The sequence below is a fragment of the Cavia porcellus genome, unplaced genomic scaffold (assembly GCF_034190915.1).
Source record: "Cavia porcellus strain 051 isolate PalLab524CR breed Dunkin Hartley unplaced genomic scaffold, mCavPor4.1 scaffold_23, whole genome shotgun sequence".
Classification (NCBI taxonomy): Eukaryota; Metazoa; Chordata; class Mammalia; order Rodentia; family Caviidae; genus Cavia; species Cavia porcellus.
The window spans coordinates 21,659,072-21,777,340 of NW_026947506.1; the positions used below are offsets into that span (position 1 = coordinate 21,659,072).

At 42.5% G+C, this 118,269-nt stretch overlaps 2 protein-coding genes and 1 long non-coding RNA gene across 17 annotated transcripts; 1 reads left to right on the forward strand and 2 right to left on the reverse strand.

Moving 5' to 3' along the window:
* The first annotated feature begins 967 nt into the window (after positions 1-967).
* LOC101788571 (cytochrome c oxidase assembly factor 1 homolog) lies at positions 968-90,410 on the forward strand. Of its 14 annotated transcripts, none has more exons than XM_063233909.1 (7): positions 968-1,098; positions 4,047-4,123; positions 71,077-71,127; positions 73,030-73,121; positions 76,790-76,938; positions 79,524-79,600; positions 80,457-80,687. In XM_063233909.1, exons 4-7 carry the CDS (start codon positions 73,037-73,039, stop codon positions 80,536-80,538), a joined length of 393 nt encoding a protein of 130 aa, XP_063089979.1. In that variant the 5' UTR covers positions 968-1,098; positions 4,047-4,123; positions 71,077-71,127; positions 73,030-73,036; the 3' UTR covers positions 80,539-80,687. The 14 variants fall into 14 exon arrangements, with proteins under 14 accessions (XP_063089979.1, XP_063089982.1, XP_063089977.1 ...); XM_063233912.1 differs by having other exon boundaries at positions 76,793-76,938; XM_063233905.1 differs by lacking the exons at positions 968-1,098; positions 4,047-4,123; positions 80,457-80,687 and adding exons at positions 25,212-25,419; positions 82,123-82,170; positions 84,005-90,410.
* LOC134472459 (uncharacterized) lies at positions 58,862-67,714 on the reverse strand. 2 transcript variants are annotated; one of them, XR_010042275.1, is made up of 2 exons: positions 67,186-67,714; positions 58,862-63,427 (listed from the first exon to the last, which is right to left on the reverse strand). It is a non-coding gene; the product is annotated as an uncharacterized LOC134472459 (long non-coding RNA). The 2 variants fall into 2 exon arrangements; XR_010042276.1 differs by having other exon boundaries at positions 65,381-67,714.
* Stk17a (serine/threonine kinase 17a) lies at positions 84,236-115,945 on the reverse strand. Its single transcript, XM_063233900.1, has 7 exons — positions 115,631-115,945; positions 107,081-107,293; positions 103,864-104,008; positions 91,522-91,648; positions 85,733-85,781; positions 85,467-85,646; positions 84,236-84,891 (listed from the first exon to the last, which is right to left on the reverse strand). The coding sequence occupies exons 1-7, from the start codon at positions 115,831-115,833 to the stop codon at positions 84,570-84,572; spliced, it is 1,239 nt and encodes a 412-aa protein (XP_063089970.1). The 5' UTR covers positions 115,834-115,945; the 3' UTR covers positions 84,236-84,569.
* Positions 115,946-118,269: the final 2,324 nt, after the last annotated feature.

Below are 118,269 nucleotides of genomic sequence, written 5' to 3' on the forward strand. Positions count from 1 at the left end.
CAAAAATCTTTACTGGTATTGAAAACTGGAAAAAAAAAAAACATTCACTGAGAATTCACATGTCTTGACAAGAACTATGGTCTGTTTTTAGATGTTGTGGAAAATGATTTTTGGCATTTTTGTTTGGCTTTATTTCTCTCCCCTTGCCTCCTTTCTAAAACAAACCACAGAACAAAAGTAATTTTGGCTAATAGAGAGGCTGAGGCAGGGGAATCCCTAGCTTGAAGGTCAGCCTGGACAACTTATAGCAAATGGCTCAAATTTAAAAAAATTAAAAAGCTTGAGTTCAGCACTCCTTTGGTTCCATCTCCAATTCCACAAAAACAGCAAAACAAACACAAGCCACCATCAAAATGAAACCAAGCCATTCTGAGGATTCAGAATTTTTTAATAGCAGGCCTCTTTGATAACGAATGTATATACGGCAACCTAATTGTGTCATGAAAAAGAACTTCTTTTCAACGTTTTACAGAATGTATAATGTACCGATACCAAGATAACAGAGATGTGTAATCGTTTTACTCTTGAGAAAGATGCATGGTCAAGAATTCCAAGTCCACTGCCTCGGACTCAGCTTGATTAGTCTTGGATTCATTGGAGGAAAGGTACTTGGATTTTAAGCCTGACCCTTAAATGTTAAGTAAGGAGGGGAACAGTGTTGATGAAGAAAGCGGTATGATCAAGATGAAAATAATAGTTAACATTCATTGAGCACTTACAAAGTGCCAGACACGACACTTACAAAGTAAATGATACAGAGGCAGCTGGACTAAAAGTGCGATGGTAGCGAAAGGGACCAGGAAAAACAAACGAACAAACACATCCAAAAAGGCCGGGACTGGAGGAGGCAAACCCTTCCCCCAGCGAGTTCTGAGAAGGCACAGCCACCGCGCCTGGGCAGCCTCAGTCCCACACCAGCCAGTGCGCCAGCCTGGCTGGCTTTGAGACCTGGAGGTCCGTCCCGTCCCGACAACCCTTTCGGGTGTCGACGCTCTAGCTCGGTGAGCAGAGGACCCGGAAGTCCGGAGTGTGCCGCGGACAGGTTACCCGACCCGAGTCCTCTTGCTGTCTGCGAGTTCGCCCACTCATCGCGCACAGGTTTGACTTTCCTGACAGCGGGACTTTTGGCCTCTGTCGCTGTTAGAAGCCTGGTTCCCGAAGTTCGGTGGCCGCGTTGCGAGGGGCTGCTGACCGGGGAGTGCTTCAGAGGCCGCATTCTGAGCGCGGGAATGAGGCTCAGGGACCCGCGGGAGTCCGCACCTTGCAGTGCCACGGCCTAGCGTTTGCAGGGAGGAAAGTTCAGGCTCAGTGCCTTAGTATTTGAGGAATGGGGCACCCAGCAGGAGCTGAATGCACAGGCGATTGGCATTGTGGGAAGCAGTGCATGTGTATATATATATATATATATATCAGCGTCTATTAGAGTGCTGTGTGTAATTCCAAGTTTTTTTATAGTGCTTTACCGACGTATTGGTCACATCTGCATAGGTTCATACATTTAGAAAGTACAGTAAGTTTTAGTGCATTCATAAACGACACATCATTAATAGACTATAGTCTGCTTCAGTTTTGTTGATTTTTCTATTGCAAGCATGCTCCAAGAAGTTCTTGTTTAGGTTTAACATACTGGATTAGATTTGTGAATGCCATGTTGGATAGTTGGTCACCAATTTTAAGCCCTTGTATTATGTCAGCTGCTATTTATTTGAAGGTTTAATGTGTGCACAGCTTGAATGTAATTATACTGTACTTTATTGTTCGGGATATGCTGGGGAAAGTAGTTTAATAATAAACTGTTAACTTTGTTTTAATGTTTGTTTTCCTCATTTCATTAGTTGAAGAGTGGTAATAGGAATTCTGAAAATTGAAAGAAAGCCATACACACACACACACACACACACACACAAACACACCAGAGCTCTCAAGGGAAATTGGTATAGTGTCCAGGATTTCATTTTCTTCTTATGATTTGGTTAAGACTCTGTTTCCACTTAAGTGTTTTTTTATTATTACCGTTTTTAATTGTGTTGAAATATACATAAGTTATCATTTTAACCTATTTTTAAGTGTGCAATTTGGTTGTGTTATGTATGTTCACATTGTTGTGGGACCATCACCACCATCCATCACCAGAATACTTCTAATTTTCTTAAAACTGGAACTCTGTTCTTCTCTTTTTCCAGCCCCTAGTAACTGCTGTTCTCTTTTCTGTCTATGAATTTGATTAATCTGGGTATCTCATATAAATGGAACCATAAAGTGTTTGTCCTTTTATATTTGGGCTATTTCATTTAACTTAGGACTTCAAAGTTCATTTATACTGTAGCATGTGTCAACATTCCTTCATTTTAAAGATTGACTGATATTCCATTGTAGTATATACTACATTTTGCTTGCCCTTTCACTAGTTGATAGACATTTGGATCATTGTCATCTTTTGGCTTTTGTGACCAGTGCTGCTATGAGCATTGGCATAAAATACCTGGTAATGTTTTTGCTTTCAGTTCTTTTAGCTATATATCTAGAAATAGAATTGCTGGATCACAGAGAACTCTTAATTTTGGGACTGCCCATATAGTTCAATAATTTTTGTAATTACATAAAATATATTTGAATGAGTTATATAAGCGTATATCATCATGTTTATTTTTCTAAATATATAAATTCAAAGAGCCATTTTCTAGTTGACAGTAGATCTTTGGCTCTTCAGATTATTAGAATTCAGACTAAAATATTTATCAGGATAGTTTCTCAAAACCTAAATGTCTTTATGATCCTGGTTCTCACTTTCTTTTCTGTTAATGCTTTCTGTGTTTTTGGTTCTTCTTTCTTTCGTAGTTACCACTTACCCATTAGACTCTAAAATGGAGGGAACTTTGCAAACTTGTGTATTTTGTTCTGTGTGTGAACAATTCAAAGGTCTGTGGATTGCTGTGGTATCATAGTGCTGCTCCAGTTGAAGTCTGTGGCAGTGCCCTGGTATGCCGAAACTGCTGTTCCATCTGACAGGCAGGTTTACCTTGCCCAGTGCAGGGGTAGTCATGTCATTAAACAACCAATCGAGAAATGATTATAATTAGATTTTATGACTGTCTCTTTCCCAACTGTTCTGTAGTTAGAACTGTTAAATTGTGGGTATTGGGTTCCCTTTCCATATATGTGGCCTTCCTGAGGTTAAAGAAAAATGTAGAGAAATGGAGACAATGTGGCTCAAGCAGAACTTAGAATACTAAGATCTTTTGTTGCCTGCCATAGACTGGGAGCAGACTGAACTCCACGGACGGACAAACAGGTTTGTTTTGGGGTCCATCCTCACTAATCCCCTCTCCCTTCAGTTGCCACATCTTTTAAAAGCTCCCTGTCACTGTTACAGGCTGTATAAATTATTATCAGTAGAGATGGGAGGAACAAGTGTGTTAATGACTTCCGCTCTCTGGGTCTGTTTCTCATCTGGACTCTCACTTGGTAATTTGTTTTCTTATGGGTTGGTACTCCTGACACCTTGTGGCATTTGTCCCTGACCAGTACACTGTCAAGGTCCCAAGATGGATCTGGATTCTTTGGATCTCTTGGAAGTCTGACATCACACAAATTCTTGTGAGACTTCCTCAACACCCAGCAAATACTAAGATTACAGAAAATGCTAAGAACCCAGCTTTGATGAATTATGCTCCAGTTTTATGAGGAGACACAATAGGGTACAAAAGACTTTTCATCAGATCTTCCTGTACTAGGAATAAAGGGATTGAATTTTGGTATACCTTGGGATCCTTTTGAAACCCTTTCATATGCATATCCAAAATTATAATAAGAGCTTTCTGATTTATTTGGACCTCAGACCTTTAAGTTTGCTTTTTTGGGGGATCAAACTCATGACCTTGTGCTTACCAGCAGGTGCTTATGCCACTGAGCTAAATCCCCAGCCCAGGTCTTGGAGTTTGAAGTTGCAAAACTGTTCAGTTTCTTTTTCCAGTACTGAGGAGTGAACCTGGGAGAGTCTAGCCAGCCTTGTTTATTAATTGATTGATTAATTGATTAATTGACAGGATCTTGAGAAGTTGCCCAGGTTGGCCTCAAAGTTTCAGACTTCCTGCCTCGGCCTCTCAGGTAACTGGGATTACAGGTATGTGCCACCATGCCCCTCACCCAAAATTTGAATTTTATATAAATACTGCACACAGTGACTTAAAAAAAATTCCTTTCTTTCTGTAAATATGTGGCATGAAGTATTTTTATTGTTTCAACTCTTTATTCCTAAATATTATCAAATAATTAAACTCTTTCCCTTTAAAGTACTATGGGTTGTAACTCTTGCCTGTTGTCGTATAATCTGCATTTAGTATACAGAAAGTTGCCCCTCTTCAAAAACTCCCTGGCACTTTCTCATGGTTATAGCTTTCCCTCATCCCATAACTTAAACCAAAAAGTAAATATGTTTTATGCTTTTTGTTTTGGAAAAAAGCAAAGTCTTTTATGGTTTTTTTAATTAAGGGGAAAAATTTAAAAAAATAGCAGGATATATTATAGTAACTTTTTTGATTTCCTATTAACTTGATTTGAAGTCCTGTAATACTCCCACTATCTTGTTTTGACTGATTAGACTCTGTTCCGTTCTGTATGATAGTATCAAGTTTGAGGGTATAGGCAACTACTTTGAAGGCAATAGATTCACTAAGATGCCCATTCTGGTTTGACTATTATTTCCTTTGGAAGTCCTGTAATGTTTACAATGTTTAAGTTTTATTGGTCTTGTTCTCTACTGTTTTGTTCAACTTGGTAATACGTAATGAGACAGACAACTCTTTTTAAGGATGCAAGAGGCATTATGGTAACCATTGTTGATAACCTTGTACTCTGTTCTTACATCATGTACTATGTCTATCCTTGGTTTTGACTGACAGCTTTGTTTTGCCATATTTGACTTTATTCTCTTCCAAAAAAAAAAAGTAGTAAGAACTAAGGAGTAATAAAACCCAAAATGTGTAAATTTTGTTGTAAAAAAGAGAGGGAAAAAAAGTGCTCTAAAGGATACACCTGCAAGTGTGTTTAGGGGTGTTAAATAGCTGACCATATTAATGTTTTTGGTTGGATCATTGAACACAACTGTTTGCAGTCTCCCTGTTTGAATGTCCACTTTGTATGCTTTGATACTGTGACTTGAGCAACTATCTCTAAGATGATAATGTTTAATCTATTAACTGCTGATTTCTTACTGTTTTTTTTTGTAGTTCTGTATTACTTGTACCCTTACACCGCTTTGCTTTGTTTTGTTTTTTTTCTTTTTCCTTTTAAATAAAATTAAAAAAAAAAGAAAATAGCAAAGTCGCATCCCCATCTTTCCTATTAACTAGGGTTTTATCTGAATGTGATGGTCTACGAAAGATAAAATCAACAGCATCTTCATTGTTTTTTCCTAGACACTCATATAAGTGATTAGGAATAAAAAACATTATGCTAGTGGTATCTTCCAGCAGAGGGCAGTGTTGTGCTGTCATAGGACAGTGAAAACTGCAGAAAAATGATTGCTGTTTTATGTCAGCAAAATAAGACAGTTAAATAGGAACTGACATTTAACTCTGGAATTCATTTCTTGGATCTATTCTAAAATATATTCAATACTTACAATGTTACTAGCAAAACATTATAACTAGAGAATACTCCTTTATGTATTTGTGGAGGAGGTAGTGGGTTTTGTTTTATTTTGTTTTTGTCTTTTTAAGACAGGCTCTATGTAGTTCAGGCTGACCTTGAACTCAGTTTGTAGCCCAGGCTGGCCTTGAACTTGCATCTATCCTCCTGCTTCACTCAGCCTCCCAAATGCATGTGCTTGTTTTTGAATGATTTTAAATACTTGCAGAGTTAGCTCTTTGTGTAGAGTTAACCATTGTGGTGAGACTAACTTGTGTTATGGATAAATGTGTGAGTCATAGAATCTGATCAGATGTTTGCTTCAGATGTGTATGTCAGTCTTTTTGATCACATCTTCTGTAGCATCTCTGGGAACTGGTAACATTAATCAGCAAATGGAACGCGTGTCCACTCAGCTGCCAGTGTCCTGAGTTAAAGCTTTAATGGGATTTTAGTAAGAAGTGATGAAGTGGAGCTTGTATGCATTCAAACGTAGATGACTTACAGGTTTCAAACCTGACCCATCCAGGAAAGAGAGTCCCTTTGCTTTACAGTGTAAGCCACCCAATGTCTTGCAACATATGCATCCTCAGGGACTAGGACTGTCATGTGTCTAAGTGTACTTGTGAGTTTTCTGGGGACATCTTTAAGACCTCTCAGCATTTTCCTGATCCTGTCCCCTAAATATTCTCAAGTGTGGTCCCTTCATTGCCATTTCTGTCATTAACTCCAAACTACCATTACTTTTCACTTGGATACTGCTTTCTTCTTAGTTGATATGCCAAGATGTATTATTTTTCACACAACAGTCTTCCAAAACATCACTTTCTTGCTTGAAATTCTTCTTTTGCTCACCATTATACTTAAAAAAAAAAAAAAACTCAAATATTTCATCTGACCCACAACATTCTTCCATCCCTGCCACCTCTTGGCCTCTGCTTACTATTACAACTTTCTGTTACAACTTATTAACACCTATTACAACTTATTATTACAACCACTTTCCCCTTTTTTTTAATTGTGTCGAGCCACTCTGGTATCTTCTTTGTCCCTTGTTTGGAGGGGATGAGGAGAATGAGAGACCTATCTGTAAGCCAATGTGCATTTCAAGTAATAAAAAATGTTTATTAGTATATTAAAATTTATGGTCCATAGAGACATTTTCATCACTATCTGAAACATATTATGTGGTCAGTTTCTAACTCCAGTTCAATCTATATCTGAGGGCAGATTCTGTGTGTGGGAAAAATTGGTTCTAAGAGCTCTGCTGACATCAAGCGACAGATGAACAGGGCACACTGACACTGGAGTGTACATGTCTGGGCACTGAGGCAGGAGCACTTAGGAGATAAGCATCGGGATCTAATCAGTCACTTGTTACTGTTGGCATCTTACAAATATGTTCCCATGTACTACCTACTGGTAATAGTGCGTTATTCTGACAACTAATATAAATATTAAGAAGTTTGTATGTATCGTATACCTCATATATATCCTGTTTTGGTATTTCAAGGTAATCAGTTTCCTAAAATTGGTATTACAGCATCCTATTCTGTATAGCATTGTAACTCTTTCTCTGAGATCCAAATGTAATACATGTAAATATTGCCCAATAATGTTTTTGCTAATATTGTTGAGTTTCAAATATTTTCTGTAGGTGGTAGTCTTTCCAAATACCTTAACAGAGAAATTACAGGAGAAAAAGATGATAGTATTTTTGTGGAATGTACCAATATGAAATGAGAACTTGATCTAAAATTTGAATTAAAAAAATAAAAAATAAAATTTGAATTAGTAAAACCAATATTTATTTTAAAGGTAAACTAAAATCAGAGTAAGCAAACAAAATAATTTGTTAAGAAGTTAAAAAAAAAAAGCTTACAGGAAACAACAAATAGTCTTATCACTGAGGCAGTTTTTATTTGATCAATATCAACAAAATGAATGGTATTTTTTTCTGCATCTCTGGAACATTTTGTTCTGAAACAAAGATCAAATCTATTGGAAAAAACAAGTAATACATGTTATGTGTTAAAATTTTATTTTGAGAATAATAGTTTCTAGCTAGGTGCCATAGTATAGGCTTGTAATCCCATTTACCTAAGAGACTGAGGCAAGAGGATGGCAAGTTTGAGATCAACCTGCGCAACTTAGTGAAACTCTGTTTTAAAATGAAATATAAAAATATCTGGGAATGTATTTCAGTGGTCAAATACCCTGTTGGTTTGATTCCCAGGTACTGGGGACAAAAAAATGACATCTTCTAAATGTTATTATTTTTCAATTTCAATGATTTTTAATTTGGCATTTATTTTGTATTAATGTGTTTCTTTTTAATGTCTTCTAGTAGTCAACAACCATGTCAGAAATAGTTTTTCTTGTTTTCTTAGTATATAAACTTCTGAGGATATATTGGCTTTAATAATAATAAGCCATGGAGTTATTGTTACATCTTAATTTTTTAGCATGAAACTTTTTTTTTTTTTTTTGGCTTTTTCCTTTTTACCGGTACCAGGGATCGAACTCACAACTGCCTGCTTGCAAGGCAGGCGCTTATGCCGCTGAGCTAAATCCCCAGCCCCTTAGCACGAAACTTTTAGTATAATTGTATCACAGAAAAATGATTTACTATTTATTGTTTTTTTCACTAATCATTATTTTAAAACACCTAAGTGAATTCTTAGGAAAAGTGTAGAATAATGTGTGATTTTTTTTAATCTATATTTTCTTGTTTCCAAATTCCAAATATTAGTATCAGTTCAGTATATGGAAAGAAATACAGTTGCCGTCAAACTGAAAAAAGAAGGGGGAGTGAGCCTGAGAACAGTGGCCCTTGTGGCACTCCCACTCTCAAATTTCCATAGCCCACAGAATGCGGGTAGATTGTCATATTTTGGTGGGGTTTCTGGGTAGCCCTAGACAAAAGACTTTTAAGCTCCTAATCATCCACTTCAACCACAGGTTCTCTTGTAAGATCTTTTATAGTCTTCCAGTCTTCATCATTAAGGAAATGGCTGAGGATTACCAGTTGTATTTGAGGAATGTACCTTGGTAACATAACCTATGTTAGGCCCCTTCATTAGGAAATTTTAGGACACTGGGGCTGGTGAGGGGATGACAGAGAGGTGATTCTAATGTGGAAGAAAAAGTCACAAAGAATCCTGAATCAGAGTGCATTTGGATTTCTCTGCAGTAACCCGGAGAGAACACTATAGTCCAAAGCCTTTAAAATTCTGAAGGTAAATAATTTTAAATTTAGAATTATACTGAGTCCACCCAAATATATACATACACACTTAAGCAATTCATTGTACTAATAAATGTCTGGAAGCTAATGGACAACTCTGAGTGTCTCTTGTTAATTGTAGAATTCAAAGTAACTTGCATTAATCTGATGAGTTCTTGATAAATTTAGTAGCAAAATATTTATACACATTTTCCTTTTCCTGATGTATACATTCTTTTTTTTTTTTTTTTTTGGCAGACACTAGATCTGTAGCCAAATGATGGTCACTTAGAATTAAGTGTTTTCAGCAGGGTATAATCCCAGCACTCAGGAAGCTGGGGCAGGAGGATCATAATGCGTTTAAGGCCAGCTTATACTACATTGAAGATTGTATCTCAAAAAAAAAAAAAAAAAGAACAAAATCCCCAGAATTAAGTATTTTCAGACATGTAAAGCCTCAAGACATTTCCTTCTCTGTTTTCTTTGTTTGTTTGATTAACTGATTGATTGAGATGAGGTCTTGCTGTATAATTTAGTCTGGTCTTAAAATTACTATGTAGACCGGGCTGGCCTTGAACACACAGTGGTCCTTCTGCCTCTGTCTTCTAAGTGCTAGATTACAGGCATGTGCCACCATGGCTATGGCTGGCTTACTATCCTGTTTATTAAAAGCATTTGGAGGGTGAGAAACACCAAGTAGAAAGTAGACTAAAAAAGAAGAAGACATGACATGAGATACAGGAACAAGAGATCCAGCTCAGAAGGGAGATGAAGGGATCCCCAGAACCGTGCCAGACAGTTGCCAGGATGCCCGCTGCGTATCTGATGAAGACAGCAACTGCTCCAGGGGGTGAGTTAAGCAATTCATTAAGGGGGTGAGGGGCTGTGAGTTAAGACGCGGAAATGTGGACAGCAGTAAACCCTGAGCAGCTTCCTGCCATGTTTCTGTCTTTAACCAGAGTCAGATTTCCCTGGGGAGCTTGACCTTGCAAGTAGCCATGGTGGACTTAAAACCTGGGTTTCTAAGCCCAGATTCAGACTGAATCAGAAACTCTGTACATAACACTCTGGAATCCATATTTAAATTTTACACTTAGATAACTGTAGTCTAATTGATCATTCTCATTAAATGGGTTACCCAGTGTTCGTGACATGATCTAATGAGCATATAATTAAGTGGGAACATTTTGTCCCTACGTCTAGTTATCCTGCTCTCTATATGTGAGGCATTTGTTTTTTTTTCTGCTGAAGGTGTATCATAGTGATCCTTTTTGTCAATTTCAATGGCCTCATTTCAGTTGTTTTGGAAAAACCAAATTGCAGGATTTCTGCTATCACTGCCTTGAGGCTGTAAAACGTGTGGTGAGTACTGCAAGTTCTCTAATGTGTAATAAAGGTCTGCCATCCTTTCTACAAGTAATTTAGGAACAACAAATGTTTAGCTCAGTGGCATAAGTGCCTGCCTTGCAAGCTGGCAGTCGTGAGTTCGATCCCTGGTACCGATAAAAACGAAAAAGACAAAAAAAAAAAAAAAAATGGTGACTGTTCGGGCAGTAATGTCAAAAGGTGCTCACATGATTTAACTGCATGTAGTCACAGTGAGACCCTGGCAGCTGTGTGGCTATTGTTTTAGTATTACTTGTCAATTCTGTGGTGGAAATTTCAGTTTAATTGTCAAACAAATATGGATATTAGAAGTTTGCTGTTGTGGAAAGGATTAGCTCATGAGGTTCCAAGGGAAAGTCTTAAATCCAGTACTTTCTGACTTTTGGCAAGTTATTAAAATAAAAAGCAGAAATCCTACCCTAACTGCAGCCATTTTGTCCAGTACAGCTACAGCCATTTTGTTCTCTGCCACTGAACTTTGCTAAACTGCAGCGTTTGTTATCAAACTGAAATTTCTGTGAATGTTCTAAAAACAACTTTGCTGTGTGCCCCAGTGCTCGCCACAGGCTACCCAGTGTACCATGATCTTCAGTTATGCTTATCTTAGCTTCTGTAACTTCCTGCTTGCTGCCCTGTAAAAGAGACAGACATTTTGTAATCAGGGCCAGACTTTGAAGACTACTCTTGTGGGTCCATGGCAATAAATAAAATTTCCTTTTTTTCCTGAGCACCTGGCTGCTGAAGACTCAATTTTCTCGTAACAGTGTAACATTTTCCAATCTAACTTTCTTTTCATTTGTAATTTGGATGGGCAATAATACTTACTAAGTAGTGAGGATAAAGTTAGATAATTTATGTTACGTACTCCTCGCACTACCTGGTTCTTAATGAAATATAGTTCCTGCTTATGAGCATCCTTTGCGTAAGTCAGATGTCTGGGCACTAGCTGTGAAATTTTCTGTCATTTACCTGCCAAAGCTCTGTCAGTTTCTTCTCCTCAGAGCTCCGGAGTGGCAAGAGACAGGGTGCAGTTGTTCTCGTCACCAGGCAGTAACTAAATCAGTTCTCCTGTTCCTTTATTAATAGCAATTACCATTATTAGTTTCTAGAACTCTAAAAGGATGATAATAGTTTTCACTTTGTACTGCTGCTTAGTTCTGACCTCCTGACAAGTTGACCAACATCACTTAGTATTGTTTGACTCTGTCCTCCAGAGGGCATGTGTTGGAACCTTATCCCCTGTGCTTCAGTGTCGGGAGGTGGGACCTGTGGAATGGTGGCCCTCTTGCTTTCTTATTTATGCTTTCTTGCCCTTAATCTTTTGATTGTGAGATGACACAGCGTCTCATGATAGTTGTGGGCCCTTCAGTCTTCTACTTCCTAGCCTTCAGACTAAAAGAAATAAATCACTTTTCTTTACAAATTACCAGTCTCAGGTATTCTGGACTAAGACGATTGGCAGAGCTCATTATCTTTATATTACCTTAGAAAGGCAAATAGGCTGCGAGGTCGCCTAGCATGAGTGAGGCCTTAGGTTCCATCTCCAACACCATAAAAAGTCAAAACCAAAAAAGTCACTCCAGCCTCCCAAAGTTGAACATGCCTGGTGATTACCACATTTTTAAAGTACATGCATAACATTTAGTCACAGGGTTGTCAAATCATTATTAGAACGTATTAGAGTAATTCTTCATTGTTATTTTTACATTTGTGTATTTCTGTGTTTTGGCTTAGCACTTTTATATGTGTAAGGTTAAGCATGCAGGATAGTGCAGTAAAAAAAATACACTTTGCATAAAGAGACTCCTAGATTTCAGATGTAAGCCCTGTGTTCTTTTGTCCTTCTGTACATGATGTACTTTTTCTAGGCTTATCAGATTTTTTTTTTTTGAGACAAAGCCTCAGTGTGTAGTTCAGGCTGGCCTTGAACTCAGCAGTGATCCTCTTGCCTCAGCCTCCTAAGTGCTGGGATTACAAGTGTGCATCACCATGCCATTTTTAAAGTAAATGAGTAACATTTGGTCACAGGGATGTCAAATCATTATTAGATAAATTTATATAAAATTGTAAAAAGAAAAAAAAAAAAGCCCAGACAGTCTTCAGGGGCAAATGGAACACTTTATTTTATTAGACAGCAATAGTTTACAAACTAGATTAATAAAGCCAGTTTTGGTGCAAGGATATACTATACTACATTCTTAGTTCATTAAGTCAATAGAACAAGATAAAGAATGAGATATGTCTACATCTATACTGTATGATATTCCTCATCCAGAAAAATAAAAGATTTTGGATAATAGATATAATTTGTCCAATCTATATTTTTATTTTTGGTGGACCACCAGAAGAATACTGACTCAAATCCGGCAGCTGTTTGATTTCATGCCTTAAATTCTGCCTCTGGGCACCCCGACTAAATCAATATATATGTGGAGGTTGAAAGATCCTTGTAAGGAATTTTGAGTGAGTTCGAGAAGCTTTTGGCTTTGGGAGCTGATGGAATGCCAGGGTGAAGGGAATGGGCTGTGGGACTAAGAAACATGTCCTGGTCCAATTTGAAACTAATAAGCTGGCGAGGTTTCTTTGCCCAGAATGTTACCACGTATCAGCCCAGAGAATGGTAAGGGATGAGGAATTACGTGGGCTGCCCGTGACATTTCGGATGTGGGTGCAGGTAGTCAAGTCTCTAACAGTGATACACAGTTTGTGTTTGGATGTCCGCCCCCAGAACCTCATGTGGTGGTGGTGGGGATTTTCCGAGGCAGCTGAGTCTAAAGTTTGTAGAGGTTTTAGTCTATAATCGGCTGGGCACAAGGGCAGGATGGCATGACAAGGGGCAGCTGTTCATGATGGTGGAAGACAGCAAAAGCAACAAGAACAAAAAGGGTTAGCAAGCTTCCTTTCCTCCCTCACATTGCATGCAGGCTACAGGTAGTGTAGTGCTCCCTTCAGTAACCCCAGCAATAGACAGTGAACCAATCACAAACTCTGATGCCAAGGTCTGCTGTCAGCAAGCTGAAGGATCTGCACTAGAGCCAGGAAGTGATGCTCAAGGTAAGGGTCAGAGCTCCCCTAAAAACAACTGAAGCCCTCCTCACGACAGCAAGGTCCCAAGGTCCTCTGATAATGAGCTCATATCAGGAAAACCAGCCTGACAAGCTGCTCCAGGAGAATCAGCGCACACCCTCTTCTCTTCCGGTTCTCCCTTTTATGCTGTTGGCAACAATCCTCAGCTACACCCAGCACCATGCTGATTCAGTTCAGGTGACTGTTTTAAGTTGACCAATAGTTAATCCACCACAGGTGGTTCGGTAAATCATTCTCCTTAGATGGCGAGGCAAGAAGAGTAACACTCCCCCAGGAGAAGGCAGCCCTCCTTCAGGTCTATCTCCTGTGGCACAGAGAACAGCAGCCACAGACCCACAGGGCTCATTTTCCCAAGCTTCCTTGTCCTGATACAAGGTCATCATGTGATACATTTCATCATGATCCCAGAGTCCCATCCTAAAGGAAAAGGAACCATCTGTGCTTGTGGTCTTGCCATGGCACACATGTAGCAGTCACTTTCGTTGTGTAAGAGCTTGCACTGGGAACTTTGCCTATTCAACTCAGATGTCTCTCTTTTTATCCCATCTCAATCTCTGAAGTCTGTCTCAAGTCCTTCATTTTGACTATTTTTACCTTTTTAGGATGATTATTTTAGAAGTTAGGGAGTTGGCTGGCGTAGCCTTTGGTTGAGACAAGTTTGATTTAACCATAACCATGTTAGAGTATCTGATCTTGCAGCATTTAAAATTTTTTTTTTCATCTTTTTTTTTTTTTTTGGTACCAGAGATCGAACTCAAAACTGCGTGCCTGCGTGCATCAGAGTTTGTGATTGGTTCACTGTCTATTGCTGGGGTTACTGAAGTGAGCACTACACTACTTGTAGCCTGCATGCAATGTAAGGGCACTTATGCTGCTGAGCTAAATCCCCAGCCCTTTTTTCATCTTTTTGAGACAGGGTTTTGCTATTCAGTTCAGGCTGACCTTGAGCCCACTTTGTAGTCCAGGCTGGTTTCCAACTTGCAATGATCCTCCTGTCTCAGCCTCCTGAGTGCTGGGATTATAGACGAGCTCCAGGATACCCAGCTAACATTGTAATTTTTATAAAATAGTACTTGGCAGGCATCAAGTCTCAAAGTTAGAAAGACTGTGATTTTAGTTGTATTATCAGCTTAACGGTAGTCAAAAATCCCTTTTCAAGCTCCCGGTCTCACACCTCAACCTCTAGTTTCTGATACAGAAATCCATCCAAATTGGCTTTCAGAGGGGAGCGGTTCCTGATTTTCCTAGTGTCCGCTTTAACAGTTTGTTTTAGGTAATGTTGATACCTCCCAGGGTTCCCCTATGGGTTTCCTGACCTGCTACAGTAAGCCCACTCCTTTTTAGTAGTCTTCATGGTGTATTGGTACGAGAGCTGGGCAGAGGACTTCTCGGGTCAGCTGGATTTATCATCTTTTAAGTGTTTATCAGCACCAAGTCACCAGGTTGGAATGATGGATGATGAACTCCAATAGTCAGGTCTGGGCTAGGAAAGCGTAACCTTTTGGTTATATCCAATGTGAATATATTACAGTAGTATATTTACTACTGCTTATTTACGTAGTTATCAGCACTCTTTTAAAATGACTTATGAGAACCAAGCATAACCTTAATGTTTGGGGGTTATTAATGTGTCTGTGTGTGTGTATAGTAAATTATTGCATGAAGACTGGCATTGTATTTATAAAACCACTTTTGATATTGTTTTTGTTGGCTAACAACCTAAAAGGAAATACATCACTATTTCATCTAGGATCTTCCTTTGGGAACTTTCATTCTGCTGTGGCTGGCCCTGGTCTTGGAGGGTTGGCTGTCTCTCAGAGCAGCTAAGCTGCTCTGTTAATCATTTCTTCTTCCTCCCCGAGAATAAAATGTTTAGGATAGACATCAGTTCAACTCATGTGTATAGGTTGGGGCCCAGAAATTGGTCCAGTTGTTTCCCTAGCCCCATGGGAGCCTTTTAAATCTCCTTTTTAATATTCCTGATTTCAATGCTCATGAGGCCAACATTAACAAATCCAATTTGCCTTCCATTGGTATCTCACAAAGAGGGAATGTGTTAGAACTGGATTGTTTCTAAGGTTATAGGTAAGGTTTGGATATAAAGGGATTGTTGGTAGAGTACCCCTCCCCGGGCTTCTTGATTATATTTTTCCCTCCTTTGAGCTCCTGCCTCTTCATGGTCTTCCTCATGTGGCTGTGTGTAGGGTGGGGTCCCATGACTGAGTTTTCTCTTTATCCTTAAGAGGAGACACTGGTGTTGACGCTGGGAGCAGATGGCATGGTCTGCCTCCTCTTGCGAGGCTGAATTTTATTATTTACACAGAATACTAGTGCTTGACAGACCCAGTCCTGATCAGACCCAAACTCGGGCGAAACACAGCCCTTTGATTGGCTCCCCAGGCCAAATGAAGCAACAATATATAATCATCTTATTAAAAATTTTACCCTTGGTCCAAGAACTGTCTTCCAGTTCTCAAGCATTTTTCCAGTGGATTATTAGGGAGAATGTCCAGTGTTCCCTAGGCCTATGTTTGTTTCCCATTTTCAAGAGGTCCCTGTGCCTGAGTCTTCTCATGTACTCAACCACCCACACCAGGGCCCTCGTGGTCCCTTTTTTTGTCAAGGGTCTATCTTGCCCTATGGCAGGTGTCTACCTCTGGCAGTTGTTACAGAGAATAGAGGTTCCTTCTGTACCCTGGAGAATCACCTGTCTGGGACCCATCTCAGTCATACACTGCTCCAACCAACAAGGCAGGACTAGGCCCACTGTTTCTAACTTGGCCTGTGAATGAGATTACTTATTTGCCACAGTTTGTTTCTTTTCTCTTCTGTGTTGATTCTGCTGTCTTTGGAACATGCTCAGGTGTTCTGTGGCTTCCTTGAGGAGATGGCGTATCCAGGCAGAGCAGGCGACACAAAAATGGGGTGGGATATGCCTCCCCCTGTACAAGGACGACCTGGTTCATGCACACAAGTATCCCAGACGAGCCTCCAATTGTGAGAAATGATCTCACTTAGCCAGACCCCCCAGCCCCCAAAAGAAAAAGAAATTGGACTCAGGAACAGTGAAAATGAGGCTTTTAATCCAAATTCTTGCAAGAGTAAGTGTGTCTCCAGTGGAGAACCTGTGTGTTTCTATTCCTGACTCAGGAATCCCTCCCCCACATCTGTCCCAACAATCTGTTTTGTCCACATCCCTTGGTTCCCTTCCCACCCACCCTTTTCCCTTATCCCCTCCTCCATCTGCAGTTCTCTCTCTAGTTATTAGCTTATTGGCTTCCCAGGATTTGAGAAAGCTCATGTGTGCAGTGAGTCTTTGTGTATCATTCATGTCCTTGTCTACTAGCTGACCAAGCTAAGTCTAAGAAAAAGGGCTTATTAGAGCAGTTAATGAAATGTGGACCAATTAAAAATGTATTTACTGATACATTTCTTTGAGCATCCACACTCTGCTCTTGAGTGCACCCTGTAACTTCCTCTAATAAATCCTTCTTGTGCTTCTGATGGGTCCTGAAAATTCTTCTTCCATGACAGGAGTCAGCAAACCTGCATACCTAACTTAAAGAGACAGGTTAAGTTTCTTATTTCAACCTCAGGGACACTAAGACCTAGCCTGTGAAATCTTTCTTGGAGGGCTGGGGGTTTAGCTCAGCGGCATAAGCACCTGCCTTGCAAGCAGGCGGTCTTGAGTTCGATCCCCGGTACCGATAAAAATGAAAAAGACAAAACAAACAAAAAAATCCTAAAACTATAAATTGAGGTCTTTGCCCTGTGTATATGGGTCTCTCTATATTTTTGTAAGGTTGATCAGGGCTTTATCTGCCAAATCTATTACGATGTTACCAGAAATTATGTTTGAAACCTCAGGCCAAAATGAGTCAGGATGTGGGTCTAGATTTTTCCATAAGACAAAGCTATTTTCAAAGGCTTTTTTCCCCTTTTTCTTTTTCGGTTCTTTTGTTGTGAAGAACTTCATAGCATATAGTTCAAGAACAGAGGATATTGATTTTGGAACATTGTTAGTGATTTGAGGATTTTGCCTTACAGATTTTTTCCAGCATGCCACTAGATGGTGCTAAATATTTGGATGTTAATTTCAGTAAACTAGCAAAACTTTGGAGTGTGGGAGATTTGGTGGTATAATTAGCCTTCAAGTGTCCTTGGAATTTATGTCTTAATTTTGTAGTAGAGGACCTTAAAGAGCTGGAAATTTAAGTCTTTGCTTGTCTTTAAAGTATTTACAAAGTGACATTACAGGTAAAAATACTAGATAAAAAGTCCAAAGCACAAACTAACAAATAAGGCTCACTAGTCATGCCCATGTCCTGCCTAATTTTCAACATATTTCTCAAATGCTTCTAGTCAGAACTTCTAAGGTAGCTCTAATTCTGAAATGATAGTGTATGTGGTATGGTAGATGTTGGGTGTTAACGGCATTTTAAATGAACTGTGTAGCACACGTCCTCCAGCAGAATTCTTCAACATTAGCTTTATGTGCTGTGTGACTGGGGTGCTGGTTGTAGTGGAGACAGTCAAGTGGAAATGTCAGTAATCTTTCAAGACTGGAAACTTTATTAGGAGCAGTATAAAACACACCCATGCTAATGAATACAGAAAAATGTCTTTACAGAAACACGTAATTGGTTGGATCTGCAAATCCCACGGTTCAGGTTCACTGTAAGCAGATATAATTAACGCTGTAATTAATAAAGTGAATAAGAACTTCTAATTAAATCATAATAACTGCCTTGGTGGTAGCCAGGAAGACACATGAATTTCTGAAGTAGATATGAACTGTGCACTCTTGTTGCTGTGTTCTGTGAAATTCACAGTGAGCAGTGCATGTGACTTTTTCTGTTTTTGATCCTAGCATATCAGAGTGCAGTCTTAATGGTGGGTTCTTTGATAAGTGTCTCAATTAATGTCTTTACCTCCTACTCCTATAATTTGATGAAAGCAGGCAAGATATAATTGTAGCTTTCCTAACCTACCTTCTGTGGAGTTTTCCCAGGCTTCAGATGTAGCTGCACTGCTAAAATAAAGCCCTAGGGAATTTCAAACTTTTTGGTTAACAATTGCAAGAATGTTGATATGTAAAATGATGATGATGAGGGCTTTTACTTTCAAATATGTAGATGCTTTTCAGAATGGATAGGGCAATCCTTAGCAAATAGATCATTTGCATGATAGAAAAGCGTGTGTTTGGAGTGGATCCTTCAAGCAGTGTCTGATTGTGGAAATTATTTAATCAGTACTAACTGACAATGCTCCCACTTCCACTGAACCTAGGGCCTTTGTATTGAGCTACCTCTCCAGCCCTATTTATTTTTTAATCTGAGACAAAATTTCACAGAATTGCCTAGACTACACTTGAACTTGCAATTCTACTGCTTTAGCCTCCCAGAGTGTTGGGATTTAAAACACATATGAGCTTAGATCAGTGTTCTTGGAAACTGAGTGTCCATAACCCATATGCAGATATGGCAAGCTATTTATGATTTATGTCACATAGCCAGCAACACCGTTTATAACAGTGATGAGCTTACTACAGTTGTTGGAGCCAGGTAGCAGGCATCATTTTTGGCATATGGCGACGGAGGGCATCAACTCTAGCCTTTTCTATGGTTGTGTTTCACAGGCTTTGCATTGCCTGTTGACTTATGATTTTTAAAGGTACTATGAAAGAGAAAGAGGAAAGAAAACGTTAAAAAGAGACAGAGCTACTATATAAATGTTGGTGGGTGTAGGCATTCAGTGTCTACAGTATACTGCAACAAGGAAAGCGGCGTCACGAGCTTTGTCATATACCTGCGAGCTCAGCTAATGCCTCTCTAACTGTGAATTCTGTATTAGTCTTCACAGTTGAGATTGTAAGGACAATCTTGCCTATAAGGTTAAATTCACTTTATCACATTAAGGTCACTGACATTAATCCAAACTTTATTATTTATCTATTGGCTAAACATTTCTCTAATGGTTGCAAAGTTTTATTAAAGGTAGGAAAAGAAACGGGTTCTGTGGAACAAGTTTGGGCCAAGTAAAAGTCAGGAAAAAAGTACACTCTACAGTGTGAGGTTTGGCCACAATGCAAGAGAGAACACAGGGGTGTAAACATTTGTTTTTATATTGAATGTGCTCCATAACTTTTGTTTAGACATTGCAGTCAGTTTTCCAACAGATTACACTGTAATGTGATCCTGGATTTTCATTCCGTACTAATGTAATTAAGAAATAATCTTAGGAGTTTCTTACTGACTTGAACTTACATAAGCACTTTCTAGTTTTGATAAAGTGTGTTGAGGACACAGAGATATCCTTCTTAGGCGATTCAGAAACCCAGGTCTCTAAATGAAAGAGCAGCTGTCTGCTTTGACATTAGTCATCGGTACCAACTGGCGATTTTATAAGCTCACGTGAGCCAGGGTGCCTATTGCCGTGTCTGCTCTGAGTTGCATTTTTGTTTCATAGGCTTTGCCTCAGGCAGTGCATTTGTGTGGTAATGTTTACAGATGATTAGTGTCGAAATAGAAATGTGCCTCTTGAAGGCCTTTTTAAGGAAAGGAAGCTTGGTGAATAGTGAATGTGTAGGCAGAAGCTCATACTCTTCATGCAAGTTCAGAATTTTCAGAAAAGTCCACATGGCTTTACTGCTCATCATGATTAGAAGCAGCTGGCCCTTGTGGTTTATGTTTGGAAAATGTGAAAAAATAGGTTTTTTAAAATCAGATTTTATTGGTGCATTTTAGATGTACATAGTGATCACATTTATCATAAGCAATTTGTACCTGTACATGATATGATTTCTTTTTTTCCCCATTCCCCTACCTTCCCTTCAAGCCCTCCTCACCTCCAAATGTAGGAAAGGTTTGTTTCCATATGGGAAATGGGAAATTTTAATCTGGTAAATTTCTGTAGTATAATCAAGCTTTCATGCTTCATTAAAATTATGTGTATAGAATTTAGATAACAGCATAACAAACACCCATGTACCTATCATCTACTTCTGTTGAATCTTGATATTTGTCTTTATGTTCCAGGCTATCTCTTTTTTTCCCTAAAGATATAAAGCACAGTGGATACAATGGAAGCGCCCTTTGTAATCCTAATTCTTTTTGCCTCCTTAACTGCTCTGATGTAGCTGCTCTCCTGATACATACTCATTATACTTAGGTGTAGTGATACACAAGATAACTGTATTTTCCACTGCATATTTCAATAATATACATAATGTACAACATTATCCTGTATTAACAACTTGCTTTTTATCAGTTTAGTGCATTATCAGCTATTACTGTGACAAATACCTGAGATAAATCAACTTAAAGGAGGAAAATGTTGTTTTGGCTCATAGTTTTAGAAGTTTCAGAGCATGATCACTGGTTGCTTTTAGGCCTATGGTGAGACAGAACATCATGGTGGAAATTCAAGGGGCTGGGTCCTCATCTCATGGAGACCAGGAAGCAAGAGCAAGGGCCAGGACTCCAGGGTACCCTGAATGGCATCCTCCAATGACTCACTTCTTCCTACCTCTTGGAGTTTCCACCACCTCCCAACAGAGCCTTCACACAGGAACCTTTGCAGTGGGTATTTAAGATCAAAACCATAACACTTAGCCTTACAGTTTTGAATTATGGTCATTTAACTGTATTATAAATTAGTTATTCATTTTAGCTTTTCAAATATTATTCCCATATATATTCCTATTACATTTTATACATTTTCTGATGACAAAAACCTAGATTTCCAGTCAATTTGCTTTTATGAACAATATGGTAGTAAATATTCTTGCAGGGGCTCCTTCTGTACTTATGAGAAGGTTGCTATAGACCCTAGAATCTAGGATGTACATTTAGGAGTACATTTGCTAGGATGAAGTGTATGTGTGTCTTCAGCTTTACTAGCTAGGACCATATTATATTAAGTATTGTAAGTAAGTAAACTGTGGCAATTTACACTACCAGCAGTGTATATAAAGAACTCTGTTGCATATTATAATCACTGTTGGTTTTATAGAAGTTTTGTTTCCTGTACTGGGGATTGAACCCGGGACTTCACACTTATATATGCACCCCCTTGCTGCCTCAACCTTTTTTATTTTATTGTGAGACAGAGTCTTTCTAAGCACACAGAGTGGGTTTGAACTTGCAGTCCTCCTGTCTCAGTCTCACAGAAGTATAAGCAGGTGCCACCATGCTTGGCTCAAACTTAAACTGTTGGCCCATGGTCAGTATGCACTATAGTCCCCTTTATTTGTGGCCTCATATTGTGTGGTTTTACTTGTATTGTTTACCTGTGATATGAAAATAGTAAATGGAAAATTCTTGAAATACATCATTCGTAAGTTTTAAATAACTTTTTTTTCCTGGTAATTGTATTTTTTAGTTTTTGTTCACCTCTTATTGTGCCTGATGTGTAGCTTAAACTTTATCACAGATGTGTGCTCATGTGTGTAGTGAAAGACAAGATATAGAGGGTGTAACACGGTCTATGCTTCCCCGTGCCCACTATGGATTTTGGAGTGTGTTCCTGAACAGATAAGGGAGGGCTGCTGTGACGGGTATTCATATTACTGTTACTCATTTTTTAAATTATTAATGAGAGTATCATTCATTCATTCATTCATTCATTCATCAGGACTGCTGAGTGACAAGAAAAGTGCCATGTGTTTATGTTCTAGTGAAAGGACCTGAAAACAAACAGGAAAGAGAGATGTACTACATTTTACATGACATTAAGTGCTGTGGACAGAGAGATAAGAGGGCAAGTGCCCCATTGGTAACTGGAGGGAACACATTGAAAGCAGCAGGAATAACAAATGACAAGACCCTCATGTGCGGTATGTCAGAAACTGCCAGGAGTCCAGTGTGACCTAGAGTGCAGAGTCGGGTGAAAGGGGGAGGAGATGAGGTAATTAATAGGGAGCTTGTGAGCCACTGTAGAGAATTTTGTCTTTCAGCTCAAGTATTACAATCCTCTGAAATTTGACTGTTTTGAGCAGAAGTGTGACATCTTATTTAGGCTTTAAAAGGATCCCACTAGTTATTCATTGACAGAGTGTAAGGAGCTAATGGAGGAAGCTGGGATATAAACCAGGAAAAGGATGATGGGAATTTAGTCTAAGGTTATAGAAAATGAAGGTGGCAAGGAGCAGTCAGAACCATACACACATGCATGTATGTAGGTATACACTCCGTGTTTAACCACTGAGTTCCCTTCCTGAAACTTTCCTTGTTAAATGAATTGATTGATAAATGGGGGATTATAAATATGTACATCACCATATAGGGTGATTTAAAGCCATGAGATTGGATGAAGAAGTGAGGGTAGAGATAGAGGGTCTAGATGAACATTGGGCCATTTGAGGGGTTGAAGTCTGCCTACATCAGAGACTAAAAAAGATTTCTCAGTAAGCAGGCTAATGAGAGTATCATGTCTGGAAGACTAGTGTAGAAACAACGACTAGTTGGTTATGTCTAATGTTTGAATAGCTGCAGTAGATTGAGTACTGAGACTTGACCTTTCATTTTAATGAAATGAAGGTCATTAAAACCTTGCACAGGAAATGTTTTGGTAGAGAGAAGCTAAGGCTAGATAGGGTTACCCTGTAGAGGGTATGGGAAAATAGGAATTGGAAGGGACAGAAGTTAACATCACTTTTGAGGACTACTTTTCCAAAGTAACTGACAGTAGAAGAAAGGGATTGAGATTTAGAGTTTTGTTTTGTTTTTTATTTTTTTTACTTTTTTTTTTTTTGTATTTTTCTTTTTTTTTATCGGTACCGGGGATCGAACTCACGACTGCCTGCTTGCAAGGCAGGTGCTTATGCCGCTGAGCTAAATCCTCAGCCCCTGTTTTGTTTTTTAAATGGGAGCTATTATATGTGATACGAGTTATGTGTAGTGAGGAAGAAATAGATGATGCCCAAAAGGGGAGAATTTGGGGGAATGAGGCAGAACTGATTAAAGGAAGTGGGATCTGTGTACAAAGGAGAAAGGATAGATCATAGTAGGAGCCCAGGCTCCTCAGCCATACCAGCAGAGGGAAGAGTACTTTGGCACAGATGCAAGAAAATGATTGATTTTATCTTCTCAGTGAGTTAGAAGGCAGGATCATCTACTAAGCCTGAGGAATAGAGGGTTATGCGGGGTTCAGGGGAAAAGATCTGCCCTTATCTGCGGAGGACATACTCCACAATGCCTGGTGTATGTGGAAAAGCACAGACAGTGCTGAGCCCTATATTTCCTATTTCTTGACACACATCTGAGAATATACCTATGGTAATGTTCAGGCTACAAGATCCCATCTAGCAGGAGACTAGAGAGCTGGTGTATGTGCAGGCTTCCACTGAGAGCCTACCTGGATTCAGTGGTCATAAGTGTGCGGTGAGATCAGTCAGTACAGTTAATAGTTGTTTTTTAATTTTCCTGCCAAAGTCACCTGGGCAGATTAGACAGAGATTCATCTAGGACTGAGGTTTGCCTGGTGTTGAGAGGAGAGGAGGAGGCAACATAATGAGGGTATATATTCAAAGGAGGAGGCTTTTTAATGGTGAATTGTGGGCTCTAAGCTGAGTGAAACAATGAAAAGGTGGTGAGATTAACGGGTGGTAGGACTGGGGTTTAAAAATGTTGGAGTAGTCTTTGAGGAGAGTAGTTGAAAAGATGAGGGTTGCTGGAGAGTGGGATTGTAGAAAATGAGACCTTGGAGGGATCAGCTTATTGAGTGTAACTACAGGAATTGTTACATGTGTCAGCTGAGACCATTCCCATCAAGCACAACAGGAAATGTCGAAGAACAAAGACAAGACACCATATCCCAACTCCCTGGTTCCCAGATGAGTGATTACATCTGCACTGCCCATTCTGAGGAACATGACCACACTCACATCTGTGCTGCCCATTGGGAGAAGTATGATTCCCCCACCCACCCAATTCCACAAGACAGCCACTCCTCCCCACCCCCTTTAAGCCTTTGTTCTCCCCTTGTGGAGTGCTGACGCTTTTGAACTCACTCATTTACACCTGAGTAAACTAAACAGCCTCACTGCTCATGCAAAGCCTTCCCAAGTGAGCTTTTTGTTCCCTCTTTGCCCCTGATACATCTGGTGCCAAAACCTGGGACAGAGCACCCTCCCTGGAGGCTTTCAAGCCCTGTCCTGAGTGCTTTTCTAATGAGACCATGCCTGTGACATTGGCCCTCCAGACCACACCCCAAGCAGTCCCCGCTGGCCGCATCAGATCAGGTAAAGTTCTTCTTCTATCTGCTCATCAGCTGAGACAGAGGGAGGCTCATTCTGCTTTCCGTGTTCCTTAAATCTGACACCAATCACAGATATTCGCTGGGAAGAGTCTTCCCTTGGTGTCAGACCAACCATGATGATTATCTGGCTTGGTCATCCACCCACCTTGGGTTATGGCCCTGAGTTCCACCTGAAGACATCTACCATGGACTCTTGATGCCACCCTCGTTACCTCTCTTTCTGCTCTCCATGAGAAATCTCCCTCCCTCCATTCCCATCCACCCCCAGCCTGTCTTCCAAAAATCCTAAAGCCCCTCCACCTCTCCCCCAACCTGAAGCTCGAGTACCTGATTTGTTCCCCGCCCCCTTTTTTTTGGGGGGGGGAATACTGCAGGGCCAAAATACAAGCTCACCAATGCCTCTCCATTGCCATAAAATAGCACCTTTGACTTTCTATCTTGTGAGACTTAGAAAATTGTTTCCAAAAATTGAGGAAATGATCTAGAGTATCTAATCTTTCTACCCTGTGTTCCTCTTGTGACTCCTCTGAAATCCTTCACCCTTCCCTCCAATCTGACCCTCTTCTGCCCCTTCTGACACTGAGTCCTCCCTGACGACAGATCATGTCTGCTTCACTCTCCCCAGGCAGCACAGGATTCGTTCCAGGCCGTGTCCTTCCTGTGGGAGTCCCCATTGGAAGTCAGACTGCCCAGCACAAGCAGCCACCTCTGGGTTACAACTCCAGGGCCCCTTGAATGGCTCTTTCCCAGACCCTCTTGGCTTATCTACTGAAGACTAAAGCTGCCTGAAGGCCTCAGAGGACCCATGGTCCATCTCAGATGCCAAGCTTCAGGTAACTCTTATGGTAGTCTGTAAAATCCATCTTCTTTTTTGATTGATACGGGAGCCACCCATGCCACCTTGGCTTTCTTTCCAGGACCAGTCTTTCCAGCCCCAACTACTGTTGGAAAAGTCTCCAGAGCCCTAAAAACCCCTCTAATCTGATGCCAGTTAGCCCTGTGCTCTTTCTCTCATTTCTTCCTGGTCATTCTCACTTGTACCATTCTACTTCTTCGATAAGACATTCTAACCAAACTGCCACTCTGTTCCTGGCATACAGCCAGCCTTCATAATGGTTCTCACTTTTCCTTCCCTGTTCCCTCCTACCACTCCCATAGTTTCCCCCCACCTCAATCCCAGGGTATTCTTACCCTGTGCCTGGCCCTAGCCCAGTACCCACTTAGCATCCCACTTAAACCACCCCTCTCCCAGCCAGTGTCTGTATCCCATCCCTGACCCAGCTTTATAGGAACTAAAGTGTATCATTTCCCATCTGCTACAACATGGTCTTTTTGTTCCCATCAGTTCCTCTTATAGCACCCCAATTCTTCCCAAACAGAAAACTGACAGGACTTACAGGCTGGTGCAAGATCTCCACACTATCAACCAAATCATCCTTCCCATGTATCCTGTGGTGCCTGATCTCTGTACCCTTTTGTCTACTGTTCTTTTGTCCTCTACCCATTTCTGTGTCTTACACTTAAAAGATGCCTTTTTCAACATCCCCTCACACCCCTTTTCGTAGTCCCTCTTTCCTTACCTGACTGACTCCCATCAGTCCTAGCAGTTGACCTGGGCTGTCCTTCCACGAGACTTCAGAGATTGTCCCCACTGCTCAGACCCCGGACCATGATTTGCTCTCCTTTCATGCCTCTTCCTCTCACCTCTTACAGTATATCGATGACTTCCTCCTCTGCTGTCCCTCCTGTGAGTCGTATCATGAAGACACCTTATTATTACAACATCTGGAATCTAAGGGGTACCACGTATCTCAATCTAAGACCCAAGTCCTCTTCATTCACCCCCTATCTAGGCATCATTCTCTACAGACATGCCCAAGCTCTATCCCTGGACCTTGTCAAATTTGTCTCCCAGATCCCGACCCCTATCACCAAATGACAAGTCTTCTTTCTCAGTGTTGTGAGACATTTCTGCTTCTGGATACCCAGCTTTACCCTCTGTACCAGACCCCTTTACAAACTCACCAAGGGAGACCCAGATGAACCCATGGATCACAAAGTCTTCCTCTACTCATCTTTCTAGTCCCTAAAAGATTCTAAAGATAGCTCCTTTCCTGGTCCTTCTAGACCCTACCCAACCTTCCTTCATTCACACAATAGAGCGGAGGGGACGTGTGGCTGCAGTCCTAGCTTAGGGACCAAGCTCACATCTGGTCATGTTTTCGTCCCAGCAGCTTGATCCCACTGTCTTGGGTTGGCCATTATGCCTACAGGCAGCTGCTGCCATGACCCTGATGCTCATAGAAGACCTCAAGATCATCAGGCATGCCCTGCTCACCCGTGATTCTTTTCACAACCTCCAAGGCCTCATACTTGTGTCCCATCTCTTTTACTTCCTTTCGTCTCCCTATCTCCTCCAGCTCTGTGTCCTAAACCCCACAGTCATCCTTTCCTTAGCTCCAACTTCATCTCCATCTTCCACCTTGTGCCCACTTTACCCATTTGCCGAATCCCAGATTCGTGTGACTGTATGCCTTTAATTCACATGACAGCATCCCTTTTCCTTCACGTTTCAATCTCTCCCCTCTGCCCCCAATCACAGTTGGTTCTTTGATGGGAGCTCGTGTACATCAGCCTACACTTATATAACCCCTGCTGGAGGGCTATATGATCATGTCATGTGACTCCATCATAGAGACTGTAACTCTTCCCTGTTCACCATCAACTGGCTGAGCTGATTGCCCTAACCCAATGCTCAAGCTGGCTAAGGGCTTACAAGTTAACAAATACACCAGTTCCCAATATGCATTCCATATATTACATAACTGTGTTGCTATCTAGGCAGAGAGGGGTTTCTTCAATTCCCAAGAGTCCTCTAATCAATGCCCCTCTTTAGAGCCCTCATAAAGGCTGCCCTCTTGCTGGTCTGAGTGGTTATATTTTACTGCAGGGAGCACCAAAGATCTTGTGACCTCATAGCTGCCAGAAATGCCTTTGCAGACAAAATGACTAAAGAGGCAGCTGGTCTGCCCCTCTCTACTGCTGAGGGTCAATATTTCACCTATTCTAACATTATCCCAACCTGTACCCTCCCAAACAGCAACAGTATCAGGCCCTCCCTACCAAGAGTAGATGGTTTCTAAATCAAAGAAAATTCTTCCCTCCTGCTCCACAGGCATGCACCATCTTTTTCTCCTTTGATGATAATTTCCACTCAGGCTATCAGTCCCTAGTTTGATTGCTTAAGCCTCTCTCGCTCTTTTTTTTATCCTAGAAAAACTTAATTATCACCACCCAATACCCTAGCTGCCATGCATCTACCCTCAGGGTTTCCTTAGACCTCCTCCTTTTCCTACATACTGGCACAAGGCTTCGCTCCAACTCAGGACTGGCAAATTGATTTCATCTACATGCTGCCAGTGTAAAAGACAGGACCTCCTGGTCTGGGTCAGTACTTTTACTGGGTGAGTTGAAGCCTTTCTTCCAGCTCAGAAGAAGCCTCAGGAGTAGTTAATTCCTTTTTAGCTAATGTTCTCCCCTGACTTGGCCTTCCGCATCCATCCAATGAGACAGTGTTCCAGATGTCATTAGTCAAATCACCCAGCAGGTAGCCAAGTCTTTTGGTGTCTGATGGAACCTCCTCATCCCATTCCAGCCTCAGTCATCTGGAAAGGTAGAAGGAGCCAGTGGCCTCCTCAGCACGTACCTTACAAACCTATAGTTCAGTTCTTCCTGCTCCTCTGGGAGCCCACAGGTTATAGCCCCTTAGAATTTTTTATGGCTGCATCCTCCTGCTTGGGCCCAATATCAGCCCAGGGACCTGCTTTATTGAAGACTGTCTCCCAGTCCTTTAAGCCCAAACAGAAGTGACACGCCACTAACCTACTCTTTCCCCCTCCAGATGCCCAGCCTTTTTAAGACAAACTCATCGGCAAATACGTTTTAATTAAAGATTAAAACACTCGGTCCTTACAGTCCAAGTGGATAGAACCCTATTTCATCATCTACAGCACCCTGATGGCTGTCCATCTATGAGACCAGTCCTCTTCAGTGGGTACATCACTCCTGGGTAGAACTGTCCTGCTGACAACTCACCTGAACCTTCCTGGTGGAAATTGCAAGTAATATCTCCTACTTCCCTCAGACTGTCTTGAATTCCAGCAGGTACCTAGAAGCTCTGCCCCTGCTTATCCTACTCTGACTTCCCAAGCCCCTGTGTGCATTCAGTGGAATCTATCCTCTGGCACACTGCTAGGACATCTACTCCCCCAGCAGTGTAACTATACACTACTGCTGCTGGCCTCAACTGATCATGTCAACTACCGGCTCACTCAGGATGCTTTTTTCACTCAGCCTGTTCGTTTTTCTGGCCCTCCCAAGGTTACAATGACATCACTACTCAATAAACAGGGTTCTGTGAGGGCTGCCACTTGCCATGCATGACCATACATCCATGGACTCCTTGTCACCAACCTCCCACTCACTCAGTGCTTCCTTTTGCCCACCTTTAATCATTCCTCCGAGTGGCTTCTAATCAACATCCAGAGATTCTTCTTCTGCTGGGAAAATAGAACAATGGGTGCCAGTCACATCCCCCGTCAGGGGCCCTTCCGACCTCTGACAGGTGCCGCCCTGGCAGGTACACTGGGTGTCTGGGAAAAAGAAAATCAAAAACTCACACACCTCTTTAACATTCATAATCAATTTTGCTTACCTAGCCAAGGTGTTTTTTCCCTTTGTGGGACATCAGCCTACCTGTGTCTTCCTACCAACTGGACTGGCACCTGCACACTGGTATACCTTACCCCCAAAATAGATATTGCCCAAGGTAACCAGAGTCTGCCTGTCACCATCGAAGAGCAGATTCGATACCAGAGAGCCCTGAAATTAATACCCCTGCTTGTGGGTGTAGGTGTCACCACTGCCACAGGAACAGGGAGAGGAGACCTAGCTACCTCACTGTCCTACTATTGTTTGCTATCCCAAGATTTCTGTGACAGCCTCGAAGAAATAGCCAAATTCATCCTCTCCCTGCAGACCCAAATAGACTGCCTAGAGGCAGTGACCCTCCAAAATCGCAGGGAGTTAGATCTTCTCACAGCTGAGAAAGGTGGCTTATGCATTTTTCTCAGAGACAAATGTTGCTTTTATAGCAACCAGTCAGGCATAGTGCAAAGTGCAGCAAAAAAGCTAACTGAAAAGGATTCAGAAATTAGACACCACAATGGGCACAGTAGTGCACGCCTGTAATTCCATCATTTGGGAGGCTGAGGCAGGAAGATCACTGTGGGAGGCCAGCCTGGGCTATAGTGAGTTCAAGGCTGATCTGAACTGTATAGCAAGACCCTGTCTCAAAAAAACACAAAAGAAACTGCACAATAATTTATCTGATTTTTGAATGCTATTTGGGGCTGGGCCTCATGCCTCATTTTGTTAGTCGGCTCTCTTGCCTCTGGTCTCCCTCATTTCCTTTTTAAGCCATGCCTCTTTAGGTTGTTTTTATAATTCCTACAAAACCAAATAAAGGCTATCACCAGTGTGTGAGAGATACTAGTTCGGACCACCCCACATTGCCAATCTCTTCCCCCGAATTCTCTCCTGATTAAGTTGCTTGCGCAGCCCAAGTCTCCCTCATGAAGTCATGAAACACAATGCCCATCCCCTCAACCCCCGCATTTATAACAACAACAAAAATGATGCAAATGTCACGCCCAATGGGTGAGACCAATCCCCCGCCAGGCGCAACAGAAAACCCCAAAGAACAAAGACAACACCAGGTCCCAGCTTCCTGGTTCCAAGAAGAGTGATTACATCTGCGCTGCATGTTGTGAGAAACGCGATCACACTTAGATCTGCACCATCCGTTCAGGAAGCGTGATCATACTGTGTCTGCTGCCCCAGGTTTCACAAGACAAGATTCCTTCCCTCTAAAGGCTTTGTTCTCCCCTTGCTGATTGCTGACACTCTTTTTAGACTCAGCCCACTCTCACCCAAGTGAAATAAACAACCTGGTTGTTCACATGAAGCCTGCCTGGGTGGTATCTCTGCTCTCTTTCCACCTGTGATGCAAGAATGAGTAACTAAAGCCCAGCCAGTGTGGATTGTGGGAGGAGAGGCGGAGGTCATCAGGTGTTCTGCAGAGAGCAGTGCTGCAGAGTCATGACCAGGAGCTGAAATCCTAAGGGTCAAGGTTGAGGCTGTTGTGTTGGCTGCTGCAGCATGGGGGTTTAGGGATGGGGCAGTCTGAAAATGTGAGACTCAGAGCTGGAATCTTAGGGTGGCAGGTGAGACGCATTCCGTTTCCTGTTTCCAGGCCCTAAGATTCTGCCTCAGGCTGGGGCGAAGCTTGGGCAAGAGTGATTTCATTTAACCAAAGTACAGCCAGGGTTGTATTCTTGTTCTGCCTACCGGAAGGAGGTTGAATAATTTGAATTGATGAATGAGAATTTCATCAGGAAGTGGGAAAGAAGTTGGCGAGTTTGGGAGGAGTGGGGCATCTGTGGATTTCCCATACTGTGGGTTGCCTATTTAAAGCCATGATTCTTTTTTTCCTGTTGATAAATGTTGAATTTTGTTTTGGATTCAGAATTATAAAAAAGTATTATGGTATTATAGTACTCAAAAGTACATACTATACCCATCATGAAGTGCACATGGGCATCCAGCAGTTGGCGCTTGTACCTCTCTTTCACTGTCCGCACCGCCAAATGTGTATCATCTTTTACAAAGAACTGTATTCACCTTCCCTTGAACAACAGGTAGATCTCTTCATGTTAAAGTGCACTGACTATAAGTTATGTTGTCTTAGCTGTGATAGATTCTGTTTTTCTCTTAAGGTACACAGACGACTTAGAAGAGGGCTTATAAAATCAAAAGTAACTTTAAAAATTGGTCCTCAGGGAGATGCCTATGGTTGGGGACATAAGAGAGCCTGATCTTTTCTGCTGTACCTACATCAGATTTATGCCTTCATGACAGAAGATGAGCTGTTTTGGCAAGTGAGTATGTGCTCTAGATGACAGAGCTCCACCAGTTGGCCACAGGTAGTTAGGGTCCCCACTTGCTCGATGGGAACAAGACCATTTGAATCTCTTTTTCTTTTTCTTTTTTTCTTTCTTTCTTTCTTTCCCTGATATTGTGATATGTGGACTTTGGGTGATGCTGTTGTGTCTATGTGGGCTTAACAGTTTTAACAAATATTCCAGTCTGCTGTGGCTTTCATTGTGGGGCAGTCTGGGTGTATAGAGGAAGAGGTACGTGGAGACTCTGTATTTCATGCTCAGTTTCACTTTGAGCTTAAAACTGTTCAAAAAAAAATAGTTTATTAAAGGAATAGAAAAGTAATTGTGGGCTCTCTCAATGGTATGTTTCAGTATTTAAAAGTATTTTCTAAAATAAAGTTACCCCTTTTTGTTTTTCTTTGGGACAGTAATCCTTGTTTGCTGTCAGTGAAAAATCTGAAAATAACTCATCTTCTCAAATACTACCACTCTATAGAGATGACTTCAGAAGGAAGGAACACAGGTCTGTAGGAACACAGGTCTCCAAATTTTTAATTCATTGACACTTGAATTATAACTTTAGACTCTGTGGTCACTTTGTGAATGCTCTATCCCTAAATCTAGTGTGATATCCTTAAAATGTTGGCTCTGCAAAATTTTATTTTACATGTTCACTACTAGAGCAGAACACTGTAGCACTCTCTTATGATGTATATTGCCCAGATACACTTATTTCTGAATTCTTCAGGACAAACTTTACTAATTTTTATACAAGTATTGAGGCCAATTTTAATTGCTTTTTTAAAGACAGTTTCCCCTCACTTTTAGATAGACTGTTCTTTATACTTCTCAGTATTCCTTCAACACATATGTATAGGATCTTTTAAAATAAAATGTTTTTTGACTGTATATGCTGCCTGTTATGGTTTGTATTTGATGCCCACCCCCCAAGCTTCATACAGTCATGGACACCACTGAATCTAGTGTTTGTGATTGGTTGGTTGTCTAGCACTGGGCTTGATGGTATGAGTGCTGCACCCACTCGGAGGTGGAACCAAATATAATGTAAGGGCCGGAAGGAGGTGTGCTTTTCCCCTTTTGCTCTTGCCACTTGTGGCCGCCATGAAGGCTGCCCCTCAGCCGTGCCACCCTGCCTTGGATGGACTGAAATATCCCAAAAACCTTTAAGCTCAATAAACCTTTCCTTGCTTTACTTTGGGTATCAGGTATTTTGTCTTGACAAGGAGAGAAAAGTAACGAAAACACTGCCAAAGCAAGCACTGTACTTTATATGTTTAAAAATAGTATTCAAGGCTAGGCATGGTGGTAAATGCCTGTAGTCCCAGCATTGGGAGGCTGAGAAAGGGAGATCACTACAGGTTTGAGGCTCGGCTACAAAGTGAGTTCAAGGCTAGTCTGAACTAGCCTTGGCTGTCTCAAAAAGATAAGGCTGTCTCAAGATAAAAAGAGAAAAAAACAGTATTCCAAGATCATGTAGAATGGCTATTCATTTAATTTTTAATATATTATGAGATATTGATTAATCTGTTATTAGTTTCATAACTCATAAATATTCCTGAATAACATTCTCTGTTTCCTAGTCCTCAGCTTCTTCGTATCAGTCTTCTCCATCACCAAAGACTGAGTAACCTAAATTTTTCTGTTTTCCTCTAAAGGTATAATATATATTTTAATTGTTAGCATCATCAAAATGTGTCACCTTTTGACTGTTTTTACTTAAACAGATTAAGGTGAAAATTTAAATTTTTTTTTGGTACTGGGACTTGAACTCAGGACCTTGTGCTTGCCAGGCAGTTGCTGTGCTAACGAGCTATATTCCCATCCCAATTTAAATTTTGAAGATATTATGAAGAGTCAAATTTTTCCACATATTTAACAGTTTTTAGGATATCACTTATCTGGCTTCAAGATAGGAAAGTCTTCTACTCCTTTCCCATGAAATGCTAAGCCTCTCTAATTTAAGGAGAATAAACTTCTAGTCTTTCGTTTTTTTCCCTTTTGTCACATGACTTCATAGCATTTTCACTTGGAAGCGTCTTCAGAAGATACGTCATAATTGATCACCCTTTTCATTTTACAGGTGAAGACAGACATATAAGTGACTTGCCCAAGCTCTTACAGCAAGTATTCACCTGTAGACTTGTATCTAACCTGGGAAACATGTGGTTAATACATCTATTCACTTCTTTTAGCCTCTTTATACTTGGCACTAATGATGCCCAGCCAGTCTTTGAACCAGCCTGGTCTGTGTAACTGCTGATGAATCTGTGGCAACCTTGCTGATACCTCTTTAAGCATAGGATTGGAACCACAGTGGCAGTGTATTTCCCCTAGCTTATGATATTATTTTCCTTATTAGCACTGGTTTAATTTTTTTTTATACAGGATCTTATTATGTAGTTCAGACTGACGATCCTCTTACCTCACTCAGCCTCCCAAGTACTGGGATTACAGGTGTGAACCACCATGCCCAGCTACCAGCACTGCTATATCAATTAAATCCAGTGGAGAAATTCGTGTGGGCACCTGGTAGGAGCATTATGATACACAGAATAATAGACTCCTAAAGATGTTTGTGCCCCAATCCCTGTATCCTGTGAACATGTTAAATTACTTGCCAGAAGTGAATGGAGATTGCTAATTATCTGATTTTGGAGATTATCTGGGATTAAACTAGTGACCCCATTGTAGTCACAGGCTCCTAAAAGTGGAATAGGAAAAGAGAAAGAACCAGAGAGATAGCTTCAGGAGAAGGACTAGGTGGGCAGTTCCTAGCTTTGAAGCTGGAGGGAGAGGTTGTGAGCCCAAGAAACAGCTCCAGGGCTGGAAAAAATAAATATTTTCCCTTCCAACCTCAGAAAAGAATGTATACTGTGAACACTTTGATCTCTGTCTAGTAAGATCAGTGTTGGACTTGTGCTTAACAGAACTCTAAGATAATAAATTTAAGCCACTAAATTTGTGGGAATGTATTATGATACTTATAGAGAACTAATAACAAGTCTTTATATCACTCCTCAGAAAAAGATCCTGGCCTTAGTTCTCCACCTTCTGTTGTGTAGTTGTTTCATTGTCTACATTGATTTCCGTATTTATCCTCCATGTTCTAAGCTAGAACTTCAGATAAAAGAATCTACTGTGAAGCCATACACTCTCAGCTTTGTTCATCTTTATGATCCAGCTGCTTAGCATCTGCTCAATGAATTGACAAAATACAACCAGTGCCTAAAGTGGCTACATTAGACTTTGAAACAGTTTCTCTGTAGACTGGCATTTTCTAGGAATTCGGGGTCATATACTGACCTAGTGCTCCTAAGTGCCTTGCCCTCTTACCCATTAGAAATTATTTTGTCACCTCACAGTGTTTATCATAGAAACCACCTGTGTGATGACTGATGCATCAGTTTATGGCTTGGCTGTCTATGTTGTTTTTATGTATCAAGGGAACCAGATTCTGAGCTGCTTACCTATTTTATTGGGGTGACATGTTCAGCAGGCTAAAGTACACATTTAACAGCCCAGTTTACTATCATGTGATTCATACATCTATTAGCTCTACAAATGACATAATCATGACTTGATGAAGCACAAAGTTTTTTTCATTCCTCATGGGTATTTTAAAATTAATTGATGACTTCCAAGAAGATGGCAGGGTGGTGAACAGCTAAGAAACAACCTCTCTGAGATTTGCTGTTCACATACTAGAATATAGTGTCTCTTGAGGAAGAGAAATGGAGAACTGGTTCCCTGGGATCTTAAAAGGATCTGAAACAAGAATTGAAGCCCACAGGGCGAGAGAAGATACAGACCTCAGTGCAGAAGGAGGTGGCAATCAGCGTTTTCTCCTTGAGCCTTCCTTGAGTGACTCACTATTGTAGGAAGGGCAGCTCCAACATGCAGATATCTGGTGACCATTGGTAACCCCAGAGGTCTCCACGGAGAATTGTGCCAGTTGAACAGAGAAATGGGCACAGAGGACTATAGTGGCTGATGAGTCATTTGGGTTTGGATGCACCCTGGGGCATGGCATTTGTCCAGTAGCCATCTTGGAGAGGGTTCAACTGAACTAGAACTCAGAGCTGCTTCATGCTGGCTCCATCTGGCATCTCGTGGTGTCAAGGTGAGGTAGAACCGAGTTCACCTCAGCAGATGATCAAAAAGCTGAGTTCAAGCCACCAGGAGGTGCATGGAGTGTTGCAGAGTGAACAAATTGGGTTCTAGCCACACAACCAGAAATCAGCCTGAACTTCTGTGGAACTAAAGATGCAGAGTTACTGGGATTTTCCAGTACATTGCCATAAATCTATGGCAAGCATATTGGGATTATTCAACATGGATCTGGGCTCTGCCTGCCCACTCTGTCTACCAGTGACAGTTGAGACATGCCCTGAAGTGAACCATATTTTTTTCTTCTTTTTGTTTTTCTCTACTATATCATTGTACATGGAACAACTCAAGTAGAGAGAACAATGATACATGTATGTGTACTAAATTCCAGTGCACCCAACTATATAAAATAATTATTAGTGGACATGAAAAATCAAGCACTAATACAATTATAATGTTTGAGTTCAGTACCGTACTGTTGCAAATAGACAGATCAACTATACAAAAAAATCAACAAAGAAATATAAGTGAACCAAACTTTAGTACAAGTGGACTTAGTAGATGTCTACAGAGTGCCACGCCACAACATCGGAATATACATTTTCTTAAACTAAACATGGGATGTTCTCAAAAATAGGTCACAAAATAGCTCATAGAACATGTTTAAGTAAATGCAAAGGAATTAAAATTATCCTTACTTTTCTCATTGCTGGTACAAAATACCCACACTCAAAGTTAAAGGAGGAAAGGTTTATTCAGCTCACACTTTGTAGAGGTTTCAGTCCATGATCAGTTGGCTCCAAGGCTGAGTGGCACATGGCAGAGGAGCAACTGTTCATGGTACCATAAGACAACAAAAGCAACAAGCAAAAGAGGGAGGGAGAAATAGATCTTTCTGTCCCTTTCATCCAGACTGCTGGAATTAGGGCTCTGGAAATGCAATCAGCAGACAGATTCAGCAATCACCCACCCTTGACCCAGCATTGAACCATGAATTAATAACAAAGTAGACTGGAACTGCCTCCAGAAAAGCCCATCTAAAAGTGCATGGGACTTTTGGGGGACACCTAGATACAATAACATTCTTCCCCTGTTCCCCCAAAGGCTTATGTACATTTATTTATGCAAAAGGCATTGTTCCATCTCTAAGAGTTGCCAAAGTTTCAGCATTGCTGAAAAGTACAAGTCCCAGGTCTCCTGTGAGATTCAAGGCAAACTCTTAGCTGTGAGCATTTATACAAAAGAAAAGAGAGGTAAACATGTTTAATATTCAGTGGTACAATATAGACATGACAAACAGGAAGTTACAATGAAATGAGACCAAAGCAAGTCCAAAATCCAGCAGGGCAGATTTTAAGTTCTATAGTTCCAGGTATAGCATTCAAGGCAATCTGTAGCAAGATGTGGGCTCCAGAGCGTTTGGGTGGCTTTGCCCCTATGGCACTTCCAGTGGCCGTAGCTTCGATGGCTTCTCTCTTGCTCCTGCTCTGCTCCCTCCTGGCAGTTTTCCTCAGGATTTCCACTGTACCTTTAGTTCTACACTCATTAACTTCACATACTGCCCTCTCAAGGGCACGCTGCCTGGCCTCCCAGGCCTTCTGAAATGTAGTTGGAAGCCTTCCTGACCCCACAACTCTTACATTCTGCATGTACCTAAAACCAGCACCATGTGGATGATGCCAAGTAGCTCAGCAGTCAGGTTTCCCTGTCTTGACAGAAGGGATTAAGTACCTGGATGCTGAATACTCTGAATCTAATTCTGAGAGACAAATTTTCTATGCTGCCTTCATTCTGGAGCATGATGAGACCACTACCCTTCTGGAACATCCACTGGGAGTCTTCTCAAAGCAAAATCTTTCACTTTTGAAGGTGGGGTCCTGCTGCTTCTTCTGGTGCCATCAGGCCATCTATTCCCCTGTTCCTTCTCAGCAATCAAGATCTCCTGTGCTCTATCTTTGCAGTTCACAGATTTAGTGGATCTTCCTTATGGAAAAATTTACAATGTTTTAAATCACTCTGTTGGACTCTTTGCTCTTGATTCTCAACATAAACCTGGCTAAAAGCCCCACACAGTGGTCATGCCAACACCTCAACATTAGACTGCCTTTACATTTCTTCTGCCAGATTAATTAGCCCATTACTCTTAATCTCAGTCTCAGGTAGTCTCTAAACACATTCAAAATGCAGACAAACTGTATACCAAGACATCACACGCATCATCTGGAGTCTGATGCTCAGTCTGATGTTTCCCGTCAGAAACCCCACAAGCTTGGTTTTTACCAGCAGGATTTCTATCAGCCTTCTGAGTTGTGACCAGAATCTTTCATACAGAACTGCTGAAGTTGTTCCAGCTCTACTTTTTCAGCAGGTATTGCCAAACTTCCCCAAACTTCCCAAAGGTTTCTGAAACACATAGTCAGTTGTAGTCTCAGCAATGACCCCACTTCTCTGGTGCCAAATTCTTAGTTACTCTTTTTGTTGCTGAGACAAAAAACAAAACAAAACATAACACACAAAATTAATAAAGGTTTATCTCACAGTTTGTAAAGGTTTCAGTTCATAATTGGCTGTGTCCAAGGTGGGGTGGCACATGGCAGAGGGGCAACCATTCATGACAGTAGAAGTCAGCAAAACAACAAGACCAAAATAAGGAGACGTCCCTTTCTGCACCTTTTGGTCTTATCCCAACTGCTGGGATTAGGGACATGCAAATGCAATCAGTGGACTGACCCAGCAATCACCCACCCTTAATCCCAACACCCTCAATGCTAGCATTCAATCATGAGTTAACTGAAAACTAGATTCAGGTACCTCTGACAAAACCCTACCTAAAACACAAACCCCATCTAAACACAAAACCCTATCTAAACCACAAACCTCATCTAGACCCAAACCCTGTCTAGACACCAACCATTATGTATCCCATACATATTATCAGACCGTAGTGCAATGAAATTTGAAAGTCAGTAGCAAAAGGTATCATAAAAACTTCATAAACCAAGGATATTAAACAACATCCTTCTAAACCATGGATTTCATTTGGAATCAAAGAGGAAACTAGACAGTTTCTACAATTAAACAATAATGCTATTATAACATACCAGAACTCGTGGGAAGCAATGAAAGCAATCCTATTAGGGAAATTTATAGTGGTGAATACCCATATCAGAAAAGCAGAGCAAGCTCAAAAAAACCAAGCTAATTTTGAACCTCAAGCTTCAAGAAAAAGGAGCAAGTCAAGCCCAGAGCTTGTGCCAGAGAGGAAATTATAAAGAACAGAACAGAAATTAATGCAGTGGAGACTAAGAAAGTAATACAAAGAATCCATGAGTTGAAGAGTTGGTTCTTTGAAAGATTTAATAAAATTGACAGTTCTTTAGGCAATTTTATGAAAAAAGGAAAGGGCCCAAATCTATGTGATTAGGAATGAAAAGGGTGAAATCACAACAGATCCTGCAGAAATCAAAAAGAATTCATACCTGTTTTGAGAACCTGTATTCTGAAAAGATGCAAAACACAGATGAAATGGATAGGTTCTTAGATACAGATGAATTACTAAAGCTCAATCAAGAAGATATAAAAAATTCTAAATAAACCAACATGAGTCAATGAAATTGAAGATGTAAAAACCTACTAAGACAGAAAATCCCAGGCCATGACAGAGTCATTGTGGAATTCTACAAGAAATTTAGAGGCAACCTAATGTTACTACTTCTCAAACTCTCTAATGAAATTTAATGGGAAGCAATACTCCCAAGGTCATTCTTGGAAGCAAGCATTACCTGGATACCAAAACTAGAGAAGGATCCAACCAAAAAAGAGAATTATAAGCTAATCTCTCTAATGAACATAGATGCAAAAATCCTCCATAAGATACTAGCAAACAATTCAGCAAATCATCAAGAAGATTATACACCACAGCCAAGTAAGATTCATCTCAGGGATTCAGGGATGTTCAACATATGCAAATCAATAAATGTAATACACCATCTTAACAGAGCTGAGGACAAAAACCTTGTGATCATCTCAATAAATGCAGAATAAGTGTTTGAGCAAGTCCAATACCCAATAGTAATGAAAGTGTTACAGAAAATTGGAACAGTTCATCTTTATTTCAATCTGATAAAAGCCATGTATGACAAACCAACAGCCAGTGTCACGCTGAATGCTCTAAAATGAGGAATCAGGCAAGGATGCCCACAGTCATCACTCTTATTCATTACAGTTATGGAAAGATTAGAGCAATTAGGATAAAATGAAAGAAAGATGAGAAAGGAAGAAGTAAAATTATTATTTGCAGATGACAAACCCTACATAAGACCTCAAAAACCCAGCCAAAATATTTCTAGATATAATAACCAAATTCAGTAGTGTAGATGGATACAAAGTTAACACTTAAAAATCAATAGCATTTCTGTAGACAAATAAGAAACTCAGTGAGACAGAATTAGGGCAAAAGCCCCTTTCACAGTAGTATTCAAGAAAAAAATACTAGCAACCAATGTAATGAGGGAAGTAAAAGACTTTTATGTTAAAAAGTACAATACTATGAAAAAGGTTGAAGAGGATATCAGCAAATAGACAGATATCCCTATCCCTTGTTCTTGGGTAGGGAGAACCAATATAACTAGAATGGACATATTTCCAAAACTGTTACACAGATTTAATGCATCCCTGATCAAAATACCAATAGCATATTTCACAGAATTAGAGAAAAATATCCTAAAGTTCATTTGGAACCATAAGACACCTAGAATAATAAAAGCAATTCTGGGCAACAAAGGAAAGGCAGGGGAATCACAGTCTCAGTCTTCAAATTATACTACAGAGCTACTGTGATAAAAGATAGCATGGTTAGGCCAGGGATTTAGCTCAGTGGCATAAGCACCTGCCTCGCAAGTGTGAGGTCGTGAGTTCGAGCCCTGATACCAGGGGGAAATAAAAGAGATAGCATGGTTCAAATTGTAACAGAAGCAACTCCAAACGTACTCAGCCATCTAATATTTGACAAAGGAGCCAAACAGCTTCACTGGAAGAAAGATAGCCTCTTTAATAAATTGCGCTGGGAAAGCTGTCTTTCCATATGCTAAAGATTAAATCTAGACCCATGTCTTTCACTGTGCACTAAAATAAACTTGAAGTGGATCAATATCTAAAACAGAAACACTAAGTAGAACAGGTAGAATACTTTGCAACATTGGTGTTGGTAAAGGCTGTGAACAAGACCTCAGTTGCACAGGAAATATCAAGAGTTAATAGCTGGGATCACATCTTATTTAAAAGCTTTTGCACAGCAAAAGAAACCACCAAGTGTTAAGTTACAACCCACAGTGTGGGGAAAAATTTGCCAGCTGTTCCTCAGACAAAGGACTACTATTTAGAATATGTAAAGAACTAAAGAAACTCAGTCTCAGATTTAAAGACCCAATCCAGAAATGTGCATCTGAAATGAATTGACACTTCTCAGGTGAAGAGGTAGAAACATGTATACATGAAAAAATGTTGAAAATTATTTGTCGTTCGAGAGATACATATTAACACTGAGAATACATGCCTAAAAAGAATGAGAATTATCAAGAAATCAATCAACAGCAAATGTTGGTAGGACAGTGGGGAAAAAGGAGCCCTTCCTCAGTGTTGGTGGGAGTGTAGAGTGGTGCAACCACTGTGAAATCATTGTGAAGATTCCTCCAAAAACTAAAGGTTCCATTTGACCCAGCTCTTCTCTTTCTTGGTATCTTCCCCCAAAACTAAAAGCATCATACCACAGTGCTATATGCGCACTCATGTTTATAGTGGCTCAGTTTGTAATAGCTAGATTTTGGAAAATGCCCAAACACCCTTCAGCCACTGAATGGATAAGGGAGATTTTAAAAATACAGTGGAGTATTACTCTACCATAAAGAAGAGTAAGTTTGAGAGGTTTTTACCTAAATGGATGACCTTGTGACCATACTCTTAATCGAAGTACACTGCATACAAGTTTAAATACTGTATTGCTTCTTTGGTGTGAGAAACGGAAAGTGTAAGCAATCATCAAAATGTATAATATTGGGAAATGGGAAGAAAATGTTGAAATGAGAAGGAAATAAGGGAAGGGGAGAGCAGAGGGAAGGGACAGGAAAAAAGGAAAAAGATGGAAACAAAGCTTTCATAGATAAGGGGAGAGAGGTTGAAGAGGGGAGGGCAATGGAAAGAATTAAAATATATCGGGGCTGGGGATTTAGCTCAGCGGCATAAGCGCCTGCCTTGGAAGCAGGCAGTCGTGAGTTCAATCCCCGGTACTGATAAAAAGACAAAAAAAAGAATTAAAATATATCATGTATAGGTACAGATTCCCTGTGATAAATGTTAGCATTATATCTAAAACATATCAATAAAAACATGATGGCACAAAAGTTGACCTATATTGACTGTAGACCAAATCAAACCACTACCTGTTTATTGAAAATAAGGTTTTGTTGCGAACAAAAATTCTATTTAAAGGCTGCAATACCAGTCCCAACCAAGCACGGGGAAACCAGACAGAGACGTCAGATTAAAAAATAAAAGATTTTTTAAAAATTGATTGGTGTTTACTGATTTTGCAGAAGTGTCAGTGGATTGGTGTGATGTAAACTAACTAGGGGAGACTCTCCCAGTCTGTCTAAATGACAGTAAGTCCCTTAAGGACAAGTTTCCCTCCGGAAGAAAATTTGTCAGAGTTGATCCTAACTCGGGCAAAGTGAGTCTTAAAGACTTTTAACAAAAATGTACAACGTAAAGCATAGAAAAGCAGACAAATTAAAAAATGTAAGTCCTTGTGTTTCGGTACTTTACCCTATTGCACTGCAGGCGTGAGCACACAGCAGCACACCTGTGGCAGTGTCCAGGAGATGCATGACTTCCACGATTTGTTCACACCCACAACTATTTGTCCATTAATATCTATGAAAAGCTTGCAACTCAAATGTTCCTAAGTTGGGATCTTGCTGTAATATAATTCTTTATGTGACCTGATGGTTTGAATTCACCCACAGTTCTTGTTTTCATGGCGAGTTTTATGTTAGGCTTAGTAGTAAGGCAGAATCCAGGATTCTGACCTCATGCATTTGCTTTTACCCTACCAGGAAGTGTTTTTACTGTGAAAAATTTCTTGACTTACTGTGATGTGAACACTTTGTTGGGTCCTTCTTCCTGCTGGTCCACTAATTCCTCAGGTATAGGAAAGAGAATAGTGTGTATCTTTGTAGAACTGAGGGGCATTAATCTCATGGACTTACTCATCCTTACAGATAGTACATTATTGAGTCTTACCTTCTTTTGTCTTTTATCCATTATGACTTTCTCTGCCTTTTACTCATGGTGTTTAAACTGTTTATATTTAATTTGATTATCAATATAATTATAGTTAATTCTTATCATCTTGCTTTTTGTTTTCTGTGTCATACCTGTTTTCCTTTTTTGTGGTTTTTTTTTTTGCATTCTTTTGAGTAATAGAGCATTTATAGTGATTCTAGTTTATAACAGTTATTGGGTTATAAAACATACCTTTTGTTTTTAGCAGCTACTGTCAGGGGATATATCTCTTAAATTGTAATAGTCTACTTTTAAATAATATATCATTACTTGAAATAATATACCACTTCACATAAGGATTTTAAGCACAGTTTACTTCTATCCTAACCCCTCATCTCTTGTGCTATTTTTTGTCACATATTTTACCTTTAAATGTCATAAAAATCTATAATACATTATTGTCAAGATACTTTATTTTTAAAAAAATCAAAATAGGCAAAAGGTAGAAATTATAGAATTTCAAAAATTAAAATTAAGAGATATATTACATATTGTTATGTGAAAAGTAGTTGTTCAGGTTACAAAATCAAAGCATAAAAAATGAACAGACAAATGAACAGAATGATAGTATAAACTATTCTCTACTGTTGGTGGGAGTGTAGACTGGTGTTGCCACTGTGGAAATCAGTATGGAGATTCCTCAAAAAACTAGTATTGGAAGTTCCATTAATCCAGCTATTTAATCCAGCTATTCCCCTCCTGAATATTTTCCCAGGAAAGTTGAAAAGATCATGTCACAATGATATATATGCACCCATGTTTATAGCAGCATAATTTGTAATATCTAAATCTTAAAAACAACCAAAATGCCCATCAACTGCAGAACAGATGAAAAAGATGTGGTCTTTTTATACTATGGAATATTACTCAGTTATAAAAAAGGATGATCTTGAGGCTTTTATAGGTAAATGGAGGCAATTGAGACTATCCTCATAAGTGAAATAAATCAGACTTACATTTGTAAATATATTTCTATTTTAAAACAACTCATATATTAACATCTTTTGTCTTAAAAGAAAATCACCATAACCCATGTGCCATAGGTTCTCCACTACTGTTCTGGGCACGGTGATGATGGTGTATATTATAGTCATTTTGAATGAGACGGCTTAGCTAAGTAGCGATAAAGCTGAGAGGCAGTGAACAAAGGAGGAAGAGAGAAATAATAGAGACGCTTGGCTGTGCCAGGCCCAGCATCCGCTTTCCTCTGTTTTATGTAATAGAACCCTAACTTAGCTGACCACATTGTTTCTCAGTGGGAAAAAGGAAAAGATTGCATTTTCCATTTCTCTTTGTAGCGAGGTGTGGCTGTAATATTACATTGGGACTAGGAAAATGAAAATGAAAGCATTGCATGCAAATTCTAGAAAGTGTTATTAAAAGGATCGAGCCCTACTTCACTTTCTTACTGGCTATTTGGTGCATGTGACTTCCAGAGCTCGCACTGCCAATCTTAGGCCTTGAAGCCGAACACACACATTGAGGTCACTAACAGAAAGAACCCCGAGACTGCGAGCTGCTGTCAGCTGGGCTGACTTCAGCTGGGCTTCTCTTTTGTGAGAATATAATCGAGTTTTATTTTGTGTAGCCCTTTGGCTTTGTCTGTTTTCCACCTCTGGGTTTGTTTTATGAACAGTGAACCAAATTCTGACTAATGAAGGCAGCCTGACAGGAAGACTGAGGAAGTGGTGATACACTGGGAAAAGTTAAGGAGCACACAGAAGAAACCAACAGGTTAGGGACTTCCAGAGGTCCTCTAAAGGAATTCTATGCCAATGTGGCCCTTCAATTAAATAGTTTTAAATGATCACAGAAATAATAAAAGCTGTATTTGAATATTTTGTTTTCTTAGACATAAGAAGCACCGATCTCATCCAGTAATTTCTTTAGGAATTTGATGACTTAGTATTAGATCATAATGGAGGCCTGAAATATAAAGGCTCCCTTTGCCTCATTTCCCTGTTTGCTAATGGAGGTATAGGTGTGACTACATTCCTAAGTTATAAAGCAATTTTTAGGTTTGGAATCCTAAAGATAAAAAATAAAATATGCAGGTATGCATATTTATGAGGTGCTATTTTCTCCAGATTAGATCTTTAGCTTTAGTAACTAACTGCTAAGTAACTTTTATTATGTATCTTTGATATTATATGTCAAAATTATTATTGTACCTAAGAAAATTTAAGTGTACACTTTTGCTTTATTCATTATAAGATTTTCAAATGCCAGTAGTTTTGAAATACAGGTTTCACTATTTTTTTTTTTTTAACTTTTCAGGGTAGTCAAAGAATGTTTAGAATATATGCATACACATATACATCTGTCTTTGTTTCAAATTATTTTTTTTTACCTCTGATCTTTTTCTGGACAAATATGATGGATTTGTGGTGGGAGTTTTAAGCTTGAAGCCTTTCAGAAGCACTTTAAAATGTCTGAAGCAAACTTGTTTTCTCTCTCATCTTGTCTGATTCTGCTGAAATCCTCCTCCCTGAGTTGCCCTGTTACTGTCTCTCTCTCTGTCTCTCGTCCCCAGTGTGTCTCTTTTTGTGCTTTTAAGACACGTTTCCTCTGGATGCAGTACTGGCAAACATGTTGGAATCTGAGTGACCCATGTGGCCTTTCCCAGTGATGTCTGTGGGTGGGAAAGAAAATTGTAGGGCAGATTCCCAGCTTGAGCCATGTGATGCATCCTGGGAAGCTGTGGCTGGAACTCAGGTGGCTTTGAGGAGGGAGGTAAGTTAATAGCAGAGGATACTGCCAGAAATAAGCACATAAAAGAAGAAAAGAAATGGAAACAGTAAGACCATTGATAACAAAACAGGCGGGGAATAGAATTTGGGGCCTCGGTGGAAGTTCTGAGAGGCCAGCGGCTCTAAAAGCTGAGACTGCTCTGGTTTTCCTTTGATGTAACAGTCTTCAAACAATAGCAAGGCACAGGCGGTATCAGCGTAGAAACTCACCATATTATATCACATTTTAAAAAATACTTGTAGTGTAGGGCGTAAGTCTTTTCCTCCAAAACTGTGTGTCTCAGTGAAAACAAAGGCAAGCATACTTGAAACTGAATTGACAGCTTTGTAGCTGTACAGATAAATATAGCACTTTTCAGGTAGTTAATTCATGAATAACCAACGAACCAGCAAAGGACAAAAAGTGACATGTGGCAGCCCGGTGTAGATTAAGTGTGATTATCACGTTTCCCTCTCTACCCTTTCCTTTCTTTAATTTATGGAAAGAAACAAAGCTAAGCTCATGCAGTGATGACACAGTCACCTGGAAAATTTCACTTAGGCAGAGGGTTAGCAGCGTTTATTCATTGTCTGCTTTTTTAATAGTCTAGCCGAAGTTGTTGATGTTACTTAAAGTTTTACTCAGAATGAAAATTTGACTTGAATTCCTGAAATAAGCTGATAAAGCAATTTTTGCTTTATAAATTTAGTATTAAATCAGTATCCTTAAAATACTTAGACAGTAATTTTGTCAGAATGTCTGTTAATAAATCACAAACACATCATATTTGCCCTGAAGGAGAAAGATCAAATTTTATTATTTTTAACAAATAACTACCAGATTTAATGGAGATTTCCAGGTAATTTTGAGGTTTTTAGAACCGTGTACTAATGGGAAAGAGACACTGTGTGTCCACAACCCACGTGACAACTCTGCCATGTTACAAGTCATCCTCCTTTGGCAGCTGGTGAAGGCTGAAGTGTTTGATCCACTGAGAGACAGTCTGCAGCCTTGTGCTTCTCTGTCTTTACCTCGGGACTCTGACTCTGAGAGGTTTAACATTAAGCGGTTCTTCATAGCCTGATTTTTACCTCTCAGTACCACCATGGTCTTTCCAGGCCATTTGATGTTGGCAGCAGAATTAGCAGTCAGGTTTGAAAGTGTGCAAGACACAAAGAGTTAATATTTGATTTGAATGGCATGTCCAACATTTCTTCTCACTCCCACCCCATCTTCCTCCACCAAAAAAAAAGAAAAAACAGACTCTGTAAATTTGCTGGTGGAAGCGCAGCTTCCCCTCTGAATATGAAACTTGTGTGTTTATTGGTGAATCATGTGGTATATGTGTTTGGCATATTTTAATGAGGGTTCAGGAATCAAGGCCAGATTTGAGTTGGGTCTTAAGACTGGGCAGGAGAAAATGGTGCATTGTTTGAAAGTTAAGTCTGTGCATAGCACAAGTTTTGTCCTTTTCCAGGGAACATTCACAGTGATGTTTGTGATGAAATTTGCCACCAAGGCTAGGTATCAGTCATGACAAAGAAATTGTGAGAGAAACACATTTTATCTTTTTGCTGGGATAGAGAAATCTCTCACTGTGAGGAAGCCTGCTAGATTGCACAAGGAGATGGATGTGAAGGAAATATGGCCAAAATAAAAGTTTCATCAGAACTCAGTCTCCGTCCCTGTGGTCCCTTTGTCCATTCCAGATTCTGAATGGTATTGTAGGCTCTCTCACAGCTTTTAGAGCAGGTCAAGAACATAGTTAGCCAGGCATGGTGGTGCACGGCTGTAATCTCAGCACTTAGGAGGCTGAGGCAGGAGGATCTCTTGAGTTTGAGGCCTACCTAAGCTACACAATGAGTTCAAGGCCAGCCTAAACTGCATAGTGAAACTTTATCTCAAAAACAAACAAACAAACAAAGCATGGTTATTACACAGTTCAAAGAATGCTGAGTTTTGAATGAGCAGTCTAGTATGCTAGTCAAGAGCATGCACTGTGACTCTCTACTGTTAGATGATGACATTTTGTTTGCAAGAATAGCTCGCCCTCCCAACCACCTGCTTTTGTAGTCTGTGACCTTGACACCCCTCCATGGAGAGGATGAATTTCCATCCTGTCTTCTTGCGTCTGCCCAAGCTCATGACTCGTTTATGACCAATAGGATGTGGTGGAAGTGCGGGGATGACAAAAGCGAGGCCAGAAGAGGGGAGCCCCACCTTGTTTGCTGAGACACTTGCTTTCGGATCCCTGTGCTGCCATGTAAGGTGTCCTGTTCTGAAGCCACTGTGCTGTGAAGAAAGCCCAGGCCACCGAGAGGCCATGTGTAGGTGTCTGCGGTGACAGCTCCAGGGGCGATCCTGGAGAGAGTAGCAGTGTAGCATCAGGAGTCTCATCCTCAGGTGAAGATTGCCCAGGGTGGTCCCAGCCCGCCGTGGAATCACCCCTGGTTGTCAGGTCCCTCCGCTGTGGCCTCAGATGTTTCACATTGTCTTCTCTGTAACGTCCAGCCCATGGAGTCCATGCGTGGGATAAAACTGGATTTAGTCACTACATTTTGATTTAATTTGTTACGTGAGAATAGTAACTTGAGGGGAGGGGAGAAATGTATGTTTGAGTCCTTTCCCCATTTTTGACTTTGCCCATTTTGTTGAACTGTAGGAGTTCTTTATGGTCTGTATTAACGCAGTGTCAGAAATCTGTTTGAAAACGTCCCTCCCCCATCCTGTGTTGCTTTTTCACTGTGATAGTGTTCTTTCATGCACAGCTTTCTATTTTGATTTGGTATCATATGCAAGCAACTGCTGTCAAATCTAATTTGTGGAACGTTACCTCTGTTTGCTTCTAAGAGTTTTATATTTTTAGCTCTTATATTTCTGATGCATTTGATTTAATTTTATGTATGTTGTGAGGTAAGAGTCCATCTTTGTTCTTCTTTTTGTGGCTATTTTACCCTTCCCAGCGCAGTTTGTTGAAGTCCTCCTATATTTTTGAGTTGCTAATTCTTTATGATCATTTTTTAAAAAACACGTTTGAAGAGATGTTTTAAAATACTGTGTATAGCTTAATTATTCTCAGCAGGACAGTTGAGCTCTAAAACCTAGTTCACCTTTATCTGTAATAGGAAATTTCATTAATGTTTTAAATCCCTTAGATGAGAGCACAAGTTGTGTTCTAAATTGTCTAAAACATGTGTGGGGAAATAGCTTCTAGTCAGTATTCTTAGTTTTTCAATACAGTATGGCTACAGTTTTTGTGGGAATGAGGTACACGACTCATCAGCTCCTTTTTCTTTTTATGTGTGACCCAATTGGTAGTTAAATTTTGTGTTAGACTACAAACCTTATTAAGTGGTTAACTGGAAAACAAAAACACACTTTTCTGTGAAGACTGTGTACAAATTGTACAAGTGAGCCACTGATTCACATCCTGGTTTTGCCGGACTTCAGTTCAGGATTCTTTGGTGAGAATTTCCCTGTGAATCTGCTTGAACCATGTGTAGCACTTTTTCCTTTGAAGTGTGGTCTCTCTTTATGTGACAGACATTGTCCCCCTGCCATTCAGAGCAGTCGTGGTCCTAAAGTGTCTGGCTGGTAATGTTACATATGAAAGGGGAATTAAAGTTTGTAACTAATTTACATTTATCATTTACAACTACTCTTGTAATAGTTTTGTTGAACTGGGAAGAAAGTGATGGTATTAACAGGGAATGTATTGATCTACTCTATGGCCTGGCAAGTCTTTATGATCATAAATGTTTCTGTCCTGTGGATAGGGAAGGACAGTAAGACTGTGAAGGGCTGTACCTATGTATGCTGGGGATTCCCAAGAACACAAAATGTAGCATCTGTTGAAAACAAACTTGGATGATTGACCATTCATCTTTAAAATTACCCTCAAGCAGAAAAAATGGAAACAAAGCTTTTATAAATAAGGAGGAAAGAGGGGCTGAAAGGAGTGTAGGGGAACAGGAAAAAAGAAAGAATCAGTTATACCATGTACAGGTAAGTTCCCTATGATGAATGTGATCATTATGTATACCTAAAATGTACCTATATACTTAATAAAAAAAATTCAAAAAGAATAAAATTACCCTCAACCACGTAATTAATATCAATTTCATCAACTTTTTAAAGGCCCCAGTACCCGTGCCATGGCTCAGCTGTGGAGCTTACAGGCCTGGCTGGAGAGAGGTGGTCACAGGAAGTCATCCGTGGAGCTGCTGAGGATAAACTCTCACACAAGTCCTGCGTATTTACTCCCTCTGTGACTAACTCGGTGCAGCCTATTTTTGAAGGAAATCTTGACCTTGACTCAGGCCCATTTGTCACAGATCACACCCTCCAACTTGAGGATTACATCAGGCTGAAGTTATGCACAAAGCAAACTGCTGTGTTAATTCTTTTTATACATAAGGAGGGGTCATTACCACATTGCCCAGAGCAATATCACCAGCAGTTTTATACATCTGTGATGATTTCTCCAACTCTCCCTTAAAGATGTAGAGCTTTATAAAGTCCTTTTCACTTATGAAACAGGAAAGGAAGAATCTTTACTGCATACTAAGTGTGTTATATTGAACCCAAGATGAGTAACACAGTGTCTAGGCAAACAGAATCTTGCTAGGACCATATAACACATGAAAGAGAACAAAAGCTTTCTCAGAACTGAATTTTAAGAATAGATTTGATTTTTATGAAACACTATCCTTTTTTTTTTTTTTTTTGTCTATTTTGAGACAGGGTGTCGCACTATGCAGTTCAGGCTGGCCTTGAGCTCACTTTGTAGCCCAGGCTGGTCTCGAACTCGAAATGGTCCTCCCACCTCAGCCTTCCAAGTGCTGGGATTACAGGCATGAGCCACCATGCCTGGCTATGAAAGACTATCTTAGTTATTGAAGACTGAAAGATTTATACTGTCTTACACTGAAGTATTAGAACTTATTAGGTGGGAGACAAGGACATTTAAAATTTCTATTTAGGAAGCCATTGTTTTCTTAATTCCAAAGACCGATAGTCCTCCGGGTTACAAAGATCAATAAGATCTGGTTACCCCTAGCTGATATGTGAGGTGAAAGAGCATAAGAACCACTCACAGCTATCTTCCCTTTTACAAAATACACACTGCTTTTAAATCTTTATCTCCTTTATTTTTCAAAACAGTATCTTTGGGCTTCCCGGCTGGGTTAATGAAGGCCCAGAGAAACTCAATGAAGAATGGAATAGATTCTTAGCCTAATCCTTCTGCATTGTCTTTGTGAAATGCCGATTAATTGTGGAGGAATCAGATAATCTATGTAATAAGCTGTGTGTGGTAGCACAAGAGACTTTGTGTGGCCCTTTGAATGTATCTCATATTTGTCTTTGAGTCACTGTGCCTGGGCAAAACGACTAAGCAAGATCATTTAGTAGTTTGATGATACTGAAACAATTAGATTTTACATTTATTATTTGGATGTTCATTTGTTCAGTGCATACTATAGGTCAGACACTGTACTAACTGAAAGTTCTGTTTGGTTCTATTGTGATGCACTTAGTAATTTAATCATGCCTAATTAAAAACATTGGGGAGTACAGACAGGTATGAAGATCCAGAAGAACAAATGATACTGAGACACCACTTGTCGCCCCGTAGAGCACTGGTTGCAGACATATGGCACCCATGTTATTGTGTTTTTAAGATAAAAGATGTAGTGCATGAGTTGTTTTTTTCAAAACTAAAACTTTTGCATTCAGGTTTAATTGCAGCATTGGTACTGTTGACAAATAAGTGGGTTTTGGGTTACAGTTTGAAAAGTTGTTCTCTACAAGGTTTGTCATCACTGCATTGAGGTATAATTCCTTTCCTACACAGTAACAGTAGGATGTCAAGCAATATGTCTTGTGATCAAATGCAACATCAGATTTAGGCCGGGAGCTGAAATCTATTTGGGAAAAATACCTGTTTTTCTCCATTCATTTCCCATGGAAGCTGTGGTTCACAGTGGTAATGATGTTACTATAGTGAACAGAAGTGATTTATTCAGCTCATTAACATGTAACCATCTACTTCTGAGTGTGCAGGAGGTGTTCAATAAATTGACTTTTCTGTTTCTGGATAGTGGAGTAATTTTGTATCAGAATGGAGTAATTTTCACACTGACCTCTTGGAATCATACTCTGAAATAAGCTGTTCCATAATTGTCGACACAGATTTCTAACATGCTGCTATAAGGAAAACCCACATGAGAGTTTATGAACTTAGAAGTACTTGAAAGTAAAAGAAGCAGGTGTGATGGCAGCCAGTGATAGGATTACTCCTGTAACCCCAGCACTTGGGAGGCTGAGGCAGGAAGATCTTTATGAGTTTGAGGCCAGCCTGGGTTACATAACATTCAAGGCCAGTTTGGACTACATAGTAAGACCTTGTCTCAACAAACAAAATACAAAAAAAAGGGGGGGGGGATAAATGAAAAATAAAAGAACATAAGGGGCAGATGTGATGGTGCATGCCGATAGTCGCAGCATTCAAGAGGCTGAGTTAGGAGGATCATTTCAAGTTCAAAGCCAGCTTGAGCCACATAGTGAGCAAGGCCAACATGAACTACATAGTAGATGCTGTCTCAAACAGCACTGAGAGAGAGAACATAAGGAAGTGTTAATAGGATGATAAATGTTAGTTGGTTTACGCTGTTGGGAGCTCGGTTCTATTTAGATACATTATTCTAGGAAAGCTGATCTCAGCTGACAGCCAGCTCTGGGAACAGGCACGTTGAAGACATGCATAAATTTGGAACAGTGTTTAATCTCAGATCCGTGGTTTTATCAAGGGTAGAACACAGAGGAGGGGTTCATGCTGAGGCAGGAGGTTAGGGTGCGGCAAAGCCACTGGGAAGTGGGCATGACCTATTAATCACAGATCAGGACGCATGCTGAGCAGCTGCCAGGCCCTGCACCTGGTACCAATCAGCGAGGACTATCTTCAGTTCTTCTGGCACAAGATCAAGTAGATTCCTGATAGGACGGCCTAGATCTGACTTCTGCATGGGGGATACAAAAGACAGTTGCCATTAACCTCACAACCACTGCGTTCTTTCTCAATGGCCCAGTCTGCATTCTGCAGAGTTTACTTTTTTTTTTTTTTTTACCTTTAATAAAACCTTTAGTAGGGCTGGGGATTTAGCTCAGCAGCATAAGAACCTGCCTTGCAAGCAGGCGGTCGTGAGTTCGATCCCTGGTACCGATAAAAATGAAAAAGACAAAAAAACAAAACAAAACAAAACAAAAAAAACCTTTAGTAAATGTGAAACTTCACTATCTTTTGCATGTTTTCTTGCCTAATTCTTTGTTTAGAACAGGAGCCTGGAGAGACCCAGGCTCCAACAATGTTCTCTTAAGTCATTGACCCTTAAATCTAAGTCATTATGCATACATGCATACTTTTGCCTTAACAGTGAACCTGTTTTATCTTAAAACCTGATCATTTCCTGCGATAATACTTTTTTTTTTAAAGAAATAGAGTAATAGCACTGAAGAAGAAATTAACCATCTGTGTCTTTGTTTAAAGCCTGATGCTAGTCTTTTAATTATAATTAAGACCAAAAACATAAGCAGAAGGGCTTGTTCTCCTATTGTCATTGGAACATAAGCCTGTGTGTGAAGTAGCAGACTGATCCCACAGTGATGAAAACTCAGATGTGGTGATCCTTCATGAGGCTATATGGAGGAAAAAACGGACTTTTTCTTATAGTGTACACTTTAAGCACAATATAGTCAGTCATAATATCACACTGATCTGTTAAAATTTTTTGAGCCTCTACTAAAAACAAGCATTAATTAAAAATACTAATATTCTTTGGCTGTGAAATGTGTCATGCTTCAGATATTTACCCTTTTTTTTTTTTGGTACTAGGGATCGAACTCATGACCTCGCACTTGCCAGGCAGGTGCTTAAGCCGCTGAGCTAAATCCCCTGCTCCTTACCCATGTTTTTTGAAGAATACTTGCAGGGCCATGCACAAAAGATGCCTTATTGGGTGGTTAGCTATCTTTAACTCTCTTTTGAGGGCCTCACAACCGTTTTGTGTGTTGTATCAGTTCCCCATTACTTTGACATCTCGGGTTAGGTTTCAAATGGAAACACTGTCGTATGTGAGAAAGTGAGAGTATAACAGGAAAGTAGAAATACACCCTTGTTAGACATAAAACTGTGGCTCAGAACGCAGTGAGTTTGTGGATGAAAGACGTGCTCTCTTTACCTTTAGAACACTGTTTCCCACTCTCCTGTACCGGAGGTTGAAATCAGTGCCTCCCACATTGGGCCTCTAAGCTGCATCCCCAGCCCTGAACACTGGCTCTTGGACGTATCCGTGACACAGATGCAGAGGCAGGAATACAGGTGCCACCAAAGGCCTGCTTCATCTTATCACTTTTCCTCTCCTCTGGCTCTTGTAACGTCTTACCCTCACTGCGAGCTTGTCTCATCTAATTCTTGAATAAACTGCCTCACCCAGATGGACCTCCATATGGTGGTTAAGAGCTGGCCAGAAATACAGATGTGTCCTGGAGCATTTGCTAAACATTCACATTCCCGAGCATGCAGCTTTGTCTTCTAAATCTAGACTCCCTGGATTTAAATAGTGGGTAGCTGGTATTACCAGTTCCCAGGCCCTCCCCTTGAAGACACTCACAGTACCTGTGCGTACAGGAGACTCGGGAGGACTTTCCTCCTGCAGACTCCTCTGCTTTCCCTTCACACCTTCCTTTCATTGACTGAATTTCTTCCCTCTTTGAATTAGCAGACTTTCCTTGTAGACTTGATAACTCCCATGAATTGAATTCTTTAGCAGTAGCATTATTTTCATCTAGCCAACACCCTTTTTTGCTAGAATACTAAATAGAAGTCTTTTTTTCCCCCCCAGATGGGGTCTCACATCATATAATTCAGGCTGGCCTTGAACTCACTATGTAGCCCAGGCTGGCCTGGAACACACAGGAATTCTCCTGCCTCAGCCTCCTGAGTACTGGGTTTATAGGCCTGTGCCACCACACCTAGCTTAAAGAAAAATTTTGAATTTAGATTTAAAACCAAATTGGGGTTGGAGATATAGCTCAGTGTTAAGAGCAAATGCCTGAGTTCAGTTCCCACCAAACTTCCTCCCCACCAAAAAGACTAATTTAATCTTTAAAAAAGTTAATGGCAATAGTTTCATCTGAACTTCATGCTCTTTTGATAGATTTTGGATGCAACACCAAGTATAATGCTGCTTTACTCAGGTTCAAGATGCAAAGGTATTCTAGAGGGTGCGTGCATGGAGCAACCACTTAAAACCAGAAGTAAGACAGTCGGGGTTCATTGTGACTGCACACATTGCAAATATATGACCTGTCTTACCATTTTATTTTTATGTTATTTTATTTTAGTACCAGGAATCAAACTCATGACTTCGTACTTGCTGGGAAGGCACTGTACTGCTAAAATATATCCCTAGTCTACGATTTTTAAAACTGAACTATAGTAAAAAATACAAAAAACAATAATTTTACTGTTTGGTGAGTTACCACAAAGTGACATGCTTCTGTGATCACCACACAGAGCAAATGACACATGAACAATCCAGAAGCCCTTTTTCTTTGTGTCCAGGCACTATCTTTTCAGTAGTTACTCTGCAAAGGTTACTATCATTCTGATTTACAACGCCATAATCTTATTTGTTTAAATTTTGTTTTGATTTTCGGTGGCAGTGGTGTTGGGGATTGGACTCTCGGGGCTTCCCGCTGGGCTATACCTCCACTTCTTTCATTCTGAGATGGTCTTTTGCTAAGTCACCCAGGCTGGGCTCCAATTTGCAAGCTTCCTGTCTTCCCTTCTCAGAGGGCTGGGATGACAGGCGGGTACCACTGTACCTGGCTTTATTATTATTATTTTTAACAGATTATTGGGCCTTAAAAAGGAAGGAGATCTTTTCACATGCTACAGTGTGAATGAACCTTGAGTATACTATGTGAAGTGAAGTAAGTCATCAAAATGACAAATGCTGAATAATTCCGCTTTCTTGAAGTAGCTTTTAAAGAAGTCAGATTCATAGGAACAGAAAGCATTGTGAGTTAGAGGAAAGGGGAAGTGGCGAGTTGCTTAATGGTACAGAGCTTTAATTCTGTAAAGGTTCTGGAGGTCTGTTGCAAATCTGTACATGAATACATTACTAACAGAGTAGTTAGAACACTTAGAATAGTTAAGATGACAAATGTCATGTTAGCATGTTTTTGCCACAATAAAAAAAGAACTACAGAGAAGAAAGAACACTGATGTGCAGAGGACTGTCCAGTGTCCATGCAGTATCTGGCATCCAGTCTTCACTGGCCCATTACTGTGTTTTTAAGTTTTATCCTCCTGGTTTGTTTTCATTGCTGTGTTTTATTGTATAAATGTACAAAAGTTGTTTTCTGTTGTTGTTTTCTATTCCATTGTTGCTGGACATTTTGATTTGGGAACTATTTTAAATAACATGCTGTTAGCATTCATTTGTGAGCTCTACGACTGTGCCACAACCCCAGCCCTTTTTACTTGAGATAGTCTCACAAAATTGCCTGTGTTGCCCTGAACTTGTGATCTTCTTGCCTTGGCTTCTTGAGTAGGGGAATTACAGGCTGTACTGTGTCCAGCACGTGTATGCATTGTGGTGAATATTTGGAAAATGAGCAGTTCTCAGACTTTCTGTTCTCAGGGTGGGTCCCATTTTATTGCCTTTACAGTGGCTATGTTTCTTGATATTACTATATTAGAATTTAAAAAAATAATTTGTTAAAATTAATTCATGTAATATTGACACAAGTATTTTTATGAGAAATTTTAAGACTGAGTAGCATTACTTTATTGCAAAATTCTTTAACATCTGGCTTCAAAGAAGACAATAAGATACTCATACCTATTTCTGCATTCAGTCTGTTGCTGTATATTCTTTTGGGTGATTTATATGAAGAAAAGTCTTTCCTCAAATAGACATAAGGATAAAAAAGGGAGGAGTGTAATAACCCTTTTCAGATAATTCTGGGTTTTCTTCTTTGATACCACATTAAAGCCCAGTTGAGTAGTAATTTCCTAAAGCAGGTGTATCTAATCCACAGGCCCACGGGACAATGAAGACTGTGGATCGTAAACTTTAACAGTATGACCTCACACTTGCCAGGCAGTACTTATGCCACTGAGCTGAATCCCTGGCCCTTGTGATATGATTTTTAACTTGATTGCGTAGACTGTGTAGACGACAATAGAACTTCACATTGATGTGTTAGTTTCACAAAATAAGGTCAGATATTCTGCTAGCTTTGTGTTTACGTGGGCTTCTTTTTAAAAATGTAAAAACATTAAAAATAAAGGAAATTTTGTTACTTACATTACCTATATTATAGATTTTATATGTGGCCCATGACAAGTCCTCTTCACTGGCCCAAGCAAGCCACAGTTTTGCCAGGTGTCAAGAGGCAAACGGAGGGTGGCAGGTTTGGAGAGGCAGTCAGCCTAAGTAGTTTGTACCTTCCAGATTCCATTCCTAATCACTGATACCAATTTGTTTATTTTCCTAAAGACAGTACTTAATTTTTCTAAAACAGAAGCTTTTAATAGACTGAAGTTAATGTTTAGTGGGGTCTCATATTCTAAATGGTTATGGATCGGAGTCTATTATATGAGCTTTTTGATGTCCAGAAGCACTGAATAGCCTACTGCTGTGTCTTGAAAGCAACAAAATAATGGCCTTGACATGCACATTTTCAAACTACTAGAAGTCATGACCGATCAGATTTAGAAACTGTAGTTTCCACCAAGACCCTTGATCACTAAATTACAGCTGGCCTGGAGGGGTGCAGGTGGAGGAAGGAAGCCTATCCTCCCAGCTACTCCGGAGGCCGAGGCAGGAAAATTGCAAGTTGGAGGCCAGCCTTGGCAAGTTAGCAACACCCCATCTCAAAATAATTAAAAGGGCTGGGAATATAGCTCAGCGGTAGAGAGAAGGGGTTCACTCCCCTGTACCAATAAAGCAAAGCAAAGCAAAATAAACCCCAAAGCCAAACAACAAAATCAGTAACAAAGCAAATCCAACTGCATAGTGATAATTTTGAGTGCTGTTTCGCTGTTGCCATTTTGCAGTTCTAGAGATCAAACCCAGGGCCTTGCTGTGGTAGGCAAGAACTCTTCCACTGCACTTCACCCCAGCCTGAGGCCTCAAAAGTTTTTAAGGAGCTTTAAGGACATTTATGAACTCTGTGAAATTACTCTGCCTCGTGCTTTGTCCTTACCCTTCCTTCACTCTAAGTCATCAACAAGTCTTGGTAGTTCTGCTTCCCATCTCGAGTCTGTTTACTTCTTTGTGTCTCCATGGCTACCAGCAAGTCCAAGCCACCACTGAGTTCTGCCTCAGGGCACTGTGAGAACAGTTAGCTGAATGTGCTGCCTTTCTTCTTTTCTTTTCTAGAGAAATCTTTTTAGAAAATGGTAGGCTATGTCATTCCCTGAGTGAACCTGTGTTTAGTATCTTCTCATGACACTTGGAATAAAATCCAGGCTGCCCACTGCACCCTACAGAGACCTGCACCATGGGGACCCGCCCCTTGCCTGCTGGCATTTCCCCCCTTCCTCATGAGCCCGCTTCCTGCTCCCTGAAGTGTGGAGCCCGTGTTCTTGCCCAGGTTCCCCATGATTCTTTTAGTCTCAGCTCAGATTTCATTTTAGCAGAGAGGCTTTCTCCATATCACCTAAACTAAAATCACTTCTCTATTTCTATATTTTAGCATGTGATGTCACAGAATTTCTTTAGTTTCTGGAGAGTATTCACATTTATTACTTAACTATGTCAATGTGTTTTATAGTATTGGTGAGAAGTAAGTGTAGAATTAGACCTTAAAGGAATTAAAATTTGCATGTTATTTGATCCTAAGAAAAGGTAGTTTAGAAAAAAATCAAATTTCATGGGGGTTTAGCTCTGTGGCTTAAGTGTCTGCTTAGCAAATGTGAGGTCATGAGTTTGATCCCCATCACAAAAAAAAAATCAAATTTCATTTAGTATGTGGATTTAATAATTTACTATGGATACTAACACACTTTTACAGATGTTTAATTTTATTTTACATATTAACTTTGAGATTTGACATACTCAAATTACATTTTTATCACAATTAAAGGTAAAATAAAAACGAAGAAATAATCGTCAAATAAAGACTAATAAAAGAAAGTTTTCTGTTGCTTTGGGCGTGTGGCTCCTTTCCTCGGCCTAGAGTTAAGGAGCAGGGCTGAGGCCAGGTTGTGTCTTTGTTGTTCACACTGGCTAAGGTGACAGGCTGCCCCCAGGATGCCGCTGGGAGATCTGCTTCCTCCGGGAACAGGAGCCTCAGGGGGAACCTGGTCTCTGAGAGCAGGGGCCTTGCCTCTCTGCTGGACCCTCCCCAGGCTGCTCTCCTGCAGCCGCCAGCCTCCCAGGTCTGCCCTGCACGCATCCTTTCTGGGACCCTGCACAGTATGAAGCAATCACTGGGCTGCCGAGGCGGTTCCAACACTCAGCACTTTTGCATGGCGACACGCGGACTCTTGCTCTTGACTGTGGCTGTGGGCTGGAGGGCTGCTCTGGAAGCAGTGTCCCGCGTTTTCCTTGCAGTTCTCTGGTTCTCCATCGCAGGAATTGTGAGCTTCACTTTCCCTCGCAGCCCTCAGTGGCACTGCATGGTCTCTCCTGTGCGATCTGTTTCTTCTGTATCTCTTAACCCTGTTTTCTTCTCCTCGGCCAGTTCCCCATGGTTCCTGGGTAGCCTCCACTCCCTTCAGTGCCTCTTCCTAGGCACTTTGCCCTGGAGAAGCTTGAGCTGCCAACAACCCTCACCACCATGTTGGGACACTGTTTTTTCAGTTTTTGAGACAGAGTCTCTCTCTCTGGTTGAGGCTGACCTTGAAAAGTGTCTATCACTAACTAAAATGATTTTAATATTTATCTTGCACTATAGTGCAAACCTGAAAAGGACCTGTGTCTTTCATTCTCCACTGTATTTCCAGGGCCTAACGTGGCAGCTGGCATTTTGGATGCATTGGACAAATTTGTGTTGGTGGGTTACAACTGCTAAGATTTGTATTTTGCTGTACTATTATTGAATATGGTATTAAATTGATAGGATTTCTTACAACTTCTAATTTAAAATTTCTAATTTTCTGCTTTTATTTGAGACGGAGTCTTGCTGTATAATTAAGGCTAGTTTTAAACTCACTGTGTAGTCCAGGCTATCCTTAAACCCACAACAATCCTCCTGCCTCAGCCTCCTGAGTGCTGAGATTACAGGCATGCAGTCCCACATCTGCTTCCAAATTCTAATTCAAAAGCTTAATTTCTCTTCTTTTCTTTTCTTTCTTTCATCTTTGTGAGACAGTTTTGCAATGCAGTTCAGTTGGCCTTGAACTCATTCTGAACCCTGGACTTGAAGCAACACTTGCCTCGGCCTCCTGAGTGCTGGGATTACAGGTGTGTGCCACCATGCCTGGCTGCAGTTTCAGGTGGTTTTTATTTTTATTTTTTACCATATTATCAAAATTAAGGCAAATAGAAGGCTACTTGGAATAATATGAGAAGAATTTCCACAAGTTGCTGTGTACTTTACACTTGATCTGCCCTCTTAAGGAATGACCCAGAGTTATCTTATGGAAAGTATTCACAGGACTGGGCCATGGGAAAGGAGAAACTGTATGTCGGTCTCACACAGCTTTTGGGACGGATATGACCAGAGAGGCTCTGTTCTCATTGTTTTGTTGATGGGATTTGTTAACGATACAAAATGAGCCAGTCCCTTGTAACCCAGCTGCTCGGGAAGCTGATGCAGGAGGATCATGAGTTCAAGGCCAGCATCACCTCAGGAGAAAAAAAAGATAGGCGGTGACTTGTTGATATTCTTTTTTTTTTCAGACAGGGTCTTGCTATTTAAACTGCCCTTGAGCTCACTACGCAGCCCAGGCCGGCCTTGAACTTGCAGCGATCCTCCTCCTTCAGCCTCTGGAGTGCTGGGACTACAGGTGTTCAGGGCCATGCCGTGCCCAGCTGGTCTCCCTTTTATCCCCTTGTGGTCCCTCCTCACTGCTGTCCTTCCTTCCTTCCTTTTCCTGCTATTCTCTGAGTGCTGGGAGCTGAACCCAGGCCATTATGCATCCTAAGCATGTATTCTGCCAGCACACTGTACTCCAGGCCTGTTTTTCTTACATCTCTAGTATTGTTGGCTTTGTGTATATATTTTGAGATAATGCTGTTATTAATACTCCTAACTATCATATTTTTCTACCTTTGTCCCAATTCAGTGCTTTTGCCCTGAAGTCTCCACTTGAAATATTTCCACCTTGCTTTGTATTGACTATGACTTCTGTTTCTTAGTCTTTGCATCTTAATTGATTTATTAAATAGCAAGTATTTGAGAGGTCTTTTAATCATTTCAGCAATACTCTTGAAAGACTGTCTCTCTCTTTCTGTTGCTGCATACAAAGCTGGATTCATCTTGCTGTCCCATGGTTCTGTAGGTTACCTGGTGCAGGTGGATGGTCCTTTTTCCCTGTGGATATTCTGTGTCCTGCAGTCCTCTGGTGCCTCACTCACATGACCAGTGCATGGTAGGGCTCCCTGGACCCAGGAGGACTGTTAGAACACTGGGGTCTCTGTGGAGTTGCCTCACGCTCTTACACAGCCTCTTAAAAGTGTCTCTCCAGCCTCATTCAGTGGTGCATGCTTACAGTCTCAGGTACTCAAGAGACTGAGTCAGGAGGAGCACAAATCCAAGACCAGCCTGGCCACTCACACCAAAGAATGAAAAAAAGGACGGGATATAAGGTCATGGTGGTATGGCTCTAGTTTAAGATTCAATTCCCAGGACCACAAAAACAGAAAAGAACAAAAGGGGTCCCTTCAGCAGGGTAACCATACTTCTCATGTGGCAGCTTAGGGTTCTGCAGAAACTCCAGGCCTCCCTAAGGCTGAGGTGTGACATGGTCACAGTGTTACCCTGTCTCGTGCTCCTGGGGTGGAAGTGAGTCACCAGGCCAGCCCACATTCACGATGAGTGTGCAGGGTCAGGAAATGCGGCTCTTGCTTACCATCGCAGGGAGTGTAAAGCCTGTACGGTTATTGTTTCTGGCTGAGGGGAAATTGTTCTTTTGGCTTAGGTTGATTTGCTTGTATTTCATTTAAAGAGTTTGCGTCAAGTTTTTGATTTGATCACTTTCTCTGTCAGCATGAAGACCAGAAGTACCTTTATCTTAATCATCATAAAAGATGCCTTTGGCATGATTTTATTTCCTCTTTTACATTTTATATTTAAATATATTATTAATATTATAAATTTAAAAATGGTGTATCACTTTTTTAAAGAACTAGATATTTTCAGTCATTTTGTAAGCTGTAATTATTTAGTTCTAATTAAATTAGGTTGGCCTTTTACTTATTTATTTATTTTTAATTTTGGGGTATTTTGAGACAAGGTTTCATTACATAGTTCAGGCTGGCTTTGAACTCACTGTGTGCCCCACTCCTGACTGGAACTCTTAGCAATCCTCCTGCCTCAACCTCCTTAGTGCTGGAATTACAGGCATGCACAATCACACCTGGCAGTTTGACCTTAATGCATGCTGTAGTCTTAATATACCATTTTTTCAAGAAATTTGGGTTTATTTTTTGATAATATGCAGTATACCTGCAACTAGTATTTTGAAGACAGTAGTGTAGATTATGTAATATCTACACTATTTGTTCAAATTTATATCTTCCTCTTGTCTTCACAGCTGGGTATAGACTTTTCTTTGTTTCTTAGAATATTTAAAGGGGCTCAGTGGCATGGCACCTGCCTGGCAAGCACAAGGTCCCGAATTCAATTCCTGGTGTAGTTATTATTCCACGAGGGCAGGAATTTGTTGTTGCAGCAAAATCCAAGTCTCCTCTAATGTACAATTCTTTGCTGAGTCTCTGCCTTTTGAAGAACTGATGCTGTAAAATTTTTACCAGGGAGTGTCAGCGAATATCATTATCACTGTTGTGAAGAAATGACTTTTGTCGTTTTGTAACTGTCCAGTTTCATCTCTTGTTCCATTTGCTCTAGCTTCTTTAACAGCAGTCCCAAGGGTCTTGGTTAGACCCGCGGTCCGGATCTGTGTTTGCCATTTTCTCACACTGCACTTGTGGTTTTGTTAATTCTGCACCGTGGGAAACTTCTCCGTGCCACTTCCTCGCTGCAGTGGGCTCTTGCCCCGAGCTAGCTCTCTCTGCGTTAGTCTCCCTGAGGTCTCTCCTGCTCGGTGCACCCTTCCTTATTCCCCCTGCACCTGGCTGTTCCGTGGCCACCTTCTCCGGCCTGTTCCGTGGCCACCGTCTGATCCTCTCCGTGTTCCTCGGAGTGAGTCAGCATTGCGCCCCTGCCAGGCTTTCCTCTCTGCTCCCGCTGCTGCTGCCAACCCGTGACTCCCAGCAGCAGAGGGCGGGGAGGCCAAGCCGGGCTTTCTGCCCACACAGCTTCCTGGCACCTGTGCCGTCTCCTGTCCGAGGCCGGCTTCTGTGCTTCACTGACACTGTGAGTTGCGTTTAGACTTCTCACTGTGAGGAACTGGTGCATGTGCTCCATGGAGATCCTTTTATTCCCTTCCCTTGTTGTCTTGATCCTGTGTTAAATTGAATTCATGAAAGCATATCACTTAGTAGTAGCCTGGTGCCCTCTTAAAGTAGATGGCAATTTTTCCTTGTCTTATATTTTTTTAACTTTTAAACTGCCTCCCTGTTGGCACAGAGAACCTCTCTCAAGGTGTTACCTCTCTGTGGGTTCACTGTCAAGCACCCAGGGTGCCGATCAGCTTTCAGTGACCTTGGTGCTCTGGCTGCAGAGAGCTTGCCTCATGATTAACCTGAGCTGGGAATGAAAGGCGAGGGCTGACTGAAGATTTTCCTTTGGAATTTTTAGGAGAGCCATGCCTGCACCTTTTTTTTTTCTCTCTTTTCTTTCTTCTTTTTTTTTTTGGGTGGAGGAGAGGTGTGCAGGAGATTGAACCTAGGGCCATGCTAGACAAGCACTTTAGCACTGAGCTATATACGCAGGCCCCTACTTCCGTCTCCCTTTCTTTTTCTTCCTTTCATTCGTTCTTTTGTTCTTTCTTCCTTTCATGAAACTGGAGATTGAACCCAGGCCCTTTACTCAGCCACACACCCACCCCTTTTTGTTTTTTATTTTGGACAAGACCTTGCTAAATCACTAAATTGCCAGGCTGGGTTTGAACTTACATCTTTCTGCCTCAGACTGTCAGACAGCTGGGACTGCAGAAGTGTGCCACCATGCATCGCTACCAATCCCTTTTGAAAATTTTGAGACACATTGCAGCCTCCTCTTGAAATTTCAGATCCTCCTACTTCAGCCTCCCAAAGACCTGGGATTACAGGTGTGTGTCAGTTCCGTGCCCTACATGAACATTTTTATGCTTAATTTTTAAAATGTTTAATTTCTTATAAGTTTTCTTTTTGAGAGCAGGTTGGCTATGTAGTTCAGGCTGGCCTTGAGCTCACTTTGTAGCCCGGGCTGGTCTCTAACTCATAGTGATCCTGCTGCCTCAGCCTCCTGAGTGCTGGGATTATAGGCTTGTCCCATCATATCTGGCCCATTTAACAGCCAGATCTTAGTCATCATTTTTCTTTTTCTTTTCCTTATTTCCTTCAATGTTTACTTGCATGCTTTTATTTATTTATGTGAGATAGGTTCTTGCTTTGTAGTGCAGGCTGGTCTTGACCTCACTCTGTAGCCACGGCCGGCCACACCTCACAAAGATCCTCCTGCCTCAGCCTCTGGAGTGCTGAGATTATAGCCTCCTCTGGAGTGCTGGGATTACATCACACTTGGCAGGTTTAGTCTTTTGTGCTCCTTAAATTTGAGGCATCACATCCCTTTAAAAGATTTACTCATGTTTTATTTATTTTTGCCATTCATACCTTTTTCCCTCTTACATGCCAGGTTTTAAATCACTATTAAGGTTTTATTTGTTCCTTGTTACTCACCCATTTTCATGTTAGTTTCAGCTGCTATAAATGTCTTCAGCCCTATTTTCTTAAGCATAACCTCCATACCCCCATGGTTTGAATTTAAAGGCCAGGAGGATACAGACTCCTAAGGTACCAGCAGGCAGCGTTCGTGCAACTCATGGGGAAGGACCATCTCCTTTTCTTCCCAGTGGTTTCTAAATTGATTTTAACTCTTTCTCCAAAATTATAACTTCCAAATATTATAACTTCCAAAATTATAACTTCCTAATTAAAACTGTTTCCTGCCAGGTGTGGTGGCCCATGTGTGTAATCCCAGCACTCAGAAGGCTGAGGCAGGAAGAAAGCTGAGAGTTTGAGGCCAGCCTCGGCTACATAGTGGGTTTAACTCTAGCCTGAACTGCGTAGTGAGACCCTATATCAAAACAACAACAAAAACCATGGTGGGTGGGGCCTGTGATCCCAGCTACTCAGAAGACTTGAGACAGGATGATCACAAATTGAAGGCCGCCAACCTGGCAGTGTAGCAAGGCCTTGTCTCAGAATAAGAAATAAAAAGTGCTGAGAGTGTGGGTCAGTGGTGGGTCCCTTACCTGGCACGAGCCTACGTTCGGTTCTCAGTACAAAACAAAACAGCACAACAGACAGCTTCCCAGAGTAGCAGTGCTTTTCCTCCCACAGGTGGCAGTGGTTCTGGACGCTCAGGCTGCTGTACGAGACGGTTATTGTCCAAGAGTTCCCCGCCCTGTAACCTGGGTTTCCTGGTTCAGCAGGAAGAGTGTGGCCTCTGGAGTCAGACCAGTGCCTGTCGCAGCTCTGTCCTGGGGGTGCTTCTCGAGCCATGTTCAGTCAGACATTGGTAGCCGACTGCTTTGAAATGCATGGAATGGGTGCTCAGCCCATCCCGACATGAGCATTTTTGTCCTGGTTCTTGTCATTTGTTGGGTGCTCTGCCCGCAAGCTAGCACTTGTCACTGTCCATTGCCTCCCTCCTGCTCGCTACTTTTTGCAGCCAGAACAACCATTTGGTGCTTACTGTGCTCCTGGCCAATTAACGACGAGGACAGAGGTACCACTGGAGCTGTAGCTTGAAAAAGGTGACAGTGATATGACGCTGTCTTGGGTATCATGAGAAACGTGCATGTGAAGCATCCCGCGTGGGACCTGCCCTCAGCAGTCACTGGCTGTGGGCTGAGCCAGGCCTGTTCCTTGCTGTCCTGAGGAAGAGAGTTCAATGCGAAGGCTGTTTGTGGGGAGGTCTGCTCTGAGGGAGCCCAGCTCTGGGAAAGCCCAACCCTGTGTATGTGTGTGTGGGCCTGTTGAGGGAGGTCACCGGCCCATGTCCTGGCTGGCTTCAGGCCCGGCTTCTGCGGCACCTTCTGAGAATACAGCTTCTAGTGCACTGATAAGACAAACCTTGGTTTTAACAACCTGGGGCTGATGGGCTAGAGAAAGAGTCACCTTAGGAAACAGGCTCAGCTTGTAAGACAGAGTGTACTTTCAGAAATAGTACAGCGTAAGAAATAGACCTCTTTTTTTTTGTTCTTTTGAGACGGGTCTCACTACGTAGCCCAGACTGGCCTTAAATTTGGAGTGATACTCCTGCCTCAGCCTCCTGAGTACTGGGACATATAGCTGGGTACCACCCAGTGAAAATTGCCTCTTAAAAATTAAGTATTGTTGGGGAAGGGAGGATGAGGAGATGTCTGTTATAGTTTACAAAGTTTCAGTTTCATTACACAGGAAGAATGAGATCTATGGCTCAATGTGTTGATTGTAGTTAGTAATAATGTCTACTTCAAAATTGATGAATGAATTTCAAGTGTTTCTACCACAAAAAAATAAGTACATGAAGCAATGGATATGTCAGTCAGCTTGAGCTATTCATTCCTCAATGCCTACATATATTAAAACATTACATTGTCCCTCATAAATATACTTAGTTTTTATCAGTTAACGTCTTCCTTTAAATCAAGGCTTTTACATTTTTGTGTGCGAACCCAGGTCCTGTGCATGCTGGGGAAGCGCTCTACCGCTGACTGCATCCCAGTTCAGGGGACTCAGGGGTTCTCAGCCGTGGCGCGGCCCGTCTTCCTTCTCAGATGGGCTTGGGAAGGCTGATGGCTGCCGTCTCGGGAGGATCTCCTGCTCTTCCGCAAGGGTTTCACCTGGGAGGTTGGCAGATCTTCCCTTGATGCTTCCATGGCAGATGTCGTCCCCGAGAGTGGCTGGCTTCTCTGGCCTCTCATCCAGTGCTAGCACCCCAGAGAAGTGGGGTCTGCTCACAAGCCCTAAATGGCCCAGCTGTGATGGACTCAGGTAGTTTGTGTAGCAAGGGTGGAGGCCGAGGCTCTGTTCTCTAGTCAGAGGATCCCAGGCCCCGTGTCCCTTTACTTACCTTGTTCCCGATACCCTGGTCCCAGGCTTAGCTGCAGGTCAGGAACCTTGAAGGACATTCATAAAATATCAGTGCTTGAGCTTCACCCATACAGACTCTGTTAGTGTGGATATACCCTGGACGTCTATTCATTCTCTCTGTCTCTGTCTGTCTGTCTGTCTGTCTCTTATCCCTCCAGCTATTCAGTGCACATCCGGGTTGAAGCTGCACCTTCTCCTCTTCCCTCCCACTGCTTCCTGTGGGCTTCCTCCATCCTCCAGGCTCAAGGGAGGCCAGCTGGAGAGCCTCCCGGCCTGTGCCCACTTGAGCTGGCATCTGTTTCACATCCTGTCCTCTAGCTTCAGAAAGGCCTTCGGTGTCTTGAAAGTGGCTTCTAACCACTATCTCTGGAGGCTGAGGCAACCCTTTTGCATATCAGAGCGCAGCTGGGACTGCTTTTTTGGGGAGACCTTGGCCTGTACTTTGTTTCACCCTCCGGTGATTAGCAAGTTCCTTGGATTTTGCAGGGGGACGTAACCAGCCAGGCACATGGCCGAGGCCTATTATTCCAGCCGTCTGGAGGTTGAGACAAGTTTGAGCCTTGCCTGGGCAATTATGACTTAGGCTCTGTCTCAAAATAAAAAACCAAAGGTCTGGGGGATGTACCTCAGCTTAACAGCTGGGGTTCAATCCTAGTACTGCAAACAAAACAAAACTAAAGCCTCTCTTCTTGGTTAATCATAAATCAAAATCTGCCCTCACTTTGCAGCCCAGTAGACTAAATGAACTGAGTTTATTAAAGAAAATATAACATCAGATTATTAAATTTTCAATTGTTAGCAGAAATTTAATTACTGGAGATAACTTAAAAATCTGTTTCTACAGTGCATTAATTTTTATGCATGTGAGTAGGAGGGTCCTTTCTGACAGACAGCAAATGGGGCGGGTACTCTGAAGCTGGTTCAAATGGAGCCAGGCCAGGCCAGGTGGCACATGCCTGTAATCCTAGTGTTTGGGAGGCTGAGGCAGGAGGACAGCTGCAAGTTCCTTAGCTACATAGTAAGGCCAGCCTACGCTAAACAGTAAATGCAGGGTCAGTCTGCTCTACATACAGAGGAAGAACCCGTCTCAAACAAAACAAAACAAAACAAAACAAAACAAAACAAAACAAAACAAAGCCAAGCCAAGCCAAGCCCACCACCCGAGCAAGGGCTGGACCTCCCTGCCTGGTCGCCCATCTGAGCTGGGATACTTGGACTCTTGTACACCAGGCGGTCAGCATTGCTGGCTCTGCACTAAAAGTTCATACTGGGGCCCTCAGACCAAGTCCTCACCCTTTTAGTCATTTGTAAAACTTAGGGGAATTTTTTGGTTTTCTTTCCTGCTGGCGCTATTACCATGGCCTTCCTTACTGACTGTTCTAAAACATAGTCCTTTGAAAGTCCTTTTTGTATTTTGCTTTTAGTTCTCAGGATGCTGTTTGCAATACCAGCCACTGCAGAGAATCCCCTCTGAGCATCTGAGCATCTGAGGAAGAGGTCTTTCAGAGGCCTCAGGGTTTACCCCAAACAGCGATGGCCCCTGGCACTACCTGGCCCCCAGCAGGGGCTGCTCAGGTCCCCCTTGCTGCTGTGAGTGCTTGGTGTCAGGTGTGCCTTCAGGAAATGCCTGTGAATGACAGTACGGACCTTTGTGCACTAACCTTAACTGACTAGCTTTTCTTAAGTTATGTTCCATTTCTCTTTATCCCCTCATGAATTTCCTTCCTCCCTTCCTCCCTTCTCTTTTTCTCCCTGTCTCCCTCCCTCCTTTGCTTCCTCCTTCCCTTTCTCATCTTCCTTCCTATACTGGAGATTAAACCCACAGTCTTCCCCAGCCCTTTTGCTTTCTTAATTTTGCACTAGGGTCTTATTAAATTGCCTAGGCTGGTTCAGACTTGGAACCCTCCTGCCTCAGCCTCTCAGTGTAGGGATTATAGGCATGTACCCCCACACCTGGCTGTTTTCTTCTTTTCTGAAGGATGTATCTTTGTCAGCCCCATAGTCGTTTTGGGAATGAACTACTGTACAAATTTGTAAATGAGACCTGTGCTAATTGTTCTAAGAACCATCGTTTCCATCCTAGGTGTTGCCACCCTAGAGTTAGCCATTGCCTTGCTTTGTGTCATGGAGGCCTCTGCATTGGTCCTGCAACAGGTTGGTCCTGCCTCTTCCCTAGTTGTCTGTGGCCCTCCCTGTCCCGTGAGTCAGTGCAGCAGCTCTGGGGACAGGCTGTTTCTCAGCAGTAACACCCCGCCCCCACCACTTCCGGGCCCATTTCCTGTCTCCCTTCCTGCCCCTCACTCTCCTGCTCTGCCTCTGTGTTCTGCTGTTTGTGCACCCTCTGCGGGCTACTTCCGGGTTGCACTTCCTCTCTTGGTGCTCCCATATGTTCCCGGGAACCCGGTGCTGTGGCCCCCGGCATCTCAGTGTGAACTAAAGGCAGCTCACACCTTCCAGGTAGCGCACAGAGCTCCGGCTGCCCGCGCTGCTCTGGCGGCAGCGTCATGACAACATCTGCCCTGGTCCAGCACCCCGCCAGGGTCTGCAGCACGAGGGCTGTTGTTGATGGCCCTGACGCTGTGGCAGCTATTTAATTGCCTGTGTTACACTCGGGAGCGAGGGGTGGTTGTCTCTTGATATTTTCATATTCTCACCTCTGACCAGACGGGGCCCTCGTGACCATTTCATAAACCAGAGGGAACAAAGCGACAAGTGCCACGCACGCACAGCCGTGGGGAGGGACAGCAGGCTGGCTGTCGGGCTTCCTCCCTGAGCACGAGGAAGGTACTGTGAGGGGTCGCGGGGCACGCAGTGGCTGAGCGCTTGCCTTGCGCGCATGCGGCCCTGGTTGGCTCTAGCACTACCCGAAAATTAGTGAAAAACAGCATATTATTTTGAGTTGCGATACTACCCCTCTCTACATTATTCTATAGCAGACTTCTTAAATTTTAATGCACCTTGGTGGTTGAAACAGACCTTGGAGCCAGAGTGAGTCTGAATCCCAGTTCTGCCATTTATACAGATTCGTGTGAGTTTGAGCTTGTAACAGCTTCTCTGTGCCTCAGTTTACTCGTGTAAAAATGGAGTGATGATGGTTCATACTTCATGGGGTTGTGCAGATGAATTATTTTATGTAAAGTGCTGAGAACAGCACCAGGCACGCAACAGTGAAAGGCGGAAGTGTGCGCTCAAACTACTGGTATTATTCACGTCCACCAGTAGTTTCGCTGCGCTGCGCCATTGTTTCTTCATAAACCTGAAAAGCTGGTTTTTTGGTTGCGAGTGTGTGTGCGTGTGCGTGTGCGTGTGTGTGTGTTGCTGGACATAGAACACAGCGCCTCACAACTGCTAGGCGTACCCCACCCCTCTGAGCTACACCCCAGCCCTGAGAAGCTGGCTCTCATCTGTGGCCGCAGCTGACGCCCACCCCATCCGCTGCTGCGGTCACAGCACCTGCCGCCTGCTGCCCCTCCACCGCCCTTGGCGACGCTCAGAGGTGCATACTACACAAACAGGAAACCAGCAGGCCTTGTTTCTTCTTCTTAGTTTGGCAGGAGAGAAAGGGGAAAACCAGGGCCCTTAACGAAGTTTGTCTTAAGAGTTTAAATGTAACTTCTTTTTCAGGTTCTACGGCTTGGACTAGTAATAAACCTCTCTAGAACCCAAGAGAGCTGTGTTTAAAACCACTGTTTTACTGTGTTGGAGGGAGGTGTTGTTGAGACAAGGTCTTGCTCAGGCTGGCACTGAAGTCACTGCCTCGAACTTGCAGTGATGCTCCTGTCTCAGCTTCCCAAGTGCCAGCACTCTCCATGTGTGCCAGCATGCCTGGTTTAAAGCGATAGTTTTAATGTAAAATCTTTTCTGATTGCAGGACAACTGTCCTTAGAGGATGTTCAGGACAGTTCTGCTACAAAGTGGCAAGGTAATGGGGTGCTCTGCTACCCAGCTCCCCACTGGAGCCTGCAGTTGTCAGACACTGTGGGCACTGTGGGTGTCTGCTGCTCCTTAGCATTTGCTGCAGCCAGACCTGCACAGGGGGTACGGGTGGATTTTTCTGCCTTGTTTCCGATGCCCTTTTTTCTGCCGTCTAAGCTGGCTTTAGAAGCCATAGCAGCTACTATGGGAGGCTCTGCTACCTCACCCCGGCCGCCCCGCCCCGCCTGCTGAGCTCCCTTCAGATGAAGCCATCTGACTCACGCATTCTTTGGGAGATGCTCTGACGTTTCTTTCTGAGGACTACTGGCCTTTCCCAGACCGCACTGCTGTGACAGTCTAGCATATTCCCCTCGGGCTAAGCAGCAGTGCCTGCCCAGGCTCCCTAGTTTCCATAGCCTTTCAATAGCTGAACAAGACAGTGTAGAAGTATCTATTACAAAGATGCCCTGCAACTTGTTTAATTAATATTTCTGTACAGAACTGGTCAAGGGTCGCCCCTCCATGAATGTACTTAACTACAAGGAACTTGGTCCAGCGGGACTTCCCTGGGCTCACCCACCTTCCTGGTTGCAGGAGGGGGGCGCAAGTGCCCATCACTGTGCTCGGTGCTCTGCATTGAGCCGTACTGAGGCTGTGCTCCCCCTGCCTGGTGGACCCGACCAAGAAGGAACTCATGCCAGGCCCCGCTCTGTGCGCAGGGCCTCTAACTGTGGAGGGCACCTCCATGGCTTTGTCTTTTAAAGCCTTATCAGTTCTAAGGTTCAGTCTTAAAAGGTGGACACGCGTCTTTGTGGGGCCTTCTCCTTTCTCTAAAGCTGCAGTGCCCACCTCCAGCCAAAACCTCACTTATTTTTGGAGCAATGTCACGCAGAGACAGACAGTCATTTGCCTAGGTCTCACCTAGGGTAAGGGTGCTCTGAGGGAAAGGATTCCACCCACAACTGTGTTTTGTTAGGTCTTTGATGGTCGTGCCACTGGCGGTTGTAACATTTAGACTTCAGGCAGTTTCACCTAAAAGATCTGATTCCTGTACCTCTCCAGAAGTGGCCACTGTCATCCCAGTTGGCTGGCGACGGCCCCTTGGCCTGCCTGTGTGGGCCACACTGCATCGCAGTAGCTGCTCTCATTAATGTGACCTGTCTGGTTTTGTGGGGTTTGAATTGTGGCTTCCACCTGTCTTGTGCCACTGTTGCCATGGTCTATCTCTGTTTTCTGGCCATGCCCCTTCCAGCCCTGCAGAGTCCCAAGATGGGATGAGCAGGGTGAAAGGGCTGTGGGAAGAGAATCTGCCGTGCCGGCCCCACCTGGCCTTCGGGAAGTGGGTCATGGCCAGGGCGGAGGGGTTTGCTGGCACCACTCCATCTGTTCGCTCAGCCTGAAAGTTACAAGGAAGGTTTCCTTGCCCAGGGGGAGGGGCCTTTTTATAAAATATGGAAGAAAGAAGCCAGTGACAGCCCCAGCCCATTGCAGACTTCCAAGACAGGCTCTTGCCCCAGAAGACTAGGCTTCCTGTTTACCAGCAGGCCAGAGACAAAGTGGCTATGCTTCCTGGCCGTGCCGGGTCTGGCACACAGGCCACATTCTGTCTGTCAAGACGGTGGGCTGAATGTTCCCTCTGTGCTTGGCCAGTGGGCTGGCAGGGCCCCTGCGGCCTGGTCCTGGACACAAGCCACCCTCGGAAGGGCACCTGCTGGAGGGCACTGCTTTGGTTGCAGAATTCGCCATGGCACTGGGGAAGGAAGCAGGCGAGGGAGGGCGGTCTCTGCCGCCTCGCTGGTCATCTCCTCAGCTCTGCTTTCCCTGCGCAACCTGATCCAAGCAAAGGCCCTTGGCCCAAAACTGAATCTCTCAGTAATAAATCTGTATCTTTTGTTTTTAAATCTCCCAGAAGCAGCATGCAAGATCCTTCAAGAAGAGTGCTTCTTTACACCAGTGTGCTGTGTGCAGGAACCGGGCCCCTGGTGTATTACCTCATACAGAGTAAGTGTCCCCCAGCTGCCGGAGGCCTTCTTCCAGCTCCCGGGCTCTAGCAGAGGAAATACTTGAGATGCTTTCAGCACATCAGACAAAGGAGGAGAGGACAATCTTAGAAGCCAGCCTGCCATTCCATTGCTGGAAGTTTCCTCCTTAGCCTATAATCACAGTTTCTCCGAGAGCCACGAGTACAATTCAAGGACCAGGGCTCATTTGCATAAGACGCCTTGCAAAGCAAGATTGGGTTTTAGGCCTGCACACACAGGGTTTCTGTCAAGATTTCTGTGATTCTAGCCCTCAGGCCTGTAATCTGAGCACTCTGAGGCTGAGGCAGGAGAATTGCAAGTTTGAGCCCAGCCAGGGGCACACCCTGCCTCAAAATAAAAAGTAAGAAGGACTGGGAATTTAGTTCACTGTGAGGGCTCCTGGTTCAGTCCCCCAGAGGGTGGGAGTGGGGAATCCAAGATTTTACAAAGAGAAGGAAGTGGAGAGTACCAGATGGTCACAAATGGGGAAAACAGTGGCCCTTTCTCAGGTGTCATTAGTCTGCTTGCCCTGCCATTCTCCACTGTGGCCTTAGTGGAAGAGGATTCCACTAAGCCTTGAGCAATGGACTCTGACAAGAGCACAAAATAAAAGCAAAATCCACGCAAACATGGCTGCTAGCCACGCTGCACCCAAATTTGAATCTACCAAGGCAGGGCACCAGCAGCTAGGACACTGAAGGTTATTTCAATGCCACTAGTGACAAAGCAGCCTTAGCTTTTTTCTACACTGTTTTTTGAGGCTCCTTTGTTCCACGCAGCTCGGCTGCTCGCCCTGGGGCAGCAGCATTATCCTTCCCTCCAGTTACTAGCAGGCGGCACTGTGTGCCCCCCATGCATCCCAGTGTGGACTATGAAATGAGTGTGCCCAGCGCTGAGTCAGAGGGCAGCACAGCTCAGCCCCGTGAAGGGAGGACAGCACAGGGACAGTGCCCTTTCGGGTTGCACTCAGCCTTCTGGCCTAACAGCCACTTCCCCTTTGCAGGGTGGCGGCCACAGCAGCCCTGCTGGTGGTGAGATCCAGGCTCTTGCAGCCGCCTACCCTGCTTGAGCCCCAGATCTAACTCTTGTCTCAGGGTGTTGCCTCGCAGGGAGCCCCGTCCTCCTTTCTAGGCCTTACTTACCTTCCTTGTGTGACAAGAGCTAATATCAGTGTGAAACATTACTGAGAGAATTAATTGAATCGCACACATACATGGTATCAGAATGTAGGGTATTTAAATTTAAAAATTATTACAGTAAAAGGCACATCACCATTAGTCCCTCTCAGAATCCTCCCCCTTGCTTCTGACACACTTGTGCATCTTGCCATTTTTTTTTGGTTTTGGTTTTTGAGACAGGGTCTCACGTGTAGCCCAGGTGGCCTTGAGCTCTCAGCGGTGCCCCTGCTCAGTCTCCCAAGTTCTGGGCTGCAGGCAGCCTGCTGGACATCTTCTTTTGCTGGTGTCTTTACTGGGCATGATGAAAACTGTGAGGAGTGCCACTGCCCAGTGCCTCCCAATGGAGAGGCAGGCTTGTGACACGTGATGGCGTGTCTGCCTCCCCCTTAGTCACTGCATCTGGCACTGTGTGCCCCCCTCCTCTTCACCAAAGTCCCAGAGTCACAATAACCATAAAGGGAATGTTGGAAGTGATTCAGAACATCAAGGCAGGGGCGATAACGCGACTGAAGACCCTGTCACAGAAGGACCCCTGGAGCAGCTTCGGAAGGAAGGTGGCAGAAATGGTGGCTTAAGTGCGCTCGCAGTGAGGGGGAGGATTTCCAGGGGTTCATGGCAATGCGTCTTTTACTATAATGGATCTTAAAACTTTAAACATTCACTGGATATTTTAATCACTCCTCAAAAGCTGTTGACATATTGAGGAGTAACAATCAGTGGCTTGTCGTGGAAATCACGCAGTAAAGCTCAGCTCTCTGGAGCCAGCCTCTGCCCTCCCGATTCATCCCAGCTCAGGTGTAGTCACACCTGCAGCTCCTGTCCAGGCTGACCTCATCCCTGCAGTGGGGAGCACTTTCCTGTTGCCAAATTCAATGAATGGAGTCAGGGGAGCGTCCCCTGCCCCTGCAGCCACATGGATACACACAGACATACAGACACAGACAGATGTTCTGGTGGGTCAGGTTCCCCTTAGCAGGTTCAGCTAGAATGCACCGTGTTTGCCTGTGTTTGAAGGTTAGAGCTGTGTATCAGCAATGCTGCTTTCATGGCTAGCTCCAGATACATAGTGAGTTCAGTCCTGAGCTACACTGAGACCTGTCTCAACAAACAAACAAGTCAGTCAAAGAAAGGAGCATGGGTCCCAGGACTGAGGTGCATTCTGGTCTGTTGATTTGTCTTTGGATGTCCTGGTGGGTCAAGTTCCCCCTAACAGGTTCAGCTAGAATGCACCGTGTCTGCCTGTGTTTGAAGGTTAGAGCTGTGTATCAGCAATGCTGCTTCCTTGAGGGTGGAAGCCAGGGAGATTGGGAATCGGAATCCTTACTATTCAAAGAAAAGTACCACCCAATTTACAGACTAGTCAGTATTTTTTTAAGACTCCTGGGAATTTAAGAGTCAGTAGTGTAGAAGGGAAAAAGCAGAACGGGGTGAAAGTACTTTGAAGCCGTGAGCAACTTGATTGTGTCCTGAAGCAGCCGTTTCCTTTCAAGTGTAATTTAAAGATCATGGTTTCCTTGTCTCCTGCTACCCTAGTCTTTATACCTTTCTCCTTCCTCCAAAGCAGTCCTTCCTGGGGAAACCTGCCCTTGTCCTCTCCCTGGAGCCGCTGTCATGCCTGAAACCCTCAGGGAGGTGCTTTCACCTGACTCCGGTGGCCTTCGGGTTAAGAAGGACTCCAGGGAACCCGCGCAGTTCTGCCCAAGCACAAATGAGCCCTTCACAGCCTTTGTTGGTCTGAGGGCTTTGCTGTGGGTGATGCTGTGGTGTACCATAGCTTGAGCCTCATCTTTACCCCCTGATAAGGGGAACTGAACTCCAGGCCCCGGAACTGAATGACATCTCCAGCCCTTTTGTTTTCCTTTTCTTGACATAAGGTGTCACTGTGAAGTTGGCTGCCATGAGCTCACTAAACCCAGGTTGGCTGATCCTCCTGCCTGTCTGCCAAGTGCTGGGATCACAGATGTGCACCACCACGCTCAGCCTCTTGTTGTGAGACAGGGTCTTTCTAACTAGTAAATTGCCCGGGCTGGGTTGGAATTTCTGATTCTCCTGCCTCAGCCTCCAGAGTGCTTGGATTACCAGTGTCGGGCACCTCACCAGGCTTATTTTGTTCCTCATCAGAGTGGAAGCAGCTGTGTTTAGAGCTGGCTGTCCCAGATCCGCCCCTCCCCCTGGACTTGGGCCAGCTGTGACTCTGAGCTGGTCACAGACTCACACACAGGACTTCAGAGATGGCAGGAGCCTTGAAGAAGAGCTGGCCAGACCCCCTACTAGAAGGGAAGGGAGACAGTGAGACAGGCAATGAAGCAGCTGGGCTTAGAAAGGTCAGAACGGCCAGCAGGGCAGGCGCCAGCGTGACCCCGCAGCCCCGATTCCTCTTCTCCCACTCCCATGGCTGTGTCTTCCGGTGCTCCTGTTGTATCTCTCACTGTTCAGTAAAGGAGCGGTGCTAACCCGTGTGTCCTCTCAGAAGGCTTGAGCAGGACCGAGTACTACCAGATGGCGCTGGAGCAGCTGCATGGCCACCCCGAGGCGCTGGAGGCGCTGGGCTCGCCCCTCCGTGTACACCACCTGCCGATGCTCAGCAGGGACCACTTTGTGGACATCACTGACGCCCGGGTACGTGCTCTTCCTTGTCGGTGTAGCACCTTTCAAGATGGGTTTGAGTAGGCAGAAAACTGTGCGTGTTCTCCGGGGCTCATTTCACGGATTTTCTCTTCCTTGTGGGGAAGGGATGTGGTAGGGAACACAGTGGTGTCACCGTCCCATTGGACTGAAGCTGGGGAATGACCAGGGGAATGCATGGGCCACCGTGCAGCTCTGAATGAAGGCTGTCTGTCCAGTCAGTGCCCATGCAGACACAGCCGGCCTTTACCTTGCCCTTCAAAGCTTGCTTGTGTATGTGGCTTTCATGAAGCCAGCCCATTCTGCTGAGTCTCGTCCGTTTGCATAGTTTGGTTTCATCAAACTCATTTGATTGCTTAGGCAGCTCCCGATGCGTGGGATGTGCAGATATGGGAGGCCTGGGGACAGTGAGGGAGCTGAGGAGACAAACTTCCACTCCAGGGCAGGGGCCAGCAAGGCTGTGGCGAGCCGTGGCCTCACCTGAGCAGTGAGACCTCATACCTGCTACAGAGCGGATGGTCCCCACCTGGAGGTCCTGCAGGGGAGCAGTGGGCCAGGCAGGACCAGGCTGGCAGAGCCCAAGGCTGGACCTTGCTCTGTGGGGGCGTGAGCCTGGGAAGCGCTCTGAGGACAAGAGAGAGATGTTCTGATTGACTTCCCTCCTTCCTCCCTCCCCCCCCCCACAACTGCCCTCCCCACTGACTCCCTTCTTCCCCTCCCCCACTCTCCCTCTCTTTCCCCTTCCCTTCCTCCTACCCCTCCTCCTCCTGTAAAAAGCCTGGCATGGTGGCTCATGTGTATAATCCAGCACTCAGAAGGCGAGGACAGGAGGGCTGTCTGCAGTTTGGGGTCATCCTAGGCTGCATACTGGAGGAGTTAAAGGGCAGCATGGAATACATACCAAGACCTTGTCTCAAAAAAACAAAAAAAGAAAAAATCAAGGAAAATAAAGGCCCCAGTTTCCGTCTCCAGTATCACTCCTCCTCCAAACCTCCAAAATTAAGTCCATTCATAAGGGCACCTTCACAAGCTTGTTTTTGCTCAAGGCTTGGTTGTGTTTGCATATACAGTAACCCATGCGCACCTTTCCACTGACTTTAACATGTTCTGGCCAGCTTGAACACTGGACTGCCCCATCCGGTGGCCTATGAATGGATCTCATCCTTTTATTGGTCTTTTTAAAAATAAATTTAACAAAAAGCTGCCAGAAGGGACAGTCATGCGTGTACTTCCAGTGCTCCAAGCCACCTGCAGTGAGACATCCGAATGACATCCAAATGCCCGTCCTGAAAGTCTCCAATCATCTGAGGTCAGATGCCTGACACTGGCATAAATGCCCGTTGGTGACTGTCACTTGGTGTTGTATAGGGCAAATGACAGGAAAAAGAAGCTGTGTACAGGCCAATTTTTAAAAATATTTTTGATCCTTTGCTAGTTGAGTTCATACATATAGACCCCGTGGACATGGAGGTCTCACAGTTTTTGTTTTGTCTTTTTCCTTAAAGCCTATTCCTTATGGTCCAGAACAAAATATGTCCCAGTTTGCTGGCAGCAGTTATCCACCTGTTTTGTTTGTTGCTTTTCTAATGGCACCAGTGCTGGGTATAGTAGTGAATCCCTGCGATCCCAGCACTTGGGAAGCTGAGGCAGGTGAATCACTGCGCGTGCCAGGCCAGTCTGGGCCACACAGTGAGACCTTGTCTCAAAAAACAAACAGCAACCACAAAAGAACTAGTGATTGAACTACATCTGCAGTCCTTTAAAAAACATTTTGTTAAAAAAAATTTTTGAGACAGTGTCTCACTGAGTTTCTAATTTACCCAGGTTGGATTTGAACTTGCAGCCTCCTGCCTCAGGCTCTCAGAGTGCTGGGTTTACAGCACTAGACGACCACACCCCTTTTCACAGTGCACTTTGGGTCTTTGTTCTTTTCCGTTGTATTATGGAAAACTGCAAACAGAAAAGACCATTATACTGTGACCTGCATACAGCACCCTGCCTCCTCACCTGGCTGTGTCTGTGTTTATGAATCTCTAAATGTATCACAAACTAACCTTCCAACATGCCTGCACCTCTCTGCACATATACATGTATGTCATGAACCAGAGGTTAATACGTTTTTTGAGGTAAAATAATGCTCTGTGAAGGGCACACAGCCACGCGTCCTGCTCAGTGAGTTCTAACAGGTGCCAGTGGCGCAGCCTGTCCCACCCACCCAGGCCCCCTGCAGGTCCTCTGTCCCACCCAGTTCACCCTGCCTGCCCTTTGCCCAGTGTTTTGCCAGCAGTGTCACTGGATCTAGACCTTAGTGGGAGGCGGTGTGATGCCTGACACCTACCTGCTGTGCACGGCATCTTTCCCAGGGCGGCCCCGTGCTGCAAGGCCTCCTCATCAGGAGGAAAGACAGCCGCTGACCACGCCAGGATCCTGAGAAGGCTGTGTGGACACTCGGTGGAGTTTCCAGACCCTGGCTCATCCCTGGATGTCGTGGGTTTGGCTCCAGAAAACACATTTTGACATCTTTTGAGACAACAGTGTATCTGGTGACATCGCTCCCTTGTGTCTGTTTACCCCCACAGCTGAAGATTCCCATCTCTGGGCCCAAGGCAAAGGGCCATCTCCTCACTCGGTCAACCAGGAGCGCCCCCTTTAAGAGGTACAGGGGAGGGATGGGGTCCGGGGATGTGTGTGTCCAACGGAAACAGTGCTGGTTCCCATTTGGACCTGTCATTAAGTGACCGCAGTCATAAGAGGAATCAGCTCTAAAGCCTGAAGCAGAGGTCTGTGTGGCTGGGCAGCTGGCCAGGGCTCAGCTTTTAGCTCAGTGCAGACGATTTATCCGGCACAATCTCGTGAACTGTGCTGTCCTCATCCTGCGGAATCTGAGACACTTGACAGTTATAGTGGTCCAGGTCTCCATGACTGGATGCTGTTCTGATGACTGGATGCTGTTCCGGCTTCTCCCTCTGCTGCCGCCCTCCAGACAGATGAATAAAGGCATTGAGTGTGTTTCCAGTTATTCAGGGCATTCTCTGCAGAAGCCCTCCACCCCCTTAATTGGCTTTTCTTGTCTGGTTGCCAATAGCTACAGCCACTCACTACCCCCCCTGCAAGCCCAGGATGGGAAGCCTCTCTGGAGTGTTTGCCATTTAGCAGGGATGTGCTGGAATTCCCGAGGACAAAAGCAGCAGCTCCTCCCCTGGCTTCTCCCAGCTCCCGGGGGCTCCCTGACCCTGAGCCCAGGATTGGTGGGGAGCTGCAGGGCACCAGGCCAGGAGCTGAAGTCCCTGGGAGCCAGGAAACGGGAACTAAGCTGCCCTTCGCACTTCGGCCAGGCATGGCCAGGGCAGCCCTGATTAACAGGCGGGCACTCTTGTCACAGCACTGGGCCAGGTGACAATTAAAATCAGCTTGAAGCAGTGCCCTGCCTACTGCTTTTTAATGTTTTCCCCTTGGACCTGCCTTGCGCCGAGTGTCGTGGATGGGGAGACTCCATGCAGGCCTTTTCTCAGGTGGACGCTTCAGGAAGTGGTGCTAGAGCTTGGGGACGGACAGCGGATCCCCGTGTTCACGCCTGGCGAGCAGGGGACGTGAACAAAGGCCTCCGGCTGCGGCCACCGCCACGCAGCCACCCCAAAGGCTACTGCGGTTCTAATTCAACCAGAAGGAAACACAATAAGGTTTATATCTATTTAGCCGTGCTCTTTATACAGAAGCAAAATAAACCAATCTTAGTAATACAATGACTTCTGCTTGTTCTTTTTCTTCTGAGCCCCCACCCCGCCCGGCTTTCAAAATGCAGCCTGGTGCCACGGTGCACCCCTGTAATCCCAGGTACTTTGAAGGCTGAGGCAGGAGGGTAGAAAGTTGGAGGCCAGCCTGAGCAATTCAACGAAACTCTTGTCTCAGCAAAACGCAGTAAAGTGAAAAAGGTTTGAACAAGGGCAGAGGCTTGGAATACACCACCAAGGGGCACTGGCACCACGGGGGCTTTGCAGTTCGCTGACCCCAGCCCTTTGGGTTGGCCTGGCTTCCCTGAATCCCTGTGAAGTCGCCTGTGGGAATTCTCAGTCACACTGGGATATTTTGTTTGCTTTATTCTTCTGTTTCAGTCACCGTCTGCCCTACTAAAGATTTACAAAATAATTGCTTTTATCCCAAACATTTGGAAAGCTGCGTGCACAGGTGTCTGAAACAAATGTGGGGAAAAGCTAATGGTCCTCATGTTTGTGCTTTCCAACTGACTTGGCCGTGTACAGTATTGGGGAATCATTTCCTCAGCGTCTGTTCCTCTTAGGACAGACAAGCTGAGCCTGGATTTTTTTAGTTTTTTCTTTTTGCATTTTTTACTGGCACATTTTAGAAAGACGTAACATCCATCGTAGGAAATGTGTCCCAGCACCGTTATCTTTTCCCCTTTCCCTTCCCTTTCCTTCAATGTGTCTTCTCTGCTGTATTTACTAAAGCTTTGTTTTTTCCTTTTTCTCGTCCCTTCTTTCCTTTCCCCCTCCCCACTCCCATTTCTTCTCCCATTTGAACATTTTCATTTCCCAGTATCTGTCACACATTTTGGTCCTTATACTTTCAGTTTCTTAATATTTAAACATGTGTGTCTGCTTTATTTCACTTAATATGATTTCAAGGTGCATCCACTTGGCTAGAAACATTTCAAGCTTAACCTTCTTTACGGCAGAGTAGCACTCCATTGTAGGGAAAAACCACACCTTTTCCTTTCATCGGTTGATGGGTATTTGGGCTGTTTCTAAGATTTTGCTATTACAAAATGTGCTGCCATAGCAGGGCACAGTGGTGCATGCCTGTCATTCCAGCACTCAGGAGGCTCAGGCAGCAGAACTGCTGCAAGTTCAAGGTCAGCCTGGGCTACTCAGTGAGTCCAGCCCAACTTGGAAACTGTCTCAAGCAAGAAAAAAGTGCGTAAACAAACTGTGCCATTATAAACATGGGTGTGCATATATTGCTGTGTTATGCTGCTTTTAATTCTTTTGAGATACCAAAAAAGGGAAGAGGTGGGTTGGATTTTAGTTTTGGTTCTTTAAGGAATTGCCTCACTGATTTACACAGTGGTTGCACCAGTTTATACTCCCAACTGTGAAATACTCCTCTTTCCCCACAGCCCTGCCAGCATGTTATTGATTTCTTGAATTCTCATTCTTTCAGGAGCAAGATGGCATCTCGGCACCAACTGACATCTCTCAAATGACCAGGGTATTGAACATTTCTCCATATATTTATTTGCCATTCCTACTTCTTTCCCTCAGAAGCATCTTATTTCAGATACCCATTTTTGGACGGGGTCTTTACATTTGAATATTTTGAGTTCTTCATATATTCGAAATTATAGCTGGCAAAATCTATATATCTAATCTGTCTTTTTTGTTTTTATTGGTACCGGGGATTGAACTCACGACTGCCTGCTTGCAAGGCAGGCGCTTATGCTGCTGAGCTAAATCCCCAGCCCCCTCTATATCTAATCTGATCTATATCTCTGAAGAGCTGGCAAAAAATTCTCCCATACTATAGGCTATTTCTTCATTGTTGGTTTCTTTTACTGTGCAAAAGCTTTTTGGTAAGACGAGATCCCAGTTAACTTTGTGACAGGTCCTGTATGGTTGGGGTTTTGTTCATAGTTTTTGCCTACAACAATGTCTTCCTTCTACCTGTTCTATCTTCCAGCAGATTTAGTGTTTGTTTTAATATTTAGATCTTTGACCCATCGCAATTTTAGTCCAGTGCATTTACCCCTATTTTTTATCAAAGAGCTATTTATATGAACTTGGCTCAAATAGTGGAACCGCATTTAGGACTTACCCGAGACAACGTTGTGGCCACAGGTTTTCAATGAAAGCTCTGCCAGTAGGGCAGAGCTTCCTTTTCCCCTTTCAGAGCCTGTTAGAAATGCTGCTTCTGAGGAGCTACACAAAGGAAGCCAACTCCGTAGGAAAATAGTGCAACTGCACCGCCTCGGCCACCTACGCAGTGGCGGGGGGACAGGGTCAAGTCACAGGCACGTGTGTGTGAATGCTGACCGCCGCACCTTGCACGTGGCCTAGAACTGTGGTCAGGTGCTGTCGTCCCCGTGATTTTCACATTGAGATAACGGGCAGAGCCTTGTGTGACCCACAGTTCAGAGCACAGGCAAGGCTCAGGTGTGTGCACACACACACAGGTAATATACCAGCTGCACTGATGTGTACACAGCACACCCAGGAACCTCTGGCTTTACTGTGTGGGGAGGATTTAAGCTACTAGCCACACTTTCCCATTTTCTATTTAAACCGGAACTGGCTATTCACTGTGGGGTCTCCATGCCACTGAAACAGTCAATCTGATCCTACTCAAATTGTGTGTGTGTGTGTGTGTGTGTGTGTGTTTGGTGCTGGGACCAAACCCAGGGCCTTACATATACACTTGTACTCAGCTACACTCCCAGCCTAAAGTAAGTTCTTCTGGAATAAGGTATTTGGCTAATGATAAAATATCCAATGTCAGTTTTTTAGTGGACAAAATAAAGGTTTATAATTTGTAACTGTTCCCAGCATAGCTTAAGGGTTGTAAGAAATAATGGGATCACGGGCTTGACAGTCACGATTGTGTGTCACATCTGTTCCTCCTCTGCTTTAGGTTTCATTAACTTTGGGACAAAAACAATCGTTTCTTTTCACTGACGAGAGCAACCACAGTGTTGACCAGATCACAGTGACATCTATAAGTGACTACAACTGAGGGACAAATTGGTGGCAGAAGGGAAGCGGCTGGAAGTGGCTTGGGAAAGAAAGTAGACGAGGATGGTATGAGGAGGGGAAAGACAGGTGTTTCAATATCACTGGCTGACAGAACAAGAACCAGAATAATTTCAGGGATGAAAAATCACCGTTTCTCTTATGAATGATGCTGAAGAGAAAAAAAAAAAATCTGCCACTGACAAATTGTAAGCATTAGGAAAAATAGACACAGTGTAAGAAACCAAATCTACTCAGTGGAAAGCAGTTATATACTGTAAGTCTCCAATTTTTTTTTTTTTTTTGTCTTTTTGATATAGGGTCTCACCATGCAGGTCAAGCTGGCCTCAAACTCGCAGCAATCCCCCTCCTGAGCGCTGAGCGCTGGGCTTATAGGCATGTGCCACCATGTCTGGCTAAGTCTCCAAAATTTAATGGTATCTATTTAAATTAAAATTTTGTCCTCTCAAGTAAATCCAAAATGAAAAAGTATCAGTTTTAGTAAATATATACGTGTAGCTATAAGGTATACATAAATAATGCAAAAGAAATTTTTTGGACGTGTAATTTTGGCACTTTTACTTGGCTTTTTAAAGTAAATACAAGTATCTTTGTACACAAGTTCTCATTCTAGAGAAACAGGATGTTAAAAGGTACAAACATCTTAAAAAGAACACTGAAATAGCTTTACCTGTCAAATCCTTGGTTGGCAATTTTATAAACCTGGTTTGATGCACTTAACTCCAAAAGTTTGACAAAATTATTTTTTTCCTATTGGTTTTTCCTGGCTACCCATTTTCTGTATACATACATTTGGCCAGAGGTCCATAAATAATATTAACATTTCAACGGAGCAATCTTAAAAGTTTTAAAGGGAGACGCAGCTCAGTAGATAAATTCTCCTGGGATTTCTTGTAGCAAAGGTTCCTCAAATTTAAATCGTTTAGAAATGGCTTTTTGCTCCATTTTCCCTTTTTCAGACTGTCTGCATTGTCCCAAAGTATATGAAGTAACTACAATTAACTCCTCGGTCACAAGTGATCCTTCGGATTCCGGCTTCTCAGCATCGTCATTGATTTCAGCAGCAGAATCACCTTCCTGGAGCACGTCTGCCGCTTCCACTGCTCCCTTCACCTTGTAAGGACTAGGAACACTGCTCGATGTCAACCACGGGTGTCTGAGACAGTCTTCAGCAGTGGCTCGGTCTCTGTGTAAAGACACCCACACACACCGCAGCATTAAACCTCAACCGAGAAGTCAGAGCACTAGGTCCTGTATTTATTACCACAGTTTTCAAAGTATAAGGAGTTGGCAAAGATCCTATTGTGCTTCCTGAGTAAACCAAAAGTTTTGGAACTTGAGCGCATTCCCTAAAATGCTGAAAAAGGACTGTAACTAAGGTCTCTCTCCAGAGTTCTGAGCCACTCAAGAACAGGTAGGAAACAGCTGCTAAGGAGCAGGTGTCATTTCACCGTCAATTTCCATTATCCCACAGTAACCAGTGCCACGCACTGTGAGATGCATCTGCAGTTTCACTGATTTCTGTCCTGTCAGACTGAGGCCCAGGCCCGTTTTCTAGGCATACGTTCATTTTGGACAGTTTTTCCTTTGACAGGCAGGTTAAGCCAAGAGGTTCATCTAGTTTCCTGCCCATACTATCATGTCTTACTTTGTGGTTTAGGTGCTGAACTACTCTGGCTCAGAGCAGATCACTCAGAGCCTGGCTGGGAGAGCAGCTCTGGGGCAGGCCCCCCACAGATGAAGAGGAGAATTCATACTCACTCGGGCTTCTTCAGTAAAAGGCCCTTGATGAAGTCTACAGCAGACTCTGACACACCATCGAACTCCTCCTCAGAATAGCTGACATTCATCTGTGAGATGTTCAGGAATGTTTCTTGTTTACTGTCGCCTAAGAAAGGCGACACTCCTGTTAGCATGACGTAGGTGAGCACTCCAATGCTCCTGAGTGGAAGGAAGGTGTGAGGGCAGTTAGTACCAAATTCGTTGCTGGGAACTAATGTCACTGACTTTTAGTAAGTAACACTCACCACATGTCTGTTGCCAAGCTGATAGGATCGTAACTAAGAATTTCAGGAGCTAGTTGGAGAAACAAGAAAATGTTTAGTTTCGTGGGGAAAAACTTCCTAATTTGCTCTTAGATAAACAATAAAGTATGCATTAGAAATTATACATCACTATTACCAAGGTTTTGCCTAAAATGAAATAACATCATGAATTAATATGAATAGAAAAACCTTTTATTTCCCTGGTTTTTTGAGGCAGGACCTCACGATGGAGTTCAGGCTGCTTTCAACTCCACTATGTACCCTCGGCTAGCCCAGCACTCACGGGACTCCTGCTGTCTCAGCCTCCCTAGTGCTGGGTGAATTAAAATCTTAAGTAGCTATTTGTAATTAACCTGTTACTTTTAATACTTCTACTCTCATTGTTGAGACTTAGTATCTAAAAAAATTTTTGAAAGCAAAAACTCTGGAACATACAAAGACACTCTGGCACCGTTTTCTCCCCCCAGTTTCCCTCCCATCACCCAGCACATCTATCAGACGGCAGCTTTCAGATCCTGCCCAGTGCATCCCTATCTCTCCATCCCCACAGCCCAAGCCCAGTGCAGAAAGACTCCTTACGTGCAGGTATAAGTTCCTTATGATGAATGTGATCATTACATATGGCAAATTGCACTAATGAAAATAAAATTTATAAAAATGAAAAGCCCTAGGTATCTTCAGAAGACTGGAATCACAAAGCTCATCTGTATTGCTGAGAAAAGTAACATAGCGAGTGGTAGCACAACTGCTGCCAGTTCTAAGCTCGAACTTTCCACCACCTGAACAGCAAAGTCTGAAAAAGCCTGCTCAGTGCTGGAGCTTCACTCCAGTCAAACTGAAACCCCCTTGAAAAGTCCTGCACAGGCCAAGTCACAGCTCGTATCTTGCTGTGCATACGAAGGGGAAGCTTCAGTCTAAGCACTGCTCTCACTCAGATTTTTGGTGAAAAAAAGACCAAAAGACCCTGGAAAGTCTAGTGCCAGAAGTTCTTTATGGAAGGAGACTCTCTTTCCAAAAAAAATTTTTCTCTTCCTCTGATTTTTCTCCAGCTTCCAGTGTACCAGGAAGCCTCCAAATCAAGTGAAAAGTACTATACAAAAATTTAAAAATTTTATTCATTGTACTGTGTTTTGATATTTAATGTAATGTGTTTCTTGTATTTAGATGTTTTAGGGGGGTATTTCCACAACCAAAGGCTATTAGCACCGTGTTAAAGTCCTAGAAAAATGAATTTACATGTAATTTTTGGGCCTCAGAACTAATTTTTGGTTCTCCATTGTTAATGGGAAAAATATGTTCAGTGTTTAAACTTTTCAGTGTTCAAACATGAGTTTGGAACAAACTGAGTTCTACAACTGAAGTATCATTGTACACGTACTTCATAAACTGCTGTCTCATTGAAAAGCAAAGAGACATTTGCAAATATCCAAAGAATCAGGAAAAATACCACTCTCCTCAAAATCAACTCTACTCACAATCCAGTCAACCAAAGATGATTATTTTCAAAAGTGTCCAACTATGATAAGAAGGCCGTAAGTACCAAATCCAAGTAAAAGTAGATGAACAACTAGAAAACCATGGTAATAATATTAAAAGAAGGGAATTAAAAGGTTCTTAGAAAAACTTAGAGCACTCAAACTCACACTACTGGTCTGAGACAAATTTCCACTGAATGTAAGGGTGAAAGAGGTCAGAAAGGAAATGTCAGGTGTGCTAATTTCCTCAACTTTGATTTCTGAAGCGGCTGGGCTGGGAAACGTTACAGAAGTTTTAAAAGAAACAACGAAGGAATTAAACATGAAATGCACAGCATCCAAGCTGCTTGAGGCGGGGAAGTAACACGGAGGCCACCGGCCAGAGGGTGGAAGGGAAGGTATACAAGCACCCCACCTTACATGCCGGGTGCTCACGCTGCGCGGAAGGCTAACTTAGGAGTTCTGTATGGCAAATCGGCTTCCTACGTGGGAGGTGCTGTTTTCAGCTCCATTTTTTGGACAAAGGAATGTGACTGAGAGAGACAAGGACCAACATCACTGAAGCTGGTGGCAGAGCCAGGACTGCCTGGGGGCAGCAGAAATTCACCTAGGGAAGGCACCCCAGGAAAGGCTGTTTCCAGAGTGTTTTTTCTTTTTTGGATCAAGCATTGTTTGGGGCAGGGGGTTGGTAGGAAATTTAGATTTACCAAAAAGCAGAAAACATTAATAAAAACAAATCCCCAACCCCACTCCTTATCAAATCCTGTCCTGCAGCCTTCTGGGCGGCTCCCTGCCACGATACCTGCATTAGAACAGAGGGGCTCCCGTATCTGGGGTGCGGTTCTCTCAAGATATATGCTAAGTCACTTCCAAAACCTACTTATAGGTCGAAGGTGCGTTAGCCTAGTGAAAACTAGGTATTCCAGCCCATAAAAAATCTTAAATTCCGAAGGTGGTTTCTCTCCCTGTGGTCATTTTTGAAATGTACCCATTTTATTAAGTACTGGGCTTGTGACACGTTCTGATGTCTGTGCTCCATTCCGGCCCCCTTCCTCATTCTCTTCCACCTGTTAATAATCTCCCTTCTACCTTTGTTGTGTAACATTCCGCGTACTAGGAAGACCCCGCCACCAGTCCCAGTGTGGCTTACTTTACTCAACACGGTGTCTCTCGTTCCCCCTTCTTTCACCCCACAAACCACGAAATACTCCCTATGGCAAGTACGACTCCATCACGCATATGGACCACATTTTCCTTCTCCATTCTTCCGTTTGTGGGGACCAAGGCTGCTCCCACGGCTTCTAACTGTGCCAAAACTAGGCATACAGACAGCCTACAGCAGGTATCAAGAAGCGGAATAGCCAATCAAATGGCAGCTCTGTTTTTAGGTTTCGGGGAGCCTCAGTACTGATTTCCCTAGGGGCTGCACAAGCCCTACATTCTCACAAACTGCTCCTGCCCTCCTTGTCTGGCGTGCATTCATTCATTTGTAGTCCTGGGACCGAACTCAACTCAGGGCTTTCAAACTGAGTTACAAGACTCGTCCCTGTTTAGACCAGGTCTTGTGAAGTGCTAGATTCAAAACTGGCATTCTCCTGCCTCAGGCTTCCAGAGCGCCAAGAGTCTGCTAGGTGTACTACACCAGGCTGTGTTCTATATATTTATTTTTTTTAACTTTTTTTTTTTGTCTTTTTCCTTTTTTATCGGTACCGGGGATTGAACTCACGACTGCCTGCTTGCAAGGCAGGTGCTTATGCCGCTGAGCTAAACCTCCAGCTCCATGTGTTCTATATTTTTAATGACAGTCATTCTACTGGGACAAGACAAAATCTCAGTGTAGTTTTGGTTTACATTTTTCTAATAGCTAAAACTGCTGAACATTTCTTCATGTTTTTATTGTCCATTTATACGGCTTTAGAGAAAAGTGTTCAATTCATTGGCCTATTAATGGATTGGGCTGACTCTCAGGGGTTAAGTTTACTAAGACATAAATAATAAACAAGGGTGTATTTTTTCCTAGTTATTAATCCTCTGTTGGAACCTACTGATAAAGATTTTTCTTCCATTCTAGAGGCTGTCATTTCACTTGTTAGTTCTCTCTCCTACAGGAACTTTTTGATTTGAAGTGGTCACACTGGTTGATTCCTGCTATTACTTCCCATGCTCCTGGAGTCCTATCCGGGAAATCTCTGCCTGGGGCTATGGCTTCAGAGCTTTCTCTGTGTCTCACAGGAGTTCCACGATTTCAGGTCTTACACTGTGGTGTTTGATGCATTTTAAATGGACATTCATAAAAATGAGACCCAGGTCTAACTTCCGTCTCCTCCAACACGTACCCAGGCTCCCTGGCCCTGTCTTTTCTCCACCACGCACTGTGGCTCCCTGTCTGGCATCAGGTGGCTGCAGCTGTGTGGGTGTCTGTGCCTGTGTCTCCAGTCTGTTCGGCGGGCCACGCATCTACTGTTTGGATCCTACAATGCTGCTTGGCTGGTGTGATTCCGTATGTAACGTGGAATCAGGTGCTGTGACTGCTCCAGCCTTGCTCTGTTTGCTTACAACCGTGTTCTACTTACTCTGGGTATCTGCTGTTCCACATACAAACTCCAGGATTATTTTTTTCTAGTTCTGTGAAGAATGCTGCTAGTATTTTACTGGGGAATACATGAAATCTGTAGGTTACTTTTGGAGATAGAGACATTTAAAAGATATTAACTCGATAGATCCAGGAAGATGGGAGGGCTTTCCACCCCCTGGTGTTGTCTTCAATTTCTTTCTTTATTGTTCTCAAGTTTTTATCATGGAGATCTTTTACTTCCTTGGTTAACTGATCCCTAAGGTTTTGTTTTGTTTTTTAAAGACATCATGAATGGTTCTTGTTTCTTTTCTTTACCTATTTCATTATGGGCGTACAGAAACATTGCTATATTTTAATCAGGTTTTTTCTTTTTTGGAGATAGGCTCTTATTATGTAAACCAGGCTGGCGTTGGACTTGTGGTGACCCTCCTGCCTCAGCCTCCCCTGATTAGAGGTATGCACCACCATGGCTGGGAAGGTTTTCTTCAATTTAGATGACCATGGAATTTTTATCCCTGATTCTATTTATGTGGCATTTTATGTTTAGTGATTTCTGTACAAGTATACTGAATGATCCTTTCCTCCCTGGAATAAAACCAACTTGATATGGGCTATGCCTTATTTTTAATCTGTTGAATTTGGATATACCTGAAACTGCAAGACTTTAATACTTATTTATTGTACAGTCATTGCCCAATAGCTTTGTTTTCTTTGACCAAATTTGTCTTTGAGTCCTCTGAAATTTTCTCTTCTTGGAAACGAATCCTCAACATCCTCAGCTCCTGTTCCAGCACTGCCCCTTGTCCCCCATTATGAGAGGAGTCCTGCTTTCCCCAGCCTCTTGCTCTTCATGAGCCCTCGGGCCACAGCCATCCTTCCTTCTCACATCTGCCAGCCCTCTGGGCAACTTCCCACTGATGTACAGGACTCTCACAGCCCCCACCAGGGCCTCTGGGCCCCTGGCCCGAAGGGCTGCCTTTCCGACCTATGGCCAAAGCCCGTAACTACCAGGAGATGCTTCTCTGGTCATAACTTCTAAATCATTCGGTAGGTTTATGCTTCATTTTTAAATCAATCAAACTATTACTCCTTCAAACTCCAACTTTCTTCTGGTCAGTCAGAAAAGGTAATAATTTAATTCTTTTTTATCCAAACTAGACCCATGGCGCATCACTCTCCTATGTTTATCTGCTATTTCTGCCAGTGACCTCAACTTGGCACGATGATCCCAAAGGCCCGCTCTGCTTCACACTGTCTGGAGCCCCAGGATTGTAATTACTTTATTACCAGCTGGCACATCTTCAGAGGCCTTTCCTGGTCTTCTGCTCCTTTGCCTGCCTTTTGCAGTGCTGGGGGCTGAACACAGGGCTTTGCATGTATTAGACAAAGACTCTACACTGAACTACATGCTGAGCTTCCTACTCATGTCTTGCTTAGGATGTACAAGGTCTGGGGCTACATACCCAGCAGCAAAACAAAAAGGTTTTTTAAAAAAAATCAAGTAAAAATTTAAAAACAAACTTTCTTAGCCCTGTATGAAGAGGATCACCAGTTTGGTACCTTACTCTTGAAAGTTTTCCATCCTTAAACCAATTTTTAGATTTAATTATAATCTCCAGTGGTAGAATTTCAATATTGCAAAGGCCTTATGAAGCAGGCCACATGTGAACTCCTTAATGAAGGTGATTCCTATCTCCAACAGAAAACCATAGAATACTCACCCACATATTCAGGAGTCCCCATAATTTCCCGGAGCTCTTCACTGTCCTTCATTATTCTTGAAAGGCCAAAATCAACTATTTTTATGTCACCCAATGGAGATTCACTGGTGAGCAGAATATTCTGAGGCTAAAAAATAACACATATGTCCCCAAAGATTAATAAAGACATGATTAAGTACACAAAAACATGTAGCTCAAAGACACAAACTCCATCTGTGAAACTGAGATTGTGCAGTCAAACAGTAAGCAACCATTCATTGAAGAAATACTCTTAGATATACCTCCTGTGTTGTAAGGCGGTTGGCTTTATACTCATCTTTTCAATCTCTTCCCCCATAAGGCTCTTCTAGGCATATGAATATGTTTCTACCCTCAGCTGAGAAACAAACCATTACACTTCCGATGACTACCCTCAGAGGCCTGAATCTTCTTCTGGCACACTACTCCCTGCCATCTCCTTTGTGCTCAGTGTCTTGACAGCGGGGTCCAGTGCACTTGCTGTCACTTTCAGTTCAGCTCAGTCCACCGTACGCCTTCTAAATCTGCTCCCTCAGAAAATGTCCCGGATGCCTTTCAGGCACTACTTGCGCGCACTGACTTCTGTAGCACTGGGTGTGCTACGTCTCTATAGTCTTGATACCCTCCTGTGTCCCTCTCCAATCTCTTCCTTCTTCTCTCCAAAGACTCCACAACATTTTTTTACTTCTCCCTCTCCCCTCCTTTACATATTGCTCAACATCCTGCACTGGCTGCTCTCTCTCCCACTGCCCTGCACTCTCTTTCCAGCAAAGGTCTGTGCTGACAACTGCACCACCTCCTCAGTGCCACCGCAGCCCAGCTCTTTGGCTCAGTGCGCCTGGAGGAAAGGACCTTCGTCCCCAGCTGCACAGCCAGTTTGCTTCTTCCGCAGTCCCAGTGCCCAAGCAAGGGGTTCATCTGGAAGTGCTCCTTCCTTCTCCACTGTGTTTCACATTCTGCGAGGTCGCCAGTCTTATCAGCTCTACTTCTTAACACGTTCACAGCGCAGCCTTAAGGTGTACCTTGCTACCAGGCAGCCTGACTCACTCACTGCTGGAACATGCATAACTGTCCTATCTGACAACTTTGTATTATTTTTATTAGTAAAAAGACCAATAAAGGTGATGAGATTTGTGTGTACCACAGTAGTACAAGCTGCCCAAAGGGCAGTCATGCATGTTCCACTGGTGGCTCAAGCCACTCAAACCATGTTAAATCTGCATGTCCTCAACGCTTAAAGTTTGAGCTTTCCTTACTTGTTACCCGACCACTCTGGTAGCCTCCTGTCTATGGTTTTCCCCACCTCCCAGCCATCCTCCATTGTGTCATTACAGCCATCCCTCAGTCTCCCTGGGGAGTGGCTCTGGGGCCCTGTAGATGCTCACGTTCCTTACACAAAATGGTGTCGTATTTGCATCCGACGTGTACATACCCTAAGTATACATCTGAAATCATCGCTAGGTTACTCATACTTCCCACGAAATATAAATGCCACATAGTTTTTATACTACATTATTCAGAATGTGACAAGAAGTCCACATCTATTCAGTAAGAAGAAATTTTCTTCCCAAACATTTGATCCACAATGGGCTGAACTCATGGGTGCAGAGCCAGCTTACTCTTCCCACATTCAGCCTGGTCATGGTGGGCCTCCTCGGGCGGCTGCTCACCATCAGCAGACACCCAAATATGGGCTGAGCACAGACCTGGTGAAGGGCAAGTGCTACCCAAAGCACAACATTAACAAGGTTCGTATCTTTGGACTTCCTTTTTCCCAGTGTAAAATTATCCAAGACATTTCACAAGGAAAGATAAGCAAAAGTATTATGGGCTAGGATACAAAATAATTTGGATTTTTAAAATAAAATATGAGATCTGAGAAAAAGTTTATATTCTCAAGAGAGTTCACACTTACTGTCTTCTACCATTAAGAACAGTATTTCTACAGGTAAGCTGCAAAGCACTGCTATCAGTAAATTACAAATCTGTATCTACGTGGGCACGGCACTCAACGCTCATGATCTGGTGCCTCATCTGTGCTAAGATTAACGCCCTGTCACTCTCCGTAGGCAATCTCCAGCCGAGACATACGCTCTCACGTCCCGGGCCTCTCTCTGCACATGCACCGCTGTGCCAGGAGTCCCTCCCTGACACTCATTTTCATCACTCACTCCAGGCAGTGGTTTCCGCAAAGCTCTCCCATTCACCCGCCCTCTTCTCCCTCTCTCCAGATGATTCTCCCATCCTTTCATTACCTGACCCACTGACCGCTGCGTGTCTCACAGCGTGATCTCAAGCTCTTTTCTTACTCCACATTCTCACTTTGCACAGTCTATCTGCAACCAGAGCTTCGAAATTACCTACTCCTCATGACTCCCACATTTCTAACTCTTTCAAACCTCTTTAGCCAACTCTTACCAAGCTCTCCTTTGACGGTCAAAGGCACCTCAAATTCAGCAAGACCACAATCAGACTTGTATTTTCCCTCGTCAGTCAGATTCTCTTGCCAGTGTCAGGCATCTCAGTGAAAGTTATAACCACCCAGCAGGACAGAACACTAAGAACCACCCTGGCCGTTCCTCTCTCCTTCCTTCCTCCTCCATTTAACCAGCACGTCACCATATCTGGCTGACTTTCAACCATAAATTCTAAGCATTTCTATACTTGGTCTACTTCTCTCCATCGACAGAAAGCTATTTATAGTGACCATTATTTCTTGCTCAACTCCAAAGGTCTAAGTGGTTTTCTAGGGATATACTGTCTCCACACCACAGCCAGAGGATCTTCTGTACTTCGTAAGTCTGATGTTACCTCCCTGCCTGAGCCCATTGATCTTAGAAGACACACATGATCATTGACAGCAATTGTAAGCCTGCAGGTCTAGCTCCTGCCTGAATCTTCAGAGGCCTCCTGCCTCATTCATCTCGGCTCTGTGAAACGTGGTCTCACTGAACATTGCTCAGTAAGTCTCTCCTCTCACAATAATGTCTCTGCATACAGTCCTTCCTCTGCACTATATACATATATTTTTTACATATACATATATTTAATACATATATATATGTGTACACGAAGTACACTTATTAGAAGAAAAGAAAGTTATGAAATATACTATCTTTCCTTAAGAAATTAGAAATGAATAAAACCAAAAACAAATAGAAAATAATAAAGATCAGAAAACACAATCCCTTATCAAAATGCCAACATCATTTTTTATAAAAATTAACATTTTGATTATTACATCTGTAGAAATACAGAAGACTCAAAACAGTCTAAACAACTCTGAGAAAGGAACAAAATTACAATCTACCGCAATCCCACTATTAATCACAAAGTTGTATCAATCACGACAAAATGGCATTTTTTTTTGTCTTTTTCCTTTTTATCGGTACCGGGGATCGAACTCACGACTGCGTGCTTGCAAGGCAAGCGCTTATGCTGCTGAGCTAAATCCCCAGCCCCAAAATGGCATTTTTTAAGACATGGTCTTGCTATGCCGTTCAGGCTGACCTTGAATTCACTATGTAGCCAAGGTTGGCCTTGAACCCAGTGATCCTCCTGCCTCGGCCTCCCTACTGCTGGGATTACAGGTGTGCGCCACCATGCCTGGCTTTCCTTCTGTTCTTTACTCAGTGTTAACTTGGTGAGAAGACCTGCGTGGAAATAAAGCAGATAGCCATGATTTCCATCAATGTGAAGGGCTGCAATATGAAAAAGGATATTGAGGCACAGATGGTCTTTCCCTGTAAACACTGTCCTACTCTTGACCCAACTGTCCTTCTTTTTCCTGTTATGAAGACTCATTTATGTTTATCAAGGTCTGAATTCAGACAGAAAGGAAAGGAAAATTCTATAGCTTCAATGTGGACAGGAGTCACAGTGCCAATCACTGTGATTTCCATGGCAGTGCCGGGCACATAGCAATATGTATTTTCTGGGTGAGTGAACAGGAGAAACATGCCTACAAAAAATGGAAAGAGTATCAACTTTGGGCATGATGGCGGCAGCACGAATGTAGTGCTAAGGAAGCCCTACAGTCAGAGCTGCTAATGAGAGGAGGAGGAGCCCACAGACAGGCTCCATAGACTCTGCTGTACACCGTGCAACGACAGCACTGTGTGCCACGTGGCAGGCAATGTGCCTGTGAGAGGCACAAGCTTCCCCTGGGAAGCTACAGGGCAGGATGTGTGCAGACCCTCAAGATAAAAGGAATTTACCTCATCAGTTAACAGATTTTCACCAATTGCTCACTAAGCTACATGCTGGGAAAATAACAGGACAAGACCAAGACCTGAGTGTCCTCTTTTGGAGCTCTACATTCTAAGGTATTTATTTGGTGCTGGGGACTGAACCCAGGGCTACCACCAAGCTGCACCCCACTCTAGAGCCTGACATTCCACTGAGGACACAAACACACCACTATGTACCCTCAAGCAGTTCGCAGGGCTTGGGGAACTTAGCAGGGTGACGCTGAGTGGGTGCTGCGGTTTGCACAGGTGTGCGCCACCACTTGGGGAGCCGGAAGATTCTATAGGAGGCAATGTTTGAAGAGTTCTGCCTTAAAATGGAATTGATCTTGGCACAATGATCTTGTGAGCAGTAGAGCCAGAGGGAGGAACTTGTATCACAGCCTTGAGGTGAGGAAGAGCTACCAGTGGAGGATTCCAACAAGTCTGGTTTCTTGGGAACGGCACAAGGCAAAGGGTCAGGAGGTGCATCAGAAAAGAGACTGAAAACAGAGGAATGGAAAGCACAGAGCTCTGCAGGCCTTCCGAGGGCAAGTGGCAGAAGACAAGCGCATTTTTCCTAGGCAATTAGCTTCTAGATATTTGCCAGGGTCTCAACGTGTTCCCGATGGTTCCTATGTTGGCAGCTTAGCCCTCAGCGTAGTAATGCAAGACAGGTGAGACCTTAAAGTGGTGGGCCTGGGTGGGAAACAATCAGATCCTTAAGTGCTGCCCTCAGAAGAGATCAGAAGGAATCAGGCAGCTCTGGAGGACACCTGGTGAGTTCTCTGCAAGGTCTGTTACCAAACAGCGTGCCTGATCCCTGAGCTGCTCCCTGGCCTCCTGCTTCCCAGGTGACTGCTCCTGCCATTGGGATGCATCTGCCAAGGTCACTGCAGAACCAAGCCAATCAATGCTGGCACCAGAACCTTAAGCCTCCAGAACTCTGAGCTTTCTAAGGTACTCACCACCAGGCACATTTTATTACAGTAACAGCAAACAGACTAGTACATATTTATTCAGGAAAAAAAGAAGTATACATAGACCCTTCCCCACTCCCAAACTTTTAAAGGCAATTTAAGTTTTAGCCTGTTAATAAGATATTATAATTATAGTAACATAAAATGTTAATTCTTTAGGTAAATTTGGTGAGAGTTTGACCCAGGGGGAGATGGTCATCACTAAACATGTTTTGCTCTTTCTACACACAAAACGCCAAAGAGTAGGAGAACCACTGCATTTTCTTGACCTTTACTTGTAGTGATCAGCTTTTCTGTTACTGGGACCTAATACCTGACACCCATAATTTAAAAGGAAGAAATGGGTTATTTGGCTCAAGGTTTCAGAGAAATTAGTCCATGGTCAGCTGGCTCCTAGGCAGAAATAAGGTAGAAGGGCACAGCAGAGAAAACTGCTCAGTTCATGCTGGCCAGGAAGCAGAGCACAAAACAGCACCAGAGAGTAAGGGCCCAGGACCAGAGTAGACCCCAAAGCCACCTCTCCATGACCCCTGGGACACACTCACTATGGTGCTCTATTAATCTAGGGAGCTCTCAAACCAATCAAGCTGAAAATTAACTGTCACACTTAGGATTAGTAATCATGCACAGTCTGTAAATGTTTCTAAATACCACTATTTAAATAGTTTAAATGCTTTCTTTCCTCATACATTTTATTTACACTTTACATTCCTTGAGAAATGCTCTTTTGGTAGTATGAAAGCTAACTGGTTTAGTGTTAGTGTCATAAATCCTAAATCAGTACACTAAATTATAAGAATCCTAATAGGTAACACACACACTTTCTCTCTCTCTCATATAAAGTCAAGCTAGTTGAAGGAATTTTAGTTAATCTTTATTATGTAGCTTCTGTAGTACCAATTGTGCCTTGTTTTGACCACAGCTACTTTAAAAAAAGATCTTATTCCTTTACATAAAATATAAGTATAGCTACAAAGCTATAACTGCTGTCAGTTTTCTAATAACAAAATATACCTACTTCCTATAAGCAAAAATACATGTGCTGCAAAATAAGCACTTTTGCATTTATCATTCAGCTAAATCTTTTTAAGGAAACAGTCCATGATAAGGATACTGTGGCAAAGAATACTTTTTTTTTTTTTTGAGACAGTCTCCCTAAGTAGTTCAGGCTGGCCTTGACCTCACTATGTAGTCCAGGATGGTCTCAAACTGACAGCGACCCTGATCCTTCCTCCCGATCCTTCCTGCAGTTTTAGCTTCACAAATGCTGGGACTATAGTGCTGGGATTATAGGCCTGTCACCACATCAGGCTCGAATTCTATTTAAAATGCACTAATCCTGAGTGGTAAGAGGGAGAGGAAGAAGCAAATCAGTAAATGGAGAAGTAGTGATAACAGAAAAAACTGGGAACCTGCAGAGTCCTCACACAGACCACAGCGCAGGGAGGACTTCTGCAATCTTATTACCTTGCTCCATGGGAATCCTTTCCATTTACCTTGGTATCTTCACCTCCATACATATAATCCATGTCACACTTACTTAAAAATCACCGATTTAGTAGCTAAGGATATTGTAAAGCTGCAGTCACCCTGCTCAGTAAGGCTTCAAGTATGACAAGAACATTTTATCATGCAATGAAAATTCTAAGAAATTAACTTTTTGTTGTTAAAACCTAGATTAGAGCAGAGAAGTAGGCTGATAATCCTGTCTAAATTAATTTAGTATTTCCTTTAGTGTCAATTATTTCTGTTATGGGCAACTATTAATTTGTGACAGAAATTCCCAAGGGAGAAATGATGACCCCATAGCCTATTAACTGTTTATAATTTTTTTGTGTCACTTACTTTTAAATAATATACTGATGAATGAATAATGTTCTGGTGGATAAATAATTTAACTTAAATGGGAAATTCCCAACATCTAGTCCATTTCTAACTATGCTTTTAACAGGGTGAACAAGTTAATGATATAATACTTTGTACTAATGTCACAGAATGACCAAACCAATAGAAGACCATTCAAAGACAAAGAGCACTGAATTTTAATACTGGGTTTCTCTGTACTTTTGGTTATTTCTCCTCTTGTCTGAGTAAAAGCAGGCCACTATGCTGATATGGGAAATGACTCATTCACCAAGTTACAAAGGCTCTTTGGGACCGTAGTTAGCTCTGTTCTGACTTTGCTAGTCACTGCTTCTCAGACTGCAAGGCATTCTATGTTAAACAAACGGGCTTTCCCTCAGTCACATTTTGTCTTTTCCATTTTCATGAACTTAGGGGTGTAATTTTTTAGACTCTTAAATTTGTATCTGCTGCTTCTTAAAGAATTTCCCATGTTCAATTTAAGGTACTTGACTGGGAACTTTTAGTGAACTGGTCCATTTAGGGTCTGTACTGAATCCAACTAGTATTTCCTTTAGTGTCAATTATTTCTGTTATGGGTAACTATTAATTTGTGACAGAATTTTCCAAGGGAGAAATGAGAGACCCCATAGCCTATTAACCGAAATTTCTAAATTAGGATTGTTAATTTCCAGAGTTAAAATGTAAGAAAATATACCATGCTTTGAAGCATTGTGGGAAAATAATCTTTCTAACAGCAATGTCGTCAGTGAGAATTTGTACTTATAATATTGACTCAGAGAGGTCAACTGGAAATAATGTTTTGGTAGAAATCATGCCCCGCTGTACCACTGCCACAACAACCTCATCTCAACAGTTCACTTAAGAGATATGACCCATTGCGGTTTCCATAGAGACTGAGTGCACACACAAGGAGTGTGAGGGCGGAAGAAAGGCTCCCAGCTTCTGACCACCTTGTCTTCTGGGTCCTCTGGGTATAGGAAACATGGAGAGCCCAGCTGCCTACATCAAAGGCATCATCAACATCAAAGGTTCATCACTGTCATCAAGGCCTCTATTAAATCTGGAAGGAACTATACAACCAGGGCACTGGAGGGAAAGGAATATGATTTGCACTGAAGGTACTGGGAGAAAGGGATATAATTTCCTTGTATAAACACAGTCGAACCATGTACTCATGAACTTAATATTCACTTTGACTGCTTTCAAGTGACATCAAAGATCCATGACGCATGGTGTTGGCAACCTGTCTGACTAGGTACCTAATTAGTTCCTGAATAATGGTCACAGGTTGGGCTGTCACAAATTGAAAGCTCATTTCCTACAGGTGCAATGTCATTTAATTGAGGTTCTGTTCCTAGAAGACCTTATATATTGTACAACTAGTAGAATATTATAAAAAACCTGGTACGATCTATAAATTTAAGGTGTAAAACCAAACATGAAAAAAACTACTGCATAAACATTTCTTTGTGGGAATTTTTCTGTATGTGTTACTTTCTCGTGGCTGAGACAAAATACCTGACACCCCAAGTTAAAGGCGGAAGGGTGTTTTAGCTCACAGTTTATAGAGGTTTCAGTTCATAATTGACTGACAACAAGGCAGGGTGGCTTGGCAGAGGAGAACTGTAGAAGAAAAACCAGTTCGTAACAAGCAGAAGACAGCAAAAGCAAGCAAGCAAGGGACCTTAACAATGTCTTTGTACCCCTTTTATCTTAGCCCAGGCTACTCAGGACAGGTTGCACTCACACCCTTAATCCTCGTTCCCCTGAGACTAGTACGGCACCATGAATCAATTCTAGCACCACATACTTTAGATCCAGTTACCTGCATAAAGGCCCCACTTATACATGAGGAACATGTAGACAGAAGCTGTAACACTGTGTGACCCATACTGATGACTTCTTACCCTGAGTGATGACTGTAACGGCTGCAGCTTCCTGGTCAACATTCTCAAAGGAAACACAGGACAATGTCTTGCAGTGAAGATCACTGAACCTTTTAAGCATATGACAGACTAAAAGGGCAGAGCAAAGACCAGTCTATCCTCCAACTGTGCAAGTTATGAAGGGTTTTAACCTTGTAATCTTTAGCTTTACTGTTCTGGAACTACCTGGGGATGTGCAAACGCTCACACTACCTTTCAAAAAGTGCCACCGTGAACATCATGTGGCTACTGTCCACTACAGCCACAGTACTAAGACTCTAAATTGGCATTTTTCGGATTGGCAAAAGAAGGGTTCCAGATGGTTTTCCTTCCCATGCTCTACAGAAAACTGGTTATGTAAGGGGATATCTATTGTCCCCCCAACTGACTTCCATGGGACACAACCAAGGTGACCTGGAAGTCAACTTCCAGATTGTCCCCACTGTGCTTCCCTCGCCGAGTTCCTTTGTGCACTGTTCTTCACACAGGACAAGGTGAACACGAAGTCTGAAGGATGTGTGTAGTTCTCCAAGGAACTCCTGGATGGGAAGCAGCCCTCCCTGGGTAAGAACCCCTGGTGTCGGGGCCTAGTAATTTGTTTTTAGGAGCTCTTCCAAGTGATTCTGATGTGTGGCAGAGCTGGAGAATCACTGCCATACAGCACCTGCTTACTGCTGGGGGCACCCACAGACAGGCCAAGGGGTATCAGCAAATGACGTGGAGCGATGAGGATACAGATCAGGGTCGAAAACCTTGTTGGGGTCCGATGGCCTCAGTGTTCTGTGGCTGCCTTCCTTCCAAATCCGCTCGCTGGTATTCTTGTTAAGTGGACTAAATAAGGAACTACAATCACTGTAGTGTGTTCTGTTTGAGGACTCTTTCATCTTTCCACTGTCCTATGTGGACTTTGATATACAAGTAACCATCAGAAGAGTACCGGGAAGGCAAACTTTCCTACCACAGTCCCCTCAGGGAATGCACTAATACACTAACACATGAGTACACCAATATTCACCAATGGTGACTACCGTTTGCTTCCTAAGGATCCATTTTCCATCCTTCAGAAACAGAACTGGCTTGAGAATCACATGGGCCTAGCCCTGCAACCTCGGGACACTTAGTTCCACATTGATCCAAGCTGGGCTAATTAGTACGATTCTTAGAACTTCTGAAAAGAGCTCTGAACAAAGACCAGCTCCTTCCTGCTGAGTCTGGACAGTCTGAGGTAAAGGAGCAGCATCCTCCTCAGCCTACCTGCTGGGAGTATCAGCATGCTTAGCTAAGTGCTGGGACTGGCAACAATCTCAGGGCCCTGAACACTGGCAAAGAGAAGCTAGAATTATCCCTGCACTTTTCTGCCAATAAAATGTTCTTTTGGCTTATTCCAATTTTAGCTGGTATTCTGATTACTAGCAAAGATCAGAAGTGACATACTGCCCTTTTTGGTTCCTCCTCCCCTACCACCTTTGACACGTTTAAGTGAGAAACTGCCTCTCCTCTCCATCTCATTTACTTATTCCTGCCTGCCTAATTTTCAAAACACTCCTTTTCAAATATTCCTCTTCAAAAACCGTCTGGTTCCTTATGATATTTGAAACTCTTGAAATCTGGGTTTTTCTCAAGATAATCTCTTAACTCCAGTGAAACTAGTTATTTTTCCCCAAACATAATGACAAGAATTCCTAACTCTCCTGAGATAATTTTTCATTCTTCCTTACCTCACAAATTCTAACTTTTTATTAATATCTAGCTCAAGTACTATCTTCACCAGAAAGTCTTTTATCTATTTCAGGAATTTTCTGAATTCTATGTTGGGAGGATTTGTGTATCATTCATCTTCTACATACACTCATACATTATCTCCATGATAACACCAAATGCTTGGAGGACAAAAGTCAAGACTCAGTCCTAGAAGAGACCCAGAATAACAAAAGCAATTTTGGGCAATAACAGCAAAGCAGGAAGCATTGCAACACCTGACTTCAAGTTATAGTACAAAGCAACAGTGATAAAACAGCATGGTACTGGGAAAAAATATGTAAATCAAGGGAACAGAACTGAGGTTACAGAAACTTTCCCAGACACACTTAATGATTTGATCTTCAACAAATGGACCAAAAGCATATGTTGGAAGAAAGATAGCCTATACAGCAAGTGGTGCTTGGAAAACTGGCTATCTGTGTGCAGAAGATTGAAACCAGATCCTTATCTTGTATCATATACTAAATTAAAATCAAAATGGATCAGAATGGATGTGGGTTAAACATTAAGACAGAAACATTAAACCTATTGGAAGATAAAATAGGTGAAACACTTGAAGACATAGGTGTAGGAAAGGATTTCCTTAAAACATATGCTAAGATTCCATCTTACTCTAGAAAGAATGGTAATCATTAAGAAATAAAACAACAACAAAATCCTGGCGAAGCTGTGGTGAAAAATGACCCTTCCTTCATTGTTGGTGGGAATGTAAATTAGTACAACTACTATGAATATCAGGTACGGAAAATTCTCAAAGAACTGAAATTAGAAATTCCCTACAGCCTACATTATCTTCCTTCAAAGAGTTTAAGTCGTCATTCTACAGCAATATATGTATACCAATGTTTACAGCACCACAATCCATAATCTCTAAATCCTGGAAACAGCCTGTATACTTGCCAACAGATGACTGGATCATGAAAATGAAGTATCAATATATAATGGAATACGACTTGCTATAAAGAATGATCCATTTGAAACATTTGTAGGAAAATGGATGCACCTGAAAATATGTTGAGTGAAGTAAACCTGACACACAAGCTTAAATACTGTACGGTATCTCTTATTTGAGTAGAGCAAAGTATAAACAAAGATAATAACAAAGGATGGAAAGTAGGAGACAAGGAGATAAATGTCTTGTAACAGGAAAGTGGTCCAAGAGAAAAGATGGGGAGGAGGTGGGAATAAGCAGAAGAGAGATTTGCCATGTGCAGGAGCCCAGTAACCCAATTAATATAAACATTATGTGCGATAGCATGAGCTAAGATTATAATTTCAACAAGAATGAAAAATGGGATAGGGGAACTGGAGGAGGGATGGGTAAGGAGGAAAGGCAAAGTTTAAAAAGAACAAGCTGTGGCATGCACATGCAACCATTCCCCCAAAATGACTGTAAAGTGCATGAATTGCAAACACGTACCAATAAAATTTAAAATTCTAATATCCCTGTTACCTATTAAATCCATTAACTTGATATACATTTGGATAAATTACTGCTAAACATTTTTAAACTGGTGGAGTGTCATTTTTTAGCAATTTCAAACTGAAAAGTAACTCAGATCTTACCTTCAAATCAAGATGAACTACATCATGAGTGTGTAAAAAGTGGACCCCTTCTAAAATCTGTCTCATGAGCCTCTGAACATCTTTCTCTTTGAAGGCTTCTTCTCGGTCTGCAACACACTGGTCAAAGATTTCACCTCCAGCAGCACTGGACAATTAAAATAGAAGTATACAAAAGGAAATGGTGAACTTATACCACAAAAATAAAGAGTAAATCAGCCACAGTCTGGTAGTGCTATGGTGTCCACTTCAATCTGATGACCTGAAGCAGCTCAGTCCCTGCCAGCTGGAGATGCATGTGCCACAGCACACGGCCCACACACCCTCTGCACACGGGGCACCACTGGCAGCGACACTCAGAACTGAATTCCTTGACTCAAACAGGGAAATGCACTGGGCTGAAGAAGTTTCTTAATGACAATTTACTGTCATTTGAAATCCTTCAGCCATTATGACAAACAACAGGAAGATTAAACAAAAATCAACAGTTCCCCAATGTGGAATAACATCAAGCAGCGTAAACACACTGTAAATGAAAAGAAGAGCAAGGTAGAGGCAGAAAATTATTAGATAACCACATATCTCCAAAATCCAAGAATAACTATAAACACAAAGATCCATGTAGCTCAATGAACCCCAAGAGAGAGAAACTCAACACAAAGAACACCCTGCTTAAATTACTAAAAAACCAGTAAAAGATGCTTTTTGTTGTTGTTATTGTTTTGGTGTTTTTTTTAGGTTTTTTTGTTTTTGTTTTTATTTGTCTTTTTGAGACTTGCTATGCAGTTCAGGCTGGCCTTGAGCTCACTTTGTAGCCCAGGCTGGTCTCGAACTTGTAACAATCCTTTTGCCTCAGGCTCTCGAGTACTGGGATTACTGGTGTGCACCACCACACCTGGCAAAAAGCCATGTTCATAGGGATACAAGGTAAGAATATCATACACAGTCTGCTTGCTATAAACAACATAGAGAAGAACAGAGTGTAAGCACAGTTCTAAATGCTGGGGAAAAGCGTGCCTAGAATGCAGTGCACGGAGTTGGAGAAGTACTGGTGGGAACAGTAGGAAAAAAGCTAAGAGGAGTCCATGAGACAAATGTGAAAAACCCCGACACGGTGATGATGGCCAATTCCAAATGCTAAGGGTCTCATTTTCCGGGAAGTGCTCCCTAACCACCCAGGTAGAAAGGGCAGCACAACACATGGCAAAGGGCAGAAGCTTTGGGATACACACTTGTGGACTAAATCCTGGCTCTGCTACTTGTGGTGTGATCTCTCATTGTTTATTGCTTTGAGTTTTTTTTCTTACACATAAAAATCTTACAGGATGCAGTTTATGGTAGAGAACTCGCTTGGCACACATGAAGCCCTAGATCCAATCCCTAGTACAACAAACAAATCATATACCTAATTAATAAGCCGTATGTACAGAGTGAACTTAGCATAGTGTCCGGCACACAGTTAACGTTTAGCACATCATAGCTATAATACTCTGCCTGTGTTCACACGGCACCTAACAAGATTTCTAGTGAAACGCCAACATTGCTGCAATCATTTCTATTTAATCTCCTTGGGAGAGCTAAATTTAGCACTTGGAGGGAAGCGGCTATGTTAGTCTTACTTTTATATTATGAACCAAAGCATGTGCTTCGGTAATGACTGATACAGTGATCACAACTTGCCTGCTTTCACAGCAACCATTTACTGATCTGGCTGAGAGTCTTGATATCTCAAAATCCAGAAAACATCTTTCAAGACTTCTTTTTCAAATTAAAACACAAAAATTTTGGCCAAATCATACTGATTGGATTCTAAAAACCTGATCACTGAAGCAACAAAAGCCAAAAAGGCTCCTAAGCAAGGGAATAATATCAGCATATCCATGCCTGTGTGCTAACAGCAGCAGCGGATGTCCTGGAGCAGAAGCCAAGGTGATCAGCTAAGCAGCTACTAGAAAGGTTCAAATGGGAGACTTGGTAATTCATTATGAAGGAAGGTTAAAGGAGATAAATTAAGGACAGGATCAAGGTTTCTAGCATGAACAATGACACAATGGGGATGCCAATGGAAATGGGAACAAAAGAGAAACAAGCAGAAGGGCAATAAAACTGTACTGATATTGAACTGATAATGATATGCAGTTGGACACAGTCATACACAGCAGGCACTGGAACTCAGGTGAGAGATTGAGGCTGGAAAAATAATCATCACTTAAATAACAGCTGAAGGCACACAGAAGAGATTATCATGGAAGTAAATTGACTGAACAAAATTTTGCAACAATAGTAACAAAGACAGAGCTATGGGGAACATTTCCATTATCCAGAATAGGATAAAAAGCTCTGAGAGAAGAAAAACAAAACAGAAACAACTGAAAATCAGGGCTACAAAAGATGAGCAAGTTGTAATTTAAAGAAAGAACTGTATTGCCTATTTAGAGACAGTAAAAGAAGAATACCAACATGAGACTGATTCTGGGGAGCAGGGTTGGTGACCTCAGGAAAGTTCTGAAAGAGCAGATGGCATTATACTGAAAAGTGAGTGGAGTTATTGGCACATGAACAGATGAAAGGATCAATGAAGTAGAACAGAACTGATTAGAAGGCGAGGAAAGCTGTAAATTCAGACTACTCTTTTAAGAAGGACAGCAATAAAGAAAAGAGCAATGCAGCAAAGACAGCATAAAGAAGAGTCACAGTTAGAAGCAGGAATTTGAGAAGACACTGAGTAACAGAAGACTGAGGGAAAAAACCATCTAAGGAAAAGGGACCGAAACTTTAACAGAGGCTTCACAACTGATTCAAAAACAAACACAGTGCCCAGAAATGAAAGGATAAAAATTAAAGAACACAGATAAGGGTTTCAAGTCTTGGAAGTGCATAACTGAATCTCTGTCAAACAGATGGGAAGGGCGTAAGGCAGTCAAGACAAAAGCTTATCATCCTGGGTAAACGTATGATATGATTTCCTTGCTTAGAAGGCTTTGGAAAGATGCCAAGGGAGTCTGTGTGTGATGGCCTAATTTTCCCCATGAAGGGGAGCACAGGTCAGGTATTTAATACAAGCCTGGAAGAAGGTGTGGTAAAGGTATTTATGAAGAACACATGAAGATGACTGGAAAATCCTTTCCAGAGAACCAGGCAATGCACATTCTCACAGAAAAGCAGTATCTTATACGGAAACATAAACTATCAAATTCAACCCAAGAAAGACAATACTTACTATTCCAGAACCAAGATCATTTCTGATGGAGTCTCATACACTTCATGTAAATTAATGACCCAGGGATTGTCCTGTGCTAGTTCAAGTACAGCAATCTCGTGAATTATCTCCATCCGACAATCTTGGCCTTTTCTTCTTTTTCTCATGAACTTTGCTGCAAATTCTTTTCCAGAATCTTTCTTTATACATTTCCTCACCACTGCAAATTTTCCCCTAGAATTAAACAAAAAAATTCACTGTTAGAGCTGGCAACTATCCAGAGATGATAAGTTTTCATAAAAATTTCTAAACAAATGAAAGGATTAGAGTTAAGCCCATTAATCACAAAAGTAACATTACTTGAGAATGTGTGAGAGGCTATACATGTACTGACTAGATAGATTAATAAAATGTAACTTGTAAAATTACAAAAAATCAGCTTTCTGAATAGCAAAATACTACAGTTTGAATGTGTCACCTAAATTCACACATTAGAAACAACAAGTTGAAAGATGGGCCCATTACGAAGTGACCAGGTCTGGAGGGAGCAGGTTCCTGATAAAGGGCTGACCATGGGACACCGTCCCCTCCAGCTTGTGCTCTTGCTCCTTCACCCTGGGGTGACCATCAAGACGGGCTTTGCAGACATGGCTCTTTAATGCGGGACTCCCAGCCTCCAGCACTGAGAGCTAAAAAATGCTGCGTGTTTCTAACTGGTCTGTGGTGTTCTGTTACAGAGGCACACAATGGACCTCTTTAACTTCATTTTCTCTTATCTGTACAAGGGGACAGGAATAACATCTATATCAGAGCTGTAAGAACTCAAATATATTCATCTTGCAATATTCATGAGGCTGCTTCCAGGACCCCCACAGATATCATGTACTCTGAGTACTCAGGTCTCTCATATTGAATGGTATAGTATTTACATACAAACTACACACATCCTTTGGTATAACTGAAATCATCTCCAGATTACTTGTAATACCTAATACAATGTAAATGGTACATATGAGTAAACAGCTAAAACAGTGTGTTGTTTTGGAAATAATGACAATGAAAGTCTGCACATGTTCAATACAGATGCATTTTTTTTTCCTGATAATTTCTGATCCATAGTTAGTTGAATCCATGAAAATAATGCATGTATAATCCATGTTAGTTATTTAGCATGGTACATGCTATAGAGTAAATCAGTTCCACATGTATATATCCACCAAATCTTTAGGTTAGAAGGCAACTTAGAAATCATGACATTTAACCTCATGCCAAGTGCCAATGTCATTTTTGTGTGATCTATTCCATTTCTAGGGATATATTATTTAATAAAGTTTTCATCATAAGGCAAACCCTGACCTTCAACTGAAGAGCTAGATGGAGCCTGAGTTCCCCATGGAGGGACACAGAACAAAGCCTATTCTCACTTCCACGTGACCATTTATTGGCTGTCAAATGCAGAGAACACAATCTGCCAACGGCCAATCCTTCTTTTCTCCCAAATATGCCATCCTTTCTTATGTCCATAGGATACGTCACTCCCTCACTATTATGGCTTATTAGAAAAGATGCCAACCAAAAGCTAAAGAAACTACTTCAGGTATAATATGATCAAAGCATTACAAGATTATTTTGTGGCTCTTAGCACAATATAATCTAACATTGCTTGCTAAAGAACTGATAGGTTTTTCATATTTCATATTTGGCTCATAAATACATGTCAATTACCTAGACTGCTTCCCCCTTGAATTTTTCCAGGCAATATTTTTGAACTGTATTTTTAAAAGCCTTTCTAAAAAATTAAATGCAAGACTTTAATCTGTCCTATTAAATTCTGATTTTAAGATTATGGTTCACCATATAGCTTATTTTTGAGTACTAATTCTTCCTTCCCAGCAACCATTAACCACACACATTACTTTTATCCCCTTTGTTTTTGTTACCACTAATGTTGTAGTCAGGGGTGGTGCGGAGAACAATTAGAATCAGGACAAAGAATTTATAATATTATTTATGATGGTCACCCAGAGTTAACACAAAAAGGTACAGGAAATCTATCCACAACACTAAAGACATAGAATATTTAGCCAAGGGCCTGAATCCCGCAATAATGTCCTACATGAGTCCAGATGAAGACCTAGAGTCCATGACAATGCTTCTCATGAGTCCAACTGGAGGTCTAGAGCCCATGAGAAGGATTCACACCAGTCTCTTTTACGGATCTGTGCTGGGAAGGCCAAAGGTCAGTGGTGGAAGCAGAAAGTCTATACCAGTGGGGTGAAGGAGCTGTGCTAGTGGATTGAGAGTTCTACGCTGGAGCCAAGAAGTCACACTTATAATAAGAACCAGGGCTGTCCTGAAAAGCACCACAGCCACCCTCAGTGACACAGAGGCTCTGAGCTCCTCTGACAATCAGAACAGTCAAGTGCATGCCAGAAAGCCAGCATGAGGAGTCTGTCCTGGAGATTAAATGGCACACGTCTTCCCCTCCAGAGCCAGGAAGTGATGTTCGATACAAGGACTAGAGCTCCCCCAAAGTGAACCACAGCTACTCTCACCAACAAGGTCCCGAGCTTTTCCAATGACAATGGTCAAACTCACACTGGGAAAGCTAGTCGTGGCGAGCTCCTCCAGGAGAACCAATGGCTCAAACAGCAACACATAAAACCCACAACGTCTCACTTGTCTTCTCCACATCTCTCTTTATGCTGCCAACTTTCCTTAGGTGGAACATCTACGCTCAGCACCATGCTGATTTAATTCAGCTGGTGTTAAGTTGACCACCAGTGTTTAATCCATAACAACTAGTAATCAAATGCTGAGTGACAAATCCTGAGGCATAGCTCTACAACTGATGGATTTAACAACATCTACATAACAGCACTCATGCTCAGATCAAAGTTCTTTAGTTCATAAAATATTTTACCCTACAAGATCAGTGAGGGAAAATCTCTACCAAGCCTAAAGGAGCAGTACATCTGAAAGACATCCAAGATCAAGGTGTAGCACTCCCTGACAGGCTGTGCTGTGTAGGCAGAAATGAGTGGAGAAAGGGAAAATGCAAATTCAGAATGACCTGAAGATTTGTAGTATAGGTAATGTCAGCTGACAGAGATGACAAGAACAGCAACAGAGCTTTGGGGAAGATCATGTGTTAGATTCAGAGCACAGCTCCACACAACAGCACCTGAGTGTGGCAGGTATGCTCGTGGGATGGCACACTCAGTACATCTGCAGTGACTGTTTTGTTAAATAGTCCTTTTTAGAATTCAACCTTATAATGTTTAACATGTTGAACTACTTGCCATCCTCTCTTCACTGAACTTTCCTACCTCTGTGCCTTGTGGTGTGCTGCTCTCAATGGCAGAGATCTCACACAAACTCTACCAAGATCACTTCAATTCTTTGAGGCTCTGCTTCAATATTATTTCCTTGGCTTGTAGATTCAAAGGCCAGGGATGGACCTGTTACATTTGGGATTCACTTCTGGATCCCAAATCCCAAAAGTCTAAAGTAGTGTCTCATGTGCTCTTTCTATAAATATGACAGCCAGGTATCACTCAGGGATGGGGACATGTTCAGAGAAAGGTACCCTGAGGCAATGTCATCGAGGCATCCTCAGTTTAGAAAGTACTCACGTAAGTGTAGATGGCTGAGCCCACTACACAACCAGGAGGTACGGCAGAGCCCAGTGCACCTAGGTTACAGCCTTACACTGAATACTGCAGGCAACTGGTAATAATGGTAAGAAAAGGTACAGCAAAATACTGTTTAATAAAAAGGTACACCTGACCCAAAATGTGTAATTGTCATTGTACAAAAGAAAAGAAAGTGTTCTAGGGCTGGGGATTTAGCTCAGTGGCATAAGCACCTGTCTTGCAAGGAGGCAGTCGTGAGTTCGATCCCTGGTACCGATAAAAAGGAAAAAGACAAAAAAAAAAAAAAAATCAAGAAAGTGCTCTAAAGGTTATAACTGCATATATGGTTAAGTGTATAAGATAGATAACCATATTACTGAGTGTTTTTTGGATCATTGAACAAAATTGTTTGCACTCTCACTGTTTGAAAGTCCACTTTATATGCTTCAATTTTGTAACTTGAACAACTATTTCTAAGATGAGAATATGCAATCTATTAACTAGTGATTTCTTACTGTTTATTTTTTAAATTTTGTATTACTTGTACCCTTTTTCTGTTTTTTTCCTTTTTCTCCTTAAATTTAAAAAAAAAAAAAAAGGTACACCTGTCTAGAACACTCCCGGTGTATGGAGAGCGCAGGGCTGGCAGCTGCTCGGGAGTCTGTGCTGTGTGGCAGGTGCATGCGGAGGTCTGGACATCACTGTACCTACTCTACACTTGGGCCACACTACACTTGTGAAAGATATTTACTTATCCAATAATAAACTAACCCCAGCTTGCTGTAACTTTTTTATCTTATAAATGAAATTTTAAAAAAGATCAACGCCAAACTTGGTTTTAAATTCTGCTATTAACTGTGTGATAATGGGCAATTTAACTGATCTTTCTGGGCCTTGGATTCATCTGTAAAATGAAACAAAATTATTTCTTCAAAGTCTATAGCACTTAACAAGTTGTCAGTTATCAGTAGCTATTTTACTGTTTGGAGCACTTTCAGATCTATGATATAACCAATGTTAACAATTTAACCCACTCAAAAAACTCCTCAAAACAAAAACCCCACCACATACACACACAACAAAAAAAAAGAACAGGAGAGCTCTGGAGGTGATTTTTACTTTTGTTCCCCCCAGAGCTGAGACTCAAATCCAAGGCCTCCCAGGCAGTGGGCAAGTGCTCTACCTCTATGCTATGCCCTCATCCCTTTATCTAACCTGAACTCTACAGGAAGTGTAAAACCTCCTAATAGACATATAGTAATTTTTCTTTATTGATCTGAAGAGGCAAATCAATAATTACAGCTACTTAGTTTTCTAATGCATTTGATTCAATAATCAGGTTTTAAACAATTTTTTATTTACAAGCTTTTTTGGGGGGGTAAGGTCTTGCTACACAGTTCAGGTTGGCCTTGAATATGTGGTAATCCTCCTGCTTCAGACTCCCAAATGCTGGGAATATAGACATGCACCATCATACCTAGCTTGAAATTCATTAAATTTTAAATCCATGTATTTTAAATTAAGACATGTTTCCTCAGTTACTGCTGTTGACTAACCACAGTTTTTTTCTTCCAATATTTGCCCAAACGTATCAGATTACTTCCAAGCTCTGTAAATATGCTTCTTTAAACCAGTGAATAACTGACAGGAAATGTTAAGTAACATTTGTCCAAAAACAAGGCAATTTCTACCAGGATAATATTATTTAACAAGCTTCTTTCTAAAGAAATTATAATTTATAGCAACGATTAAATATTTCAAAGGTTTCAACCTGAAGCCATCATATACAGATATGAATCCAGATTAATAGTGTACAGTTCCCAAACACCTAACCCAGAGTACCTTCCATCTTAAGAAGACCTGCTGGGCCCCTGACCCCTAACAGCTGAAGAGAATGAGATGGACGGGCCACGTGGGTAACCTGACAGGGAAGCTTGGTAGAATTTGGAGCCAATTAACAAACCCTGTAGTAAAAACTATGGGAAAGGGCACGAGTCACAAGACAGGCTACAGATTATACTGTGCTGTAACAGGAATGACTGTCAGGAGGCTCAGCTCTGCAGTCTTTCAGAAGACTCAATTTTTGAACTGTTTTCTAATGTGAAATACATTGTTTTCTAAACAACAAATGGTGAGAACCAATGGGCCAACACTTACAAAAGCACTTTTACAACTATAGGAAACTCGTATTTACAATTTTTCTCCTATAGGGAAATCAAACAATGAGTATGAAATATAAAAAACAAGACATGTCCTTTGGCTTAAACTTTTTTGAAGATAAAATTTATGAATATATTTAAAAATGTTAAAGTTGAGGACTAGATATGGAAAACACCTGCAAGGGAAACTATTTGATTATAAAAATATCTGTTCCTCTAATCAATAAGCCCAAGGGAAATCAACATGAAAAAATTGGCAGTACCCACGGTCATGTGTCCTTTCCTCAGTAATGAAATCATTAATGCTGTTTACAGTGGCACAATACTGACTAAGGTAAGGAGCCTTGGGAATAACAAGTCAAACTCTGAAGCAGTAAAAGCAAGCTTTACATCATGTATTTACACACATTTAGGTTGCTATGGACTCTGCCAGGGACATGGAAGAATATGACATTTCTTAAAAATGATAACATTGTGTCCTGTCATTACTCTGGAATCAATATTGGAGTTTTAAAATTCCTTTCTCAACAGCCATCACATTGAAAGAAAGCTTTCTGTAGCTGATAAAATAAGAGTAACACCTAAAAAAACAAACAAAAAAAGGTTTCTGTTTGAACAGTTAAGTCTTTGAACCTTTTCCTCTTTCCTAAAGGCCATTATACATCAGCATGAGACCAATTATCAGATATGCAACTAGAGTTAACAGCTGGAGAAAGTCAAGTTTTTTATCTTACCAGAAAAAATGTCATGCATAAACATTTTCAACTAAGTTGAAGCCATAATCTGTTGGCAAAATGTAGGAACCTTCAATAAGGACTGTTTATAAGACAAAAGAGAACTTTCATTTTCTGTGACTTGTTAACAACTCCTTGGTAACTGCCAGAGAAGGGGTCTATTTTGCAATTGTGCAGATTTTATTTTTGCTCTTTGGTTACACTGCTAATAACAACATATATTGAGTTACACAGTGAATTACACCGAATGCTTCTCCTAAGCTAAGCACAGACTTAAAGCTATGTGTTTGACTTTCTCAAAAACTCTATGAGGCAATCAGGAGTCAGGTAATGTACCCAAGTCTAAGGAACCAGTAAAAGCTAAGATTTCAATCCTAGACTGGAAGACTCCGAACCATGTTCTTAACTGGTGTATAAGCTTCGTAATGAAAAAGGTAAAAGAATGGACTAATTGTATTTTTCAGTTTCAGGATGTTACATTAAATATCTAAACTGCACTGTTTAGCTGCTCCGGGATTTATTCCTCTATACCTAAGCAAAAACTATCTCAACTTTAAAGTATAAAAGAAAATCTTCCAAGCAAACTATAGCGATTAAAAGCTGAAACAAATGCAGCTAGAGGAATTAGTACACTACCACTTAATAGGGTACAAGTCAGTTTTTTTTTTCTGGTTAAAACGCTTCTCATAAAGTCTGCAAGACAGTGCTTGCCCCCAAGACATTTCAGTTATGTAATGCCGATCTTCCTTTTATACAATGAAGGGAGACAGCTCAAATAATGGAACACTTAGCTCATGTAATCAGGGTTACCTCAGAACGGATGGAATGTCAAGGCATTAGAATCCAACGTAGCTCAGTAGCTCTGCTCTCTCCTTGTGTCATAATTACAGCGTGCACAGGGGTAGTCAATTAAGTGTCCAGCCCAGTGAGGTCATGTTCCTGAAAGGTATTTTTCCTGCTAACACTGGGAACACGCAGGACATCTTAAAGGGTCCCTCCAAAATATTGTTCCTAGAAGTTATCTTAGTATTTGTAAAGCTGTGCGTTTCGATCATTATTTGTAACTATGCCTTTCCTGTGCACTCAGCTGAAGGCTGTCATAACTGTAAAGTCCTTTCCCATTACAACACGTAGCTATTTTGCAACCACGACAAATGTTTGCAATAAAAGAGAACACGAACGCTACGTGCTAGGCACAGCGGTTTGTGCTTTAAAGCCACCGCATCTCAGGGCACCTTGAGAGGTAAGGACTAATGCGACACTGACTTCCCAGATCCGAACAGTGGCTGGAGAGTCTAAGTCACCCAACCAAAGACGGAAACAAACAAACAAACAAACAAACAACAACAACAACAACAACAAAAAACAGCGAGCAGGGCAAGGAAATAGAAGTTTGCCCTAAAGCCTATGCATCTGACTACTCCTTTTAAGCCTTCCTCAAGAAAAAAAAGTCTCAAAACCCCACGGAAATCGCTCTGTCACTGCTCTGCAACTTAATAAAACGGAAAAGTATCCGGATTGCCCCTTTCACAACTTTAAAAAGCAAGTTGCAAGCTCTCCCTAAGCCCACTAAAGACGAGTGGGGTGCGAGAAGACTAGCGCCGGTTCAGAGTGGAGCAGAACAGGGGGAGAAAAAGCGCAAAGACCTATGAAAGGAGTCGGCCTGATCAAGAGATAGACTTTTAAGAACCAAAACTATGCAAATCCCATGAAGAAAACGAAAATGACGAAGACAGCGGAAGGCCACTGCCCAAGTCAACGCCGAGCGGGCGTAAAGCGAGCTGTTGCCGAGGCGGACTCCGGAAAGCCGCGGCCGCTGACCGCAGCCGGCGGGGCGAGGGCCGAAGCCTCGCGACCTTAGACCCGCGGTCCACGCGCGCCTCAACTTCATCCGCCAGGCGCGGGCTACGCGCCCGGCTGGTCCGCACCTTCCTCGTCAGGCGTCCCCACAGGACACGGGCCCGGTGGGGACCGGGCGAGCCCCGGCCGCCGCCCACGCCACGAGTGCGCCGCCCTCCTCCCCGCGCCCCGCCGCCGCCTCACCTGCCCAGCTCCCGGCCCGGGCTCAGGCGGTAGTAGTCCTGGAAGGACGCGGTGCTCACCACCGCGCGGATCTCCGTCAGCAGCCCGCGTGCGTGGGGCGGCGGCGGCCGGCGGGGCGCACTCACACCCGGGCCAGCCGCGCCGGTTCCGGAGGCGGCGGCTGACGACGAGCCGCCGCTGCTCGGCTTCTCCAGAGGGATCATGGCGGCGGCGGCAGCAGCCGGAGCCAACGGCTTCCTCGCGGTCGTCCGAGGAGGATCCTCACGCCCGCTGCGCCCCGCGCTGCGCTCAGTCTGCGGCCGCCGGCCGGTTCCCGGCAGCCCCGCCCCTCTCCAAGTCCCGCCCCCGCCCAGGCTCCGCCCTCACGCAGGCCCCGCCCCTCACGGGGGAAAATCTCCCTGCGCCTCGCACACGTCCTCTGCCGCCCGGAGGAAGAGGGTGCAGCCTGTTTGAGGAAAGTGGGCGGCTTGGGCTGACTGGCAGTAATGCCTAGCGCCACCGTCTGGTCAGGAGGACTGACTGCATCTGCCGGGTTGCAATACCTGTTAAACACCTGAGCTTTCCAAAAACTGACTCTTGGTTGAGGAAAGTGGGGGAAGCGGGGAGACATCAGAACTGTGAACAGGAGCTTCATGATTCTCTTTGTCTTGGATGGGCGGGTAGCGAGGATGAGACCTGATCGGGTCTCCTGTGCAGCACCTTGGCTGCGGATTTTTTCCCTGTTACCCTGGAACTGGCTGTGTAGGCAGTACAGTATTGTGCAAAGTCAGTATTCTCCTCTGTATTTACTTCTGAGGTGCTCTCATCTGTTTTCATAGTTTTAATGACCACCGAATGATTACAAAATTTCTCCAGTTTCCAAACTTACCTTGAATTTCACACTTGTATATTCAACTGTGCCTTTGACATTTTTAGATGTCAAATTAGCATTTCGGACATTAACCAACACATGCAAAAAGTAAGCTCCTGAACACCTTCATAATTGCACTTTTGTTCAGTTTCCTCATTTCCACCTCTCCAGTGGATCAGCTGTAACTCCTTTCTCTTATTCTGTATCCAGTTTCTCAGCAAACCTTTCTGGCTCTACCTGCAAGCTATGTGCAGAATCAACCTCCTCTTCACTGCCGCATTACCACTGTGAATTGAGTCACCGTTATCTGTAGTCTACATTATGCCCAGAGCTAACTACGTGGGCCATCTGCTTCCATCCTGCTTCCTTTTGAATCCTAGAGTTGTTTTTTCAAGGCAATAAAAATGATCTTTTAACAAGACAAATCGAAATCATATAGCTGCCCTGCTCAAACTGTTCCAATACAGTTTTGATTCTGGCAGTAATGGCCCAGTACAGTTGGGAGCAGCACTGTCACTAACATTAGAAAAGCAGGCAAAATTAAATAAATCAGCTTGTAAGATACCAGGGAACTTTAAAAGCAACGAGGACCTGGATGACTATAGTCTCAGAAAAGGCAGTCCAGAAAGGATTTCCCATAGATTAGTTGGTGATTCTATAGCAATAGCTGAACAGTTGACAAAGTAAGAAGAGCCTCCAGCATCTCATGAGGAGAGAGAGAGAGAGAGAGAGAGAGAGAGAGAGAGAGAGAGAGATCTTGGAGTTTAAGATCCATTAAAGAAGAGGTGCTGGTAAACTCTCTGGTCTTCTACTCCAGACTCTGAAGAGCTACATCCTTGGAGCACTGGTTAAAGGAAGGCAGAGCATCCCTTGCAAGGACTGCTGGCCACCCTGGAAAGGCAACAGTAAGTTCCCTTTGGAGGAAAGCTACACCATCTAGAGTAGTGCTGTGTTTGTACAGTATTTTATACATAATGTTGCACTCAATTTTAAAATGGACATCAAAGGATTATCTTTAAAACTAAGAGAAAAAAAAAAGAAACACCAGCAATCCACAGATTAAACTTTAAAGACAGTGTTAAAAGCAGTTCTGTTTACTGTCTTTAGGAAATTAAAAGACAAATTGGAAAGTTTCAGTGAGAACTGGAAGTTCCAAAGAAGATTGTTTTAGAACTTGAATTAAAACACACACACACACACACACACACACACACACAGTAAAATCACCATGGCATGCAAGTTTAATAACTGGTCATATACAATTTCAGCATGAATTAATGAACCTAGCAAGTCAAGCAAAATACACACAACAGAGATTAAAGGATTATAAAGTTCAGAAAAGAGACGCATATATCTATGCGGTAAAACATTCCAATACACATGTAATTGGAGTATCACAAGGAGAGGAGAAAGACTAAGAGAAATGAGACAATGTTTGAATGGACAACGGCTGGGAAAATTTTCAAAACAAACGAACTCAGAGTTCAGATACCAAGCATAATTTCAAACAAAGAAAACCATAGGTAGGCAGGTCATAACTACCAAGAAACAGAGAATAAATTTAAATATGCATAGAAAGCAAATAACTGCAAAAGAGCAACAATAAAATTGAGTATATTCTAAAAAACAAACAAACAAAAAACCAAAAACCCAATGGCAGCCCAAACACCTTCAAGTGTGTTTAAAATACTCCTAGAGGCATATAACTTATATGCCAATAAAAATGTTCTTAAAACTCAGAAATTTTCATAGTAAAGAAATACTAGAATCATCACTGGACCCACATTGA

Excerpts from the sequence above, each read along its gene's own strand:
- LOC101788571 (XM_063233901.1), top strand. Across the intron at positions 71,128-73,029 it reads TTCTGCTACAAAGTGGCAAG|AAGCAGCATGCAAGATCCTT; the intron begins GTAATGGGGTGC and ends TAAATCTCCCAG. Across the intron at positions 79,601-80,456 it reads AGGAGCGCCCCCTTTAAGAG|GTGGACGCTTCAGGAAGTGG; the intron begins GTACAGGGGAGG and ends GCCTTTTCTCAG.
- Stk17a (XM_063233900.1), bottom strand. The coding sequence starts at position 115,833 with ATGATCCCTCTGGAGAAGCCGAGCAGCGGCGGCTCGTCGTCAGCCGCC. Across the intron at positions 107,294-115,630 it reads CCGGGCCGGGAGCTGGGCAG|GGGAAAATTTGCAGTGGTGA; the intron begins GTGAGGCGGCGG and ends GTTTAATTCTAG. Across the intron at positions 104,009-107,080 it reads ATGATCTTGGTTCTGGAATA|TGCTGCTGGAGGTGAAATCT; the intron begins GTAAGTATTGTC and ends TTAATTGTCCAG.